Source organism: Marmota flaviventris, chromosome 10 (genome assembly GCF_047511675.1).
Source record: "Marmota flaviventris isolate mMarFla1 chromosome 10, mMarFla1.hap1, whole genome shotgun sequence".
Lineage (NCBI taxonomy): Eukaryota > Metazoa > Chordata > Mammalia > Rodentia > Sciuridae > Marmota > Marmota flaviventris.
Genome location: NC_092507.1, coordinates 43,349,016 through 43,456,048, shown reverse-complemented (window position 1 = coordinate 43,456,048; position 107,033 = coordinate 43,349,016). Strand labels below are relative to the sequence as shown.

At 45.8% G+C, this 107,033-nt stretch overlaps 3 protein-coding genes across 4 annotated transcripts in view; 1 reads left to right on the top strand and 2 right to left on the bottom strand.

The window, feature by feature from the left end:
• Positions 1-4,568, top strand: part of Pars2 (prolyl-tRNA synthetase 2, mitochondrial) — a 6,684-nt gene extending 2,116 nt beyond the window's left edge. For both annotated transcript variants that reach the window (XM_027944927.2, XM_071617877.1), the window contains exon 2: positions 2,224-4,568. In XM_027944927.2, the coding sequence (XP_027800728.2) occupies positions 2,251-3,678 (1,428 nt within the window). In that variant the 5' untranslated portion in view covers positions 2,224-2,250 and the 3' untranslated portion in view covers positions 3,679-4,568. The remainder of the gene's footprint in view (positions 1-2,223) is intronic.
• Positions 4,569-14,792: 10,224 nt separating this feature from the next.
• On the bottom strand, positions 14,793-43,945 carry Ttc4 (tetratricopeptide repeat domain 4). The gene is made up of 10 exons (XM_027944929.2): positions 43,783-43,945; positions 43,091-43,208; positions 41,797-41,958; positions 35,610-35,687; positions 34,010-34,134; positions 24,840-24,926; positions 22,708-22,925; positions 21,906-21,987; positions 19,536-19,618; positions 14,793-17,087 (listed from the first exon to the last, which is right to left on the bottom strand). Exons 1-10 carry the CDS (start codon positions 43,891-43,893, stop codon positions 16,985-16,987), a joined length of 1,167 nt encoding a protein of 388 aa, XP_027800730.2. The 5' UTR covers positions 43,894-43,945; the 3' UTR covers positions 14,793-16,984.
• Positions 43,946-45,833: 1,888 nt separating this feature from the next.
• On the bottom strand, positions 45,834-89,354 carry Mroh7 (maestro heat like repeat family member 7). Its single transcript, XM_071617875.1, has 22 exons — positions 88,224-89,354; positions 79,716-79,789; positions 78,500-78,583; positions 77,459-77,538; positions 77,070-77,199; positions 75,151-75,246; positions 74,549-74,653; positions 74,270-74,405; positions 72,774-72,886; positions 72,267-72,443; positions 71,679-71,833; positions 69,259-69,397; positions 67,559-67,749; positions 64,004-64,141; positions 62,036-62,150; positions 57,764-57,904; positions 56,803-56,982; positions 56,098-56,253; positions 55,693-55,815; positions 51,847-51,949; positions 49,521-49,583; positions 45,834-48,990 (listed from the first exon to the last, which is right to left on the bottom strand). Exons 1-22 carry the CDS (start codon positions 89,305-89,307, stop codon positions 48,746-48,748), a joined length of 3,828 nt encoding a protein of 1,275 aa, XP_071473976.1. The 5' UTR covers positions 89,308-89,354; the 3' UTR covers positions 45,834-48,745.
• Between the last annotated feature and the right edge of the window lie 17,679 nt (positions 89,355-107,033).

Below are 107,033 nucleotides of genomic sequence, written 5' to 3'. Positions count from 1 at the left end.
AGTCAAAGGTGAAGGAGTTTCTTACTTGGGCCACTGAGCTAAGGTTGGACCTTAAGTAAGTGATGAAGTCAGGGGTGAATCCGTATGTGCCTTCTTCTAGGCCACATTTCTGTGAAGCCACACTAGGGCTCTGTGGTAGTGCCTCATAACCTTTTAGTATTTGTACAGTGCACAGGAGAAATTGACGAGGCTACTTGTTGAAGGGGACTGACAAGTGGACCTGAATCTTGGGATTCTAATACTCCAAAGATGGGAGGCATCAGTAACATATTGGCATACTGCCAGAGCTTTGCTGCAGGGACTGTGCTGAAAAGTTGAGGTACTCAGCTGACTTTGGTACTGTAAATTAAGAGCCTCAAAGGAGTTTATGCCCTTTGACTCATTAATTCCTTTCCTGAAATGTTTCCCAAATATATACCAAAAAAGAAGAAAGCGATCTGTGCATTATAGATTATATGTAACAGAGAAAACCAACAACTCTGGTGACTGGAGAATCATTTTTGATGTAGTCCATCAGTGGAAGGTCGTCCTGCTCTTAGAAATATGTGAATATCTTATCACAGGGAAACATACTATTCACTGGACAGCATATAGTAAGTCTTGCCATGTGCCAAGGATACAGTGGTGAGCAGGACAGATGGGTCCTTGCCCACACAGAGCCAAGTGTCTGGAGGAATCAGGCAGCCAAATGAGCAGCCTCCACACAGGAATTCATGTTTGGTGGGAACCAGAGGGTATGCAGGAGAAGCCAGTTGTTTGGTGTCTGGAGAAAGGGACAAAAGAGGCTTCCCAGAGAACAAGGCAGTGATCCTCAGGCCTGGAGCACGAGTAGGTGTTGGGATGCACAGGGCAGGGGCTGCGTTCCACAGAGAAATCTGTGTGTTTAAGAGGAACATGGGGAGGGCTGGGGATGTGGCTCAAGTGGCAGTGTGCCTGCCTAGCATGTGTGGGGCACTGGATTCGTTTCTCAGCATCACATAAAAATAAAATGAAGACATTGTGTTCACCTAAAACCAAAAAACTAAAAAAAAAAAAAAAAAAAAATTAAGTAAAAAAGAGGCACATGAGGAAACTAGAACAGGGAGCGGGCAGCACTGGTGTGACATGGCCAGGAGGGGCATGCTGTATACACCCTGAAGGTCAGAGGCTTGGACCTTATTCTTGGGTCACCAGGAAGCCATTTTGAGGAACAAATACTGGGACTGCATTGTATTGGAAGCCTCCCTGAAGGCTGCAGTGGGGGAACAGATTGAAGGAGGGCAGGAATGCAAGTCAGGAGATGAAATGACAGTGGCCTAGACTGAGGTACAGGCTGAGAAGATAGAGATGGGGACAAGAATGACAGGATCCAGAGGGCTGGTGAATGTGGCCACAGCAAGGGGCAGAGTGGATATACCCAGGTTTCTGATTCTGTTTTGTTTGGTAAGGACAGCTTGCAGTGCCATTCAGTATGATAGGCAGGTCTGGGGAAAATGTTGAGTTTATTCTGTGGTGCAGAGTTGGAAGTAAGCTGTGCAGTGTGCTCTCCAGGCAGGGGTCAATATGGAGGTTTGAAACTTGAGATGAGCCACACACGGGGGAATGGAGATTCGGACTGCCCAGGGCACGTGCAATAAGGAGGGCTGAGGCACCTGAAATTGATTTTTAAACAGGGTGAGAGATGGGAAGAGCAGGGCTTGCAAAAGAGACAAGGGATTGCCACAGTGTCCACAGCAATTGCCTGAGGGATTATAGTGGATTTTCTTCTAGTTTTTTTCCCTCTCAGTTTCCTACAATAATAGCAAACATCAGTCAGGCTCATAGTATTGTGCCAGATACTATTCTAAGAACTTCTAAATTCCCACAGTAAACCTTCAAGATAGGTCCCATTATTATTATCTCCCAGATGAAGAAACTGAGCACCGGGGGCTAAGGCACATGGTCAGGGAAAAGACTGTCTGGAATCCAGGCTGCCTGGTCTCAGGGCCGTGCAGTCACTGCTGGTGGCGTCTCCACAGCATGTTGGTATGCTCTCATAGCCAGAAAAAATACTGACTTTTTTTAAAGAAATAAAAGGTAAGAGAAGTAGTGCTTTGATCTGCTAGAATATCAGAAATAGAAGGATTCACACCTACAGAGTCAGTGGCTGACTTGGAAGTTTGCTGGAGACCAGACTGAGTGAGTGACTTCTTAGTGACTCGGAACCCAGGCACAGCTCATTCCCCACAACTCATTTGTCTCCAGGTACCTGCTTCCCTGTGCCAGGTTGTCATGGAAGGGCTGCTGACAAGATGCAGAGCATTGTCCACCTGGGCCACCTGCAGCCACCAGCTCTCCAGATACATATCCCACAGATGTCACCACTCTGCCCCAGGGAGAGGGCAGCGCTTGATATTGTCCCGCATGTTTCAGCCACAGAACCTCCGGGAAGACCAAGTGCTTTCTGTGGAGGGAAAATCTAGCGACCTGACTTGTAAGAGCCAGCGACTGATGCTGCAGGTGGGTCTGATCCTCCCAGCAAGCCCTGGCTGTTACCATCTCCTGCCCTACACCGTTCGTGCTATGGAGAAGCTTGTGCGAGTGATAGACCAGGAGATGCAGGGGATTGGGGGGCAGAAAATCAGCATGCCCAGCCTCAGCCCAGCAGAACTCTGGCAGATCACCAACCGCTGGGACCTGATGGGCAAGGAGCTGCTAAGACTGAGAGACAGGCATGGTAAGGAATACTGCTTAGGTCCAACTCACGAGGAGGCCATTACTGCCCTTATTGCCTCCCAGAAGAAACTGTCCTACAAGCAGCTTCCGTTTCTACTGTACCAAGTGACGAGGAAGTTTCGGGATGAGCCTAGGCCCCGCTTTGGTCTTCTCCGTAGCCGAGAGTTTTACATGAAAGATATGTACACCTTTGACTCTTCCCCAGAGGCTGCCCAGCAGACCTATGGCCTGGTGTGTGATGCCTACTGCAGCCTATTTGACAGGCTGGGGCTGCGATTTATCAAGGCCCAGGCAGATGTGGGTAGTATTGGGGGCACAATGTCTCATGAGTTCCAGCTACCAGTGGATATTGGAGAGGACCGGCTTGCAGTCTGTCCAAGCTGCAGCTTCTCAGCCAATGTGGAGACACTAGGCTTGTCACAGAAGAACTGTCCTGCCTGCCAGGGCCCACTGACTGAAACGAAAGGCATTGAGGTAGGACATACATTCTACCTGGGCACCAAGTATTCTTCCATTTTCAATGCCCAGTTTACCAATGCTCATGGTAAACCATCCCTGGCTGAAATGGGGTGCTATGGCTTGGGTGTGACACGGATCTTGGCTGCTGCTATTGAAGTTCTCTCTACAGAAGATTGTATCCGCTGGCCCCGCCTTCTGGCCCCTTACCAAGTCTGCCTCATCCCCCCTAAGGCAGCCAGTAAGGAGGAAGCTGCTGCAGAGCTCATGGGGCACCTGTATGACCACATCACAGAGGCTCTGCCTCAGCTCCATGGGGAGGTCCTTCTGGATGACAGGACCCATCTTACCATTGGAAATAGACTGAAAGATGCCAACAAGCTCGGCTACCCCTTCGTGATAATTGCTGGCAAGAGGGCCCTGGAGGACCCTGCACATTTTGAGGTTTGGTGTCAAAACACTGGTGAGGTGCTCTTCCTCACCAAAGAAGGAGTCATGGAATTCTTGACCCAAGTGCAAGTTGTCTAAGTGCCCATCTCATAGCCTAGTATTAACTCTAACACTTCAGTTCTTGGCCCATGCTCCTCTCCTGGTGGTCTCCACAGAAACAGGACCACTCATGGAAAGTGAGAACGTGTTAGAGAAACCAGTGTTTACCCAGTCATTTGTTCAGATTATTTGTATTTGAAATTGTTAACTTGATTCCCTTCTTTGGGCTGGCCATCTGACCATATGCCATTCCTTTTACATACCATTTTGGAAGCTTCTATTAGAAGGCTGAGAGGCAAGAAAGAGACCCAAGTTCTAGTCTTGGCCCTTGGGCAAGTCACTTCCTTCTCTGCTGAGTTTCCTGCGTAGGATGGGAATGGCAGAAGGCTAGGGGCCTCAGCTTCACTCAGTCCAGAGAGCAGGCCCACCAGCCCTCTCCTGAGAAGCTGAGAGTGTAAGTGAAAGAGTCTGATTGTCACCAACTCACTGGTGGCTTGACACGTCTGCTTCCCAACTTGGGCTGCAGTTTTCCCATCTGTTACATGAGAAATTGGGACTCTGTGAAGTCCTTAAAGCTGTCACTGAGTGGTTCCACAAGAGGCTCACAATAGGCAGATCTGGTTCTTCTGATCCTCCATGGTCTGAGTTTCCTACAAATTTGAATTGCCTGATAACCCAAGAACCACCTCCAGAGATCTAACCCTGCTGAGATGGCCTAAGCACTGAAATCATGTTTTCTTTATTGACTTTTTGTTTGTTCCTGAGTACTGAGGATTGAACCCAGGTGTGCTTTACTCCATGCCACATCCCTAGCACTATTACCTTGTTAAGTTGCTGAGGCTGGCCTCAAACTTGTGATCTTCTTGCCTCAGCCTCCTGAGTAGCTGAGATAAGATTCTTGATTGAATAAAATCTAACTATTAGACTGAGCCTTTCATGTTAATTTGAATGGTAATAACATTTCCTATTTTAACTGCTTAGAATACCTTACTGTTCCTTTTCATTCTTTTTCCACACTCAAAAAAAGAAAAAAGCATGGTTGGGAAATCATGTTTTAACCATCTATGAGCAGCAGACTTCAAGCCCCATGGTGACCTTGTCTTGAGGGCAGAGTTGGATCCCAGACCCACAATGGAATGACTATAAAGAGTTTTTTTCTGCCTGAAATCCATGGGAAACTGGGAGTGGACTTGAGTCACACAGCAACACTGCCTGCTTTTCTTGCTCCTGCACACTAGATTAGGAATATAACCAGTTTCCATCCTTGACTCCTGGAGTCCCCCCTCCCATGTCCAGGTCTAACAAGAATCTGTCAAAGCCACCAGCTCCAAAAAACCTGTCTGACACCTTCTAGAAATGGTTCTTCCCTCTGCCTCACACAGCACTGGTCACATTCTTTCTTGTGTGCCCACACCCAGTCACTCTACAGTGTCCAGATGGTCTCATCGCTGATGGTGAGCTGCAGGAGGCCAGCCTGAGTTGCTTCCTAGTGCACTGTAGCTCTTGTCTTGGTGAGTCCTCACCCCCGGCACTATTAAACTGCTGTGCAACAGCTTACTACCACTGGGGTTACTGCAAGAGTAATGCCACCCCAAGCACAGGCATCATTATGTTCCCAGTGAATGTATCTGCCCAGCCCTGATGGCTCCCAGGCCTCCCTTTGGAGTCCTGGATCCCTTTGGACCAAACTTAGAAAGGCCAGGTCACAAGGCAATGGTCTTAGCTTTACTGCATGTTGGAATCACCAGAATTCCCTGCAGAGGTTTTGCCTGGACATAAAAAGTTTAAAGCTCTCAGATGATTCTCATGCACAGTCAGAGGATTGAGAGCTCCTGCTGTTAAGAGCCGCCTCCTTGGGGGCCCTCTTGGTAGTTGGGCATTTCTCTGAGTAAAGTATTATCAGACTGATGCAAACCCTCTGCTTTTACTTGTCTAGTTTTTTGTTGAGAGCTTGCCATATGTCCCTGTGCTGTGAGGCATTTTTACATACTGTTTCCATGCCTTAAAACTCTGCAAAGTAGACATGAGTCTCATTTTACAAGTGCAGAAACCTGAGGCTCCATTAAAACAAATGACTCAAACATGCCCTGCTATTAAGGATTAGAGCTAAAATCTGGGCACTGGCCAAAAACTATGCCCTTCCAAATATTGCTTGGCTTCTGCTTAGATAAAGAGATTTTAATAAGTAAAATTGAATTTATGTCTATCTAGTCAGGTTAGCCTCGAATATTTGAGAAATTAGAATCCATGCAGATGAATGCTTCAAATAATCCTTTTTAACTTTGTGCTTATTTATGGAAGGTTAGCCTAATGGCACTTCAAAAACTGAGACTCCAGGAATACACAGTCAATTAATTTTCAACTCTTCATAAATGTGCAAGTCCTAGGATAATTCGAGGATAAGGTAGAGTTCTGGAACTTGAGAACAGGAGAACATCAAGCTGGCTGTTCCAGCTGTGGGTTCACAGAGAGGAAATAGCCTGAAGCAGGAATGCACTGCCACATGCCATCTGACTGACAAATATGAGGGCAGGCATGATAGCCCCTTGGGTCAGGCCTTTTGGGAGAAAAGAGGCCTGGGTCAGCCTTTGAGTTACCAAAGCCTTAGGCTGCTGAAGCTGGTACTTGTCCTCTTTATTTTACAGCAGAGAGACACATATGAGGAGGACAGTGATATGCCCAAGGTCAGCATCCTGACCACTAGGCCAGTGTTTCTTCAGTTGGGCCAGGGGCGGTGAGATTTGGTGGAAGGATCAGAGCCTTGAGGAGACATGATTTAGATTCACCACTTGCTGGGAATGTGACTTGAGAAAATTACTCATCCTTTTCACAGCTCTGATTCTTCATTGGTAAAATGCTTCAACTAATGGCACCTGCCTTGTGTTTTGGTCTGGGACTGACTGAGCTCATTTGTGGTGAAATACTCAACCCTTAGTGTGCCTTCAAGAAACTTTCCCTTATACTGGACCACATAGGGACCCTTCCACACACACCAGGAGTTCAGGCTCTGCTGTTAACTCTTAGCTCAAGACCTGGATCTTGGTTTTTTTGATAAGATGCTTTACTGCCTTCCTGGGGAGTGCTGTGGATAAGGACTAGGCAACACCTACTGAGTGGGTTCATCTCAGAGCAAAAACAGAAATAGTCAAACAATGTACCTTATTTTCTCCCATTTCTGAACTTGCTGATTTTACTTCTTGCTATAAATAGATCAAATGAAGATGCTGGAAAAATAACAGGGACAGGCTATATTATCATTGCTCATTCCTTGGGGAGATCTAGAGGCAACTGGCTGGGAAATAGCAGAATTAATACTTTGGGACAAAGGCTGGTTCATAACAAACCCATCATTATTAAATGGGTTAAACTTAGAATGTAAATCAAGGTTTCCATTAATATTCTGTGTTTTCATGGAAGAAACTCCTGCTGAACTATCAATAAAGGCATTTACAGAAATATGCTGAAATTGCCATTTGCTTAACTGCTTGAGTGCCATGCTTCAGAGTTCCCACGATCCATTTCTATATTAAAATGCCAGGATGCTTTTTAGAATGGACTGTTTGTATCCAGGGGCACATAGGCTTTGTTTGGAGTTAAGGAAATTATCATGATGTTATTACAAACATTTTATTTAAAAATTCAAGGTACATCACTTAATTTAAAACAATGACTTGAATCAACAAGTAAGACTACAGACTGGAATCAGATCAGCTGGACCATGTTACTGCAAGATGCTTCCTTAAGTCTCTGCACTGTAACTTCCTCATCCATAAAGTGGGGAAATGGTGTCCTGCTCAAAGCTGGTACTTGGTAAGCAGCAGCTGCCTTTAAGTGATGGTGATACTTTGGCAATAGTAGGTGGATGGGTGGTGCACTGTGGGCCAGCAGAAAGGGGTGGTACTTTAGGCTCCCTTGTGGTGCAGGAATGGTGTCCATTCCCGTCAAGCCAGACTCTCCAGGCTGCTAATGAGCTCCCATGGTTAGAGCTTAATTGCCCTTGGCTAATGGAAACTGTGTAGGTCCTGGAGAGAGAGAGAGAAGCACTTACTGAGTGACAGTAACTGAGGATGCTTCATTCGCAAGCGCAGAACTGCTGAAGTTCACCTAGAAAGTTCATGGGTGATAAGAATCTTATTGATGGAGTAACAGGTGCTATGGGGATTTTGACCGTAGGCTCTAGCAGTGATTTCTGCGGACAGTGGATTATTCTATGCAGGTAGGCAGGTTGGAGACATTGCATTCATGACACAGTGAGTGCCAAAACTTTACCATAGCTTGGAGTAAGCAAGGCAAAGGCACCTGGATCAATTGCGAACCTCTAGAGGGAGAATAAGGCCTAGTAATACTGATAGCTCCTGAAGAGCTTAGGAGGGTTCTGAATTCATGGCCTGCTCTGTTTGTCATTAGCTTGCTTACTTTGAGCAGGTATCTCAACCTCTCTGTGGCACTTCCTATCAGTAAAAGGCAGGAGGGGCATAAAAATTCCTGCTTCCTAGAGGTGTGGGGAGGATTTAAGTGAGCCAGTCCACACAAACATCTGGGATGCTGCCTGGCTTGGTCTAGGTACTCAGTAGGCAACAGCTGTTGTTTCTAAGCCAGGCCAGCCTATGCCCTTTCAAGGCTCCTTTGCTTGAGGGCCTTTCCCCTTGCCGCACCCTGATTCCTTCTTTAGCTTCATGGCCCAGGTCCATCATGTGTGATCACTTCTACCTATGATCTGTTCAGAATTAATCCTTTCCCTGGGCCATCAGCCAATAATCACTTGTGCACCTACTAGGTACCGTGCAGGTGCTGTGCTAGACCCTGGCAGTAAAGAGGTTCAGGGACCTTGATTCAGTTTACAGAGAGGTAGGGGGAACCATCAAGTAAACAGGATTCAGGGTGGTAAGAGTAGTGATGGTGCAGCTTCATGGGGACACCTGGGTGAGGAACCAGGAAGGGATTCCTGGAAGAGACAGAGGACCTGATTGAAGGATGGGCATTAAGCAATAATGGCAGGAACAGTTGGAGGTGAAGAGAGGGAAGCAAGTGGGAGGCAGAGTGGGCCAGGCCGAGGGAACAAGGTGCAAAGGCCCAAAGCTAAGAGAACATGGCTGTGTTCTATATGCTTCACAGAGATTATTTCAACCTCAGCAACTGCATGAGGTAGGTGCTATTATCTTGCTTATATTGCAGATGAGGAAAGAGCCACAGAGCCTAAGCAAAGTGCCCAAGACCTACAGGGGTGAGCATGGGGCTGGAACTGGAATGCAGATGGCCTCACTCCAGAAGTGAGCCCCTTAGCCACCATACCCTCCTGCTGCAGAGATGAACTGTGTCCAGGATGTCTGGGCTCAGGGGGTCAAAGAGGAAGGAGGAAGCTGCAGCAGGGGCAAGGGCCCAGATCCTGGAGGGCCTTAAATGTCACGCTGAGAGTGCTGATGAGGGAAGGGGAGCCTGGGAGGGCTCCGAGTAGGCATAAGGACAGGCCTGCTTGTTGTAGCTGTATGTCTCTTCACTGGAGCATTTCCCAGTCCAGGGGTGGATCATCACGTCCACTGAACAGTGGGCACTGAATGCAGAGCTGCCTGATGCCCTTTGACCTTGATGCTCTGTCCGTGTAAGTGCAAGATAAGTATTTGTAAAGAAAGGAAATGAACAGAGGACAGGAGGATGGTGGGCCCTGGGTGAGGTGTGTGGGTTCAGTCAGATGCTGGCTTTGATACTGACTAGTGCTGCAACTGTGTGCCTCCATCTCCATGTTTACAAAACTGGGGTCACAGACCCAAGAGGATGGCTATTAGGATTAAATAAGAGAATCTAGTTACAGCATTTAGCACGATGTAGGAATTCAGTCAACAGAGGCCAGGACTATTGTTCTTTCCTGGCCACCCCTGTTTTGGAGGGCTTTGTCCCCCTACTCAATTCTCCTGCTGCCCCTCCAAATCCACAGCGGTTACCAAACATAAGTTTGATGTCACTGCCTTCATTACTGACTCCTGACTCTGGGAAGAGCCACACTCTGGTCCTTCTGAGAGGGAGGGTCACTGGGATGGGGATGGAAGAGGCTTTGCCCTCAAGACAGGGTTGGCCGGGCAAAGTGTATGGATGGAGTGCGTGTCTTGCCCTCAGCCTTCCCCTTCTATGGGCCTCCATTTCCCTATCTCATAAAAGGGGCAGGGAGGGGCTGGAAGCATGTGAGCTCTACTGAAGTCTCAGTTATTGTCCCAGTGGCCAGGGTCACCGGATGATGGTCAGGTCCACATTTCCCATAGAAGCCATCAGGTCATGCCCCTGTCCCCTCTACACACTTCTGTCCTGCCTCCCATAGGAAGGGGAGCACTTTGCCCGGTTCAGCCTGGCCTCCCCTGATTCCCGGTGCTCCTGTTACCACCATTACTGCCACCAGCATGGCTGAGACCTGAGGCTGTGCCTGCCACTCATTCATTCTTCCTTCCCCTAGAGCAGGGGTGAACTGGGCTTAGCCAAGTAGTAGTCCTTCCCTCTATGGGGACAGTGGTTGCAGGGCCTTCTGCAGAAAGAAGTCCCAGGATGGACAGAGGCCCCCTGCTTCCTGTGTACCACCTCGAGTCCTCCCGCCATTCCCCGAGTCCACTATCCTGGTAAGCAAAAGGGAAAGCAGAGGCCAGGGGAGGTCAGGAGCCTTCCTGGAGGAGGTGTCAGGTGGCCATGTTGGGAGTGTGCTTGGGAATGCTGTAACAGCTGGTGCTTGTGTGCAGGCTGGGGCTTGGGAACAGGATGCATTATTAGTTCCTTCTTTCAGCCATCCAAACACTTGCTGCACTCTTAAGCACACTCTCACCGTGCTCCCTCTGTGTCAGGCGCTGGGCACTCAGGTGAGTCCTTATGTGACCCTACCTGCCTGAGAGCTCACCTGCTGGGAGACACCACTGGACTCTGCAGGTGAGGATGGGGGCGGGTGCGTGCACCTCCCAGTGGAGGTGCCCTTCCAACTTGTTTGGGGCATGTGGACCAAACCAGAGGAAGAAGGTTCCAAGTTCAGGCAACTAGAACAAAGGTGTGTGAGGGGAATTGTAATCCAGTTTGTGTGGGCAGTAGGAAGAGGGAGGCCTGGAGAGGCCAGTGTTGGCGGGGCAGAGTGTAAGGACGGACTGCTTCAAGGGACGGAGGCAGCCTCTCATCTCATTGGTTGAGGAGTCTGCTGTGGGCTTTGCTCTGTGCCCTTGAAGCATCAGAAGGTGGCTCCCACTTGGGGACAGTATGCTGGTAGCAGGCCCTTGGAACTCATCAAGACCCTGCATTTGTCTTTTTTGGCACCTTCTGTCCAGCCATGACTTCTGCTGGGTTCCTAGGGCCATTGAGCACCTATTAATGCATGCCAGGCACCAGGATGGAGCACTGAACATACTGCATCTGATGAAAGTGTCACAGCACTCCCCAGTCCCCTATATTTGGCAGTGTTTTTTGCCTCAGTTTACAGGTGGTCAAATTGGGGCCCAGAGGGGCTAAGTGACTGGAACATAGCCTTGTTGCAGAGCCAGAATCCAAATTAATATCAGTTGCATATCAAAAGTCATACTGGGGCTGGGGCTATGGCTCAGTGGTAGAGCACTTACCTAGCATGTGAGGTACTGGGTTCGATTCTCAGCACCACATGTAAATAAATAAACACAATAAAGGTCTGTCAACAACTAAAACAATATTTTTAAAAAATCATACTGGCCAGGTACGATATGGCTTGAGAGGCTGAGGCAGGAGGATTGCAAGTTCCAGACCAGCTTCAGCAACTTAAGTGTGGCCCTAGAGCACTCAGTGAGACCCTGTCTCTAAATAATTTTTTTTTTTTTTTTTTTTTTTTGGTCTTGCTGGGGATTGAACTCAGGGCCTTGAGCATGCAAGGCAAGCATTCTACAAACTGAGCTGTGTCCCCAGCTCTAAATAAACTATTTTAGAAGAGCAGGGGATGTGATTCAGTGATTAAATGCCCCGGGGTTCAATCCTTGGTTAAAAAACAAAACAAAAAATCACCATACAGTATGAGCTAAAGATCTGTCTCCTGAGTGGGGGCCCTTGCTACTTGCTATTTAAAAAGAATAAGCCGGGGCTGGAGTATGGCTCAGTGGTAGAGCGCTTGCTTAACATGTGTGAGGCACTGGGTTCAATCCTCAGCACCACATTAAAAAACAAAAACAAAAAAAAAACACCTACAAATAAAAGTTCTTTAAAAAAAAAAGAAGAAGCCCTTATAGGGATGCAGTACTATGTTTTAATATATTGTCCCCATTTTTATATGGAAAAAACAAGGCCCAGAGAGAGCAGGGACTCACTAGGATTAGGCAGTGAGTCCCTGGTGCTAGCTCTATGGGCAGGGCTTCACCCTCCTGCTTTCCATCCAGTACACTCTCTAAATGGCAGGACCCTTCTCAGCTATACTTCTGGGACCCAGGATTTCAGGAGGGACGCCTGAGGACCAAGTCCTTACATGAAGAGATGTGTACCTGCAAGGGGCCCTAGAGCTGTGACAATTTCTCATCTGGGGGTAAAGGCAAGGGAGAAATATCTTAGGTTTATGTTGCCCTAAAGAGTGCCTGGTGCTCTTAACAGCTAATGTTTTCTAGACACTTACCATACATGTGCCAGGGGCTAGCTACTCAACCCTCAGAATAATCCTCCAAGTAATATTAAACTTCCTTATAGATAAAGAAATAGGCACAAGCTAGATAAGAAACATACCCACAGTCACACAGCTATTAAATGGCAGAATTGGGGATTGAGCCCTGGCACTCTGGTCTGAGAGTCTGCTCCTAGCCATTACATTCCAATTGCTTTGGAATATCAGCATCTTGTATGTGGGTGGATGAAGGACCCTGTCTCCACCAGTCACTGCCAGCCACTGTCACCGTACCAGCCTGTCCCTCAGGCTTTGCAGCACACATACTGGGCTTCAGCCAGAGCAGCTTCTCCCTTCTACATAGGGCTCGGCCTATGCCTTCTGTATCTGAGGCTTTTTGCCATGTTCCATCCAAGGGAGCTCCTTGAGGATGATGCCACAAGAGGACTTGCTCTTGACTGGCTGCCCAGAATTTTAGAAAACCCCTCTGGGCAAACCACTCCTTCCTTCAACACAGCAGTGGCTATCCAGTGTGTAGGGATTTACATCCAAACATTTGAGCCCAATGACAAAGGAGGCTATTCACCTCCCATCTCCTCTTTTCTCCAGCATTATTACTCGCTAGTTCTCAAACATGCCAGTAAGGCACCCACCACATTCTCTGTGCTCTGCTCCGAGGGGCATTGGGTATCTGGAAATCCCACAGGCCCAAGTCTCAGGGAGCTGTCTGGTGGCAAAGGGGTAACAGTTCTTTGAGTGGGTGCTGTGTGGAGCAGTGAGGAAGGAAAGGCTTCTGTGCCTTCACATGTGCTGAGCCTTCTGCCAGGAATGCTCAGCTGGGGCCTCTTCAGCACTGAGTTACCTCTGGAACCTTTCCCCATGTGGACTGATCACTCATCCCTCTGCTCAGCCAGATCATGCTGCTTGGCCTCTTCTGCACCTTCATTTTATCCTGTTGGGTTTCCACATCCTATCCCTGAAGGCCTGGGAACTTCTCAAGGGAAGGGCCCAGAGCAGGAGCTGGCCAAAGCCAGCCTCAATGAAGGCTGTGGTTGAATGACAAAAGCAGGTAAATAAGTCTTCCCAACCCCGGCGCAGCCAGAAAGGTCCATGCAACTGCTGCTAAAACAGTAGGAGAGGGTGCACTTCTAGCTCCAGAATTAGAGCACCCTTGACATTCTAAGGCCTGGAGATCAAAGTCCTAGGTTCCAGTGACTAGGAATCTGTCTCACAGGGTCAGATCTGCAGGCCTCACTGCCTGGCCCAACACCCTTCCTCATGCAGCATATGTTGTGATTCTCAATCACCTCCTGAAGAAGTAAGTAAAGCAGTACATCCTATCATCTAGTAAGTGCAGCTACTATTATTGACCTCATCTTGCAGAGATTATGAGGATTATGAGGCTCAGAGAGGTTAAAGAACTTTCCCTGGACACCACATGGGCTTGAACCAGGATCCATCTGATTCCCTCAGTTATGACCATAACTGGTCATGGTAGGAGAGGGCATCAGGAGAGATGTGCTCTGATCTTTTCTGACTTGTCTTGCTTTAGCTGGTCATTTTCTCTGTATGTTGGACATGGCCATGCTGAACATCTAGAGGTTTAGGCAGATGATATTAGACATCATGGGTGACATACTCTCAACAAATACAGCTATGGCTTAGACTACAACATTAGCCTCTTCTCTAGGAAGTCCTTTACTAACCTGTAGGTCACTGACTCCTGCTACCTGGCTCTGTAGCTGCTAACCCATCACCATTGCTTCTTGTCCCTCTAGAACCTGTGCTGTGTGGCCTTAACAGCCTGAGGCTGCACTACCTGGCCACATACCTCTCCAAGCTCCAGTCCCTACTGACAGGGAGGCATCACATGGCTATACCCCCAAGCCCCCATACTCAGGGCTCCTAAACCTGGAATTTAGAACTGCATAGGGCCTTAGGGATCTCTCCAGGCCACTCATATAGCAGGGGTAGACCATCATAATATGACAGGGATTGTCCTAGACCACATAAATTTCTTCAGTCCCATTTAAGAGCAGTGAGGAGGCTGCACCAACTTGCCCACTAACCCAGAATTTGTTGTGGGCTTATTTCTAGCCACAAAAGCGTCTCTCCAGCTGCATACACACCTTGAGCCTGGTATGTCCACCACACAATGGTTTATCAGGCTCTATTCTTTGTGGACTTTCTGCAAGGACTGCACACTGAACCTTGATGGGAAGGGGTCAGATTCTGCTTCTCACATCAAGGATGGGGATAAAATTGTAAAGAACCAGAGAACATGGCAAACATCCAGTCTTCCATTTCCCTTCTCCATCTGAAACTTCAGAGAGAAAGAATGTCATGTGATGCCCACAGTGTGTCAGAGCTGGATCCCAACTTCCTATGTGGTTACAGCCCTTTAATACAGGATCTTGTCTCTGCAGGGTCAGAGCCCTCCTTTAATAAGTGCTGATGACTTAGGCACAAATGACTAAGAAATCAATGGACATGGGATCCTCTATGCACCCCTATTGATAGCCTGGGAGAGGCTGAAAAAGTACTTAATGGAATGGTTACTTTAAAAGTATTTCAACATACATGGTCTTTAATAGTGTTTATTTTATCTTTTTGGTTTAGAGCAGCATTTCTCAATCTCAGCATTATTGACAACTCCGGTCAGATAATTCCTTGTGGGGGCTGTCCTGTACACCATATGGTGTTTAGAGGCATCTCTGGCCTCTACACTCAATGTCAGTAGCACCCACCAAGTAATTATGTCCCCCAGGAGACAATCTTACTTTTGGTTGTGAATCCCTGGTTTAGTGCTACCTGTCTGCATAGATGTGCCCCTGGATACAGTGTGCTTAAGTGAAGAGCCATTGAATTAGTACAGGCCAGGCACTGAGCTAGGTACTTACATGTACTATTGCACAGAAGTGCCATCAATAAGCTGGTGTCACCATCATTTTACAGGTGAAGCAGTTTCCAAGCAGCAGTCCCTAACCCACCCACATTCATAGCAAAGTAGCAGCCATTGAGCTCTACCTCTGGTCTAATACTGTCTTCTAAGTCCCTCTCTTCCCTCTGCCCCAGCTGTTGGAGGGGAGTAGGAACTGAAGAGAAGGTATAGCAAGAAGCTGGCTGATGGCCTAGCCTGCCAAGAGCCGAAGGAGAGGGCTGGGTGCTGAGGATAAAAGTCACAGAACTCTTCTCAGGTACATTTCAATGTACAATTTGGTGGCATCCAGCACTTCATCTCAGTCTCACAGTGTCTAGGAAGGAGGCTGTGCAGGCATCTCTAATCAGAGATGAGTGAGGGCACAGTGGAGCCTACTGTGCTCCACAACAGTGAGGTGGCCAGTGACAGCTGCTACAAGAACCCTCAATGCCTGCAGGGGTTGTTGCTGACTACATGTTAAGCCCTCTACCCAAAATTCTGAGTTCTTACAAAGGAGACAGATTGAAGTGAGAGAGGATGGCCTAAGTGTGGCCAAAACCAGGCTTGGGAAAGACCCTGGCCTGGCAGGAACCAGTACCTGGAAGGAAAGCTGTCTGGTTCTTTGTAAATATTCCATAGCCAATTTCTCTTCCAAAAACAATGATGCACACGAGACAAACCCCAAACTAGCTCATCTGTAGGACAGCAGCTGGTTTCAGTTTAATGAAGTATTAGTCAGCTTTGCTATTGTAACCAACAACCCTAAATCTCAGCAAACATCTATTTCTCATTCATGATACAATCAATGGCTTCTAGCAGGCTGCGTGGGCTCTGCTCCCTGTGCCTTCCCACTCTGTCACTCAAGCTGAAGGCAATGCCCCTATTTGGGATCTCACAGAAGAGTCAAAGAGCACAAGCCACCATGTACCGGCTCTTCAAGCTTCTGGATAAGCACAGGTCCCATCTGCTCACATCACTTTGAACGAGCAGTAAGAAGTACACTCCCATCAGGGGAAGGGGTGGCCACTGCAGGAAGTAACACAGCTACCAGTAAAGATACACAAAGCCCTCTAGGACATGGGGACCAAATAGCTGAAGACAAAAATATAACCTATGACAATGATCCAAGATGCAAAAAGATTTTCTATTTTAAAAGGACTAAAAGCCTAGCCAGGAGCAATAATGATGCATGCCTGTTCCCAGCAGTCAGCAGGCTGAGGCAGGAGGATCACTTGAGCTCAGGAGTTTGAGAGCAGCCTAGAAAACATAGCGAGACCCCACTCAAGACAAACAGGCAAACAAGAAGGCATAAAACCCTAAAATGTGAAAACCAGAGAGAAACTGAGAGACCACTGTCCAAGTCTACTGGAGTTTTCACACTGCAAAGACCAGGGAAACTGGCAAATCTCTAAGGGGTACCAAGGATCCTAGCCTTAAGGCCTTACAACTCTACACAGAGCTGGTTTTACCGACTTAGAAGAGTGTTCTTTCCTAAGGTGCCTGACACCACGAAGGTTCAGAAGCACGTCGTATCATGAGTTGGTTTCCATAGGCCAGTGAGTTTTTTTGTGGTAACAGCAGCAGACAGTCTCTTGAGATGCACTACTAAAAGGACATCACAACCAAGGCACAGAGTTTTGTATCCACTAGGAGAGTGATAAACAGCCAGAGCTCGGTACTTGGCCAGAGGCTCATCCTTCCTCCAGCATGAAGATAGGAAGGACTGTCTCTGGGGTGACAAAAAAACACTGCTGGACCGAGGATGTGTCCTGCTGATTTAAGTGAGCTAAATTCCAGGCAGAGGCAGGTGACGCAGGAGATCCAGGAAGGCTGGCTGTCACAGTCTGGTTCAGTCACTTTATCTGGTGTACCTGCCTCCCCCGGAGATAATTCTTGCAAAAAGAAGAGGATCCTACACAGACCAGAAATGCTGGTGTCAGGGCTTTTACAGAGTACCTGCAGTAAACACACAAAGAAAGGGGGTTAACTAAATTATGATCTTAAATCATCCATGGCCCTTCCCAACAGCATTCAAGGTGAACCTTTGATATGAGTAAACATTAAAACCCAAGTTTGGCAAATTTATTTGTTTGGCTGTTTATAAATCTGTAAAACTAGCATGACATTCTTCCCCTTACAACCTAGTCAGAACCTTTAGGCCAGTCTTCCAGCATCAATGCTTATCCGTGGATAAACAAAATCATAAAACATTTTCATTTATTCATTCAGCAGTCAGTGAGTGACAAGGACAACCTAGGCCCTGTGTTGAAAACAGATTAAAAAATGAACATACAGCCAGGATGTACAGATTACCTGTAATCCCAGCAGCTCAGGAGGCAGAGGCAGGAGGATCACGCATTCAAAGCCAGCCTCAGCAAAAGCAAAGCACTAAGCAACTCAGTGAGACCCTGTCTCCAAATAAAATACAAAATAGGGCTGGGGATGTGGCTCAGTGGTTGAGTTCAATCCCTCGTACTCCGCCCCCCATCCCCCCTCAAAAAAGAACATATAAAAACGTAGAGGAAAAAAGTAAAAAACGATTGTCCTTTGCTCTCAGGTTCAATCCTGGGAGATGGGGGCAGAAATAAAGAACCAACTGAGGGCAGCAAGCACAACTGTAGAAGCATTTGTGAAACACAGCCTCAGTGCAAGGAGGCACAATTCCCTCTACAGGGTGGGGAACCAGGAAAGGCTCCCTAGAAGATGCCATGTCGGAACATGGCTTTAATTTGGGGAAGGGGTTGAGGAGTAGGGGAGCAAAAGCCAGGAGGTGCAGATTACCAGAGTATAAAGCTATCGCTGGAACATAAAGTAAATGGAGTGAGACAGGTTAGAGAGATGGGCAGGGCCTTGGCCTCCCAGGTCTAAAGCTGTTTGCATTATCCAGTGTCTGGTTCTGGACAGAGGGGTCTGTTTCTTGGCTCCATCCAGTTCAGGGTCTGGAGCTTCCAGAAACCCATCCCAGATAGCCTAAGTATCACTCCTAATACCATTTACATTTTCTAAAAGTATGAAATTGCTTTTCCTCCATGGATCAGTCTGCTTTATTTTTTGGAAATGGGGTACAAGGTGGACCTCAGGCCTTAAGAATTCTGGGCAATTTACTAACAACAGAGAAAATGATCAGCTGATATTCTGTCCATAAACTAGAAGGAAGATTTGGGATCACAACAAAATACCACTAAGAGAACTACTAATCAAATTTGGAGAGTCTCTCCTACCTGCCTCCCAAGGCAAATCAGAAGCATCAAGCTCAGCTAGACCTTGGCTCTTACCAATTCAGTCAGCACTTCACCAACACCTATCCCCCATCTGTTCTAAAGCTTTTTCCAACCCATCCCCTCATACTTTAGGGCTTACCCAAGAGTACACTTCAAACCTCTACATTACTATGTACAGTTTACTTAAATACCTCCGTGTCTCCATACACTACCAGGGTATAAAGTTGATGTGCCTTAACAAGGCATTCAAGTTTATGCTTCATGTGTGGTTCTAACTTAGCTCTTCAGCCTCATTTTCTACCACACCCAGCCACCTTCTTTCTCCCCAAAACACTGGGCTCCTTTAACCTAAGCGCAAAAGAACCTGCCTGCCTTCTCTTTGCTCAAAATTAAAGAAAGCAGTCTAATAGTCAACTTACTAATGCTGAGGGCACTCTCATATAAGCAGATGAGAGACAACCGCCAAATCCCACCTGCTGCTACTGCTAGTGACAAAGATACCCTATTGCAGAGGGCTTATCCTATGTAGTTTATAAGACCACTCTGACTCCTACTGGCTCAGTGGTACTCAAATGCCTGAGAAACACAGGTGAGAGTTACTGTTCCTATTCTAGAGATGAAGGAAGAGCCCCAGGGAGGCATAGTGGGCTCAGGGTCACATGGTCAGTGAATGAAGGTTTCTGACTTCAAAAGCCAATGCTCTTTCACATGACAGTATCAGGAGACAAGAGAAAAATTAGGAAACCCACTTGAATCAAATGTATGAAATATGATATGTTAAGAGCTATGTAATGTTTTGAACAACTAATAATAAAAAAATAATGCTTAGTAAATAGTAAATAAATGCTCAAAAAAAAAAAGAAGCCTCTTCCATTCTGCTACCTTCAGGTACAAAAGCCAGGCAGCTTTTCCCATCTGAGACCAGCCTATTTACTTGCCCTGGCCTGAGGGCATCAGGACTGTAGTGCAGTGGCTGTCATCACCTTGCAAGCTGTCTGGCAAACAGCTGGGTTTCATGGGCCTGGCCAGCCCACATGGCTGCTGTCTCACACAGCTTTGTGCCAGCGCAGAAGGGAGGAGAGTACAAGGTGATCGCTGAGTGGAGGAATGAGAAACTGGCTGTACCCTTGGGGAGGTGCCTGAGCATCTTCCCCAGTCTACTCAGACCCACAGAGCTGCTCACCTGGGGTGCTGCAGCACCTGCAGCAGGGTGCTCTTGGGAGGTACTTGGTATAGTTCTGCCCCATCCTCATCCTCAAAGTAGACCTATAAGATTAATGGAACAGAGTCAGAAACCAAGAGCTTCAATAGCCAGAGGCATATTAAGGTCAATCCCAGAGACAAGTTAAGGAGATTGCAACCCTTGTTGGTTGAATGCCCCCTTTCCACAGCTGTGGGACCAAGTGTGTTGCATTCAGTCCTCCCCTCAACACCGTGAGAAAGGCTAGCAGTTCCATTCTCCAAAGACAGAACCAAGGTTCAATGTCACCAGTAGTAAAGAGAGAAGCCAAGGCTCAAGCCCAGGCCCATATAACCTTCTCTTCCCTAACAATTTAGTCCTTGAGCCACTGTGGGGTGGGAAGAAAGCCATGGTAACCCAGAGCAAAGAACTAAGCAGGTGTCTGCGTGGGAGAGTCAGGGGGAGGGGTGTCAGAGCTAGACCAGTGGAGGAGGGATCCCTGCTGGGAGCCAGCCAGCCTCAGCAAGGTGAGAAGGGCTTCCCTCTCAGATGGCTGTTCAGGGTGGGTCAGAGCCCAAGTGGGATGAAGAGCATGTCCATGTGTAGGACAGCTGAAGTGGACTATAAGGACAAAAGCAGGTGAGGAGGGCAACCAGTCAGCAGAGGATGGCCTGTTGTATAGCAAGAACCCAAGCAGGATGAGGAGTGTGAAAGTAGGGATGTCAGATCCTGCACAGGATGAGGAAGGCAGCCTGCTGGGGCAGCAGCCTAACAGAGTCAGGAGGCCAGAAAGGCTGAGGACTATTCCATGGAGGAGAGGAACCAGTGCTAGTGACAGGCAGGGGAGATGATTAGACAAGTTAAGTATATTAAGAATACTAAAGTCATTGGTACAAACATAGAAAGGAAAAAACAAATCCTGTAGTGATGGGTTAGAACTGGAGATACCTCATGTTTTTACACACACATATATACATGCTCTCTAGCAGGGAGGCACTGAGAAGGCACAGAGCTTTGGGCTTCTAAATAGCATTCTCCACTAGAAAGAACCAAGGCTCCTGGGGGGAAATGACTGACTTCAGAACTAGGGCAAGGAAAATACATTCAGAACTTGGAACATCTTGTGCTTAAAAAATGGAGGTAAGTCAAAAGGACAAAATTTGAAGATTCCCACTGGCCAAATCTAGGACAATTAAGCACAAAATAAATAATCAGAGTAGCACATTATAAAGAAATTTGAATAAAAGAATAAGCCATAAATTTACTGATATAAAAAAAATATTGAAGGTTTGAGGAACAATGGGATATTTACATCATTTCAAAATTCCTCCCTATAAAATACTTATCAATCATAAAGGAGAAAGAATAACTGTATATTAGAGAAGCCTGGCAGACCCCTTTCCCATCAGGCAATCACTGAATTTCAGTAAGGGGGAAACTGAAATCAGGTACCACCTGATAGGATGCAGTGAGAACACAGCATTATTTCTGTGATAGTCCAACTGAATATATAGAACCCAAATGCAGTCACAGAAACATGAAGCAAACCACAGACAGGCACTCCACAAATGGTCTACAATCTGCACAGAGTTAAGAAACTGGAGAAAAGTCTGAGGAACACTTCTATGCAGAGGAGACTACAGGATATGATCACTGAATGCCCAGCATGGTTCTGAAAGGCCCCATGGGCTGGGAAGGACATTGAGTAGAGCCCAAGGATCAAAGAGCAGCAGTGTGCCGCCAATGTAATCCCTGACTTTGATGGCTATTTGGGGATTATGAAGAAAAATGTCCTTGTAAGAAACACATACACAAGTATAGGAATTTAGGACATTAGTTGGCATCTTAGCTTTCAAATGATTACAAAAAGATAAATTCTTTCTACTATAAACTGATTATTTTTTAATCCCAATAATGGGATATTATTCAGCCTTAAAAAGGAAGGATGACACATACAATAATATGACATATAATACAACATGGATGAACCCCGAAGATACTAGCTAAGTGAAATAAGCCAGACACAAAAGAACAAGCACTATACAATTCAAACTATGTGTGGTACCCAGAGCAGTCACATTCATAAATAGGAAAGAATGGTGGTTGCCAGGGCTGGGGGAAAGGAAGAATGGGGAGTTATTGATTAATAAGTGAAGAATCTCAATTTGGGATTATGGAATGTTGTGGAGATAATATTGGAAAACACTGTGCATCTACTTAATGTCAATGAACTGTGTACCTAAAATGATTAAACTGTTAAAAATGTTATATATATCTTACAATTTAAAAAAAAAAAAAAGCAGTCAATCTCTCTCCTTTTGTCCCCTCCCCAAAATAAAATCTCATAAAGGAACAAAATAAAACTTCTCTTACCTCCAGATTATCAGGGCGGTATTTTTGCTCTGAGTCCCAAGTGGGTATTTCACCAAACATCACCATTAGATGATCAATAAACCTAAGGATGTAACATATACTTTCTGGGTATCAAAAACTCAAGATCTACTTTCCTACATCAGTCCCTGGACAGCAATTCAGAGAGACAAAAAGAATGTATAAAACGCAAAACAGGCTTAATCCATTCTGACGGTAGTGAGATATCACTTATCTATGACATAATTTCTTTAAACAGACTCAAGAGTTAAAAACATTTCTCATATTTAGCCATATTCTAAGCATTAACCCTATGAAATCACAAGATAAATGTGCTATCTATATTTTTTCTAATAAATATACACTTAAATTACTATATGTGTACTACCTAAAATGATTTCACACTTCACCAGAGGTGTGCCACTCTTTGGCAAACACTATACTGTGGTGTTACACTGACCAGCCCAGGCAATATGACAATGAGACTTGTATCTATCATTAAAACCTAGTTGGGCTGGTATTGTGGCCTAGCATGCGTGAGGCACTGGGTTCAATCCCCAGCACCACATACAAAATAAACAAATAAAATAAAGGTATTATGTCCATCTATAACTAAAAAAAAAAAAAAAATTTTAAAACCTAGTTAACAGAAGTTCACTCAGCTATAGGATAGAGAAGTTATATCAAATCAGATTGTATGAAACCCTCTGAACTATTCTTTTCCCTTCTCAACCTGTCCTAACTACAAAGACAGCAGGGAGAGAGAATGCCAGCCAGAGCAGAAGGTTTTGGGGCAAGTGATTACCTGGAGTCCTCATGGAAAGCAGAGATGAAGTCCGACTGGGCATACTCCGGGTACAGAAAGAGCACAGGCCAGCTTAGCCTTCCCTGGTCATCTAGACTCAGCCTGGCTCCATAGGGATTCTCAGAGCTAAGTCCATCCAGAAAAATCTCACCTATACCTTCTGAGGCTGAATCTTCATCCTCACCAGCAGCTTCAGAGATGAGCCTGATGTTCCTAGCCTGGGTTAAAGACAGAAACGTGCACACACCAGAACCTTATTATGTGGGAAGACAGAAATCCATTTCACTGAAATAGGGAAATCTAACAACGTAAGCTCCTAGAGGGCCAGCTCTACCCAAGATTAATCATCACGATCCCTGAGGACTGGCCAGGCACAGTAGGCACCACTTGTTTAACTCACTTTCACTAGGCATCTACCATGTATCTGCCATGTGGACCATGTCACAGAGAGGAGCAGACATGGTTCCCCCCACCTCCCGCCCTTAAGCCTTTGTTTATGGTCTAGTGGGGAGACAGCTATGGAAATAATTACAATAAAAAGTAAGAAGTACAATTGTGGAACTGCAGACAATGGAATAATTCACCCTGGGGCTGGAAGTATTGGAAAATGCTAAGCTCTGAATGATGACTTTGAAAGGCAGAGAAGATGGGGGTAGGGGATTAGAATAATATGCCACCACAAGAAACAACATGTGCAATGACAAAGAAAAGATCAAGAGTGTAGCCTGGACAAAAATGTCAAGTGTTTCAATTTGGCTAGGACATAGGATACTACAAAAAATGTATACAGACTTTATCTTGACAGATAAAGAAATGAGGATCAATCGAGGGTCTAAATAAAAGGGTCACCTCTTATGTACATGTGTGGAGGTTTATAAGTTTAGCACATGAAGGGAAATCATTTGCAATCAGAATTACTTTTGATAAAACAGGGACTATCAAACTTTCTTAAAGAATCTGATAATGTGTGCTAAATAGTCTCTGTTGAAATTAATCAAATTTGCTATTGTAGTGTGAGAACTACCATAAATAATATATGAACAGTCAAAGCTGTGTTCCAATGGCTGTAGTCTGCTGATCCTGCTTAAAACCATCAGTAAGGGTTAGGGTTGCAGCTTACTGGTAGAGCACTTGTCTAGCACGTGTGAGGAACTGGGTTTGATCCTCAGCCCCATATAAAAATAAATAAAACTACTGTGTCCATCTATAACTAAAAATATGTTTAAAAAATAAATAAAGTATGGCTTGTGTTCTATTGAGAATAATTCTCATGTATACTGAAATCTACGATGCAGGGTTGGACTAAAGGAGAAAACCAAATTAAAAAAAAAAAAAAGTCTGTATGTAAATGTCTAGCATTCCAATATGCTACATTTGAGAAAATGACCAAATCTTTCATTGTGAATGAGATGAGAAATCTGGAATACTATATTCTATTTGTTAATACATGTTAACAGATTGTTTGTTAGAAAGATAAGTGGAGGCATTTTAGAAGTGTTAAATTCTTAAAGTCAAACATGTACCTTAAATGTGTGGATAATTTAACTGAACAAAAAAATCAAATCAAAACCCACCCCACAATCTCTCAACAGGTGTTATGTACCTTATGGAAATGAAGCCAGCACTAACAAGGTTCAAGCAAGATTTGAGTCACAGTACATAAATTTCAAAATGCAGGAAACAGAGGAAAAGGGAGGCAGGATGTTGTTGTTATAAAAGAGCAACATCCTAAAAATTCAGCTTCTCAAGATGTAGTGTAACACAGTGATGAAGAGCAAAGCCCTGGCTGACACTCATTAGCTGTGTGAGGTTTCTTCACCTCTCTGAGGCTATTTCAACAGTTAGCAGAACAGGAACAAGAAGACCCCCCTCAGATGCTGTAGTGAAGATGAAAGGAGAGGTCACTTGACCCAGAGCAGTACTCAGTATGTTAGAGACCAGCACATTCACACAGTGGGAGAGCTGACTCAACTCGGGGGGGTCTGACTCCAGAGCCGGGGCTCCTTTGTCACACTGCTTCACCAAAGCAGAAAGAAAATGAACACAGTCATTCCAGTAAGAAAGGTCCCCAGCAGGCATCACAGGATTAGTGGATTTTGCAGGACTGGGGGACCTAAGGTTTGAGAACTTACCTTGATGGCTTGGAGTAAAGCCTCATTCTGATTCTGCTCCTTCTTTTCTTTCAACTTTGCTTTCCTCACATCCCTCTGTTCAGTTCGCTGGAGATGAAATTCAGATACATCAGCCCCAGGGAACTTGCTTCCTCTTCCCCCGCCTGCAGCCTATGCCTGAATGAATGCCTCTCTGGACTCTGTTCAAGCCATGCTCCTATGTTGAGGGCTGCCAGGGGCTGATTCAGTTCAATAAACATGCACAAAGCACACACCAAGGTGTGAGGTGCTATCGGCAGAAGTTTAAGGTCTAGTTCCCATACTCAAGGAACTCACAGTCTACTGAGAGGTACAGACCAGTGAAGAGACACATGTAACAGGTGTGCTCTGTGTTAGTCTGCTGGAGTGAACCAAGTGCTATGAAACACAGGCAGTGACTGACCATGCCCAACGGAGGAAGCAGGCTTAGACAAGGAAGACTGACTGACAAAGAAGAAAGGGCAGTCTCCATATAGGAACTGACACAGGGCAGATGAGCACCTCATGGGGAATTTCAACTTCCCTGGTTTGGCTGGAGTACAGGATAACACAATGGAAAAAACTAGGACAAAAACCTATCAGAGGTTCTGCCTTTTGAACAATTGTAATCCATGACAGAAAAACACCAACATTCTACAGAAATATACTTCAGATTTTCTTTTCCTGCTAATCTACCCAATACCCATTGTTTCTGCTTTCATCCTCAGAACTATACATTAGTAGGAGTCAGCAAATGTTTTCTGTTAAGCAAGACAGTAAATATTTTAGGCTGCACAGACCATAGATGATCTCTGTTGCATATTATCTGGTTGTCTGTTTATAACCCCCCTTTGGTATTTTTTTTTTTTTAATTGAAATGGAGTCTCAGTGTGCTGCCCAGGATGGTCTTGAACTCTTGGGCTCAAATAATCTTCCCACCTCAGTTTTGTGAGTATTGGCACCACATCTGGCTTATACTACCTAAAAAAATAATAATTTTGCTGAAATATAATGTGCATGTTTTAAGGGCACAGTTCAATGAGTTTTGACAAATGTATACACCCGGGTGCCTAAAAGACCAATCAAGATACAGAACATTTCTACATCCCTTCTGCCTCTTTGTAGTCAGTCCCCCTCCCAACCCATCACTGATAAGCTTCTTTCCTTTTATTGCCAAATAATATTTCTTTGAATAAACATACTATAATCTGCCTATCTATTCTCCTGTTGTTGGACACAAACCCTGTTTCTGGGCTGTTATATAAGGAAAAGGCTATGAACATTTGTATATAAGTCTTATTGTGTACACCTTTCAATTTCTCTTAGGCAGACACATAGAAGTGAAACTGCTAGGTCACAGGATAAGTGTCCAAAATAAAACACTTGACTTCGAAAGTGGTTTTACTATTTTATGTGTCACTGGCAATGTATGAAAGGTCCAGATGCTCTATATATTCACCAATATTTGATTTTGTCAATCTTTTTACAATTTTGACTATTCAGATAGGATTGAATTGGGATCTCACTGAGGTTTCTTTTATTTTTTCTATACTGGGAATGGAACCCAGGGTCTTGAGCACGCCAGGCAAAGCTCTACCGTTGAGCTGCATCCCCAGACTTGTTTTTTGAGATGGTGTCTTATTTAATTGCCAACGCTGGCCTTGAACTTGCAATCCTGCCTCAGCCTCCTGAGTTGCTGGGATTACAGGTGTGCACCACCTCACCTGGCATCCTTGAGTTTTAATTTACATTTCCCTGATGATTAACTATGTTGTTATATTTTCATGTGCTTATTGTAAATCTTCTTTTGAGAAATATCTGTATTTTTTTACCACATTTAAAAATTTTGGTGTTTTGTCTTTTTGGTGTTGAGTAGATTTCTTTATGTATTCTGGGTACAAATCCTTTATTAAATGTAGTATTACAAATGTTTTCTTCTATTTTATGGCTTGCCTTTTAATTTTCTTAATGATGTCTTTGTAGATCAGAATTTTTTTTCATTGTTGACCAAGTTCCACTTATTAATAAATTTATCTTTTATGGTTGGTAAATAATTTAATTTTTGAAAATTGAGGTGAAAGTCACATAAAAAAATAACTTGTTAACCATCATAAGGTATACAATCAGAGACGTTCAGTACATTCACTATATTGTACAATCATCACCTCTGTCTGGCTCCATGACCTTTTCAATACCCTGAAAGGTAATCCCATACTCATTAAGTAGTCACTTCCCATTCACTCTCACCACCAACTCCTAGCAACCATCTGCTATGTCCATAGATATACTTATTTTGGATGTTTCATATAAATGGAGTCATACTATACATGATATTTTTTTGTGTCTGTCTTCCTTCACTTATCATAATGTTTTTGAGGTATCCACAATATAGCATGAATCAATCCATTCCATTTTTATGGCTGAATAATATTCCACTGAGTGGATATACCACATTTTATCCACTCATCAACTGATGGACATTTAGACTGTTCTACTCCGACTAGTGTGAACAGTGTTACTATGAACATTCAGGTACAAGAATTTGTTTGAATAACTGTTTTCAATTCTTTGAAAGTATATACCTAGGAGTAGAACAGCTGAAACACATGGTAATTTTGTTTAACTTTTTGAGGAACTGCCAAACTTTTCAACAATATCAGCATCAATGCAATGTATGAGCTTTCCAATTTCTCTACATCCTTGTCAACATTTTTTAGTTTCCTTTAAAAAAAAAAATGTATAGTCATCCTAATGGTTGTAAAATAGTATTTCTCTGTGGTTTTGATTTGCATTTCCTTATTATTAATGACATTAAGCTTCTTTCTATGGATTTGTTGGCCATTTGTGTACCATCACTGGAGAAATGTTTGTTCAGATCCTTTGTTCATTTAAAAAATAGAGTTCTTATTATTGAGATGTTAAGAGTTCATTATATATTCCAGATAGATGGATGTGGTGGAGCATGACTATAATCCCAGCAGGAGGATCACAAGTTTGAGGTCAGCCTCAACAACTTAGCAAAACCCTTTCTCAAAAATAAAAAAATAAGCCAGGCACAGTGGTACTTGCCTATAATCCCAGTGGCTCAGGAGGCTGAGGTAGGATGACTGTAGCTCAAAGTCATCCTCAGCAACACAGCAAGGCCCTAAACAACTAAGCAAGACCCTTTCTCTAAATAAAATATAAAAAAGGTCTGGGGATGTGTCACTATGGTTAAGTGCCCCTGGGTTCAATTCGATACCCCAAATAAAATAAAATAAATCATAATAAAAAATAAGAGGGCTAGGGATATGACTCAGTAGTAAAACAAAAACAAAAACAAAACCCTGGATTCAGTCTCTAGTACCAAAAATTTTTTAAAGTTTCACTTTTTTGAGGTTTTTGTTTTTGTTTTTTTGGAACTAGAGATCAAACCCAGGGTCTTGCATGTGCTATAGCACTCTATTACTAAAATAATCTCCATCATCTTTTCATTTTTTTGATGGAACCTTCTAAAGCAAAAAGGTTTTATTTTGATGAAGTCCTATTTATTTTTTTCTTTTCTTACTTGGGCTTTATGTCATATTTAAAAAACCACTGTATAATAATTCAAGGTTGCAAAGACTAATGCCTATGTTTCATTCTAGGAATTTTATAATTTTAACTCTTACATTTAGCTCTTTGATCCATTTGGAAGTAACCTTTCTTATATAATTTCGAGTAGGAATCCAACTTCATTCTGGTACATGTGGATATCCAGATGTCCCAGAATCCTTTTTGAAGACTATTCTTTTCCCACTGAATAACCTCAGTACCCTTGTTGAAAATCAATTCCCTACAAATGGTATTTATTTCTGAGCTCTCAATTCTACTACACTGATCTACATGTCTATCCTATGCCAGTACTACAATATCTTGATTGCTATAGCTTTGTAGTACATTTTGAAATTAGGAAGTATGAGTCTTCTAATTTTTTTCCCCCAAGACTGTTTTGGCTATTCGGTGTCCCTTGAATTTCTAAATGAATATTATGATCAGCTTGTCAATTTTTGCAAAGAAGCCAGTTGGAATTTTGATGAAGACTGTATGATCTGTGTATAATTATAATGTTCTAATTTTAAAAAATAGAAGATTATACGGTTTGGCACACCAATTTGGGAAGTACTGCCATTTTAACAATTATTAAGATCCAATCCAGAAAAAAATGGTTTATCTTTCATTTATTCACATCTTCTTTAATTTCTTTCAACAGTGTTTGGTATTTTTCAAAGTATAAGTTTTATGCTACTTTTGTTAAACTTGATCCTAAGTATTTTATTTTTTGACGGTAATATGAATGAAATTATTTTCTTAATTCCATTTGGAGTGTTAATTAAAAGTCTAATGTATAAAACTGGTTTTTGTATTTTGATGTTAAAACCTACAAGCTTGTTCAACTTGTAAGTCCCAAGAAATTTTTACTGAATCCCTTAGGATTTTCTATACATGAAGTCATATCATCTGCAAGAAAAATACTTTTACTTCTTCTTCTCTTTTAATTTTTAAAGAACAGGTTTGCTAGATATAGAATTCTTAAGGTTCTTTTTTTTTTTTTTTCTTTCTGTACTCTGACTATGTCATCTCACTGCCATTTGGCTTTCATAGTTTTTGGTAAGAAATCAGCTGTTAATTTTATTGAGGATTGCTTATACATGGAGAGTCTTTCTTGCTGCTTTAAGATTCTTTGCCTTTCAGCAGTTTGATAATGATGTGTCTAGGTATAGGCCATTTTAAATTTATCCTACTTGGAGTTTGTTAAGCTTCTTGGATGTACAAATTATTATTTTTCATTAAATTTGACAAGTTTCTGGTCATCACTTCTTCGAATATTCCTTTGTCTTTCTTTCACTTTCCCCTCCAATTGGAACCTCGGTTATTCCTACACTGGTGCACTTCATGGCATCTCAAAGGCCTCTAAGTCTTTCTTTATCTTTCTTTTTCTTTTTCCCCATTCTCAAACTATCTTCAAGTTTGCAGATTCTTTTCTGCCTGCTCAAATTCACTGTTGAGCTTCTCTAGTGAATTTTACATTTCAGTTACTGTTCTTTTTCTCTACAGAAATACTATTAGGTTCTTTTTAAATAATTTCTTTTTCATTGGCATTTAAATTCTATGTCTGAGCTTCCTCAAGGACAATTTCCATTGACTTTTCCCCATCTGCATACTTTCTTATTTCTTGGCATGTCTTATAATTTTTTGCTAATGACCAAACACTAGCACACACCTGTAAATCCAGCAACTTAAGGGGCTGAGGAAGGATTGCAAATTCAAGGCAAGCCTCAGCAACTTAGTAAGACCCTGTCTCAAAATAAAAAATAAGATAAAGGAATCCCCAGGAAGGAAGGAAGGAAGGAAGGAAGCCAGCCAGCCAGCCAGCCAAACAGACACTATAATGTGGCAACTCTAGAACTCATATTTGACCATCCACTCCTGGATTTATTATTGTTGCTGTTACTGTTTATTGATTTTTCTCAACTAATTCTGTAAAATGTCTGTATTCTGTCATATGTGACTATTAAAATCTCTACCCATTTGATCGTCAGCTAACAACTGAGCACAGATTTCCACAAATACCAGAGCCAGTAAGTCTTCTAGCTGCTGCCTAGAGGCTCTGTGCACATGCCAGAGCACACCTTCAACACACACTTACTTGAGCAGCTTACAATTCTACCTTAGCCGCCACTTCCTGCTTGGTCAGCCAGAGGTGAGAGTTTAGGTTCCTCTCAAGTCCTTTTCTAAGCACATATGTAACACCCTTGGCATACATGTAACCTTCTAGATTCCCAGGAATACTGAAGGTTTTCAAAGCCCCTTCAGAATCTCATCCCTAGCTTTTACTTTTAAGCTTTCTAGTAAGCCTTCATTATCTGTACTAAATGCTAACTGGTGCTGCAGGTATGTGGAATCTTAAAATAATTCCTCTAATGGTTTCTGATGAATGTTCTCCCTTTTAATCTCCCTATTACCATACCCTATCTGAAAAAGCTTTCCATACTGGGTGAGCTCCAAGTTGGGTCATATAAAGACAGCCTATAAGCGGGGTCTTCTAGGGATCTACTAGATGGTCGAATAATGATAACTTGGGAATAAGGCTTTGAAGGAACTGTAATGTTGTTTGTTTTTTCTGGTGGCCACCAGGCCACTTTTTTTTCACCATGATTATGGACTACTAGCTTTCATAACTACTGGGGAACTGGGAAGGGAGAGATAGGACTGAAACAAGTTGAAATGTCACCAGCTTATTACTACAGCTTATTATTCTTATTATTCTTGGCTATGTTTTTTTCTTTTTTCTTATTATTTTTTGACCTCGAGTAGTTTTAGTTCTGAAAACATAATAGTATACTAAATGATTGCTATGCTGTATTTCCTGTAGTCAGTCAATGGGTAATATAGCAAGAGAGGTCAAACCACTCCATTTCCATTTATGTGAAAACAGTTGCTATCAGTCCTAGAACTGCTGCTTTTTGTTCCTTAGTGTTAAATTCCAAATGTCATGTTTAACACTTAATTCTACCCACAGGTACCACCAAGAAAGCAAGCAGCACACCAGGCAAGCACCTAATTATCTGTCCTTCTTCAGACTTCAAGAAGCTGTCCCTTCGTGGTCAAGCTGATTTTCTACCTTTACCTATCCTCTCCAAGAGGAGCTCTCAGTTCACACAAGCTACTAGCAAGGCTCTCAGGTCACCATCTTGCACAATAAACGAAAAGAACTCCAGAGATTTTGAGCTCACAAAGACTCTCCAAGTGCAATTGCTTTCAAGTACCATGGGAACAGAATGAGTTTCACTTAGGAAATTCCCTCTTATCTTCCCCACTAGCTTTCCCTTTACAGAGCAATTAAACCTAGAGACAAAAAGGTTAGAACTTCATTTGTATGTTATTTCCACAACCTCATCAATATTTCTATAGTTAAAAAGTTCATAGAACATTAGTCATGTTTCTTGAACAACACTTCCTAGCCTGCTGCAAGCTTTTGGTTCATTTCCAGAATTCTAGAAAAGTTGATTTTGACCATTTTTGCCAGTTTTCTCATTGATTTTATGGAGGAGAGAATTTCTGTAGATCTTTTAGTCAACTCTTTACAGTGATATCATCTTGTTTATTTTTTATCTACTTGATTTATCAATCACTGAGAGAGAAGGATATCATCAATTCCATCTATCTGTAGAATTGTCTTTTCCTTCCTTGGGTTGTCAATTTTTGTTTCAAGTAGTTTCAAGCTCTGTTATTAGGTTCCTACACATTTAGAATTATTAAATCTTCCCACAAGGTGATCCATTTTAAAAAATCCTCACTTTATTTTAGCAAAACTCACTGCTTTGAAGTCTACTTTCTCTGGCATTAACTTAGCCACAGAAAATCTAGTGCTTATATATGCCAAGTGCAAATGAACCCAGAATCAATTTATACTAAGACTTTTGAGAATAATTCAGTTATTTAGTAAACAAAGTCAGTTATATCTGATGTCAAGCTTTTGGGCACTGAAATCTCCCCTAAAGTGTACCTTTGCTGCAGGACCAAGACACTTTCACTTAAGTCCACTCTGGGTTTTCTATGGACAGGTGTGGCCACAGCCTTCCACAGGAGCCCTCTGGACATTCATTCCTGTATATATACTTTTAGAAATGTTAGAAACCCCCAGTTACCTGGGCTTATAATTCTGTTTACTTAACCAGGTGAGGCCATAGAGATCTATCTTTTCTGATATTTCAAATGATGAGAATGACTTCGGACTCCTTGTTCAGGACTGGCTAAAGATTCTCCAGGCACTAAAATTTCCAATTCCATAGAATAAGCAGTGAGGAGATATTTAAGCCAGGAAAAGGAGACATGAAGTTTCATGCTGGCTTTGTACTGAACAGACAGATGAGGCAGTATTGCACAGTGGCCAAGAGCCTGGGCCCTGAATCAGATTGCCTGCATCTGAAGTCTACTTCAGCAGAGTTGTGTGACCTGGGCAACTTCCTGATCTCTCTGTGCTTTAGCTACCTTTATAGTGACAGCCCCTACCTCATAGGGGTATTATGTTGTTTAGATAGTTTAAATAAGTGAAAATTTTAAACTCGAGCCTGGAACATATACATAGTAAATACTATCTAAATATTGGGTAATATATTTGGTATTAATGGTATTCTGTTGTTATTACTGTTTTATCATCATTTTGGCTTTTATGTGTCAGAAATGTGGCATTGTTTTAGCAAGTAATAGGTATCTTAATACTGGAAGTTGTGCTTTAGAAACTTAAGGTTTTGTTTAAATATTCAGCTTGTCCTTTTTTCTTCTTTATTTCAAGAGCTCTACACTATACAGATAAACTATGGCACTCTTATGTTGTTTTCTATTTATTAAAATCATATTCAATTCAAAGTCAATTTTTAAAAAATATTTTATTTTTTAGTTGTGGTTGGTCACAATACCTTTTATTTTTTTATTTTTATGTGGTGCTGAGTATTGAACCCAGGGCCCTGCATGTGCTAGGCAAGCACTCTATCACTGAGCTACAACTCCAGCTCCAAAAGTCAATTTTTTACAGAGTCCTTACTGTAGGTCAGGAAATGAGGAGGAGGAAAAGCAGGAGGGCAAAGTTAGATACCACTAGCATATACTACTACTACAATACTGTATGTTCTTGCTTACCTCAATTTACTTGTTTGTGTCCTCTACAGAGTTCCAAGAATAGAGACTGATTTTTTTGTTTTGTTTTTCTTTTCTTTTTTTCTTCTTTTTTGTTTTTGGTACCAAGGATTAAACCCAGGGCTGCTTAATCACCGAGCCACATTCTCAGCCCTTTTTTATATTTTATTACAGGGTCTTGTTGAGTTCCTGAGGGCCTTATTGAGTTGCTTAGGGCCTCGCTAAATTGCTGAGGCTGGGTTTAAACTTGAGATCTTCCTGCCTTAGCCTCCCAAGTCACTGGGATTATAGGCGTGCACAACAGCACCCATCTGTTTTTCTTTTCTTTTGTTTCTTTATTTTTATTTATTTATTTATGTGTGTATGTGTTGCTAGGATCAAACCCAGGGCCTCACACATGCAAAGCATGCACTTCCACTGAGCTACATCTCCAGCACCCAGGTTTTTACAATGACCTGAGAGATGCAATCTGGTAAATGCAAATTAGCCAAAGCCAATTGTCTGCTGTTACCAACCTTCAGCTTGTCTGCTTTAATCCTTATTTCCAGAAGCTTCTTCTCTTTGGCATCTATCTGCAGCCCCTCATCACACCAGTTCACAGCCTCAGCAAAGTGTTTCAGTTCCAGATGGCACAGGGCACCTACAGAAACCAGGGCCCTTAAGATCTAGGAATGACATACATGAATAAGCCCTGCCTTGAACAATACCTATCCCGTACCAGCTACCAGCTACCAGCCAGCCCCTTGAAGAGAACTTCATTCCCCAAAGAAGAATATTTTTTTGTATTATACATCAGAAATGCCCTAGTGCCTATTCAGCTCAAAATTCCTCTAAGTCTCCCTGGTATAAAGTACTCTAAAAGTAGGCTTACTAGCAAAGAGCAAAGGCTCTGGAATCAGACTGATTTGGCTCTGTCATTCACCATTCCATTAGGACAAAAGACTGAATATCACCAAGCTCCAGGTTCCTCATATGCAAATGGAAATAATAAAGCCAATCTCAGATGATTTTAAAAAGACAGACAGAAAGCAGAGTTTGCTTCAGCCATTCATCATGGTAGTAACAAGACCAAAGATGTTAGGTCTCTCCTAATTTTGTTCCTTATGACCATTAGTTTAAGTTGCCTCTTCTATTAAAATGTTTTAATGCAATCATGTATGTTTTTCTCTAATAGTTAGCCTCTTTAGCCTTTCCACAGAATTTCAAACTATCAGAATTATAAAGGCTTAGATGTCAAAGGAACCTAACCCCATCTTTCAGAGATGAACAAACTAACATCAGAATGAGTATCTTCCTACTGCCACATTATAAGAGAAAATCAACAACTGAATTCAGGATTATGGGTTTCTAGCCTAAGGCTAATTCCACAGGACAATCTTCTATGTGCCAATCTTTATTTAGTAACTTCTTTCTATACAGCTGAGAGACAAGGACCTACTTACTATCCCTTAGCCATGAACACCTAAAGAAACATAACTTAATAAAGCATTTTAAGCTGGTCATAAGAATGCAGGGAAGATTAAGTGTGATGAAAAAAGTGTGCAAAGCATCTATGAAGTTCTCAAAGAAAAAGTGAAGTATAAAAGAAATACAAGCACTATTATTACACAGAAAGGTCGGACTACAAGAGAAAAAATAATCTGGGGCCATCTCAGCATCAGAGCTATCAGCAAATGTCCTGTAACTTATCTTTTCACTGAATTAACAAGGCATTTGAAGATTTTGCCTTTCAATCAGCTAATCTGGAAAAAAAATCAGAATGTAGCTTTTTGGAATTACTTTAATTCATTTTTGTAATTACTTTAATTCAATACAAATTTAAAAAGAGGAGTCTCAATTTCTATACAAATTCTTATAAAATAAAGGATTAGAGTATTTTCTTTCAAAAGCGGCATGGTGCTGTTAATAAGGAACAGGAGCTTAATATCAAGAGTGCAAAAATAAGATAACTTCACTAGGAAGTATCCTACTACCTTAACATCAAAGCTTTAAATGTCAGTTTTTGGTAGGTGAATACCAGCTTTTCCATAATGATAACCATACTACAGTTCTTTTTTTTTTTTTTTTTAATTTTTTATTGTTGGTTATTCCATACTACAGTTCTATAAGACTTACCTCTTACTATGGCTTTGAGGTGGCAGGGTTTTAGCTTTCTGGCAGCCATCACATCATTGAGAGCAGAACGAAAATTACCTACAAAAAAAAAAAAAAAATGCCATTTAGAAAAAGAAATAACAAGTTTTAAGATCAAACATTTCCAAAATTTTGTGTGATAAAAACAATCTTGGAGAAACATAAATCAGAGTGCCATTTTTAGAAAATAAACATATAGTTGTGCTCATTTAAGCCTTAGAAATGTTTATAACATCAGGCAATCCACAGAAGAACTATAAATGGCTAGTAAGCAAGTGAAGAGATGTTCCATGTCTTAGTTATCAGAAAATTAAAACTGACATGAAACTGGTAATAAGTAAAGACAGATAGATAATATCCAGTATTGGTGTAGATATAGAAAAAGGGCACTCTCAGGATAAAATTAGCAAATTAGCATGCATTTTGTGCAACTACTTTGACCCAACAATTTCTTCTCAACATTATGCTCAAAAAAGTTTGTATAAATGTAAAAACACAATAATTACAGCATTACTTTTAATTGCAAAAAGCTGGAGATAACTCACATATTTTTAGTTTGGTAATGACTAAATGAATTTTTATGGATTCATACTATTGAGTATTATGCAGTCATTAAAAGAAGAGTGAGACAGATCTGCTTGTAAGAGACACAGCAGGACGTTAAGTGTTATACTGTTTTAAGTGGTAGGGGTATCCAGATTTCTGTTTGTGTAAAATAAACCAAACTAAATATTTAGACATATAGACACACATACGTAAGTGCATTTTAAAAAAAAGTACAATCACATACACACCAGTTATCCAAACTAGGAGGAAAGCATGAGGCAGATTTACATTATAAATATTCCTTAATGTAATACCGTATTTGTTTTTTGGGGTTTTTTTTTTTTGTACCAGGGATTGAACCCAGGAGTGCTTAACCACTGAGCAACATCCCCAGCCCTTTTTTATATTTTATTTAGAGACAGGGTCTTGCTGAGTTGCTTATGGCCTTGCTAAGTTTCTGAGTCTGGCTTTGAGTTCATGATCCTCCTGCCTCAGCCTCCTGAGCTGCTGGGATTACCAGCATGTGCCACTGCACCCAGCTGTAATAATCATTATTTCTAGTTATACTCTTTTTAGTTTAGACTATAAGTATTACTTAATGGTTTAATATTTCCTATTAATTTCACTTCTAAAACTCTAGATCAGGGGTCAGCAAATTTTTCTGTGAAGGGCCAAATAGTAATCACTTTAGACTTTGCAGGCCACATGTGGTCTGTCACATATTCTTCTTTGTATTTTTAATAATCCTTTAAAAATGTAAAAAACAATTTTAGTTCACAGCCAGCCAGAAAGTCAGACATGGTCTGTGAGCCACAGTTTATCAAATCCTGCTTTAGTCTAAATTACTTAAAAAACTGTATGTCTAACTTTGTTCATTTTTGCATGATTTAAAAACCTCCACATAGCTTATACACTCAAAAATAGTAGAACAATAAAGCAAACAGTTGTAGGTCCACATGATGTAACTTCATATAGCTATTAAAATAATATTCACAAATAATTTTTAATGACAGGTGAAATTATTTACCTGATAAAATTACATTAAAAATACAAAGTTGGAAGAACACAACAATCTCAACTTTGGGGAAAAATGCATATGTAAATGAACCAAGGACTTCTGGTTAAAGGTAGTAGATGGAACACGTGTATTTAACTACACCGTCTACCCCAACTCCTCAAAGCCATAAACCCACAGAGACAAAGAGAATAAGAACACAGAACACATTTTAAAAACTGGAAAACAAAAGGACAAAGACTGATATATAAGGCTAGAAAAAAATGAATTCTAAGCCAGCAGAGGGAAAGCATTAAGGCTACCAAGTGGTACTGCAGAAATCATAAAGTACTCGAGACTCAGGTAACTCCAGAACTAAGAATGAAGGTCGTTAAAGTCTAAGAAACAGATTCTCAACGTTACTTTCCCTCTGGTGTTGCTGGGATCTAGCTCTCTCCAATTCTGGGAAAGTACTAGAGGTTTAATCTATACAGATCATAAAACAGAGAGCCTCTGGACTGGAACCTCCAAGCACATTGGTGAATCAATAAAGGAATACCATACTGAACCCCAGTAACCCTAGACCCCAAATTGGTTCCCGAAGCATCAGCAGCAGGATTCCAAAAAGAGTAAATGGAAAACAGAAGAGTATCAAAATAATTTAAGAAAATGTCCTAGAAACAAGTTTCCAACTGAAAGTGTCCACTGAATACCCAACCTATAGAACTATCGTACTTTACACAAAATGTTTCAGCACACCAAGCATAAAAAGAAAATACTAGAAGCTTCCAAAGAGAAAAACCCAGAATGCCAGAATCAGAATAGTTCTAGACATCTCAACAGCAATACTATAAGCTAGAAAGCAGTTATGAATACAAATGCCTTATACATAATGGGCACAGTATATGGTGCACACCTATCATCCCAGCTACTCGGGAGGCTGAGGCAGAAGGATCACAAGTTTGAGGCTAGCCTTGGCAATTTAGTGAGACCCTGTCTCAAAGGAAAAAATAAAAAGGGCTGGAGATGCAGCTCAGTGGTAGAGTGTTCCAGGGTTCGATCCACTACCAGGGGAAAAAAATAGTAATGGCAGGATGAGAAGTAACTGAGGCAGAGAAACCAACCAGTCCATACTGAAGTAGGTCAGAAAGCTCCAGAGGGGTATCACCAATCAAGTAAATGGTTATAACACCTGATGGGGAAGGGAGTGAGAAAACAGGGCAAGAGCACAGCACTGACTCAGTGATAAGTCCAATAGGAACCAAGTGCCAAAATAGAAAATGACCAGAATTCTCAACATGGTTTAGCTGTGAATAACAATTACATAGTTATAAATGAAAACAATAAATAACAAACACATAGGTATATGCACAGAGCAACAGGATACTTGTGGATCTGGGGTAGCAGTGATGAGAGGGGACAACATACTCACTTCCACAATGGGAATCAACAGGCATTGCCCCAAACTGGAAAGTCAAAGCAGCAGAAATACAAGCATATTATTTAGTTATATGAAGGTACATAAGAAAAGAAACAGCTATAAATAGTTGGTAGTGTTTGCCTCCAGGGAACAGGAAATAGTAGGAAAAAGAATCAAGGGGTTGTACCTTTATAACAAGCCTTACAGAACTTTGCCCATTTAAATTATGTATATAAGAAACTGTGACACCAACCAAGACTAATTTTAAATAAATAAATATAACCAAAAGGCTTCATATCAAATGTTCAAAGTGGTTCATGTAAACTATGGATGGGCTTAATTTTCTTTTATAATAACCTTTCTGTATTTTTCATTTTTACAATATGCTTGTATTACTTTTATAATAAAAGTTCCTAAAATACCTCACGTCTAAATCAGCAGATAAGAGTCCTAAATTCCAAAAGCAGACATCCATTCATATAAAGTTATAGCCCCTGAACCTGTGCAGTACAAAGCAGGAAAAACTCCATTCACGAGAGTAGCCAAGTCAGATGCAGTGGTACACACCTATAATACCAATGGCTCCAGAGGCTAAGGCAACAGGATTGTGAATTCAAAGCCAGCCTCAGCAACTTAGTGAGGCCCTAAGCAACTGAATGAGACCCTGTCTCAAAGTTCAATCCCTAGTACCAAAAAAAAAAAAAAGAGTAAACAAGACATATTGCTCATGGCCAGTTTTATAGAAATACCTGTAATCACTACTTGGAATGAGGAAAAAAAGGCCATTCTTCTATTTGTAACTTTTCTGCTACACTGATATCTTTAATTCTTCAGATACCTACAATATAACTTTTTCCAAATTTTCCTCATTTTTTCTTATTAACCTCTCTTTTGGCGACTTCATCCAACAGTTCCCTGAAACTAGTTCCTCAAAGCTTCTTCCTCAGCCACTTGTTTTCCCTTGCTGTACACCATCCCTAGATTGCGCTCTAGGTTAGGTTTCTGCCTCTCATTGATGCTGATGACTATGAATACAGATCTCTGGACCAAGCCTCTGCCCCAAGTTTCACACAATCAATCCACTTTCTAGATTTCTCCACCTGGTATCTCATAGGTACTCCAAGTGAACTGAGTATTCCAAGTAAACTCAAATTGTCCCCAAAGTAAATTTTGAACCCCTCATCCTCACCAACTTCCTCTTCTCTAGACTACCTGTTTCAAGTGGTGGCACTACTATCTTCCCCCAAAACCAAGAGCTCATCACCAATTTCACATCAACAGGCTAAATCACTATGATCAAATTAATTTCTATTGTATCCATCTTTTCTTCATCCTCACTGCCATTACCTTCCTCAAAATTCTTTAAATCCGGTGGGTGTGGTGGCATATGCCAATAACCCCAGAGACTTAGGAGACAGGAGGATCAAAAGTTCAAGGCCAGCCTAAAAAAACTAAGTGGGACCCTATCTAAACATTAAAAAAATAAAGCTGGGTGTGACAGTGCACACCTGTAATTCCAGCGGCTCAGGATGCTGAGATACAAGGATCAAGAGTTCAAAGCCAGACTCAGCAACGTAGCAAGGCCCTAAGCAACTCAGCAAGACTCTGTCTCTAAATAAAGTATTTAAAAAGGGCTAAGGATGTGGCTCAGTGGTTAAGCACTCCTAGGTTCAACACCTGGTACCAAAAATTAATTAATTAATTAAAAAATAAAAAGGGCTGGGGATATAGCTCAGTGGTAGAGCACTGGCCTCACATGTGCAAAGATCTGAGTTCAATTCCCAATTCCACCAAAAAAAAAAAAAAAAATCTTTAAGTCTGTCCTCTTCACATTATCTGCTAAGGTAATCCTTCTGCAAATTCATAGAAATATAACCCTATCACTGACCTGCAATAAGCCCTTAAATGCCTCTTCACAGACAGCTATACAAAGTTCAAACCCAATGTGGAAACCAACCCTACCAATTTCTCCAGCCTCCTCACAATTTCCTGTCTTGAACTTCCACTGGCAACAATGACTTTCAAGAATTTCTCCTGCTTTTCCCCTTTGCTGGAATGTCCCAATCTGCTTCTACTTGATTAATGCCTACTTGTCCCCCCCCCCTTTTTTTTTTTTTTTCTGGTACCAGGTATTGAACCCAGGGGCATTTAACAACTGAGCTACATCTCCAACCCTTTTTATTTTTTATTTTGAGACAGGAATAAAGAAAAAATATTCCTCCTGAAATTAAAGACAAGTTTCCAGTTTAGGTTCAGGCACTAATGAAAAGGACCCTCTCGAAATTATGTAAACTGAAGGGGTTTGCTAGCTTAAATAATCTTTCAATTTCAGTACCACTTTTACTTTTTCAAATTTTCTAATGAAACAGACTGAGGGAGACCTGCCTTAGAGATAAACTGTTCAAATGGTGATGAGTTAGAAAAAACTATTCCAGCAAGACTACAGCACTTGTTTTCTACTGGACCCTCAGAAATGCCTGAGGTTACCCCCAGGTCCTCTTTAAACTCTGTGATTATAAACAAGGGCCTAATATGACCCAAACTAGTCCCCAGCAATACTACTACTTAAATAATCAGCACTTCCTAAAATCATATCAGCAGAACAACCCTGCATAATGTTTTATCTGAAAAGGGGACAACAAACTTGAGAAACCCAGGATAAGGTTTTTTTGTTGTAGGCTATTCGGTGTTAAATGTTAATACATACTGAAAATCTCCAGCAGAAAAGCAGCATTTTCTAAACTTCCTCATCTAAGAAATATTTTTTACTTCAAGAGTTCCATAAAATACTGAGAAATTTCCCCTTAGATTACAGCTTTTCTCACCTAAAGTGCTCTGCTGCTTTAATCCTTCAGCATTCTTGAGAAGAGGATAAAAGGCCAGGGGGGAAAAAAACCAAAAACATTTTGAAAGTACAGAAGCATTGGGGCTTAAAGATCACAGATCATACTGATTCACATACATCAAATACCTTATAAAGTAACTAAGTCACTTTTTTTTTGTTTCAGATAGTAAAAATTATAAAATGTTTCCTTCTCACCATGTCTACAAAGAAGATCAAAACTCAATTGGAATAAATGATCCTTAGTCTCGATTTCTGGGATGAACAGCCCCTCTTTCTCTGACATTCTCAAAACCTCCTCTAGCCATCTAATGGCTTTTATCATAAGTAATTTCTTTAGAAAGCACTTAATAATGAAATAAATTACCCAGATGGTACTGTGCTGCTGCCCGGTTAGTATAAAGGACAGCATTTAAATCAGGATCTGCACATTTTTTCTTTAATCCTTCAGTGTACGAAATCACAGCTTTCTTATAGTCTTTTTCTTTAAAGTAGTCATTGCCTTCATCTTTATAGGTTTTGGCTTGTTCTGCAAAAAAGAAGAAAAATAGTCACTATTTCCCACTTTTTAAAAGACCCATTAAGAAGATTTTAAATCATGTATTAATTTAATAAATGATAAGTCAAAGAGAAGAAACCAACAGGAAAAAGAAATCAATAGGGAAAGGAAACTCAAAAGTAATGCTGTGATAAAAATGGGTATTAACTGGGCACTGTGTGGGGTATGGGGTGGCATGCCTGTAATCCTAGAGACTCAGGTTGAGTCTGAGTTGAGGCAGGATGATCCCAATTTGAGGCCTCTGCCTCAACAACTTTGTAAAGCCATCAGCAACTTAGCAAGCCCTAACTCAAAATAAAAAATAAAAGGACTGGGAATGGAGCTCAGTGGGTAAAGCATCTCTGGGTTCAATCCCAAGTACCACACACACACACACACAAAAAAAAAAAAAAAAAAAAACAGGAGTGTCAATATGGAGAAACAATGTCATGAAAACTTAATGCTTCAATCAATTCCAAATATTTTACAAGGTACATTACTAAATACTTAGCAAAAAAGAAAAAGAAGTATAAAGGGGGGAAAAAGTATATTTATCCTAGCTTTTGAAAACAGGATTTTTTTTTTTTTAATTACTGAGGAAATGGGAGGGGTTACACTTTATTTATTTAGTTTTGGTGCTGAGGATTGAACCCAGGGCCTTGGGTATGCAAGGCAAGCACTTTACCAATAGAGCTATATCCCCGGCCCCTCTGCTTTTATTTATACTATTTTATTCTCTGGGATGCAAACCCCTTCCTTGCCCTAGTCAAAGCCTACAAAATTGTTAAGATTCAGCTCAAATTTCCAATCCACTGAGAGGCCACTCCTGCTCCTTCAGTGTTCCAATAGCACTCACTACAGCTATAGTATATACATTGGCACTTAACACAAGTTTGTCCTAATTCTTCAGCACAATTTAGCTTCTCACTGGAGCCTGACCTTTGAAGGCGGGAACTGTGTCTTATTTACCCCCATGTCCCCAAAGCCTGGCAATCTGTAGGTACCCAAAGAAATATGTGTGAACAGTGACAAATTAGCTCATGCAAACTACTTCTTATCAATCAGAACCTTTCTGACTCACACATTATCTCAATACAAAACAAATGCTAGTCACGTAAGATACCTTCTGGAGATCGATCCTCATCAAAAATAATTGACTGGAGGCAAGCCAAGTCAGGATTCTCTTTGGGATCAATTTCTGATGGTGCTTTCTTCATAAATAAGGGGATCTTGTCAAATTCCTGAATTTTAAAATCATAATGAACAGCATGAATAAACTTTTTCTATTGAGTAAAGCCAATCCACGACTCATCATCAACATTTTCTTATTCATCACAATCTGCAAATTATCGTGATTGGCTGAATCCTTTTTGTAAAATGAGAATGCAGGATAACGACATCTATTCTTTCAGTTCTCACATTCTACAGGATTCTACAAGGGCAGTAGTAATTACCATTAATTGAGCGCTCTTATGTTCCTGACGCTTCATTTTATCTTTGCCACAACCCTAAGTGATTGGTGCCACAGGTAGGGCAATTTTCCAAAAGAGGAAACCCGCTCAGAGAACTTAGTAAACTAAACCAGTGTCAGAGCCGGTAGGTGACGGCGTCACAGGCCTGACTGCTAACCCGGTACTCCTGAAAGTACTGACAGCTTAAGAAGACTCTCAAACCTCAAGGCCAATCGCTAATACTCAACTAGAAACCATCCACCCGCTGGCAGCTACAGGGACCTGGGCTTGCGGGAGACACCGCGGAGCCCCAGGAGTCCAGAGGATGGCCCCGTACACGTGCGGAGTCCCCGGGACCGCCCACCTCCTCCCACTGGGCCTCGTGGAAGCCGCCGCGGTAAGGCTGGCTCTGGAACTTGTCTAGGAACGAGTCCATGGCGTTGTCGTCAGCAGCGTCAGGCTGAGAGCGCTCCATAGCAGTTCTAGGACCTCCCGCTCGGATCCTGGGGCAGACCCGCGCGCGGCTTCTTCCGGCGGTGCGGGTGCCCTTTGCTCAATCCTCCGGGTGGCCCTGACCCGCGCGCCTCAGGTTCCGCCCGCCTGCACGCCCAGGCTCCACCCCTCTCTAAGGAGTACCTCTCCAGCCCGGACTTCCTCCAGTGCTTTAGCGGTGGTGGGTAAGCTCAGGCCCCACTGAGTCCCCACTATTACTTCATTCACTTGTTAGCAAGAAGTTACTAGGCTCCTTCTGTTTGCTATAACTTCCAAGCCCTGGGTTCAGAGTGATGGACAGAGCAGATGAAACCTGCCCCGTAGGCACCAGAGTGGAGACATGGAGAAGGGATGAGATGTGAGAGTTTGTCAGGTGGTAGCAAGAGCTGTTGGAGAAAAGTGCCAAGTAGGGTGGACAGCCATTCAAGCAAAGAGGAGGCCTGGGAAAGACCAGGAGATGTTTGTTCCCACAGAGGGAATGGACAGCATGATGCCCAGGAAGGAGCAGATGGGCACCCCTGCCTGTGGAACACTCAGGAGCCCTCCCCGCGAACAGGAGGCCAGAGTATCTGAAGCAGAATGAGATGGGGCCAGGGAATGAGAGGTGGGAGGTACAAAGAGGATGTGATTGTGAGGACTTGTCTTTCCTTACGGTGGCGTAGGACATTTAAGGAAAGGAGTAACTAACTGATCAGATGTGTCTAGTTCCCCTTTTTTTTTTTTTTTTTTTTGGAGGGGAAGTGGTACTGGGATTGAACTCAGGGGCACTCAACCACTGAGCCACATCCCCAGCCCTATTTTGTATTTTTATTTAGAAACAGGGTTTCACTGAGTTGCTGAGCACCTCACTATTGCTGAGGCTGGCTTTGAATTTGCAATTCTCCTGTCTCAGCCTCCCAAGCCCCTGGGATTGATTATAGGCGTGAGCCACTGCAACCAGCAAATGTATCTATTTCTGAGCCTAACTACCTCCTCACCCCCACAGCTGGCCTGGGAACAGGGTGTGCAGTTCAGATGAGGTGAGCCTGCTTATCCAGCTACTGTGGCTTCCTGAAGTGGCATTCAGAAACCACCTGGTCACGCCGCAGATGGCTGCAGGGCTGTATGGGCTGTCATGGCTTTGGTCTAGAATAAAAAGCAGACAGGTAATAGACCAATCTAAACTGGCACTAAGTTACAAGTGTGCATAATGGAGACACAGAAGATCGGGGTCTAGGAAGGCCAAACATAGAAGGTGACACAGAGCTGAGAGCAGATGAGGAAGATCTCTGCACATGGATAGGAGCCTGGAGGGAGCTGGGAAATTCAGACAGTGGTTGCCCATATGCAGAGAGAGGCCTGCTATGGTACTGCAAGATCTAAGAGGTGAGGCCACTAAGGTGGACAGAGGCCAGAGGGCCTGACTGCCCTATTAGCCTTTATCGTGCAGAGAAGAGTGAGCCACTGAAAAGACCCAAAGAGAAGGAAAGCCATAAGCCAATTTATCTTTGGAAAGCCTGAGCTGCCAGGTAAAGGACTGGTGGAGGGAGTCTGAATTACGAGATTGATAAGGAAGCTGCTGGTGAGCCAGCAGTGGAGCTGGCAGGCTTAGCCGATATGGGGATGAGGGAGAGCAAAACTCAAGGGGATGCGGGAGGATCATCACCCTCCCAGGGTCTGGACTGTCTTTCTTTTAACTCTGTCAGAACACCTGGTCCAAGTGTTCCCTTTCCTCCAGATCCAAGCCTCCTTTTTTATACTTCTCCATGCTCACTCCCTAATCCTGGTTTCCTTCCTAATTCCCCTCTTCATTATCTTTTCCCTTAACTACAGAGCCTATAAAGTGCCTTTGCTTCTGTATTAGTCCATTTTCTGTTGCTATAACAGAATACCTGAGAATGGGTAATTTATTTTAAAAAGAGATTTATTTTGGCTTATGATTCTAGAGGCTGGGAAATCCAAGAGCATGATACTAGCATCTTCTCAGCTTCTGGCAAGGGCTTCCTGCAGCTTCAACTCATGGCAGGAAGCATGTGCAAAGAACAGGCATGTGCAAAACAGAGACTACCAAAGTGGGCTTGCTTTATGACAACCCTCTCTTACAGTGACTAGCCAGTCCTGTGAGAGCAAGAACTCATGCAAGAAAGGCAGCAATCCATTCATGAGGCTCTGCTTCCAGGCCCCACCTCCCAGCACCACTCATTGAAGACCAAGCCACAACACGAGTTTGGGTGGGGACAAGCAGTGTTCAGTCCACAGTGGCTTCCATTTTTTTTCACTTGATCCTTATAGAATCTGTACAAACACGTTTTTCAAGTAATAGCAGGGGAGACTCAGAGAGAGGAAGTGACCTGCCCAGTGTTCTTGAACCTTCCAACTCAAGACTACTTGGCCAATAACTGACCAAATCTCTGCTATGCTCAGAGGCCATCCAGACACAGAATACAGCGATTGTTGTGAAGATCATCCAGACCTGGGTTCTGACCAATGAAAACAGCAGTGCCTCTGAACAGAGAGAGCTTGGCTGTGGCTTGGAGATCAGTGCCTCCACTGGTCCCCTTATATGACCTTCGCAAGGCCCATCCCTCCTTAAGAAGTGTCAGGCTGTGTCTTCATCTGTGGAATGTGGGCAAGAAAGCTGACCTGCCCTCCCTCAATCCCCAGGGCTACTGTAAGTCTCACAGAGGCAATGGTTATGGACATTCTTGGCAGTTAAAGGGTTGTGCAAATGGACTCCCCCCACACACTCCCACCCTCTGGTCCAGTATCCCAATGATCTTGACCTACCATTTACTGGAGGACAACTGTGTGGTCAACTTCATTGGTTCCTCATCCACAGCAGGAGCTTAGATGATGTGGTCCTTAGGCTTCTGTCACTCCCATGCTGTCCCTCCCCCACCTCACTGTGCACAAATGTTTGTTTTCATCTCAGACCCTCTGCTGAGCTCCACCTTATGCAGCTGCCTTAGTATGTTCAGGCTGCTATAACAAAATATCATAAATTTTGTGATTTATAAACAACAAAATGTTTATTCCTCGCAGTTTTGGAGGCTAGAGGGTCCGAGATGAAGACACCAACAGAATTATATATGGTAAGGGACAGCTTCTGCTTCATATGCACCATCTTTTTTACCATGTCCTCACATGGCAGAAGTGATGAGGGAGCTCTCTGGTATCTCTTATAAGAGCACTAAGCCCATTCATTAATCCTGAATCACCTCTTAAAGACCCTCTTTTTAAATTTTAGTTGTAGGTGGACACTATACCTTTATTTTATTTGTATGTGGTGCCAAGGATCAAACGCAGTGTCTCACATGTGCTAGGCGAGTGCTTTACTGCTGAGCCACAACCCCAGCCCCAACCCTCACTTCTTAATAGCATCATATTGGGGTTCAGAATTTCAACATATGAATTTTGGGGTGACATATTCTGTCCACAGAAGCAGCCAGCACCCTCATGGATGGCTTTACTATCATGTTGACAAGGTCTTCAATTCACTGTGTCCAGACTGACCTTTATCCCCTGCTTTATTCCCCACCCTGCCCACCCTCCTCTGACCCTGGTTCACCTCTAAACATGTTGTCACCATTGGCTCAGGCATCCATCACAAGTGGAATTGCTGGGTCGTGTGTAGGCATAAACTATGACCAAATAGTGACAGGTTCCAATCCCAAATAGCTGTACCAATGTATGCCCCACCTGTATCCGTATGAGGGAGCTTTCTAAAGCTGACATCCACCCATCTCTCTCCCTGCTTAGCATCCCACAATGCCTTCCTGTGGATGAAGTCCTCCTCCTTGACACAGCCTCCCCTATGTCCTCTCTCTGCCCTCTAGGCTTCATCCCACAACAAACCTGTGGTTGGTTCTTGGTCCTGCATACCCTGCTCCCCTCCATACGTGCCCACTGTGTAGTCATCTTTAACCCACCCCTGGGGGTTCACTTCTTGGGAAACCTTGCCTGACCCCCCACCTGGCCTACATACCTCCTCTGGACTCCAAAGTCTCCCAAACCCCCTGTTGTACTTTTGGTGTGTCTTTATATATATCTGATTCATCTGTTAGACCAAAATTTGTCTGCCTCAGCATTTTAAACAATTTGAACTGAATGACTGTGGGGACTGTCCTGTGCATTGTGGAATGCTTTGCTTAGTAGCATCCCTTAGTCTCTGTCCACCAGATGTTAATAGCATCCCCACCCTCAAGTCATTAGCCAGAAATGTTTCTGGATGTTGTGAAATATTCCCAGGGGATTAGAAGTACCCCTAATTGAGAACTGCTGCATCATACTCTGGACCTGGGCTCAGGACCTGGGGTGGGTCTCATTCATGTCTGTATCACTGGCATCCAGAGCAGTCCGGGCCCAGGTTAAGAGGTCCCACAAATACTGCTTGAATCTGTGGTGGAAAATCACCAGGCCAAAAACCCAAGGGTGGGTCTCAGAGATCAGGGTTCTGAGATATACAGATGTCATAGAGTTGGGGGTGTCTCTTCCCCTCCTTTCCTTCCCCCAAAGGGCATCCAAATCATCACCTCCTTTTGCTCTTATAATGAAGGGAAGACGTCCAACAGGCTTACAGTGCAGCCTTGGGCAAGCCCCTTCGCCCCTCTGAGCCTCAGCTTCCCCAGTTATATGAAGTGGACAAAACAGCCTACATTTATCAGTAAATGTCAAATGAGTCAACAAGCAAAGGCTATGACAAATCCTCACAGATTCATCACACAGAGTGATGGCTGCTTGGAGCCTGGGGCATCTCCCATGGGGAAACGCTCACGATGGAGAGGTAAGCCACCGGGCATTTATAGTGAGCACAGTTGCACTTGGCCACCTTGAGCACGGATGGGGACTCTGGGACATCACTGCTTCAACGACATCTTCCAGGAGTTCAGTGCCTGCATGATCCAGGAGCGCCGTTGGTGGGAAGTGGGCAGATTCTCACAGCTGGGGCTCCAGCGGTGAGTGGTGGCTGGGTCACACATCCATGAGTCCCCACGTGGCAGCGGCCATGAGTTCCGCCAGCAGCTGGCCAGGATGTGGTCCTGGGCCTGGGCCGCACAGATGCACACTGATGCTTCTGGATCATGTCTCAAGTTTTCCAGAGCTGAGTCATGGGAGGAGGAAGGCCACGTGTTAAGATCCCTCAGCAGGTCTCACACCTCATCCTTCCTCCATTCCTTGGCTTAGGTGCCCTCTCTCGACCTCCCCTCATCTCACTTTCCTCCCAGCCCTTGATTGTTCACACCTTTCAATGCCTGAATCAAAACCAGCCTCCTCTAGGAAGCCCTCGGATCGCCCCAGCCCGCCTCCATGTTCCCATTGTCTTCACTGTTACAAAATGAACATGTGTCCCCTTAAGGGTCTAGACTATTCACTCTGCATGATGTGGTTTCTGTTATCCTTTTTGAAACTCATTTCTTTAATAAGATGTAAGCACCCCAGAGTGGGGCTGTGTGTTCTGCCTCTTAACAGCCCCAAGGCATCTAACACTGTGCTTGCCCCAGCTAACAAGGAGCAGAGCTGAAGTGAGCTGAAGACCTTGCCTTAGGACATGCCCTCCATTCCTATTGCCCACTCTGATCCTGTTTGCTGAATCACTGCCCCAGACACATCACCCACCCAGGCACTACTTACCACCTTTCACTTCATTCAGCCAGTCTTCCTTCATTATACTCTCCATGCAGGGGACCAGGGACCCTTGAGCATAATCCAAAAGGTGAGGGTGTCCATCTGATTATGACACCACCCACCTCATCCCCACACCAGGCCCTCAGGGAAGCTTTCCTTGTCCTCCTGCAGCCTACAACTGAGGGCATGAAAGGAGAACTTTATTTTGATTGGGATCAGATTAAGAGGGGCTGGGGAAGGTCCAGCAGGCAGGGATAGCATCAGGATAGGAGCAGGATCTGGGCTGTAGCGGACTGACAGTGCCACCCCAGGCTGGGCCCTTACTCTGCTGGGCCTCAATTTCCTCAGCTGTGACATGGGAGGAGCTGCCCCTGCTATCCACTCCTCAGGGAAGTGTGAGCAACAGTAACATGCAGGATGCTCTGCACCCTGCACACCTGCCAGGCAGGCTGCTAGCAGAGTCCCCAGAAGGACTGAGACTCAGCTGTGCTGGGTCAGCTCAGTAGCTGAGAACTGCTCCCAGTGTCCCCACGGCCAAATCTCTTGCTGCTACCAGCCTGTGTGCCTGGCTCCCACAGCACCTGCAGGTCCCTGAACCTCTCACTTCTCAGCAGGTCCTTGCCTCACAGCTTACTTGTCCTTTTATGTTCCGTTTAGCAAGAAATCCTTCCTGATCCTGCCTCCAGGCTGGGTTAGGTGCCTGTCTATGTTTCCAGAGTTTTCTCTGTCTATACTATGTTGCATTTTACTTGTGATTTATGAATCTTTATCTTCCACCAGACAGCAGTTTCTTGATCTTAGGTATACTTGGGGAGTGAGAGTGGAAAGGGAAGTCTCTGAGAATCCTAAAATTACATGCAAAAGTGTGTGCATATTGTGCCCTTTTCTAGAGTAGTGATCATAACTTTCAAGTCTCACAGAAGATTTATGACTCAGAAGAGGTAAAAAAGCACTGCAATGTGTCAGGAGCTGTCTGTGAGCAGAGCCAGCCTCTGCTCAGCTTTGTTTCCCCAGCACAGGTCTGGCACGGCCTGTTAAACACTAACATTTTTAGAAGTGGGTGATTTGGAGCAAGACTTGAATCAGCAACCAGGAAATAGATGGCGTTCCATGTAAGAAGCTACTTCTGAGCACACCTTACATTCTCAGGCATGCCCTCAGTCCTAGGCATTGTTCCTCTGTCCCAGCATGATCATGTTAACAGACCATCTCCCCAGCTCCTTGTCCCCATCAGCATCACCTTCCAAGGGGCTCTTCCTTTCTCTAGCCTAAGCATCATGCCTGGTACATAGTAGGTGTCAACCAATACTTGCCAAAAAAAAACCCAAAAAAACAGAAGGATGGATGCATGGGTGGGTGGACGAATAAATGAATGGATGGCTCGCTAGTTGGATGGGTGGATACGTGGGTGGGTGGCTGGCTGGTTGGCTGGCTAACTGGATGGATGGGTGAATGGATGGGTGGATGGGTGGATGGGTGGATGGATGGTTAGCTGGATGGGTGGATGCAGGACTGGCTGCCTGGCTGGGTGGGTGAATGAATGGATGGATGAAAAACAACAAATTAATTGAGGAAAGGCAATAAAAGAACATTCACTTTACAAAGGTCATCACCTTGAAGCCTGTCTGCAGCAAGGTCTCCTGGTCCTCAGTGAAGGGAGCATGGTTATTTGGAGGCAAGGTAGAGGAACAGGGGGTGGTACCCCAACATGCCATCAGAAGGGTTGTTTGGAAGGATTTGGGACAAGGGTAACTTATTTGGTTTCTTCACAGAAAGGCAGGGATTGTGGTTGTGGGAAAGAGAAGAATGAAAACAACTAACATTGAACACCTTGATGAGCCAGGCCTCACCTTTTTAAAAATATTCTCATCCAGTCTATGAAATAGGAGTTGATCCTTATTTTACAGATGGGGAAACTGAGGCTCCATGGGAATAAATGAGCCAGTTGGAGTCACACAGGAAGGGAGATTCTACTTGACTCTCTACCCAGTTAGTCCCTACTGCTGCAGTCAATGGGGGATTTGCCTAGGCTGCTGCTTAGCTCGGACCCATGCTGTACTCCAAAGGGAAATAGTAGTCTGCTGTTTATAGTTGCCAGGATTGTGACCTGTACAAAGGCTTAAGGCTGACTCAGCCTGAGGCCCACTTCTTAGCCACAATCTTTGAGGAGGGAAGACCACTGTAACATGCATCACAGCTGATGGCTGGCCAAGCCTTGCACATAAGGGGAGGCGTCTGCCCAGGTACTGGATGGGCTGGCAGCCTTGAAGGAAGCAGACTGGAGAGCAGGCAGACCCCTGGAAGCAGGACTGGTTGTGTTAGAGCAGGTTACCTATGAACATGACTGAAGATTTCCGGAGGGAGGCCCTTGAGTTCTTGGTATACTCCAAGCTCTGGCCGAGGAAGTTGAAGGCATTCTCTCGATGGGTGTTTACCTGGAGCAAAGAGAAACCCAAAAGTGCTGGGTCCTCAGAGAGATTCATTCCCCATCTACCCATCTTGAAGTTAGAAATAGTGACCCTGCCCAATAGTCACACTTTTGTCTCCTTGCTTCCTAAATATCTCTGCCCTCTCCCTGAGGCTCCCAAAGGGGGCCTCATCTCCCCTTAGCTGATTGCAATGGTGTTCCTGTCTTGTGTATCCCTTCTTCCAATCCATTCCCTTGCTGCTGCCCAAGGGAAAGTTCCCAAATGCAGATCCTGCTCCTGAGATCAGAATGGACATGACAGGCAAGGAGATAGATCTGACCAGAGTGAAGGATTCAAGTTATAGAGCAATGGGGGGAATAAACTAGGGATTGGAGGCTCTTAAAATCCAGACAGGAATGGGACTTACTCATGCATTGGAAAGTAGGAAGCCAGCATTCATTTGTGGCAGGGCAGTGACAAAGCAGTGTTTGGGTAAAATAGCCTGACAGTAGTAGTCAGAATGGGTTTGATGAGCAGGAACAAGGAGGTGTCCAGCTAAGAGGCGAAGAGAGATGATGAGAAATCTGATCGGATCATTCTCCTGTTGACAGACCCTGCACACTGAGGTCTAACCTCCTGGGCCTGGCATGCAATGCCTTCAGAGAGTCTAATGCAGATCTAGAACACTGTTCTTCCAAAACACACCCCCTGCCCCCTCCCCACTACTTCCACCTGCCACACAACCTGCTGCAGACCAAGAATATAGCCTGCTGCCCCAGATCTATGCCTTGCACAAGCAATTGCTCCTATTCAGAAGGTTGTTCCCTCTCTTCAACCAATAAATTACCTCTCACCCTTCCAGCCTCAACTCAGAAGCCTTCTGTGACCCTCAGGCAGAGCTCACCTACCACCCTGATGCTTCTGCAGCATCTTGCACATCCTGTCATGGCAGCGTGTTGTGATTATTTATACTGTCTTCCCACTGGACAGGGAGCTCTCTGAAGATAAGGGCCCTTTCACTCAAGCTTAGAGTCCTCAGCACTTGGACAGGGCCTGGCTTGAAACCAGTGCCCAGAAAGTGTTGGATGAATGAATGAATGAACAAATGAACAGCAGGTTCAACAGGTTATTAACAATATAGCTTCCTCCTCCTCCTCCTCCTCCTCCTCCTCCTCCTCCTCCTCCTCCTCCTCCTCCTCCTCCTCCTCCTCCTCTTCTTCTTCTTCTTCTTCTCTCTCTCTCTCTCTCTCTCTCTCTCTCTCTCTCTCTCTCTTTTGTACTGGGAATGTAGCTCTCAGTAGCACTTTACCACTGAGCCACATCTCAGCCCTTTTTTTATTTTTTACTTTGAGACAGAGTCTTGCTGAGTTGCTTTGGGCCTTGCTAAATTGCTGAGGCTGGCCACAAACTGCAGTCCTCCTGCCTCAGCCTCCCAAGTTGCTGGGATGACAGGCGTACACGACCACACCTGGCTACTGTGGCAGTAGCCACAGTACTGACCCCTTTTTAAAGCTGAAGCTCATATGACTTTCACATGAGCAAAGCTGTTGATGGCCTGGAGAGCAAGGAAGAAAGTGAGAATCCACAGAGGTCTGCCATGCAGGACATGAGCTAGGTGCCGCAAGTAGCTGGCAGAGCAGTGGCCAGCAGTGTTTTAAATAAGCTAAATTGATAATTTGTTAATGTCTTTAAAATGTAGGTTTCAAACTTTTCTCCTGAAACCAGAGGACCTGGCCTTTGACAGAGCCAGGGCTCTCCCAGCTCACAGGCTGCACTATATCCATGTCACTCGTGAGCACTGTCTGCCTAGCCACTGTAGGTATGTGAATTAGCAACACTGCCCAAACTTCTTCCAGACCTCTTTCCCCTCTGTAAAGTGATGGAAATAATATTAGAGGCTTGACTACAGAGGCTTTGAGTGTGGCTGATAGCCGTGGGGCCTTGTTACTTTTTATATTTATGTTAAACTCCTGTGAGGGTGCAAGATGCCTGCTTACACCTTCACGTGGGAAGAGCTTAGTCCCCCAGCTATTGGGATTGCCTGGTGAAAACTGCCTGACCCAGGCCATGTCCCTTTCCAGGGTGATTGGCATCCAGGGATAGATGGACACAAGGGCATAAAGACCTGACTCCAGCCAGGTGTGGTAGCACATTCCTGCAATCCCAGCTCCATGGGAGACTAAGGCAGGAAGATTGCCTGAGCCCAGGAGTTTATGGCTAGCCTGGGCAACACAGTGAAACCCAGTCTTAGGGGAAACACACACACACACACACACACACACACACACATATACATATACACACACATGCATGCCTGACCCCTGAGCCCATTTTGATACTCTCACTTCAGGGTCTTAGGGTTGGCTGAGACCTCCGCTGAAGCTCCACTGCAGCTCCACTTCTTCCTCTGCCACCGACCCCTCTTCTCCCTTCCACAGGGCTGATTCAACAGAGCTCCTCCTAAACCTTCCAAGCTAATCTCATCTGCCCACGACAACAGGGAGGAGAGATTGGGACTCGATGGTAAAGCCTGCCAAACGTTCTGCATTTGCAGTGCTGTCCTTCTCAGCACAAGCATGGTTTGCTCCTACTCAGGCTGCCCCCAGGTACCACCTAGAGAGGGGCTTCTGTGGTTAAATTAATTTACCTTGAAGTCAACAACCACAAATGCTTTTCCTCAGCACAAAACATCTCAGAGACTTTCATGTGCTGAGATGCACACATCATGAAGCATTGCCTAAATTTATTCATCCTAGAACTTCTCCCCACACTCACCCGGGGCATATCTGGTGAAACTAGTGTCACAGGGAATACACCCTGGGAATTGCTATTGCAGAAAAGGAGGCCACTGTAACCCCTTATGCAGGGATACATTGTACAGGCTAGGGGTTGTGGGTGTAACTCACATGTTTGCCTAGTACATGCAAGGTCCAGGTTCCATCTGAGCAACACAGAAAATATTATCTATTATTATTATATGTACATATAATATGTAAATTATATAAACATATATATTATGTATAAATATATAATATAAACATATAATATATATTGTACGTGCAAATATATAGAGAGACAGGCTAGTGTTTTTTTGTTTTGTTTTGTTTTGGGTGCCAGGATTGAACTCAGGGGAACTTGACCACTGAGCCACATCCCAGCCCTATTTTGTGTTTTATTTAGAGACAGGGTCTCACTGAATTGTTTAGCATCTCGCTTTTGCTGAGGCTGGCTTTGAACTCACAATCTTCCTGCCTCAACCTTCCTGGTCGCTGGGATTACAGGCGTGCACACCACACCTGGCTCAGGCTAGTGTTTTAACAATGCCACCCTGGTGGTCTGGAAGGGGAGTAGATTAAAATTAAAGGCTGGGAGACCCACCAGATAGCTAGACTCATGGCCCCAATGAGAGAGAGTTAGGATTTTTAAGATTGATCAGATGTGGAAGGTGAGAAAAAGGAGTCTAGGATGATTCTAGGTTTCTGCTTTGAGAACCTAGAGGGTCAGAACAAGAATGAAAGGGAAGTCTTTAAAGTTCAAAAGAGACGTGCTAGCTCGCAGTGACCCCCATAGGGGTCACTGGTCCAGTAAGCCAGTGGAGAGGGACCACCAGAGGTGGGGAGAGAAGTCAGAGATGGGTTTTCCAGAGCCAACCAGTTGTAGGTGGTCATGGAAATTGTCAGGATGCTGGTGTGCAGAGAAGGATAAGAGAAGGATGGGATCCCCACCTGCAACACACTCGTAAGGAGCCTGGGCAGAGTCTGGAAACTCACAAGGTACTTGCAGATTTTGGCCACCGCCTGTGGCTGCTTGTCCCAGGGCTTCCGGCTATAAGCTTTTTTTGGCAACTCCCAAGTCATGAAACAAGAACAGCGGAACAGGGTCTTCACACATTTCTGGGATCAAGAGGAAGGGAATACCAGAACTATGAAATTCTAAGACACCCAGAACATGTTCCAGGAAAATAAAAAGTATAAAAAGTGGATTTTGGAAAAATCAATTCCTATTTGAAGGGGTACAAGTGAAGTCAGGCATTTTCAGGGGGAATCCTGACATAGACACTTTGGGAAGACAGATGTGGCTGGACATAAATAACCGCCCCCAATGGGTTGTTTGTGGTCCGGGTTTGTTTCCACAAAGGGAGACATAGCTACAGGCCCAGTGCCTCACACACTCACCTGGCCCACCTTGGTGTTGCCCTCCTGCATGATCAACAGTAGGGGCACCAAGGTATTGATCAGCTGCTCCTCCATGGCCTGAGTGCGGGGTGGCCGAAGTTTCTGGACCACCTTCCCGTATATGTTGATGCAGGAGAGGCGCACATCCTCTCTTGACTGCAGCAGACCCCAGGCTCAGAACGCCCCTCCTCCAGGAGGAGGCTCCAGGGCCTTCTTTTCCCTCATTCTGAGGGGCCCTCCAGGCACAAAGACACAGAGACAAAGAACAGCCAAGCCACCCAGTGGGGCTGTCTGGGGCCACTACTCCTCCCCCAAGCCTAGGTATGGAGTTCTCTTCATTCTTCTCAGCCAGGGCCTTCACTCACTAAAAGGTGCCTTTGTGCCAAGTGGGGAAATGCCCCCCTCTACCAGGACTGGTTAAAAAAAAAAGTATCCCTTTTTTAGGTGAACCAACAGCAATACGATCACCTTCTCTGGTCAGACTTGATTAGCTCCCTCCAGGGGGAACCAATTAGAATAAGGGATCTTCTCTGGATGAACCAATTACAAGAAGATAAGGACCAGTTGAAACAAGGTGCCCCTTCCTCTGGGCTGGGGCCCTACTCAGAACCCAATGGGGTAGGGCCAGCAAGGGAGGTATTGCAGCCCCCAAGTTAGTAGAGGACCCCACTTCCTACCCCTCCCTCAACCTGCGGGAGTCCTTACATCACTGAAATGCGGAAGTAGGACCTGTAGCATCTCCACATAGACTGAGCTGTCCATCAGTTTCCGGTCCTGCCCCTTGAAGATGGTCTTGAGATTGTGGACCGCCTCTACCACGAGCACACCATCCACATTCTTCAGGCCCTTTACCATGGATGGCAGGAGGGCCTGCACCTTGGCCGTCTGTGGAACAGAGCCATTTGGGAGAGGGGTTCCTATCTGGGCTAGCAGGTAGGAGACTTGGCCTCTAGTTCACCAGCTGCACTTGGTGGCCCAACTCCAATCCCCCGGCCTTTGTGTATTCCCTGGCACCTGCCTGGAATGCCCTCACTCAAGCTCTTCCCTCTCCCTGAAGCCTTCTTTGGCCTTATTAACTCCTTCCTGGCCTGGATTTCTAGGATCTTTGGGATTAGGTAGGTGACATCTTGCATTTTCAGTCAGCTTCCTACAGCTATGCCCTGACCTTTGTCCTGGCTACATCCTGAGCTGCAACAGTGCAACAGAAAAACAAAGCACTTTTAAAAATGTCAATAACGGGGGTGAGGTGGGGGGGGTAAGGGGGGTGGGCCTGGGGTTGTGGCTCAGCAGTAGAGTGCTCGCCTAGCACATGTGAGGTGCTGGGTTCAATCCCCAGCACCAAATAAAAATAAATATTTTCTTTAAAATGACCCCTGGCCTCCTCCAACCATAATGATGATCTATAAAATAATAATAACTACTGCCATTCCCTTCCCTCCTAGCACCTGCCTTCAGAGTCATTGTGGGAAACCCTGATTAGAAAGTATTCAAAAAGAATATAACACGTAAAGATTACAAAGGTAGATCCATTGTACAGATGAGACCACTGAGGATGGACAGAAATGGGCTCTGATTCCAGCCATGAGCTGAGATGCGGATGGCTGAGTTCCATACTCCTCCAGCCCAGGGCCAGGCTAGGTTAGGTGTTCCTCTGCCTTCCACTCACCTTCTCAGCCCTACGGGCCAGGATGACCAGGCCTCGGATGGACAACACCTTCATGACAGGGTCACTGTGGCTCAGGCCTTCCACCATCCGCCCAAGAGAGTACTCCTCGGGGATCCTGCGCACCTGCTCCATCTGGAGGAGCTGAGGAAACCAACGGCAATTACTCCCAGGCTGAGGTGCGAGTGGCCCACAGGTCTCCCACGCTTGGGGAAAACCAGGCTCCGCTTCCGCCTAGAGCTGCAGACTTGGAAAACCAGCAGCTGGCTGGAGACCTCCTCTGCATGTCCTCGACACCTCGTGGCAAAAACGATGTCTCTCCCCAGCTCAGAGCCCTGTGCCTCTCCCTGCCTGTGCCATCCAGCCCCTGCTGGCCCCTGTGGCCTCATTCACACCATGCCCACCCGGCAGCCCACAGCTTCCACCCAAGCTGCCCACTGTTCCCAGAATGGCTGGGCTGTCTTGTCCCTTCTGTGCTGGCAGGAAGCCCTTCTGCTGGGATGCCCACCTCCTCTCTGACCCCCACCACCTTCCATGGCTCCATCCAAAACCCAACCGCTGGAGCCATGCTGGACCTGAACATCCCAAGGCAGCACCTGGAAACCTTCAGGGCCCCTCTGCCCTGTGTGCCCCTCCTGGCCACCTGGGGGCTTCCTTGGGGGCAAAGATCAAGGCTTCCTCCTTGGGCTGGGTACCTAACCTGAGCTCTGGGGTGAAGTGTGAGACTAGGGAACACCTGCAGCATGAGCTCAGCCCAACATGAACTCTGGCCCCTTCCTTCCTGAGGACTGCCCTTCCCCTGTCCCCACTGCCCTCCTTCCTCTTCCTCATGCCCTCCCTTCAGTTTCTGCCGTTATCCTCATGAACATGTGTCCCATTGTGCCCATGCCTAATACCTACCACCACTATTAAGATCTGTGTCTGTGAGAAGGGATCACAGGGCACAGGGAGAGCTGCAGGAGAGGGTGGGCGGTTGACCAGAGGGAGGGGACAGGGAAGAGTGGCTGCACCCACCACCCACCTGTCCTTCCACACGGCTTGGCACCAGGTCAGACAGGAGAGGCACAGTGATGTTGGCTGTGCTGACACACAGAAAGCACTTTCTAGGTGCCAGGCTCTGTTCTAAGGACACATGTGAGCACATGTCATCCTCATTGAAATTCAGTGAGGCCGGCAATTCGGTCTTCAAATTGCAGGTGAGGAAACTGAGGCACAGGCAGGCTAAGTGACTCACCCAAGTCACAGAGTTCCCTCCCTGAGTTTACCTGCCCTTGGAGCAGCAAGCACACACAAGGACAATCACAGGTAGAGGGCTATGAGGTGCAGGCATAGGCACAGGCACCTTTGCTGGGGAGGTGGAAAAGCCTGAGCCCACAAGACGACCCTTGCCCCAGAGGCAGGGCCAGTGATCAGGGCTCCTAAGGATTGCTGGGATCAGAAAATCTGGAGTCCCTGACCTTGTAGTGGACCTGGAGACACCCCTGAGGTCTACCAAGTTCCAACCTTCACACCCTCCCCCAAGAATCTGTGTGTCAGCCACTAGCAGACTTAGAGAGAAGCCCCTCCCAAGAGACCAACCAGGGCAGAATCTCTGCACTCCCTGAGATGTGTGGCCTTGAAAACTACCCCTGGCCTCCCTCAACCATAAGCACCACAATTATTTGCAAGGTTGTGTGCAGACTGATGGGGTTGAAGTGGCACCCCCTTTCTCCACAGAAAAGCCCTCTCCACCATGGCTGATTTTACGATTGTCAGCAAAAGAGTCTCTGCAAAAGAGTCCAATGTAGATAAACTTCCAATTTTCATGTCGCCCTGTTTACTTGGCCACTGGCCGAGAAGATACCAGCACTCCAGGTGCTGGACACCCCTTACTAGTTTTTCACAAACATATCCAGTATAATACTTTGAAGAAATGTGCAAACAAGGCCTCTGGCCTTGAGCTGGGCTTCACAGAGATGTCTACATTTTTAAGGTAAGTTACAAATGGGCTCCATGGTAACAGCTGGCAGGGGGAGGAAAGAAAGGGGAGAAGAAGCTCTCCCCGCTTCTCAGGTGTTGTCCTTGAAGAGTTTACTTGCCCAGAACAGTGAAAGAAAAAGCTGCTTTCATGTGAACTTCTGCAGACTGTGAACTTCTGAGCCCCTCCCCTTACATGCTGGGTATAAAACTCTGAAACTACCTCAACTGGGGGTTCAGGGGATTAATTGATTACAGCAAAATCTATACCCTCAGAACCTGGTTGCAACCAAATAAAACTGTTTCCTGCTATCTTTGGTGCCCTGCCTTGTTTGTCCCTACAACAGGGTGACACGTGAACAAGGCTGTACACAGTAGGCCTGCAAGACATGGTCCCTTCCCTTTCCATCACCAAGTCAGGGAAATCAGAAGTAGAACTGAGCAGGAGCTGGAGCCCAGGGCTCCTGACTCCAAGGTTTGTCCTCCCTGGAGGTGACACATTCTGCTGATGCCCACAGGGCCTGGCAGTGTTCCTTCGGGCACTCACTTGCCCATCCAAACCCCACTTTCTGGAGCCCTCCTAGGACGGGCCTGGGGATGGAATGCAAACACAACATGGCCCCTTCTCCAGACTCACAGTGCACCCAGAGAGGGGAAAGATGCAAGAAGTTCCCCTGCTGCCTCCTGTCCACCTGACAAACGTTACTCACCTGTCAAGGCCCAAATGTCACCACCTCCAGGAAGCCTTCCTTATCCTTCTTACTATCCAAGCAGACATTGAGCCTCTTGCCTTTGAGCAATAAACCCTTGTAATAGCCAGGACTCCCCTGCATGACAACTGTCAGGTCATAAAAGGCAGAAAAGTGTGGTGGCCAGAAGAGTGGACTTTACATTGTCAGTCAACAGATGAAGGGGAAAACGACCTGTGGTGTGTTCATATGATAGCAATCCAAAGGGAGGAGTCCTTTCACATGCCACACCTGGATAAATTGTGAAGACCGCTGCAGGGAGGGAAATGGCAGATAGAGAAGGACAAAGTCCCCCCTTGCATGCAGCACCTAGAGTAGGCAAACCCATAGGGAGAGAAAGTAGAATGGAGCCAGGCACAGTGGCACACGCCTGGAATCCCAGTGGCTCAGGAGGCTGAGGCAGGAGGATTGCAGGTTTGATGCTAGCCTCAACAACTTAGCAAGACTGTAAGCAACCTAGTGAGACCCTAGCTCAAAATAAAACATAAGAAGGGCTGGGGATGTGGCTCAGTGGTTCAGCACACTTGGGTTCAATCCCTGATACGAGAGAGAGAGAGAGAGAGAGAGAAGAATGGAGGTTCCCAGGGCTGGGGGAGAATAGGAGAGGGAGCTAATGTTTAATGGGTACAGTTTCAGTTGGAGAAGAAAAAAAGTGTTCTGGAGGTGGACGGTGGTGATGAAGGCAGGATGATGACTGTGCACTTAAAAGGGCTGAATGGCAGATACTATGTTTTATATATATATACATATATTTTATCCCAATAAGAATAAACTAAGAAAGAGGGAGAAAAGGAAAAAGAAGTGGGGGATTCTGGAACCCAAATGTCTGGCTTGGAATTCTGAATCTGTCACTTGGACCCTGGGAAAGGTACTGAAATCTGTGCCTCAGTTTCCTCCTTCAAAGTGATCATAGGATTACTGTGAGGATGAACTGGATCATGGCAGTAAATGTAAGCTCCTAGCACATGCCTGGAAGATGGTAAGTGCTCAACAGATACTAGCAACCGCTGCTAAGGACTCTCCCCTTCTGGATCTGTCCCTTCCGGCTTTTCCTGACTTCCCAGCACCCCCCTCCAGCACCTCCCACTGACACTTGCTCAGCTTAGATGTTCCTTTCTCCAGGAAACCCTTCCTGACACCTCCTCCCTTGAGTGTCCTCTTCTCCCACCACAGCCTGGACTTCCCCGTCTTCAAACAAGTCACACTGTGGCCCCCCAGGTTAATATCTGAGTGTCCTTTGTCTCCAGATGCACCAAGATGCGTGTGATGATGATCCTCACCATCACCCTTCAGGGAAGTTGCTGTGGGAGGCCAGGTGGGATCAAGTTCATATCAGCATCTCGATGCCTGGCAGCCAGGGTTGTGGTTGCCTGGGGCAGTGGGGCAGTGGGGCAGTGTTGGGAGAGGAGTGGGCAAGGGAGGGAGACCGGTAGGGTCTTCATATTCTGAGAAATCATACCCCTAGAAAGGCTTTGGATTCTGTAAAGCACTGTTTGCACAGGAGAAATAACTACTGTTGTCAACTGAGGCCCGGGACAACCCCACCCCATGCCCCGGTCCCAGTTGGTACCTCCACAAAGAAGGCTGTGGCGGTGATCTTGTGCTTCTCGTCGCCTCGCTCCAGGAGCGGGATGAGCAGGTAGAGGATGCGGCACAGCTCCTGGCAGGAGTAGTGCACCATGGCCCTGGTGGGGGGACAGTCCCTTCAGGCTCTCCTGCCTCAGGGGACATGCCGGAGTTCGACCATGGCACTGGAAATCCCCCAAGCCAGGGTCATCTGGGTTCCTGTGTTCCCAGGCCCTCTCCCCAGTGGGATCTCTGAGGCAACTAGTTTAACTCCTCCATTTTACAGGGGGGGGAAACTGAGGCCTGGAGTGAAGGCAGTGTGCCTGAGGGCACAGAGCCAGTCAGTAAGAGACAAGCTAAAGACCCCGGCTGCACAGGGCCACACCTGGAGGGAGGGACAGGAAGGAGGGGAAGTAAGGGTCCTTTCACTAAGCGCCAGGTGGCAGCCAAACCATTTGACCTTGCTACTTGATTTGATCCTCACCATCACCTTCAAGGCAGTTGCTGTTATTATCCCCATTTCACAGCTTCGGCTGCTCAAGGGCACAGCGCTGGAAGGCAGCAGAGCTGAAGCCCCAACCCAGGGCTCCCCCATTCCTGCTGCCTTGCTCACTCTAAGCTAGTGGTGCTCAAAGTGCCCCCTTCACCCACCACCCAGCATCAGCAACACCTGAGAATCTGTTAGAAATGCATATTCTCAGGTCCTAGTCCAGATCTCCCAAAGCAGGAACTCAGGGCAGTGGGCAGCAGGCTCTGGAGATGGTCCCAAGGCACGCTCAAGTATGAGGCCCATGCACAATGCTCCAAAAATCAGCAAATCAAGAAAATGTGGCAGGCAGAAAACAGGGACAGGAGTGGGATGGCCTGGGTTCAAATTCTGGCCCTAGCACTAGCTGTGTGATTTGAAGCAGACACTTAACTTCTCTGGGTTTCAGCATACTCACATGTAACCCTGGGATAGTAATAATGTAATTCCAATGGTCATGGTGAGAGAACTAAATGAGATCATCCATGTAACAACTCTCTACAAGGTCTTTAAAACATAGTTGGTGCTCAGTAAATGTAGTTGTGCCTCAAGACCCTGGGGAGAGTGCCCTTCTGAGCACTCCTGGGTAGGTTCTCCTACAGGAGACACATACAGAAATCAAGGTGCCCCCCCTGACCCACAGGAAGTTGTGTGTATTTGAGAGGAGAGCTCTGGTCAGGACCAGTGGGTCACATATGGCTGTGTGATCTTGGGCACATGACTGCCCTCTGGAGCTAGGCATGTTCCTATGCAAAATGTATATTAATGCCTGTCCCAGGCACCAGAATGGAAGCAAAAGCTAATCTGTGCTGGGCTTACCACATGCCAGGAGCTCTTCAAAATACCTTATTTAGGGCTGGGGTTGTGGCTCAGCGGTAAAGCGCTCACCTTGCATGGGGGCGGTGCTGGGTTCAGCACCACATATAAATAAATTAATTAATTAAATAAAGGTATTGTGTCCAACTATAACTAAAAAAAAAAAATACCTTATTTAATCCTCACTCCACTCTCAGAAGTGGGTCTTACTATTTCCATACTACTAAGGGGGAATGGAGACACAGAGGGGCAGTCATTGGACCCTGGTCACACAGCAGGGAAGGGGCTCAGCGACAGATGCAGGCAGACTGTCTCCATAGCCCCTCCCGGATGCTCTGACACCATCATTCCCACCGCATTGGTGTGGGAACCAAATTCCTATGAAAAGGTGCTTGGTAAATAACCTACGGGCTCTAGAACTGCCGGGGGCCACTATGTCCACGGTTACTTCCCTGAGTAAGTGCCCCCTTTCCTGTTGGTGTCGTCCACCTGCCAAGGAGGACAATAGCCCCTTGCAGAGACGAGTTGACAAAGGGAGCAATGAGTCTTGCTCAGAGAGATGGGAACCCAAGTCTGTCTGAAGATCTGGAGGTTCCACCCGCCCCTGCCTGAGGTGTCCCCAGGGCTCACCTTGCCAGCAGAGACACTCCGCGATGGTGGTTCTCCGCCTGCCCCATGAGCTCCCAGCCACCCTGGTCCTCCAGGGCGGTGGCCTCATAAGAGCAGCCCATCTTCAGCAGCAGGGTTTTCACCACTTTCACCACCCAGCTGCCAAGACAAGGGGGCCGAGCGCTCAGTCCCCCTGCCCTGGCAGGCCAGGCCTCCCTCAGCCCTCCACTTTCTCACCATCAGCTGCCGCCTGCCCCACAAGCTTCTCCCCCATGTTGTTAGAGGTAAGCAGTGTGTCTGCAAAGGGAGGCTCATAAAATACTTAGCTTGGAGAACAAGAGAGCAAACAGAAGCAAATCTCCTTCCCTGGGAAGATGGGGTGTTCACCCTCCCTCTTCCCACCGAGCCTCATGCACCACAGGAAGAGGCTGAGCAGGCTCTCCCCAGCCACCTGGTTCTCTCTCCTCCACTCCTCATCAAGCCCATGGCTGGGTGGACCCCTGGCAGGTCAGTCCTCTCTGATCACTTGGACACTCAGTCTCCTGTCCAGGACAGAGTCCTTTTCTCCCTTGGGACATTTAAGAAATGATTCCCCGCTGGGCAGGGTGGCCCATGCCTGTAATCCCAGTTGCTTGGGAGGCTGAGGCAGGACAGTCACAAGTTCAAAACCAACCTCAGCAACTTAGAGTGGCTCTAAGCAACTTAGCGAAACCCTATCTCAAAAAATAAAAAGGGTTATGGATGTGGTTTAGAGGTTAAGCGCTCTGGACTCAAATAAAATAAAAAGAAAGAACCATCAGGGTGCCCAGTAGAGTCCCCTGGGAACCTTTTACACCCGGGGGCACTGACCACGCCTCTGCATTCTTAAGCTCCTGAGTAAGCTCAAGGAGCTTTGGTTGGGGGGGACATCTATTGAGCTCCTACCGTATGCCTGGCATTGCACGGTTCTGTAGTTGTTCTTATACAGTCAGTCATAGCTTAACTACAGGATATATTCTGAGAAATGCTTTGTGGGCTGACCTTGTCCTTGTGCAAACATCACAGTGGTGCTTATGCAAACCTCAATGGTCTAGCCTACTCCACACCTGGCCTCCACCATGATCCTAGGGGACCTCCAAGGTATACCCACCATTGAGCAAAACCTTGTTATGAGGCACAGGACTGCATACACAAACTTTTACTAAGATAAAAACTGACATGAATGGATAAAGTTTAAGTTTACACAAAGTTTTCCAAAACATACACATGTGCTTGAAGGGTTCACCATGCACTGATCTGCGGAGCTCAGGAGACAGAACTGCTAGTTCTTGTGATTCAGAACAAATCCTGTCAGAAATCAGGAGAGCCTCATCCTCAGGAATTTGCTTTCATTTTTGTGTGTTTACTTTTCAGTACAGGGTTGGGACAGGGATGCTCTGCCATGTGCTGCACCCCCAGCCCTCTTTTTTATTTTATGAAACGGGGTCTCACTAAATTGCCCCAAGCTGGCCTCAAATTTGTGATCCTCCTGTCTCATGCCTCTCAAGTACCTAGGATTATAGGTGTGCACCACCTCATCTGTTATGTTTCTTTCTTTCTTTCTTTCTTGGTACCAGGGATTGAACCCAGGGGTCCTTAACTGCCAAGCCACATCTCCAGCCCTTTTTAATATTTTATTAGAGACAGGGCTTTGCTAAGTTGCTGAGGCTGGCTTTGAACTCATGATCCTCCTGTCTCAGCCTCCTGAGTTGCTGGGATTACAGGCATGCACCCCTGCACCCAACGTGTTTCTACTATTTTTTAAATGTAGAGCAATCCACTGTGAAAAAAGAGCTCCAACTGAGGCCAGGGCCCTTGGAATCAGAAACATGGAGCCTTTGTGCTGGCTCTTTGGGACCTGGGCTGTCAGAAGCATCCCCTAGCAGCCATGGAGGGAGTGGGAGGGTGTGGGGGAGGTGTCTCTGCCCTTCTTCCTCCCCCAGGAACCCCTTGTGCTGGTGGAGTGGCTGAGCTGAGTTGTTTAGGTTTGCATTCAGAGGAGAAAAATGGTTTTTCTCTTCAAGTTAGAGCATTAGCGCCTTCTGCTAAGGGAGATTAGTGCTTCCCCGCCACTGCAGCGGCCTTCCCTCCTGGGTGGCTCCATCTGCAGAGTAGTTTTGGTCACCTCCCCAGCAACGGTCCAGGGGAACAGCTCTGAGCTCAGCGTGTCCAGACAGCTGCAGCTGGGCCTGCCCTCTTGGCCCTCCCTCACACAGCAGGACGAGTATGTGTTTAGGCCAAAGCTTCTGGACATAGAATTAATTCCTAGTGTGTCCTCTGCACTGTTTCTTATTTCCTCAATCTGGCCCTACATTTTGACAAAAATGACCCTACCCATCTCCCTTCCTCTTCACCCCAGTCCCAAAAATTTGCTTGTAACAGCCCCAAATGACACCATGTCACCATGTAGAGTTAAACCAGGCACCACGGCACACACCTGTAATCCCAGCAGTTTGGGAGGCTGAGGCAGGAGGATTGAGAGTTTAAAGTCAGCCTCAGCAACTTAATGAGACCCTAAGCAACTTGGTGAGATCTTGTCTCAAAATAAAACATAAAAAGGGCTCGGGATGTAGCTCAGTGGTTAAGCGCCCCTGGGTTTAATCCCTGGTACAAAATATATAAATTTGTGAATGGCAGAAAACAATAAAATAATTTCAGATCAAGTTAAAAACTAGAATACAAAGGACAAAAAGTTAATTTCTTTAATATATAAGGAGCTCTTACAAATTAATAAGAAAAATCCTCAACAGGCCAGGCACAATGGCATATACCTGTAATCCCAGCAACTTGGGAAATTGAGGCAGGAAAATCACAAATTTGAGGGCAGCCTCAGCAACTTAGGCCCTAAGCAACTTAGCAAGATCCTGTGACAAAAAACAAAAAGGACTGGGGCTATGGCTCAGTGATTAAGCACCCTGGGTTCCATCCCTCATGCCAAAAATAATAATAATGAGACAGTTCTGTGTGTGATGAGATCTAAGATATGGCATAAGATAGGAGCAAAAATGGGTACCTGTGTGAGGTCTTTTTTTTTTTAATCCATGTGCATATACTACTTATTCCAATAAATAATTAAAAATTAAACTGGTTGAGCCTTACACATGCACCTAATACAAATAATGTCTAGAAAATTCAATGGTGAGCTTCTGGGGGAGGAGGACAGCTTCCTGTGCTCCTGTGCTAAGCAGTGTTGGGCACAGAGAGCAGTTGCTCAAAAACAGCTGCTGGATGAAGTATTAACTCTAATAATAAAGTGTGCTTCTGGGGCTGGGGTTGTGGCTCAGTGGTGGAGCACTTGCCTAGCATGTGGGAGGCACGAGAACTGGAACTTGAACCCAGGGAGAGCATGGTTCCCACCCCAGACCTCAGCACCACGTAAAAATAAATAAATAAAATAAAGGTATAAAAAAATACAATAACATTATTTTAAAAAAAAAGTGTGCTTCTGCTTTCTCGTCTAGTCCCAGAGCTTTCCATTGATGGACTGCCCTGAAGCCTTGTGGAGGGTCTTGCTGTCCCCCCAGGGACAGCGGGATCAAGAGAGATGGCAGAACATACTGCACAGGTACGAAGGCAGGCGGCTGTGTGTCGGTCTTGGCATCCTTGCGAGGAGCCACGCGGCCGGGCAGGTTGAGGCCGATGTGGTAATGCACCTGAATGAGCAGGGCCAGCAGCAGCTGCGGGTAGATGCGCCTCACGCGGCAGACACAACTGTTGATGGACAGCAGCTCACACAGGCCGCTGGCTGCCTGGGGGAGGAGTGGGAGCTGGTGGCATGAGAAGGCATCTTCCCTGCACTCCTGCCTAAGGCCTGGACTTCTGCTCTGGGAGGCTAGACCTGGGTCTTTGCTCTTCCCTGGCCCAGCCAGGGAGAGCCTGGGTCCCACCCCAGACCTCTAGCCAGGTCCCACCCCAGAGTAAGAACAGCCTGACTTTAGGTTTGGTCCAGGGTTTGATGTCATGTGACCTGGGAAGATTCATGGTAAGGGATCCCTTCCTACCTCCTGAGAATTAAAACAGTCTTGATTCCATTTTGCAGTTGAAGAGAACTGGCTCAGAGGAATGAAGCAGCTGCCCAAAGTCACCCAGCCCCTTAGGGGCAGAGCTGGAACTTGAACCCAGGTTTTCAGATACCAGCTATAGCCTTCCCTGCCTCTTCCTCAGTCACAACACAGGTGCCCAGAACTGGGCAGAGATCTGGGCTTGGGTCCTGGTGCCACCACTGGCTAGCTGTGTAACCTTGGGCAAGGCACAGGCTGTCTCTGGGAAGGTCTTGCTGCTGAATCCCCAGAACTTATCAGTGTGCCTGGCACTAAGTAGATGCTAACAAATACCTATTAAATAAACAAATCAGCCCCCCCAACAATAGTTGGGTACCTATTAGGTGCCTGGTGTGTTTGACATTGGGGATATCATTGTAAGCCAAATAGGACAGGTACTGGCTTGTGCATATCACAAATTAACCAAATAGCTGCCCCCCCCCACCACTATTACCAAATCACAACTGGGATAAATTCTTCCAAGATAAAGTATGTGAAGCAAAGTATACTATGCCCAGATCAGAGCAAGTCAGGGAGAACAGGGAGGCTTCCCCAAGGAGGTGATGCTTGCATTGAGAGCTGAGGGATAAGCAGAGGTTAGCTTGGTGGAGGGCATTCCAAGGAGTGGACACAGAGTGTGCAAAGGCCCTGTTGCAGAAGACTGCTGGATGTTTGGAGTTCTGACAAACACCAGTGAGGCTGCACTAGAGCAAGCAAGAGGCCCGGGGAGGGAGGCAAGGTGGGCAAGGGGTACCAGGTAGGAGCACCATGGCGTTCTCCGAGGCCACGGGAAGCCAAAGCAGGGGCTGAGAAGAGCAGGTATGCATTCTGGAAGATGCTTTGGTAGGGATCACAGGGCAGGAGTGGAAGCAGGAAGGTGAGCAGGTGGTGAACTAGGTAAAGGTTAAAGGTGATAGAGGCAGAGAGAACCCCATCACCTAGAAGGGCGAGGCCTCCATCGCACCCTGGCTGGTGAGGACCCAGCCCACCTCCAGCTTATGCTGTTCCCACTGCTGCAAGCTGCAATCCCCACAGGTGGCACCACTGTGTCATCCAGTGGATCACAACCAAGAGCCCAGAGTCAGGGACTTGCCCAGGGAAGGCCAAGTATCACTGGCGGGGGTGGGGGGGGCTGGAGCCCTTTAAGCTGAACACAGCGGGAGGGAAGAAGGGAGGGAGGGAGAAGAGAATGGTGGGGCTGGTGGGCTGCGTCCTCACCGCCAGGGGCACAATGGAGGCCCGGCCCTTCTTGGTGACTGGCTTTTCCTTCAAGCTGGTCAGGAGCAGATCCAGAAGATCTCGGACATCACAGCTGGGCTTGCGCAGTATCAATTGCCTCCACATCTCTGCTCCATTACTGAGGTGGGGGAGGGGGATGGTTAGGGGATGCCAGCAAGGAAGGTCCAGAAAACACTCTCCAAGGGAAAGGAGGCTCATGGTGATTGAGAACCCTGTGCCCAGTGACCACGCCAGGTGCTTTATATTCAATTTACTATTTCAGCAAATATTTATTGAGCATGTACTGGACTAGGTAAATCTCTAGGGCTACAGAAGCAAAAAAGAATCCGGTCCACGCAGGGTAAATGAATTTTCACAATGACCCCCAAAGCAGGCATTGTTACTCCCATTTGATAGAAGCAGAAGAGAAGCTCAGAGAGGCACAATTGCTAATCCAAGAAGATACAGCTAACGAGCTACAGAAGCAAGGAGTGACCAGATCTGATGTCTCCAAAGCTGGTGCTCCTCCCTTCACACCAGTGAGCAGGAACCAAGGCAAAGGGAACCCTTATCACCTAATACCAGGGAGCATGTCTCCTGCCCCTGGGCAGGCAGTTCCCCAGGCAGGGGAAACCCCTGAATGCAGCAGAAACCAGCCCACAGAAGTCCTGCCATGGGGAGTTGACAGAGTGCTAAAGGGTTAACAAAAACCCTTTCCCCCTCTACATGAGCATCTGAACCTTCCCTTCACTCTCTAGCTTTGTTCCCCTGGAAACCTGATAAAGATAGTATGTCAACTATGTTGCTAGGCAACATTACTTATGGTAAAAATGGTCTTTATGGCCACTTGGTAAATTGCATCTGGACTGAAACTATCAATTAGCAGTAAGTATGAAAGATGATATGTCAAGAGCTTTGTAATGTTTTGAACAACCAATTAAAAAAAAAGAACTGATGGGGATGATGGGGACGCTGCCGGGAACAGTGACTCTTTAATGGGATTGTCCCTGTGGAGTCCTCAAAAGTGAAGCCTCTAGAGTTGGCGTAAAAGACTGGTCCCTGTGGTTCCATTTCAGCCAGGGTGTTCCCCATGGGACTCCTTTCCTCAAACCTGAGCTTTACCTGGGAGGCCCAAGAGACCATTTTCCAGACCCAAGCATCCAGGACACAAAACTCAAGGAGGTCCCCACTCTAGAACTCATGCAAGTGCAGGCTTGGCACCTGCAGAGGGGCCTCCTTCAGCATCGTGCCTAGATGCTTGGCCTGCCTCTGCCTTGTCCTCTATCCTGTCTGACTCTGCTATCACATGTGATCCCTGGAAGTCATATGAAACAGTCTACTTGGGGGTCCCAAGAAGAAGGCCCCTGATATCAGTGCATCTGAAAGATGCTGGATCATTCTATTCTTTTTTTTTTAATATTTATTTTTAAGTTTTAGGTGGACACAACATCTTTATTTTATTTTTATGTGGTGCTGAGAATCAAACCCAGTGCCTCACGCATGCTAGGTGAGCGCGCTACCACTTGAGCCACATCCCCAGCCCCGAGCTGGATCATTCTAATGGGAGGATGTGTGGCTGGGTCCTCACTTCCCCTGCTGATCTCCTTGTCTTCTGCAAATGACCCCAACTGTCCTTATTAGAACATACCCTAAAATGCTGTTTGCACAGCTCTGCATAATTCTTTCACATTTACTCAGAAAAAAATCATCCTAGGGTTTTGATCAGCCACTGCCTTGTTTTATTTATTCAAAGACATGGTGGGAGCATTTCCTGGGCTGAGAGGTCAAGGTCAACCAGACTAGTCACCATCTGGCCACCGTCCCCTCTGCCCATCAAAACAAGAGCTCCCTGGAGGCAGTGAACATGGGGCATCTCCCTGCACAGCTACAGGCCCAGCAGGTGCTCAGCCCAGCTGGTCGCATTACTTCATCATACCACCCACCTGGGGTGTAAATATAGGGATCAATTCCTCCTTTTGCTTCTGGGGGGGAAACTGAAGCCCAAAGAAGGCAAGCAGCCTGCCCAAGACCACCAGCTGCTGGAGGTGGAATCAGGACATGCAGGCCTCCTTCTTATGACACCATTAAGAGCTCTGGGCTTAGAGTCAGTCAGACCCAAGTTTAGGTCCTCCTTCTATTGATGGCTCAGTGGGCTCCTAGAGTAAGAAACTTCCCCTGAGTCTCAATTTCCTCATCCGTAGAATGGAGCTTTTTTGAGAACAAGAGAATGTACTGGCACTCAGCACGACACCCAGCAGTGCTCAGGAAATGATTAATGGTTGTCTAAGTACCTCAGGTCATGGGCAGGGGCCATCTGGGAGGGCGAGGGGTTTCTCTAGGTAGAAGGGGCTTCCAGCCTGGGGGGGAGCTACTTTGTCCCTCTGAGGTGTAGTGGCTGAGAACCCGCTCCCAATTGGTACCTGTCCAGCGGGAGGGGACACATGAGCAGGGCCACCACAACCTCCGTCATGAAGGAGCTGGCCAGGAGGGAGACGGGCAGCAGGGCCACCTCACGGGCCCGAGGTTCCTGGATGTGGCTCAGCTGCATATAGATGCCCTGCATGATTTCTGGGATCTGGAGTACAGCCATGAGCAGGCAGGACGAAGGTCCATCAGAAAAACCGAGAAGGCACGGAGGGGAGCGGGAGGGGAGGAGGAAAGAAGATGGAGACAGGAGACAGCAACAGAGGCAGGGGTGGGAGGGGACAGGAAGGAAAGAGGAGAGCAGCACGGGAGAGAAGAGGGGGCTGCGTCCCACCTCCGCACCCCACCCCGCCGGGTGAGCCTGCTTCTCTGAGAACGTCCCACCTCCGCACCCCACCCCGCCAGGTGAGCCGGCTTCTCTGAGAGTGGTAAGCCACCCCTGCCCTGCCCCAGTGCTTGGGGGTTCCACCACCTCCCACCCTGCTCACAGTCAGACAGGCTGTGCCAAGGGATGAGCAGGCCGAAGGGACAGGGGAGTCCCCAGGCCCCAGTGGTCACCCGCCTCTGCCCCCAGGAGGCCTTACCACCTCCAGCGCCCTGTGGCGGTACCACTCCAGCACTGAGCTGAGCGTGACCTCAGAGGCCAGCTGCATCATCTCCCCGGAGTCCTTCCCCCGAGCCTCTGAGCCGCCTTTCAGCCCTTCCAGGGCTGCCAGCAACAGGTCCTTTACCTGCTGGGGCCCCAGGAAGTCTCCAAATTCCTGAAACAAAGGTGCAGAGAGAGCTCCAGACCTTGAAGCGTAGAGCCAGAGCCAGAGGCTCAAAGACTACCTGACCCGCTACAGAGGGCATGCCGCCTACATCAGCAAGGGCTGAACCCTCTGGGGAAGAGCTACAAAAGTCGGGGTGCATGGGCCCTGCACTCAGGCTGGGTGTCAGGGAGAGGGAAGTTGTGGCATGAGCTGGAGGAGGGGCACTCAGGTGGGCTCCTATGGCTGGAGCTATGGGGAAGCTGAGCTGGCACTTGGGGTGTGGCACTGTCCTCCTCCCCTCCCTCCCATGGGAGGCCCGGGGTGACGGGCAGCAGTCACCGTGATCACACGCAGGATGTTCTGGCATGGGCTGACAGGGTTGTAGGGCCCCAGGAAGCGCTTGTTGCTCTCGTACAGCTCCTTCTTGTTGGTCTCTTCCTTATCTCTGGCTCCTGCAAGAGAAGAACCTTCCAGGTGAGGCCTTACCAGACTTTGCTCTTAACTTTTTATTAAAAGCCACCAAAGGGGGTTGGGATTGTGGTTCAGTGGTAGAGCTCTCGCCTAGCATGTGCAAGGCCCTGGATTCGATCCTTAGCACCACATAAAATTAAATAAACAAAATAAAGGTACTGTGTCCAACTACTTCTTAAAAAAAAAAAAAAAAAAGCCACTGAAGGAAGGACCCAAATCCTGCATAAGCAGCTTAATTATTTTCACATAGTGAGCACACCCAGGTAGGGTAGCTGGCACCCAGGTCAAGAAGCAGAACACAATCAGCATCCCAGAGGCCCTCTTGTGTACCCCTCTCAGGGCTACCCCTTGCTCCCCACAGGGCAGCCATTCCTGAACCCCTACCTGGAGTTCCTGGCTTTGAACTTCATAAAGGACTCATGTGGTGTGTGACACTGGGCTGGTTTTCACATATACTCTTTTTTTCCTCCCCAATACAGAGGTTTGAACTCAGGGGGTGCTTTACCACTGAGCTATACCCCTAGTCTTTTTTATTTTGAGACAAGGTCTCACTAAGTTGCTCAGCCTGGCCCCAAGCTTGATATCTTCCTGTCTCAGCCTCCCTGGGATTACAAATATGCACCATCATGCCCAGCTCTTAGGAAAGGCCTCAAAGCTTGTAGATTTTATTCTACTGTAATCTTTATACAGATAAGGAAATCTAAGCCTAGACAAGCAAAACAGCTAGGAAGGGCCAGAGGTCCTTGTAGGCGATGACACTCTTTCAGAGCCAGAGGAGCTTAAGCCAGAGGAGCAAGCCAGGGTCACCTGGACTGGGGCGGAATGGGACTTTAGAGGAAAGAAAGAGGAGTCGGGGCTTGTACAATGCATGCCACATCACTAGCTCCCTGAAATTGAGTCGCCCCTAGATTCTTCCACCACTCCAGATCCTAAGACAGGACCTACTCTTTGTTAGAGCACCCACCATGTGGCCTTGGGCACACAGTGATGACTAAGATACAATCCTGCCCTAGTCTCATGGGATTACATTTGAGTGGGGAAGACAGACAAGAAAACAAGATGTTGGGACCATCTTGACTGAGTGTATACGGTACTGTAGGGACATGAAAATGACTGTCACAAATTAAGCACAGAAGGATGAGGAAAAGCTTAGAAAGGATTATTTACATCAAAATAGGTCTGTTTGTAGGTAGCTTCTGTCCCCTGGTTCTGTGGGAACTAGGGCTTCACACCAGCTTCCAGTGGCCATCTGACCCCGGGCTGGTCTTCCCATCTCCCACCAGGGCCTCACTGCCTGTCTCCAGCCAAAGACCAGCTGAGTGGCCTCCCAGGAGACCTGCACTGGGGGCTCCCACAGGGCTTACGTTTCTGGAGCTCCAGGATAGTGTAGAGGATGGTGATGCCGTCCAGCGCCTCCCGGCCAATCTCCTCGTCAGGATCCCCAATGCGAAGGATGAGCCTCCCCAGTAGGAGCCCCAGTGCGGGGAACCCCGAGGACATCTGTTGGTGTCGTAATCACAGGGGCGGAGTCTCACAGCTTCAGTAATACTACACAGAAACTGGTGAACAGAGCCCTGACAGCAGAGCCCTCAGAGCTGGGAAGAGTCTCCCTAGGAGCGTCCACCCCTCCCGGCCACACTCACGAAGAAAGGCAGAGTCAGGAGTGTGTGGTTCAACACGGAGACGTTGCTGTTCACAGCTCGCGCTCGCTCGTGGGCCTTCCCAGAGTTCATCCAGGGCCCTAGGGGCTGTGGGGACCAGGGCAAGACTCAGCTAGCCCCTGCTCCTGGGCAGACAGGCCAGCCTGCACCATCTGCAGGAGCTTCAGAGAGGGCACAGAGGCAGCTCACCAAGCCCTCCTCCTCTTGTGGCGCTTAGGGAGAGATGGGGTCCAGGAGCTGAGAACAGGCCTCACTGACTAGAGGGAAGGAGGTCAATGAGGAGAGAGATGAAAGGAGGAGAGTCATGAGAGCAGAAAGAGACAGGGACAGACAGAGAGAGGGAAGCTATGGGAGCAATCGCAGGAGCTGTGTGGGGTGGCTCTACATAGAGTGGGGGGTGGGGAGAGAGTTAGCGGTGGCAGGAGTCTGGGACAGGGCCTGTGAGTAGCACCGGAAGGCAGAACGCTGGCCCAAAATGACATCCTGAGGTCAGATCACTCCTGTTCCAGCCTCCCTCTGCTCAGACCTGACTCCCTGCTTCCCTCTGCCCTTCCCTGCTCCCTCCCCGGCCCCACTCCCTGCACCTCCAAGATGCTCTTCAGTCCAGCAGGAGTGGGGTCTTCAATAAAGAGGGCATTAAGCAATGTCTGTAGAGCATCCAAGGTCTGATGGTAAAGTGTCTGTGGACAGGAGGGGACCCAGTTGCTATGGGTTAGCACCCTCTCTGGTGGCAGGAAAGAGGGGGCAGTTGGGCCCATGAGAACCACTTTCTGGCCCCACTTCTGAGACTCGCCTGATGTGTGATATTGGACAAATCACTCCCCCTTCATGGGTTCCAGTCTCCTTACCAACAAAGTGGTAATTATGATCCTTGTACTTCCTACCTTAAAGGGGGAGAAAGCAGAGAACCAGCATTTATTGAGACTCTGCCATGGGCCAGGTGAGTGCCTGGTGATTTGCATATCTACATCCTCAAATTGAGGAGACACTTGTCCAAAGTCACACAACAAGGAGCTGTCAGGTTGGGAGGAAGGAATGAGGGCCAGCCTTACTTTCATTATCTCTGCTCTGATTAAGACCCAAATGGAGTCTCCAAGTTGCCTTAAAAGAGCCGTCTCTCCCTTGGCTCACCATGCAGCAATGCTGGAATTGTTCTATGGCTGCAGCAACCACACACACATAATGCTAAGCAGTGGGTTTGTGCCACTTTGGGGAAGGCCCTCCTTTCCTTGCCTCCCTTCCTTCTGCTGGCTCCCCAAGTATATCTCCCAGGTTGTCACTGTCCAGGCTTCTTGAGTCTGCACACACCCTGGAGCTAGTGGCCCTTTGAGGTACACCACAACCACCAAGCAAACTTCACTGCCAACTACCTCCTTCTTCCCTCCCATTTGCTGCTGATTACTGTGCAGAACTTCCCTCTGCTGGCCAGACCTGGTACTGCAACAGGGCCGCCTGCTCTTCCCAGCCTGTAAATGATGCCTTGCCTGGCCTTCTGGTCTTCTCTGAGGGCCCCAGCTCCACACCCAGCGCCCTCCAGCTGTGTGCATGGGCTGGCTTCCCTTGCTCTCTAGCCTGGCCTCCCTGAACTTTTGTTTCCAGCCACACTGCCTGCTTATGGTCCTTGCAGTCACTATACGGTCTGTCCACAGGCTTCTGCACAGGCTGCTCCCTCTGCCTGAAATACCCTTCCTTCTGCCCCCTCCTTCAGTTCTGAGTTCTCTTTAACCTCAGCTCCAGAATCATGACCCCGACCCTCTCTAGGCCATGTCTCCCATTTCAGGCTCTTTACAGCACCAAGACTTTCCTGTGTGTAGCACTGCCTGCTGGCAGTGATTTTACATTTATTTGAGTGAACCTCTGATAATGTTCCTCCACCCCGAGCACTACTGTGAGGTCCCCACACTGAGCCGGGTAAGGAGAGGTACTCAGCTAACACTGGCTGAGGGGGAGGATGGGTGAACACGCCTCACCCTGAGCTGGAATCCCTCTTCCTCAACCTTCCCCCCGACCTGGCTCCCCACTCATCCTGGACTGAAGGTCACTTCCACTACTTCTCCCACGATGACTTCACAGAAGTTTCAAAGATGCTCAAATGAGCCCCTTGAGGTTCTGCTCCTCTAGGTGTCTGCTCCAGCTCCCCAATCTTGCTTCCTTATGGCTCAGTCCTCAGCACCTGCCCCCCAACCCTGGCCACCTCCTCCGGCCATACCAATATCTGCCCACTTCCCTCTCTCAGGGCAGGGCCCAGAAGTGAAGGGCCTCCAGATGGAGAGGCAGCCTTTGCAGTGATTTTATTTACACACCAAATTTATCAAATGCCAGCTCAGGCCAAGGGAGGTGAGGTGAGTGACCCAGGCCACATGGCTAAGGCACAGGGTAGAGGCTCCGACCTACTCCCAGAACTGGCCCTTTCTCTTGTCCACTAAGTGTCCAGAGACACAGCTCATTCCAAGACCCCCCACAGTCCTGGGGACACACCTGGGAAGGAGGGCAGGCACCTCACCTGGATGTCCTCTGCTTTGGCCTCGTCTCTCTCCTGCATGGCCTGCACCGAGGGCAGTGAGAACACACTCCGCACACACGCGTTCACCAGCTCTGCCCTCTCCCGCACACCCAGGATGGGCTGGGTGTGGCTGGGAAGAAAAAGGAAGTGAGGCATGGAATGAGGGAGGGGCTGCAGGTGCGGGGCAGGGGTGAGGGACCCTGGCACAGGCCTGGATGCTGAGGTCTAAGCCACAGGAGGACGAGATGAGGTGGCACCAGGAGAGTGGGTGTGGAGGGCTGACAGCCAGGCAAGGACTGGGCCAGAGAGAGGGGGAGGCTCGGAGCAGGAAGGGGCTCAGGGAAGGGCCCAGGAGAGTCAGGCAGAGCCCAGAGGTAGGGTGTGGACACCTCAGTTGGGTCAGGGTCTCCATGGCCTGCCGGCGGACGGAGCTTGAAAGGGAATCCAGCGGCTCATCCTGGATCTGCCTCTGGACAGGGACCACAGAGGGCCAATGAGGACACCTGGTTACACACCACCAAAGCCAATGCCACCCCTCCTCAAGGGAGCAGGTGCAACAGCCCTTCAGCTTGGGCAGAGTCCCCCACCAGAGGGGTCCAGAGAGCCAGCTCACTGCTCAAACTCTATCCTGAAACTTCAGTTCAAAACCCCAAACACCCCCAGCCCTCACCTGCTGCACCCCACATGGAGAACTCGGTAAAATTGTTCCTGCAGCAGCTTAGTGACAGAAGACTATTTCACCCACAGAGCTGCCCAAGCAAAAAACACTACTCATGGCCCCTGAAAGCTGCTGGTTGGAATCCTCTAAAAGGATCTTCTACTTTTCACTTTTGATGTAGCACCTACATACAGTTCGTGCTCAGTGATATCAGATAAATGAAAGTGTGCTGGGGATTGAACCCAGGGCCTCACACATGCTAAACAACCACATGACTCCTGAGCTACACCCAAGTCTCTTCTCTCTCTCTTTTTTCAAGGGACACAAAGCCAAATATAATTTTATAAACTTCAGTGATTAACCTTGCCCAACTCATTCTGGTGGATAGCAGAGAAGAGACTGCATTCAGCAATCCTGAAGGTGCCCACCAGGAGGAATTTCTGGGGAGAGAATGATTCAGTGATAACCATTTCCCATGCACAAGGCTCTGCAGGGAAAGCCCACTAGACTATTCTCCCAGAGACACGGGCATTGTGACCCCATCTGCAAAATGAGGAGAGTTGGCTCAGAGAAGAAAAATAACCTGCCCAAGCTCCCTCAGGGTAGGTGGAGGGCAAGTAGAAGGGGAGGCAAGGCTCAAGTCCAGGTGACCTGTCCTTCATCCTATCTTCCTCCCACCCCACCCACCCTCACCCAGTCTCATCAATGGGTGGGCTCAGGAATTCCACCCCTTCCCATCCAGTGCCGCACACCGCTGTGGCCCCCCTCGCACCATCATCTTCTTCATCATGGACTTCTTCTTTCCTTCCCCTTCCAGCAAGTCCTGGCCCTTCGGAACGGCCTTGACGTTCTCAACCTTGGAACAGAACCACAGGGGAAGCCCCACTGAAGCCAGCCCTTGGGGGTGCATAGAGCATCTGCTGACACCCAGCACCTTGAAAAGCCAGTTCCCAGCATCAGCTCAACAGAAATGACAAGCTCCCCCCACCCCTAGGCAGGGGCAGGGAGGACTTGCGGTGGAGTGGGGTGAAAACTGGAGAAAAATCTTGGTAATGGGGATGGGAAGGGTAATCCTGAAGGCCAGCTTTTGGAGATCAGAAATGAGAGGAAAAGACAGGGAGAGACAGAAAAGGTCTCGGCATCCAACCTGAAATTCCCCCAACACTTAGGAACCTTCTAGAACATACCAGTCAAATTAGGGCATTCTGCTGCACGACAGAGGGAACACAGGAACCCACCTCCAAGTAACCTATCGCTTACCCTATCTTAAAGGTGAAGAAGAGAAGCTAGCCATGAAATAAGTAAATAAATTTCAAATAGTAAAGAAAAAACAGAATGGAGATGGTGGCGGGGTAAAGATGGCCCAGAGTTCTTTTCCACTTCTATCAATGGAAAGGGCAAAGACCCAGAGTCGAGAAGGAGTTCAGGGTGTGAGAAGAGGGAAGGGCAAGAGTAAGGCGGATGACAAGAAGGATGAGGATGAATGTTCCCTAAATACAGGGCCTTGTGCTCCTGTCACCTTCTCCCTGCCCTCACCCACACTGCCTAAGGGCTGGAGCTGGCCAGGCCTGGCCTGGGTGGATCCCCTGACTTCAGACCCCATCCACAAGCTGATCTTGCTCACACTCGAGTGCCACCTTCATGTCCACCAGCTTGTCCATTCTGCCCAACTGGCCCTCACCAGAGCAAATGCTCTGCTTCCAACGCCTGCTGCGTGGCCCAGACCTAAACTGGGAAATGACTGTGTCCTTAAAAACTTTCATAGCGCACCTACTAAGGTACCACGCACTGCTCTAAATGCTGAAAATGCTTCTGTAAGACAGATAGACATCTCTGATTTGTGGAAGACTCATTCTAATGGAGGAGATGAACAAGAAACAGGGGTGAAGAGGCACACGTTACATGAGAGGAAGAAACGCCACCAAGGAACAGGAAGCTGGGGGGAGGGGTGCCCCAGGAAAGTGGCTAGGAGTGAAGCAGAGGCATACCAGTGCCGGTTTGTTGTCATCTTCTCTGTTCTCTGGCACCTTCCTCAGATTTGAGGTCACTTTATCAAAGATTTCTGCATGTCGCGTTTCCATGAGAAGAGAAGCAGACAGAACATAGGGGGACTCAGGGTGCCAGAGTCCCTTCCCACCCGACACCCCCAACCCTCACTCCCCCAGCAGGCTGAGCATAAAGTATAAATCAGCTCAGGTCACCTCCCCTCCCTGAAGCCCTTCAGTGGAGCCACATTCCATTAAGCAGGAAGCCATCACCATTGCCAGGGCCCTCCCCCTCCACTTCCCAACTTCATCTCCCACTGCTCTCCCACCCTGGCCTCCTCCAGTCCTGGACAAGTGTACCCCAAGGCCCTGACACAGGTTTCCCCTGCCCAGTCACTCCCCTGCCATTCCCCCTTGTCCCTCCGGGGTCCCTTCCTTCCGGTCTTTGCCTGCCACTCCTCAGAGATGCCTCTCCTGACCCTTGGGCCAAATGAGGGCCCACTGGCCGCTCGGTGCGGCCTCCTAGTTACCCAATTTATAAGTGACCACTTATTTGTTTCACAAGGCACCTGCTACTGCTCAGCCCCCAATTCTCTCACTTTTTGCGGGGTGAAGGCCCCCCTTTTCCCTGGGCTCTTCCGGTGGGTGTTCCAGCGACTGAGTCCCCCAGAACGCTGGAAGCCCCACCCATCACCCCTTCTTCAGCTAGCGGGGGGGGGGGGGGGGGGGGGGCCCTGAACCCAAACGTGGCCAAGAAGAGCCCCAGTGATTGCTTCAGGGGCGGGTACTTAGGTGAGCAGGGCTAGTTATGGTCCTTTACTTATGGGTGCTGAGGGGACACTGAAGGTCAGCAGGTCTCTCTCAGAATTCTGAGATCAAGAACCAGAACCTGTGAGAGCTGGAACTCTGGGGCACCTTGGCTGCAACCTCCAGAGGCTGCCAGAGGAAGGCGCCAATGGGGAGAACCGAACGCGGACCTCGCTGGGGCCAAGACCTTGGCTTCCAATCACCGTCTCCACTGCCACCAACGGGGCTCCCTGCAGAAACTGCTGATTGCAAGACTTGGGCAGGGGAGCCCAGGATGCGCCTGGGATATCTTGTATCAGAAAACAAGGAAGAAAGCGGGATATTTCAAGAGAACAGGAACACTTACTTGAAGGGTATTCCACTCGCCAAATTAAGGAAATTTCGAATATCAAGAAAAATAGACATTTTAAGATAAAAGTTGAGATTACTATCAGCAGAATTCACCAAAGGAAATTCTAAAGGGTATCCTTCAGGCCAGAGAAAATTAATCCCAAATAGAAGGTCTGAGACAACAATAAATAAAGAAGCAACTGAAGGAGGTTAATATTTGAGTAAATAGAAGAATGTGAACTATATAAAATAAATAAGGTTTATGAATTTAAGAACTTAGAATTAAAATGTCTTACTGCAATAGCATATAAATTGGGGGGAGTGAATTAAGTGGGATTAACGTGTTCCTAAATCTTAAACTCTCTGGGAGAAGGATATTTGTATTGGGTAAACTGGACACTTTTATTCAACCTGTACATTAAAGCTTCTCTACAGAATCACTAAAAGAGCACAGAGGTGCTGGGTGGCTCAGTATAGTGTGTGGCTAACATGCTCCAGGCCCTGGGCTCCTCCCCAGAACTTCAAAACAAACTTCTACAAATAAAAGACAGCACAGGATATTACTTCCAACCAAGGAAAGGAGAGAAAGTGAGGAGAAACAACCACCCCAAAGCCAAAAAAGGACAGAAAAAGAAACAGGATCAGCAGGACAAAGGACACAAGCAGAAGACACACAGACACCCAAGTCATCACTTTACATATGAAAGGACTGGGGCTTGGAAACAGCACTATATAGAGGACACTACCTAAGTCCATCTGTGGGTTTAATGGAATCCCAAAGAAAATCCCAGCTGGTTGTCATTCTATTTTACTTTGTGGAATTTGACAAGTTGTTCCTAGAGTTTATATGGAAAAGCAGAGCACTTAAAACAGAGGTTTTGTTGTTTCGTACTGGAGACTGAACCCAGGGGCACTTTACCGCTGAGCCACATCCCCAGCCCTTTTTATTTATTTATATTTAGAGACAGGGTCTCACTGAGTTGCTTAGCGCCTTACTAAGTTGCTGAGGCTGGCTTTGAACTTGTGATCCTCCTGCCTCGGCCTCCTGAGCTGCTGGGATCCCAGGTGTGCACCACCATGCCCAGCCTAGAACAGAGCATCTTCAGGAAGAGCTAAGTTGGAGGACTGTGGTACTAGATATCAAGAGTAACTAAATGTTCTCTCTCACATGTGGAACTAGAGAAAGAAAGGAATAAAAAGGAAGCTCATGAAAACAGAAGAGAGACCACAGAGTAAAACTAAGATGATGGAGCAGAAGGGACAATGGGAGGGCCCAGAAAAGTCCTGGGGAACAAAATCTACAAATTATGCCATGCTCATGTACAAATATACCACAATGAGTCATGCATTTATTTATAATGCACTAATTAATCAAACAACAATAAGAATGGAAGAGAGCCAGTGCGGTGGCCCACGCCTGTAATCCCAGTGGCTCAGGAGGCTGAGGCAGGAGGATCATGAGTTCAAAGCCAGCCTCACCAACAGCAAGGCACTAAGCAACTCAGTGAGACCCTGCCTCTAAATAAAATACAAAATAGGACTGGGGATGTGGCTAAGGGGTCAACTGCCCTGAGTTCAATCATTAGTACCCCCCTCCCCTGCCTCCCCAAAAAAAGAATGGAAAGGTGATCATTAGAACAGAGCCAGTAAATAAATAAATAAAAAGAACAGAGCCAGTAGATTGGGGAGAGGGAGAAGCGAGGGAAATGGAAGGTACTGGGGAATTAGATTGATCAAATTATTCTCTGTGTATGTAAGAATATGGCCCCAGGAAGCCACTAGTATGTAGAATTATAATGTCCATGTAAAAAGAAGTTTAAAAAAAGAGTAACTCTAAAACCCAGTAATTAAGGGAATGGTTAAAGGTACTGCTTGACATGACTGCAGCCATCTTGAGTCATTAGTGACAATACCAAATGTTGGTGAGGATGTGGAACACACTGAACTCTCATATTATGGGAGGGTAAATTAATTCAACCACTGCTATGGTTTGAACACTTGTGTCCCTCCAAATTCATGCTAAAACCTAGTTTCCAATGCATCAGTACAAAGAGGGATGGACTTTAGGAATGTTAGGTCATGAAAGTTCTTCTCTCATGAATGAGATAAAGACCCCTTTAAAAAGAGGCCTCAACTAGGTACAGTGCAGCACACCTGTAATCTAGTAATTCAGGAGGATGAGGCAGGAAGATTGCATGTTCAGGGCCAGCCTGGGCAACGTGTCAAGACTCTCAGCAATTTAGTGAGACCCTTTCTCAAAATAAAAATAAAAAAATAAAAAGGTCTGATGGTATAGCTCAGCAGTAAAGCGATCCTGGTTTCAACCCCCAGTACTACAAAAACAAAATAAAAGAGGCTTTACACAGCCTTCAACCTGTTCTTCCCCTTCTACCTTCATGAGAACACAGCATTTGTCCCTTCTGCCATGTGAAGATATTGTAAGAAGGCCTTCACAGAACACCAAATATTGGTACCTTGATCTTGAACTTCTAGCCTCCAGAACTCTGAGAAATAAATTTCTGTTATTTATAAATCACCCAACCTCTGGTATTTTGTTACAGCAGCAAGGACCAAAAGCTATTTGGCGATGTCTACTCAAGCTGTAAATATGCATACACTATGACCCAGAAATTCCACTCTTACATAAAGGTCTCTGCACCAAAAGTCATATACCAAAAGGTTCACAGTGCTGGGAGCAGTGGGGTATGCCTGTAATCCCAGCAGCTCAAGAGGCAGGGGCAGGAGGACAGCAAGTTCAAAGCCAGCCTCAGCAATTTAGCAAGGCCCTAAGTAACTTGGTGAGAAACTCTCTCAAATTTTTTTAAATTACAAAAGGGCTGGCAGGGGGAGTTCAGTGGTAGAACAACTGTGGGTTCAATCCCTTAGCAAGGCATTAAGCAACTCAGTGAGACCTTGTCTGTAAATAAAATACAAAATAGGGCTGGGGATGTGGCTCAGTGGTAAAGTGCCCCTGGATTAAATCCCCAGTACCAAAAAAAAAAAATTATATATATATATATATATATATATATATATATATATATATATATCCATCCCTCCTGAATAACTGAACAATCTTGAAAGTAAAACAGAGCTAGAGGTCTCACACTCCCTGATTTCAAAACAACATGGTACTAGCACAAGGACAGATGTGAAGACCAACAGATTAGAATAGAGAACCCCAACATAAATGCTCCCTTACAGGGTCAAATGATTTTTGAATAAAATGCTAAGACTTCACTGGGGAAAGGACAGTGTTTTCAATAAATAGTGCTAGGAAAGCTGGACATCCACATGTAGAAGAATGCATTAGGAATATAAGGTCATCATAAATCAAGGAAGACAGCCAGTCGCATTTTGGGTGCCTGGGGATGGGCCTGGGGAAATGGGGAGTTATTGTTTCATGGGAACAGAAGTTCAGTTTAATAAGACGAAGAGAGCTCTGGAGATTGAGGGTAGTGATGGCTACACAAGATTGTACTTAATACTACAGAAATGCACATTTAAAATGGCTAAGATGGGGTCTGGGGTTGTAGCTCAGTGGTAGAGCGTTCGCCTAGCACATGCAAGGCCCTAGGTTCGATCCTCAGCATCACATAAAAATAAATAAATAAATAAAGGTATCGACAACTACAACTAAAAAATATACATTAAAAAAGTAAATAAATGAGGGCTGGGTTGTGGCTCAGTGGTAGAGCGCTTGCCTTGCACACATGAGGCACTGGGTTCAATCCCCAGCACTACATAAAAATAAATGAATAAAATAAAGATATTGTGTCCATCAACAACTAAAAAAAAAAACTTTAAAGTAAATAAATGAAATAAAATAGCTAAGATGATAAATTCTATGCTATGTGTATTTTAACACAGTAAAAAGAAAATCGGGGGAAAATAAACCTTTTTAATTCAAAAAGAAATGAAGTTGAACCAGACAGAGAGATACATATATACACACACATATATAAACACATGCATACAAGAGTATATTATTGATATTTAAAGTATATTGCAATCTGGGCTGGTGCCTGTAATCTCAACAACTAGGGAGACTGAGATGGGAGGACCATAAGTTTGAGGCCAGCTGCATCAACTAGCAAGGCCCTAAGCAACTTAGCAAGACCCTGTCTCAAAATAAAAAATAAAAAGGGCTGGGGATGTGGCTCAGTAGTAAAGTGTCCCTGGATTAAATTCCCAGTACCAAAAACCATAATGATGATTATAATGATAATAATAATAATGATAATGATAATAATAATATATAATTTGTAGTTATATTTAAAATATATTATAATAGTTATACATAAAATGTATTTAAAATTTATTAACTATATATAGTTAAAATTTAAATATAAATATAGTTTTATTTAAATGTAGCTGGGAGCAGTGGCACACACCTATAATCCCAGTGGCTAAGGAGGCTGAGGCAGGAGGATTGCAAGTTGAAGGCCAGCCTCAGCAACTTAGCAAGACCCCTGTCTCAAAATATAAAATAAAAAGAGCTGGGGGTGTAATTCAAGGTAAAGTGCCCCTGGGTTTGATCCCCAGTATCCCCCCCAAAAAAAGAAAAGAATGAAAAGCTAATCCACAGAATTGCACAAAATATTTTCAAGTCATATATCTAATAAGGGAATAATATTCAGAACATGTAAAGAACTACAACTCAACCACACAAACAAACAAATTCAAAAATAGGGAAAGGATTTGAATAGATAGTTTTGCAACAGAAATATACAAATGGCCAAAAAGCACAAGGAGGGCTGGGGTTATGGCTCAGCGGTAGAGTGCTCGCCTAGCACATGCGGGGTGCTGGGTTCAATCCTCAGCACCACATTAAAATAAAGGTATAAAAAATTAAAAAAAAAACACACATGGAAAGATGTCACTAATCAAAGCCACATTAGTCACTAATCAAAGCCACAGTAAGATATCACTCCACACCCTTTAAGTTGGCTATTGGGGAGTGAGGGAAGGAAAATAAATGTTGGCAAAAACATGAAAAAATGGAAACCTCCTACATTGCTAGTGGAAATTACCAATGGTTTCACAAAAACTAAATCTAGAATAACCAGTAGTTCCACTCCAAGGCATATACCAAAGGGAAATAAAAATGTGCGTCTATACAAAATTTTGTGGGTAAATGTTCATATTAGCATTACTTAAAATAGCCAAAATATAGAAACAACCCATTTGGTCATTAACAAAATGTGGCATGTTCCTACAGGGGAATCTTATTCAGCCATAAAGAGGGATGAAATGGCAATACAGGCTATAACATGAATGAAACTTGAAAGTATTGGGCCAAGTGAAAGAAGCTAATCCCAAAGAACCACATACTGAATAATTCCACTTATATAAAATGCTCAAAATAGGTAAATCTATGCAGACAGAATGTAGATTAGTGACTGTCTAGGGCTGGATATGGGTTGGGTAGGTGATTATATCTAAATGGTATAGGGTTTCTTTTGGGGTGATAAAAATGTTCCAAAACTGATCATGGCCATGGTTGCACAACTCTGTATATAATATAGCTTTTAGATTGTACACCTTAAAGGAGGGAATCAGATTTTACATAGTAAATTATATCTCAATAAAATTGTTTAAAATAAAACCTACTTGAGCCAGGTATTATACACACATGTATTTTCAGCTACTCGGGAGGCTGAGGCAGGAGCATCCCAAGTTCAAAACCAACCTGGCAATTTAGCAAGATTGTCTCAAAATGAGAAAAAGGGCTAAGGAGAGGCTGGGGGTTGTAGCTCAGTGGAAGAGCACTGGCCTTGCATGCATGAGGCCCTGGGTTCAATCCTCAGCACTGCGTAAAAATAAATAAATAAAAATAAAGATATTGTGTCCATCAACAACTAAAAGAAATATTTTTTAAAAATGGGCTGAGGATGTAGCTCAGTGCCCCCGAGTTCAATCCCCAGTACTTAAAAAAAAAAAAAAAATCACTGTCAAAAACAAATTTCCTCTACATTATCAGAATCATCAATACCAAAGAGGAATTGTATTAAAAAGCAAGATCTAGGGCTGGGGCTAGGACTCAGCAGTAGTGCACTTGCCTGGCATGTGTGAGGCACTGGGTTCGATTTTCAACACCACATATAAAAATAAACAAAAAATAAAGGTCAATTATCAACAACTTAAAAAAAAAAAGGAAACAAGATCTGATTTATGATACCAATTAAAACCATAAAATAGCTAGGTTTAATCCATCAAAGAATGCACTAGACCTAAATTTTCCATACACCCTATAGCAAGGAAAACTTGAATACATAGATAAACCAATAGCATTCTAATAAAAATGCCAATAAATGTTTTTGAGGACCTACACAAATTTATTTTAAAATGTATATGGCATAATGAAGGTCTACTAATTGCTAAGTCAATTTTTTTATACATTTATTTTATTTTTTTTTATGTGGTACTGAAGATTGAACCCAGCGCCTCAGGTGTGCTAGGCGAGCGCTCTACCAGTGAGCCACAACCCCAGCTCCCTGCTAAGTCAATTTTCAGGAGGAATTTCCTTTTGAGGAGGAATTCTCTCATCTTACCAGATGTGAATATATATTTACAAAGCCATGGTAATTTTTTTTAAAAAAATCACACGGTATTGGTACATAAACAAAAATTGATTAGGAGAAGATGTTTATAGCAGTAGAAACTGATAGAGAATGAATTACAGAACTGCAAATCAGGAAGAAGAACCAGTTCCAGACAGGACTATAGGGTCTTGACCTGGTGGAGACCCTGAAGTCTCAACAGTGGTGAGCTGAGTCTGAGCTACCTGGCCACTGGCCAAACCTTGGCCTGAGGAGTAGGGCCCAATATTTTTCCACAAAAAGGTGGACATTCTGAAGGGAAGGTATAGTTGCTAAATAGACTTAGAATTTGGACAGAATAAAAATATTATATAGTTCTGGGTGTGATGGCGCATGCCTATAATCCCAGCGACTTGAGAGGCTGAGGCGGGAAGATCACAAGTTCAAAGCCAGCCTCAGCAGCTTAGTGTGGGTCAGGCTTTGAGATGAGACTTGGATTGTCTTAGGGGCTGGCGGTGTTATCAGGAACTTGATGAAACCCTGTCTCAAAATTTTAAAAAAGGACTGGGGATGTGACTCAGTAGTAAAAAATGCTCTCCGGTTCAATCCCCAGGATCAAAAAAAAAAAAAACGGAGGAGGAGGAGAAGAAGAACATCAACTTCTCAGGGAGTTTAAGCAGCTCATTCTAAGTCAAGTGCTAGGTCTCTGTGTGCTATTGCCATTGTGCTATCTGTTGCAGGCTGCTCCCTTCCCCTGTCCTCTCTGCTCCCCCCTCTGCCCTATGAGTCTGAGTACAGTCATCCTTTAGAGCTGTGGCCCTTCCTTACTCACCCTCAGGGAAGCTGTCGTTGACTACATTGTTGCACACCTCGGCCCAGCTGTCCAGAGTCCCCTCCAGGGGCATGGTGCGAATGCTATTGTCCTCAGAATATTCCTGCTGCCTGCTCAATGTCAAGGTGGAGGTGTCACTGATCATGAGGCTGGAGCCCATGCTCAGAGTCTCATTGGAGCCCAGGATCAGAGTCAGGCATGAGGGTGGCGAGAGGGAGGACCTCGGGCCATGGGCAGCGGAATGCATGCTGACACCATCGCTCGAGGCAGAAATCAGGGTCAAGCATGAGGCCTGAGTGACAGTCATGTTCACATCAGGTCTGGGGAGACTATTAGAAGCCGCGTTGACGGTCCCCTTTGAACTTGTGCTCCAGGTTGCACCAAAGGATCCTTTGGAAATAGACCCAGCGATGTTACGTGGAGCCAAATTGAGAGTCTCATTTGTGTCTGGGATTGGGGTGCCACCAGAATCTGCATCAGTGTTCAGGTTTAGTGCGCAGATGTTTTTTGAGCCCACATCGAGAAGCTGATTAGAGCCAGGGTCCAGAGTAGTGTTTGAGACTCGAATAAGGGGTGCTTGTGAGCCCGACCGAGAGACACAGTGGCCCAGAACCAGGGCTTCTCTAGAATGGGACCTCATAAATGAGCTCAACTCGGGCCTGGAAGGGTTGGAGTTACTCTGACCCAAATCAAACATCTTGCTCAGAAGGGGCTTGCAGTCCTGCTCAGGATTCAGCCCAGAGTGGTTCCCTGAGCTCAGACAGGTGGCCTCTGTAGGGCCTGGGCTCAGAACAGGGTTTGAGGCTGGACTAAGGGACCCCTGTGGGTCAGGCTTTGAGATGAGACTCGGATTGTCTTCGGGGCTGGTGGTGTTATCAGGAATTAGGTCAGAGGCCTCCTCTGGAACAAGATTCAGAGTTGGATTCAGGTCTGGAACGAGAGGCACTCCAGGACTATGGGGTGGACTCAAGATAGGATCAAAGGCCACATCCATGTTGGGCCCAGCGAGGGTACCAGAGTTGAGACTTGGTGTCATCTTTGGGTCTTCATGGAGGACCACACCAGCCATTGGACTCAGGGCCATGTGCAGTCTGGAGGTCTCTCAATGCTACTGCCCCTTCTCTTCAATGGCCAACTGTCGAGCTCCCTGCAGGACCCCTGAGAGAAGACAAAGGCCACTAGGCTGCACTTGTTAAAACTTCCCCTGCCGGCTCACCATTCTTAGAATGAGGGCCTCTTGCTGTGACTTACAAGCATTTGATGGTCCTTGGACCACCTTTCCAGCCCCATCACACCCTGTTCCCCTCCTTGCTCTCTTGGTGGGTAACCCCTTCTCTGACCACAGCCTGCTTCCCCTCAGCTCATGACCCTGAACAAGCGCAGTGCTCTTGGCTTCAAACCTCCCCCTGTCATCCTTTGCCAGTCCCACTACTCCTAGTAAAAATGCATCCCCCTTCATTCCAGCCGCTCACTGGGTAGTCTGGCCCTTACTAGGGTCAAGCTCTGGATGTCTAGAACTGTCTTATCTTGGACTCTGGGGCACTCACAGCTCCTAACACAACGCCAGGCACAAAGGTGCAAGTCTACAATGGACAGACCAGGAACCTCTTCCGCTTTAGGTAGAAAAGGGGGAGGAGCCGAATTCCAGCAGGGTACCTGTGTCAGGGCCATGTAGGTGCACTAGCAAGGATCCCTGAGCCTTGGGGCACTGCAAGCCAGAGACAAGCTCTGAAGTTGCTAGAACTACTCTGCATGTGGTCACAGCACTAATCTCAAAGCCACGTTGGCAGAGCCGCCTGTGGCCCTTGATGGCTGGCCTGTTCTGGGTGAGGCTGACTCCGTAGAGAAGAGCACGGGCCGTACCAGAAACAGAACCTGCTCAGTGCAGCAATCTAACCACTGGGTGGACTCCCCAGTCCTCCACCCCCCCAACACACACCCCGGGGCCACGCTCCCTGCAGAATTGTTGGGTCGCTCACCTTCGTACATGGTGTTCTTAAGCAGGCGTGGGCCCCTAGGAGGAGATGCAGAAGGAAATCAAGTCAGGAAAAGAACAGCTTTTTCAACTCCCACAGAGCAGTCTATCGGCCAGGTGGGAACACACATGCGCCACTCCCCACATTGTGTGCACATACACAGACCAAGTCCTCTAGTTCAATACTACTGGTGAAGGTCAAAAGGAGAAAGGTCACTCACCCCATTGGCCCTCTGGGCAGCTAAGACCATCTCTATATTCCTGCCTAAACTCCTTCTGTCATCTTTAGGAAAAGTGCCCTGTCATTAAAAGACCCTCTGCATGTGTCTCTGGGCCCAATTTTTGCCCTCCATATACCCTCTTCCCCTCTCCATTCCACCCTTGCTCGGTTCCTTTGAGTCTTTCCAAAAAAAAAAAAACAGTTATGTCTGGACCTCCCAATGGCTGGGTGCTCCTTCTCCACTCCCCTTCCTCAGCTACTGCTTATAGCTTCATCTTTCAAGGCTCAGGGTCTTCTAGATAGGTGAGGGCACCTGTAAGTTCTCAGGACACCTCATTCCCTTCACCTTCCCTGGCACCCAGAATCTGGCTTCCCCACCAGACTAAACTCCCTAAGAGCAGGGACCGTGACCACCTGGCTCTCTGCCCATGTCTAATGTCTAGCATAGCACCTGGCACGCAGTAAATGCTCAGAAAAGTTTGGGTCCATTGTCTGATCCTTCTCTCTCTCCTCCACTTTTGCTAGGTCATTCCATCCCTACTCACACACCAACTTGGTCACCGAATCATTTCCTCCCTCCGCAAATGTGCTGTGCTCTTTATAACTTGGCTTTGGGAAGATCATAGATCTGGATTCACATTGTCTTGAATTCAAACCCCAAGCTCATCCTCTCACTAGCCTGGGTAGATCAGGACAAGAGACTTCTCCCTGCAGGTCCTGTTCTCCTCAGGGGCACAAAGTCCCTGTCTCACCCGGAGGTGATAGTTATCGGGCCTGCCATGGAGCTCATGGCCCGGCCAAGGCCTGACCTAAATGACAGCTGCTCATTTCATTCCTTTGCTGGGCACTGTGGGAAAGAGCTATGACGTCCTCAGTGGCCATTGTTCCCTACAGAGGTTCCTGGGGCACATGCCCCAGGATCAGAAAGTATACACTGCCCCCTAGTACCAGGACGATTTCACACAGGCATTTTAAATGTGGGCTGCTTGATTCCACAGTCCCTTGCCAAAGCCCTGTACTTAATTTTGTATTCATAATTTTGTCTTCTTTCACTTAAAGAGGATCTTGGATTTTTCCCTGATCTTCCCTCCCATCCATGCACACAGGCACATGCGCGTGCACACACACGTCACAGTTATGAAAGAGAGGCATTTTCAACCTGGAAAAATAGGGGTGTGCAGCTAAGAAGCAGTGAGTAGGATTTTGAAAGAACTACCTAGTTAGGGCTGTGGAAAAAGGCACTAGTGTCCTCCTGCACCCCAGCAGATGCTCAGTATCATGTCCCTTGGGCAGAATGCCACAGGTCTCAACCCTGGTTGAACCTCTTCATGAGAAAAGATTGGATCATCCCCCACATTCTCAGTCCTTCTCCTCCACCTTGCTACAGGGAAGCCAGTCTTCAGAGCTGCCTGACAGGCCCTGGGGCAGTCCATGGTTTGCCCTCCACCATCAGATACTGTGCATTGAGAGGAGCAGCAGCTGGTGAGGGACTTGTGGGACCCAAGGAAGCTAAGACAGCCACAAGCTGCCTGTGGACCTTAGCCCCAAGTTCTCATGCCCACAGTGGGGAAGGCAGAGCATGGCTATAAAACAGCTCATCCAGTGCAAGAGTGAGAAGCACTGGCTGATGGCCATCCCTCTCCCTGAACTCAACCATCCTCTCCAGACCCTGGGCAGGGGCTGCTAGTGCACTGCCCCCCAGTACCTTAATGGGTAGAATTATCAAAGATTTTCCGGTTCTTCTTTGAGAACAGATTATCAGATATGTGGGCCCAGAATGTGTTGGCCACTTGTGCAAGTATGTTTGTATAAACAGATGTGCACGTGCTCAACATCTGACACTGGGGCACCTCAGATCCAGACAATCCAAACCAGAACTCCCCAGACCCTCCAATTCTCTATTACAAAGAAATGAAATCATCACCCAATGCAGGAACAGTAGGATCCTTGACTACCATGTTTCTCACTTGCTGCATGCAATTTTAGCCACGTTCTGCTCATTCTAGATCCAGAACATTTCTCCATTCCCTCTGCCAGACCCTAGTCCATGTCCCATTGCCTTGGGTTGAATCTTGGAATTGTATCTTGGAATTGCTCACTCAATAGACGCTCCTGTTTGTAGTGCTGCTCCCAACAAATTATTTTCCAAAGTGAACCACAAAAGTCTTCCTTTAAAATTGCATGCATCAGGGCTGGAATTATACCTTAATGGTAGAGCACTTGCTAGCATGCATAAGGCCCAGGGTCCAATCCCTAGCACCACACATACACACATACATAAATCATGCAACAGTGTGGTACTGGCATAAGGATAGACCAATATAATAAAATTGAAAGTCCAGAAATAAACCCATGCATATGAGATCAATTGATTTTGATAAGGGTATAACTATTCAATGGGGAAAGAACAGTCTCTTCAACAAATAGTGATATTGACATGCAAAAGAATAAAGGTGGACTCCTACCTTCTACAAAACTTAACTCAAAATGTATTAAGGACCTAAAAGTAAGAGCTAAAACTATAAGACTCTTGGAAGAAAACACAGGAGTAAATCTTCATGACCTTGGCAATCGCAATGGTTTCTTAGGTATAACACCAAAAGCATAAGCAGCAACAAAAATAGATAAACTGGACTTCATCAAAGGTAAAACTTTGACAGGCACAGGGGTACATGCCTATAACCCAATGACCTAGGTGACTGAAGCAGGAGGATCACAAGTTCAAAGCCAGTCTAAACAAATTAGCAAGATCCTCAGCAACTTAGTGAGACCTGATCTCAAACTAAAAAATAAAAAGGACTTGAGACATAGGTCAATGTTAAAACACCCCTGGATTCAACCCCCAGGACAAAAAAAAAAAAGGTAAAAATATTTGTACATCAAAAGGCACTGTCCACAAGTGAAAAGACAATCTACACAATGGTAGAAAATGTTAAGTAAATTATATAGATGATAAGGGTATAGTATTCAGAATATATAAGGAATTCTTACAATGCAATAACATAAAGACCGACAACCCACTTAAAAATTCGACTAACAGGGCTAAGGATACGGCTCAGTAGCAGAGCTCCGGCTTGCATGTGCAAGGTGCTGTTTCCAATCTCCAGCACTGGAAAAAAAAGAGAGACACAGAGATACACAGAGAGAGAGAGAGAGAGAGAGAGACAGAGAAAGAAAGCAAGCAAGAGCGATTGAGCAAACAATTTAAATAGCCATTTCTACAGGGATGAACAAATGACTCATATGCACATGAAAATATGTTCAAAATCATGAGTCATTAGAGAAATGCTAATCAAAATGATACGGAGCTGGGTGCAATGGTGCATACCTGTAATCCCAGTGATTTAGGAGGCTGAGGCAGGAGGATCACAAGATCAAGATCAGCCCCAGGGGCTGGAGTTGTGGTTCAGTGGGCAGAGTGCTTGCCTAGCATGCATGAGGCACTGAGTTCGATCCCCGCCACCACATAAAAATATGCGAATAAAATAAAGGTATTAAAAAAAAAAGATCAGCCCCAGCAACTTAGTGAGTCCCTAAGCAACTTAGAAAGACCCTTTCTCAAAATAAAAAATAAAAAGGGATGGGAATGTGGCTCAGTGGTTAAGCACTCTTAAGTTAAATCCCCAGTACCAACAACACCAAAAAAAAAAAAAAGCTATAACGAGATACTATTCCACATCCACTAGGATGGTTATAAATTTTTTAACAGAAAATAACAAGGGGCTGGGGATGTGGCTCAAGCAGTAGCACACTTGCCTGGCATGCGTGCGGCCCGGGTTCGATCCTCAGCACCACATACAAAACAAAAGATGTTGTGTCCGCCGAAAACTGAAAAATAAAAATATTAAAAAAGAAAATAACAAGTGTTGTTGAGGATGTGGAGAAATCAGAACACTCACACATTGCTGGTGGGGTTGTAAATTGGCACAGCCTCTATTAAAAATCAATTTGGTGATTCCTCAAAAAGTTGATCCAAAATTTCCATTCTGAGGTATATAATCAAAAGAATTAAAAATCTGTGTTCCAAATATATACAAGTGTTCATAGCAGCAGCAATATCCACAAAAGCCAAAGGTGGAAATAACCCAAATACCCATCAACTGGGTATTTGAACGGATAAACAAATATGGTATGTACACACAATGGATTATCAGCCATAAGGAGGAATGAATTCCCAATGCAAGCTAAACAGGGATAAGTTTTGAAAACATGCTAAGTGAAAGAAGCCCATCACAAAAGACCACATATTATGTGACTCCATTTGTAGGAAGTATCCAGAATAGTCAAATCTATAGAGACAGAAAGCAGATTCAAGCCGACAGAAAGAACTGCCCTGGAAGGAGAGAGCAGAAGTGACTGCTGAATGGGTGTGGGCTTTCCTTTCCGGAGCGCAGATACATTCTGGAACTAGGCAGTGGCGATGGTTGCGCAACTCTGTTAACACACTGCATGTCACTAATGGTAACTCCTATGCTTTGTGTTGTACTGAAGTGGCACCCCCTTTCTCCACAGAAAAGCCCTCTTCACCATGGCTGATTTTAGACTGTCAGCAAAAGAGTCTCTGCAAAAGAGTCCATTGTAGATAAACTTCCTATTTTCGTGTCACCCTGTTTACTTGGCCACTGGCCAGGAAGATACCAGCACTCCAGGTGCTAGACACCCCCTTACTAGTTTTCACAAACATATCCAGTATAGTGCTTTGAAGAAATGTGCAAACAAGGCCTCTGGCCTTGAGCTGGGCTTCACAGAGATGTCTACATTTTTAAGATAAGTTACAATTGGGCTCCATGGTAAGAGCTGGCAGGGGGAGGAAAGAAAGGGGAGAAGAAGCTCTCCCCTTCTCAGGTGTTGTCCTTGAAGGGTTAACTTGCACAGAACAGTGAAAGAAAAAGCTGCTTTTATGTGAACTTGTGCAGACTGTGAACTTCTGAGCCCCTCCCCTTACATGCTGGGTATAAAACTCTGAAACTCCCTGAACTCGGGGTTCAGGGGATTAATTGATTACAGCAAAAGCTGTGCCCACTGAACCTCGCTGCAGCCAAATAAAACTGTTTCTTGCTACCTTCGGTGGGTGCCTTGCCTTGTTTGTCCCTACAACAGTACCACGTTTTAAAAATTGCACATAATAGACAAGAGGGTGTAGAGTCGCTTTCCTCTGCTTCTCCCTTCTAAAGACAACTAAATATTCAGGAAATAGTAAAACAGACAACCATTAAAAACAACAACAACAAAAAAAAAAAACTTTAGGGGCTGGGGCTGGGGCTCAGCGGTAGCACACTTGCCTGGCATGTGTGAGGCCCTAGATTCGATTCTCAGAACCACATATAAATAAATAAAATAAAGGTCTATCAACAATTAAAAAAAAAAAAAACTTTAAAAGCTGAAAAGAATACAGAGGATTGACTTGGAGGATGACACTATGGTGAGTTCCTTGGGGTTTTGTTTTGTTTTTTTTTTTTTGTCTCGCATATATCCCAACTGGACACCAGAGAGGTCTGCAACATGGACCTGCCAAGAGCATAAACAGACGTGTTTTTGTTTAAAGTCTCCAGACAAAGAACAAGGAAAGGGGCGTGCACCCCACTGGTCCCCAATCCCTACTCTATCCCTGGAGCAGTGGCAGGCCATGTCAACAGAGCTCCACCCTGTGGCAGGGAACTCACCACACTCCACAGCCCCTGCCCTCCCAGTGGCAATGGATGGCCCAGGGGAAGTGACTTCGGTCCCTGCAAGCAGCACTCCCAAGAATGATCAAGAGCCACAGCAGTGCTCCCCAAATTAAGCAAACTAGAGCGCTACATACTATCATTGAAATCTCAGTCCACAAAAGTAAACACTAAACCTTAACAGGTTGACTGTCTACTAAAATAGAGGATTAAAGTAGGAGCAAGAGTATCTTAATATGATATTCTAAAATGTCCAGGATGCAGTTTAAAAAAAAAAACCACTTACTACCAAAAACAAGGAAAATCTCATCTTGAGGAAAGACTATTAACTAACATTAACACTGAGATGAATCAGATGTTGGAGTCTGTGACACGGATTTTAAAACAATCATCATAAAAATACTTCAAGAAGCAATTACAAATCCTCTTAAAACAAATAAAAAATAGAAAATCTCAACAAAGAAATAGGAGTTGTGAAAAAGAACAATAAGTACTACTTGAGAGGCTGAGATAGGAGGATCACAAGTTCAAGGCCAACCTCAGAAATTTAGTGAGGCCCTAAAACACTTAGTGAGATCCTCTCTTAAAAAATAAAAAGGGCTGGGGATGTAGCTCAATGGTAAAGAACCTCTCTCTGGGTTCAATCCCCAGTACTCAAAAACATAAATTAAATTAAATTAAATTAAATTAAAATATTTTAAAAGGATGGGGGACGTAGCTCACTGACAGAGCACTTGCCTAACATGCACAAGGCCCTGAGTTCAACACCAGATTGAAAAAAAAAATAACTGAAACTAAAATAGAAATTATTTTAAAATACAATAACTGAAAATTTTTAGCTTTTTTGAGATATAATTGGGCCAGGCATAGTAGCACACACTGATAGTTCCAGCAACTCAGGAGGCTGAGGCAGAAGGATCACAAGTTCAAGGCCAGCATCAGTAATATAGCAAGACCCTGTCTCAAAATAAAAAGATCTGGGAATGTAGCTCAGTGATAAAGCACTCCTGGGCTCAATTCCCAGTACAAACAACAACAATGAAAGAGGTATAATTGCTATACAAAAACTTGAACATACTTAATATGTATATTTTAAAAAAATTAGATATATACACATATCCATGCTACCATCATCACAGCTGAAGTATGAAATATTATTTCCAATTTTTTTTTCTTGTGTTGTTTTATAAGTACTTGAGAACACTTTACCTAAGATCTATTCTTTCGACATATTTTATACTACAAATTACCACAGTGTTAACTCTAGCCACTGTGTTATTCAGATCTCCAGAACTTACCTATCTTTGCATAAGTGAAATTTTATACCCATTAAGCAACAGCTCTCTACTTCCTCCTCCCAGGAATAACTGAATCTTTTTAAACTTGCTGCATGGGCTCAATAGCAGAGTGAAGACAACAGAATATAATCAGTGAACTTGAGAACAGATCAATAAAGATTATTTAAGCTAAACAATGGAGAAGACAAAAAATGAACAGAACCTCAAGGATCTGTGGGGCAATAACAAAATATCTACAATTTTATATCATCAGAATCCCTGAAGGGTAGTACAGATACACAATGAAATATTACTAAGCCATATAGAAGAACGAAATTACAGCCTTTGACAGTATGGCACCACCTGGATGGAACTGGAGGCTATCATGCTAAGTGAAATAAGCCAATCCCAAAAACCAAAGGTCAAATGTTCTCTCTGGTATACAAATGCTGACTCAAAATGTGTGTGCATGTGGGAGATGGATGTTCACCAGATTGGGACAGAGGGGAATGGGGGGAAAGAAGGGAAAAAAGGGGGGATGGGAATGGGAATCAGACATCACTTCCCTATGTTCATATATGAATATCATGTACAACCATATACATCATATTGTACATCATGTTCACATATGTACAACCATAAGAATGGGAAGTTATATTCCATGTATGTGATATGCCAAAATACAATCTACCATCATGTATAACTAAAAAGAACAAAATTTTTTAAAAATGCAATCAAAAAAAAACAGAGTCCGGGCGTGGTAGTGCATGCCTGTAATCCCAACAGCTCAGGAGGCTGAGGCAAGAGGATCTCAATTCAAAGCCAGCCTCAGCAAAAGCAAGGCACTAAGCCACTGAATGAGACCCTGTCTCTAAATAAAATACAAAATAGGGCTGGGGATGTGACTCAGTGGTCGAGTGCCCCTGAGTTCAATCCCTGATACCAAAAACAAAACAAAAATCCCAGAGGGAGAAGAGAAAGGGTGCTGGAAAAATATTCAAAATACCAATAGCTGAAAACACCCCAAATTTAGTGAAATACATAGATTCAGAAAACTGAGTAAACTGATAATGGATAAATGTAAAGAAATACATTCCAAAACACATCATGATTATACTTCTAAAAACTGAACACATCAATAAAAATATCTGAAAAGTAACCAAAGAGCAATACATACAGGCAAAGAGCAACTCAAAGGACAGATTTCTTATGTGAAGCCAAGGAGAGCAGAAGGAAGTGGCCCATGTTTTTGAGCATTCAAAGAAATGAAGCGTCAATCACACATTCTAGATCTGGGAAACCATGCTTCAGGAATGAAGAGGAAATAAAGAGACCCTCAGATGGAGGGAAAACGCATATAAATCCAACAATCACTCTCACCCATGATAACCCCCCTGCGAGGGCTCAGGAGTTCTCAAATTGTGGGGTGCAGGTGGAGCTGATATTTTTAAAAAGCTTGATCCCAAGCATCATGCTCAGACCCCTTTTGATAGCTCAGGACCAACCTTTTATCAAACTCTCCTCCCTCTCTCTCCAAAATGATTATTACAGAGCTGGTAGACCATCCATGAGCAGGGACACCGGGGTCTGTAGGCAGATGTCTCTGTTTCTTTGACTCGAGTCCTCGGCCCACAGCACTGTCCCCTCCATCTCTCCAGCTGCATCCATCCCTGTTCCTGGCCTTGCACCCCATACCTGAACCACTCTTTCTCCCAGGTCCCCCTCTTGCCTCAGGGCCTCTGCTAGGACTCTTTGATCTTCCTGTAAACTGCCCCAAAACCACCGATCCACACTTCGAATGTTTCCTCTCACATCAAACCTAGTCACATTTCAGCACTATGTTAGATGTCCCCACCTCTGGGAAGTCTTCCTGGGACCCCCAAGTGGTGTGAGGCACCCTCTCCATGTGATCACTTGATTTATTTGTATGTCTCCACTCTAGCAAAAGAGGCCTGGTGAGTGTCTGACTGCCTTGTTATCTGTTTTTCCAAGACATAGCACAGTGCCTGGCATAAAAGGGAAGCTCAGAAAACATTTGTGGAAGGAATGAGTGAATGAATGACCATTCCCCAAGGTAAATATCATTCTCCTCGTTGACTAGCATGTTAATTTAGACTGCTCACAGCTCTAAACTGATTTTTGTCAAGTCCCCAGCAAGTGGCAGAAGCAGGATTCAAACCCAGTTCCACTCAACCCAGTTTTCCCCATGATACCAAAGAGATTCCCAAGACATAGATCACAAAGGAAGCACATCTTCCTGTTTCTCATTTCCCATCCCCTCTGCCACCCTTAGGTCCTCAGAGAAAATAGTCAATGAAAACAAGCCAAATTGCCTAAATCCCTGCTATAATACAAAACTCCAGAGATTTGGAATCAGAACTGAATTGGAAACTGGTCCTATGTGGGGCCTGGACAGGCCACCTTGCACTCGAAGCACCCATCTCAAGTCCATAAATGGGATCAGGCACATAAAATGATGACCACAGAGCTTGGCCCACAATAGGCCCCCACCAAGTGTCCACCTCCACCATCCCTCCCTGCCTCTGAATGGAGATGGTGGGGGACTGGAGAAAAGAACAAAGTCCATTTCTAGGTTCTCTGCCTTCTCCTTCCCTCCCCCTGGGTCTTCTCACCTCCTTCCCCCTCCCCCAGCTCCCACCCTCCCTACTCTGAGGATGCATTAGCCTACACTCTGTGAGCCTCAAGCTGTTGATGTCAAGTTCAATGTGTTACCTCCACCTGGGGCATCCACATGGTAACAGAACATTCAGCTTTAAGCCAAAGCTATGAAGTTCTAACTGGGGAATTTCAGCCAGAGGGGGAAGTTTTACCCAGGGGGGTGGGGTCTAGGTGGTAACTGCCTTGTGAAGGCTATGGAGGCTGACCCCACCCCTGGGACTTTCTCTGAGCTTCCCCTCAGCTTACCTAGGCTCCCCCAAGCCCAGGCTGGTCTGCGGTCTTTGTGAGGTCACCATGATCTGGAAGCTGTCCAGCCAATAAGACCTCTGCCTACACAGTGGGGAGAACCAAAGGAATGTCCTTTCAGAAAAAGGCATGTCATTGGGCATGGTGGTGCATGCCTGTAAACCCAGCAAGTCAGGAGGCTGAGGCAGGAGTATCCCAAGTTCAAAGCCAGCCCCAGAAACTTAGCAAGGTCCTAAGCAACTTAGCAACATTCTGTCTAAAAACAAAATATCAAAAGTGCTGGTGATGGGGGCTGGGGATGTGGCTCAAGCGGTAGCACGCTCGCCTGGCATGCGTGCGGCCCGGGTTCGATCCTCAGCACCACGCACCACATACAAACAAAGATGTTGTGTCCGCCAAGAACTAACAAAAAAATAAAATAAAAAAATAAATTAAAAAAAAATAAAATAAAAAAAAAAGTGCTGGTGATGTGGCTCAGTGGTCAAGCGCTCTGGGTTCAATCCCTAGTACCAAAAAAAAAAAAAAAAAGAAGGACCTGTCTTCAGGCCCCCCACAATTACCTGGAAAGGATCTCACTTAAATGAAGACTTGTAACAGTGGTCTACTTTATGCTTTGAATTTAACCCTTGCTGCTCTGTTACTGTGACTTCTTTAAAAATGGACCTGTTTCTCTTCCTGTCTCCCAAATCCTGCCTAATCTTTCCCCCTCCCTAATCTCAGGGGGAAACAGGATTGTCTTTCTTCCCTATCCTAGGCAGAATTATCTGTCCTTGAGCGCTCACACACCACAAGACGGAAGTAATTCAGATGGCACCAGAAAATCTAAGAAATGATTATCTCCCAAATGAACAAATGAATCACAACTCTGTGTAGCCATTGAGTCACCTCTTTAAAAATACCGTCCCCCCCACCATGGGCAAAATCACAGCTTCTGAGACAGGACTGTGTTTCTCCTTTATTAGCAAAGCAATAAACCTTCTTTTTCCTTTGTCTCAAAACCGTGTCCTTGTTATTGGATTGGCATCGAGGACAGGGATTTCAATAGCAAACTCAGCTCCCCATGGGCATTGAAGAGTCTCCATAAAAACCCCTCACCATCTGATCTCATGTCTCTGTTTATCTTGGGAGAAAAAAGGTCTTTTGAACTAAGTAGCCCGTGGTAAGGAAATTAAGACTCTTAGAGGAAAAGTACTGGCTCAAGGTCAGAAGCCAGGAGGACTGCCAGTGCAAGTCCTTGATCTTTGCCCTACTCCACCCTGCCTCCTCTGCCAGGTGCAGATAACAGTGTGGAGCAGGGTGAGTTGGGCCAAGCCAGGCCAGGAGGTGCAGAACTGCAAAACCTAGATTCTTGGATAAGGAAAGGACCTGCAGCTATCTCCCTAAAGAACATCATTTAATGATAAGCAATAACTAAGATAATAAAATTATAGTAACTAGATGGAAAAACTGCACCATTTACAAAAGGATAATGAAGCTGTCCGTGAGGTTGGATTCTCGTTTTTCACCCAGATCGGTCAATCTTGGGATATTCTCAAATATGAAAAGTAACATGTTCTGAGACATGCAGCCTGGAAATCCTCAGACTCACTCCTGACCCCAGAGAGCCCTTGAAAGGGACCTCACACAGCACCTGGTGATGGGCGGACTCTTGAATTCCCTCCCATCCACCTTGAATTTCGCCTTTCCTGCCCCCACCCCTTGGTCCTTCACCACTCCAATGCATTCTTGGTCCCTGCCTACCAACACCGCCTACAAACACTGCCGAGTTCTCTCTCCTAGCAAGACTCCTTCCTGCAAACTTGCCTCTTCCCCCAGCAGCCCTTCACTATTTCTTGAGCTATAACAAGCGGCTCCAGAGAACCCTTTGACTCTTCCCTCTCTTCTCAGTAAATAACCAAGTCTTTCCAATTTTACCCCCAAGTCTGCCCTGTCCCTCCAACCCCACTCTCTCAGTCCTCACTGGAACCCTGTTATGGGAGCCCCAGATATTGGCCAAGTCTTCTAGGAAATGTCCTCCAGGGCAGGTGCAGCCAGCCTCCTGCATCCCCCCAATGAAGGGAGCTCCCTGCAACTCACTTCCTCTAACACCTTCAACATTTCCCCACTGTCTGCGAAGGCACAGCCCAATCCCTGGGTCCCTTGGCATTGAGGCTGCTTCACAGTCTGCCTGTCTACCTTATCTCTGCTCCCATCTCAGATTTTTTAATTTGCATGGAAGATCATATATATGCAGAAATTTGCACGTGCAATAATTCTCACCAAGAGAGCACACACATGTAACCAGCGCCTAGATCTAAAACATTACCACAACCCCAGAATCCTCCTCCTCCCCCTGCAATCACTGTCCCCCACAAAGGTAACCACTACCCTGACTTCCAGCACCATGGTTTAGATTGACTTGTCTATGCACTACATAGAAATGACATTAGCACACAATCGTGTTTCTGTTACCTTTGGTTCAAATTTGACCTATTTCACACCTGGTAACTTTTCCTCCTCTTCCTCCTTTTTCAGTCCTTTTTATTTATTTAGAGACAGGGACTCACAAAGTCACACAGGGTTACTCAAACCATTTTAACATTCATACTCCAGTTATCAAAGTCTAAAGTTAATACTGTTATCTTCCTTCAAACAAGCAAACATACAAAAAAAAAAAAAAAAAAAGAAAACCCACAGGGACCTTATAAGATTTTAAATCCAATCAGCCACCTCCAATTTCTATGCTGCTGTTTTTCCTTATTTTAGTTCTCCTCTGTTTTTATTTCATTTGCCTATTAGACTTTATTATTTTTCTTTTTTTTTCAGTAATAAAAAGAAAAAAAAAGTATTGATAGGCCCAGTAAGTAAGTGTTATATGTTCATGAGCTGGATTCTGGAACAATAAATCATTTTTTCTGACTACAGTGACTCCAGCTGCATTTCCTAACTGTGATGGGCTTCCTTCAGGGAGAAGGGCAGGTGGGGACACTGTCGCACAGAGGCAGAACCCCTTACATTAGCAGCTTGTTTTGATTGTTTTATTTTGTTTGAGGGATCATGGATTGAACCAAAGGGTACTTGACCACCGAACCACATCCTCAGTTTTTTTCATTTTTTTATTTGGAGACAGGGTCTCACTAAGTCACTTAGGGCCTCGCTAATTTGCTGAGGCTGGTTTTAAACTTGCAATCCTCCTGCCTCAGTTTCCCAAGTCACACCTAGCCTCAAGCCTTTTTAGATTTTAATTATTTTGAGACAGGATCTCACTAAATTGCTAAATTGCTGAGGCTGATCTCAAACTTGGGATCCTCTTGCCTCAGTCTCTCAAGTGACTGGGACCACAGGCATGTCCCATCATGCCCAGGCAGCAGCAGTGATTGAACAGCTAGCTGCTCCACATCTGCAGTGCTGGAGCCTCCCAAGCACCTGCCTTCTCCCCTATTTGTCGTGGGGTGGGAGTAGGAGAGTATCAAAGCAAACCCAGGTAACAAAACCTGAGGCTCAAATTTCCATAGGTCTTTGGCTGTTCTGGGTGTTGTAATGTGTGACAACAGGTTGCTTTGTGGCAGTGCTAAACCTGGGTACTAGGGACATCTGGCCTTCTCCAGCCATTTCTCATACCAGCTTTAATTATCACCCTCTCAGATAGAGCTGAGCACCCTCCTGCTCACCCCACAGGTGAAGGACCCCATCCTCCACACTGAAAATTAGTTTTTTGTTTTGTTTTGTTTTTTGGGAACCAGGGATTGAACCCAGGAGTGCTTAACCACTGAGCCACATCCCCAGCCCTTTTTATTTTTTCTTTTGAGACAGGGACTCACTAAGTTGCTTAGTGCATCTCTAAATTGCTGAGGCTGGCTTTGAACTCGAGATCCTCCGCCTCAGCTTCACCACCACACCCAGCTGAAGTTTCACTCTTTACCAGGGGCACCAGGCCCTGCCCACCTCCCCAGCCTCCCGAACTCTTCCCCCACGTCCCACATGGTGCTCGGGCCAAGCTGCACTGCACATATCCTCCAAGATTTGGCTGACTTCACCTACACACTGCTCACTGTGCCTGAAAGTCCCTCCTAGTTCTCCCAGCCAGCTCGGGTGGTGATTCTTCCCATAGGATCAGGGCCCATGAAAGAAGTTGGGGCTCTTTCCCCATCTCCTGCATCTCCTGATCACACACATCCAGTCCCGTGCCCACTGCCACTTTCCATGCCAAACATCCTTACAGTTTGTGTGCTCCCTCCTGCACACCAGCCCTAAAACAGCTGCTCCACACCTGAAATGCCCAAGTCTGCAGACATTTCCTCTGCTACAAAACGCTGTGAGTGAGTCCCAAAGCCTAGTATGGGGCCCGGCACTGAATGCACACTCAGTGACTTCAAGTTGTTACTTATTCTCACAAGAGATATCACAGACAGAAGAGGAATCCTTTGAAGCTTGTTCCTCCTGCAAAAGCCAGAGCTGGATGAAGCCCCTCTCCACCCAGATGCAGCCTGCAGAGCCCCCAGGCTGGAGAAGCAGCCAGGCCCAGGGCCTCCGAGCTCACTGCCTGCTTCTCAGAGAGGGTGGGATGGGCCGCATGGCCTGCTGCAAGGGGTTCACACCCCAGCCTCAGAGCCCTGCATTAAAAGAGGAATGATGAGGCTTCCCCCATGGATGTCACTTTTATGCTCACGTTCAGGACCCCCAAAAGACCACCAGAGACCAAGATCGATGTAAGCAGCTAGCTCAGTCCTCCGTGCACACAGCAACTGGTGACACTGAGAGGCCCCGAGCCCAGAGTTTGCAGCAGTTTTATACACTCTTTGGGGAAGGCAGGGCCTTCACATACATCATAGCATCTCTTAGCAAATCATCACACACCGCAGGAAAATCATAAAACAACTCTAAAACATGATTAGCACATTCACTGGCGGGAACAAGTTGGGTAAGGGTGATTGGTTAGTACAAGAGGGGGATTCGTTTGAACTGATTGGTTTAAGCCACGAGGGGTGTACGTGCTGAACTACATGGTTTCCCAACATGTTACCAACCACCATAAACTACTGGGAGGGTCATCTGGCATCCTAGGTATTTTCCCTGTATCATGCTGATTGGTGGTAGTTGCTAGGGGGTTGCTATGGGTCCTCACCTAGCCTGACTGAATCAGGGACACCTAGCCTGCAGATCTCTCCTGTTATTAGTGGATAAACAACTCAGTAGGGTAGGTATGTGCCTAGGAGTGCTCTGTGGGTTTTTCCAAGGACAAGGGTCACCCCCCTTCCTTGGACAGGCTTTGCTCTGAGGTAGAGGCTGGTTTCTCAAAAATGGAGTCACATCAATTTCTCATCACGAACACTAATTGAGCTATGGTTAATATGAGGGTGGTTTGTATACCGAGATCCCTCACAGACTGTAAGAATTAAATTTGGGGGTTTTGCTGGATAAATATTTTCGGTTAAATATTACCAAAAAAAAGGGGGGGGATCATCACCTTGTCGATGGGAATGGACAAGAAAAGACCAGCAGATGTCATAAAACCAGGCAGCTGGGCCTGAGGCCAGCCTGGCCTGTGTTTGAATGTGAATATGAGGTGACTTGGGACAAGTACTGAGCTCTCTGAGGTTCAATATCTTCTCCTGTATCATGGGGACACACGAACCATTTAGCAATGTTGTGACTGTTAGAAATACTGGGATGCCACAAGGAATCAAAGGTGAGCTCAGAAGTAGCTCTGCAAGGCAAACCTACTTCTACAGAAGTGCATACTACCCAACCTGGCAAGCAAGCCCACCTGGGCCACACCTGGGCCACACCTGGGCCACACCTGGGCCACACATGGGCCAGCAATCCCCCTGCTCTGATAGCAGGAGCTCAGGGTTGCAATCTATGTGATTGGCTCATTGTAAAAATAGGGCGGGTAAAGGGAAGGGCTGTAGTCAAAATGGTTACAATTGGATTTCAAAATGGCTATGATTAGATCTTACATCCCAATTAAAGCTAAACACTATATTCCATTTCTTACACAATTAGTATATGAAATAAAGATGTGAGCTGGGTGTAGCAGTGCACGCCTGTAATCCCAGTGGCTTGGGAGGCTGAGGCAGGAGAATTGAGAGTTCAAAGCCAGCCTCAGCAAAAGCAAGACGCTAAGCAATTCAGTGAGACCCTGTCTCTAAATAAAATACAAAATAGGGCTGGGGATGTGGCTCAGTGGTCGAGTGCCCCTGAGTTCAATCCCCTGTACCCAATAAATAAATAAATAAATAATAAAGATGCGAAATACTTTATAGGATATCAATGAATAATATATTTTGTTACTGTTTGTAGTAATGAAAGCAGAAAAAATGCGAACCAGACCAGCTCAGACTCCTTGCTCCTAACCCACTCACTAATCAGTCACCAAGTGCCCCCTGCTGGATTTCTTTATCAGCCTCTGCACTCTGAAGCCTGTGCATGCTCATTACAGGTAACTCCTGGATTCGTTTAAGTTCCAGGGTCCCTGAAATAGGGGCAGTCTCTAAATTTGCTTCGCATCCTGGAGCCCCTAGAGCTCCCTCTGCAAGAGAAGGGGACCCAGCCCACTGCCCATGGACTTCCATGCAGGAAGGTGCAGGAGTGTCCTGCAGAACTATCAGTTTTGATCCCAGTTCAATCCACCAGCTGTAATCTTAGATAAAAGGAAAATTATGTCACTTGGGCAGATTTAATCTCTCCTTGTCCAAGACAAACCCTTCCCTGACCCAGGGATTTTCTGGGGCAGGGCAGAAAGTCCTAGAGTTAGAAGAGAAAAGG

Excerpts from the sequence above, each read along its gene's own strand:
- Ttc4 (XM_027944929.2), bottom strand. The coding sequence starts at position 43,893 with ATGGAGCGCTCTCAGCCTGACGCTGCTGACGACAACGCCATGGACTCG. Across the intron at positions 35,688-41,796 it reads AGCAGCACAGTACCATCTGG|GTAATTTTCGTTCTGCTCTC; the intron begins GTAATTTATTTC and ends TTTTTTTTGTAG. Across the intron at positions 19,619-21,905 it reads ACCGCCCTGATAATCTGGAG|GTCTACTTTGAGGATGAGGA; the intron begins GTAAGAGAAGTT and ends TTAATCTTATAG.
- Mroh7 (XM_071617875.1), bottom strand. The coding sequence starts at position 89,307 with ATGGCCCTGAGTCCAATGGCTGGTGTGGTCCTCCATGAAGACCCAAAG. Across the intron at positions 55,816-56,097 it reads GCAACACCAAGGTGGGCCAG|AAATGTGTGAAGACCCTGTT; the intron begins GTGAGTGTGTGA and ends TCTTGATCCCAG. Across the intron at positions 51,950-55,692 it reads CCAAAATCTGCAAGTACCTT|GTAAACACCCATCGAGAGAA; the intron begins GTGAGTTTCCAG and ends TCTTTGCTCCAG.